This window comes from Amphibalanus amphitrite, unplaced genomic scaffold (assembly GCF_019059575.1).
Source record: "Amphibalanus amphitrite isolate SeventyFive unplaced genomic scaffold, NRLGWU_Aamphi_draft 000328F_arrow, whole genome shotgun sequence".
NCBI lineage: Eukaryota > Metazoa > Arthropoda > Thecostraca > Balanomorpha > Balanidae > Amphibalanus > Amphibalanus amphitrite.
Genome location: NW_024881823.1, coordinates 1 through 109186, shown reverse-complemented (window position 1 = coordinate 109186; position 109186 = coordinate 1). Strand labels below are relative to the sequence as shown.

Sequence of the window (109186 nt, the reverse complement as noted above, 5' to 3'; positions counted from 1 at the left end):
TTTTCGTATGTTTCATTTTCTTTCTTGCGCCATCAAAGGACGTAAATTTCACTCATGAGTGGGCTCAGTTTCGCATTCTGTCAATTTGGCGGTCAGCGTCTCTGGCACCGGTTCACGAGTATGGCCGGATCTTATATGAAATATCAGCGTGGGTTTACTTGAGGCTCTCGTAGGCCCAGCAATGGCTGGCATGAGACCCTCTTCAGCAGTGGTGGGTGGGCCCTGCTAAAGGAGATTGGCGTAAGACCTCATGGGTTGGTGCTGTGTATGTGTACCTCAGAAGCCCGGTGGTGACGCCGCATGCCGACTTGGTTTCTTAAGGATTAGCGTGGGAACTCCGGGGCCTGCATAGAGTTTGCATGAGCTAGTATGTAATCTCAGAGGCATATGTGTGTAATGTGTACACAGTGGCGGTCGCGGGGGGGGGGGGCATCAGGGCCATGCCCCCCCCCAAAGGTCAATAAAGGGGGCCATCATATCATTTGCCCCCCCCCCTCAAACAACCAATGGGCCCCCATACAGGTGTATGGGGCCCTGGCAATTATTCGATCGTCACGAGGCTAAAAAAAAAAACCACGGCCCAGCTATTAATATAGCTCCCACACCGGTCTTTGAGCGTCCTACACTGACCTCTGAGGGAACTTCAGTGGCGGTCAAGCGCCCACGTTTGCCGCTAAGAGCCTACATCAACCTCTGAGACCCCACATCTGGCCTATGAGGGCCCCTAACCGGCCTCAGGGGTCCCAACCGGCGTCTGAGGGTCTCACACCGGTCTCTGGTGGCCTTATTTCTGTCTGTGGTGTCCCAAGACGAACCTTTAGGTGCCAATGAGGGCCCCGCACTGGCTGCTGAAGACCCGACGCCGGCCTCTAAGGGCCTGCATTGGCCTCTGAGGAGGGCCCATCTTGGCCTTTGAGGGCCCTCTGCTGGCCTCTGGGGTCCAACGACGGCTCATGCCGGTCTTTTAGGGCCCCACGCTGACCTCTGAGGGCCCATGTTGGCCTGTAATGACCCACATTAGCCTCTGAGAGCCCAACTCGGTCACTGATTGTCTCAAACTACTTTTCTTTGTAGTTTGCAGGCCCTGTACTGGTCTCTGAGGGCCCTAAACTGGCCTCTACGTGAAAAGATACCTACATGGGTGGGTTTCTGAAGATCAGAGGGCTCACGCAGTCTCCGGCACAGCCTTACGTTGGTCCTGATCGAAATTACTTTACGTCCTGATGGTCCGGCTCAGATTCCCTCATATTTCGACGTCGGGACCCCATGAGCCGGTGTGGGTCCTGGGGCTGGCAGAGACTGATGAAGTCCTTAGGGCTCAGGGCCAGTCTTTTTAGCAGTAAGACTAGGCAGGTTGAGTGAGCCCCAATAGAGCCGTTGCGAAGCCCCGCAGGAGTCGCGCGCGGCCCTCAGATGCCAATTTTGAAAGCTCGGAACCTGTGGGGGGTCTCCAGAGGTCGGTGTACCTACTCTCTCCCGCCGCCACACAACTAGGTAGGTATGTTACCTATATGGGTAGGTAAATGTCATAGTCTGAAAATGCTCTCTGGGTTTCACATGCTTGTTCAAAGCAAGAGGTATCTGTACTTTTCCGAATTGTTTTATAGTGGTAAGGTCATGAATCCGCGTGCCTGACCTTCCAGTATACCTATGCTACACCGATCCGTCGTCATGGTGCAGTGGGCCGACCGGTGGAAACACCGTGGGACGGGAAATGGAACTGGTGATTTTGCCTTAAATTGAGCTTAAAGATTTCACGCAAGAATCAGATGGATGAAGCATAAGTAATGCCAACTGCGCGGCACCTCGTGGACGTAAAAAATTAGCCGATCGCCCCCCCCCTCCCGGTGACGGATAAATGTTATGTCACGCTAGTGTGACTTTGGCCCCCCCCCCCCTTTTGCTAGCGGCTGCGACCGCCAGTGCCAGAAATAGGGGTTCCACGACAAATCGACAAATAAAAAATTAAATTTGCACCCTCATATTTTATTCTTCGTTGAAAACTGGTGTAAGGGGTTGTGATGGGCGGGGAAGCCAGCTGTGGCAAGGATTTTTTTCTTCGAACAACGGTTTCCGAGATATAGCCTCGGGCAATTCCTGGAGTTCGCGCTGCAGCTCTATGTTTGGCGGCCTATAACTCAGAAGCTATTGTTTTTTTTACGATAAAAACTTTATATTGTTCAACACACAATCAACCAACAAACATTTTGGCTATCTCAGATTTTCAATTTTTGAAAATTTTGATCACGTGACCTTTTGTTCTATTTTTCGAAGAGTGACCTTGATATTTTCCCCACTGAAAGTTGCAATTTTGTCTGATGACGATTAAAGCCTTATCAATTGTCATTCATATGCGATAATAAAAAAAGTGGTTATCGCCCTGCGTTGACCTCAGGTCAGGTCATTTTTATGACCTGTCCATTATTACGAGCGGGAGCGACAGCGAGATCTCGAGAATAAAGCAAGATAGCGACAAGCGGTAAACGGTAAAGGGTACACACGGATAAGGTCTACAATTTTTACTGAGGTCATTTTCAGGTCAGGTCAAAGATGACGTCACAGGAGCTAGAAGGAATTCAAAATAGCGGCACTATACATATATATGAAGTTTCTCTCGAATAACTTTCAAGGTATCCCAGCTAGGAACAAACTAATAGCACCATCGTGATCCTCTCGTCGATCCGCATCGAAACGTATGTATTTTGACCTCGAAAGGTCGAAAGATCAAAAGTTGACCTTAACTGTGATCTAAGGCCAACTTTTGACCTTTCGACCTTTCGAGGTCAACATACATATGTTTCGATGCGGATCGACGAGAGGATCACGATGGTGCTATTAGTTTGTTCCTAGGTGGGATACCTTGAAAGTTATTCGAGAAAAAACTTCATATATATGTATAGTGCCGCTATTTTGACTTCCTTTTAGCTCCTGTGACGTCATCTTTGACCTGACCTGAAAATGACCTCAGTAAAAATTATAGACCTTATCCGTGTGTACCCTTTACCGTTTACCGCTTGTCGCTATCTTGCTTTATTTTCGAGATCTCGCTGTCGCTCCCGCTCGTAATAATGGACAGGTCATAAAAATGACCTGACCTGAGGTCAACGCAGGGCGATAACCACTTTTTTATTATCGCATATGAATGACAATTGATAAGGCTTTAATCGTCATCAGACAAAATTGCAACTTTCAGTGGGGAAAATATCAAGGTCACTCTTCGAAAAATAGGACAAAAGGTCACGTGACCAAAATTTTCAAAAATTGAAAATCCGAGATAGCCAAAATGTTTGTTGGTTGATTGTGAGTTGAACCATATAAAGTTTTTATCGTAAAAAACCAATAGTTTCTGAGTTATAGGCCGCCAAACATAGGGCTGTAGCGCGAACTCCAGGAATTGCCCGAGGCTATATCTCGGAAACCGTTGTTCGAAGAAAAAAATCCTTGCCACAGCTGGCTTCCCCGCCCATCACAACCCATTAGACCAATTTTAAGCAAAAAATAAAATATGAGGGTGCAGGGCACTTGTCGATTTGTCGTGGAACGCCCCAATAGTTCCTTCGTCTGCTGGCCGTTCCCTGATCATGTGCAATACGGGGAGCTGTAATAAGGGAAGCAACTTTCCATATGAAAGGGGTGTAGGTGCACCCCCATCCACTAGAAATGCACCCCCATCAAGTCAAAGTGCACCCCCCATAGGCTAAGCGGCGCCCACACGCCGCCCAACACCGATTAGCTCTAGGCAGATGGCGATGGTGATTTCCCGGCTCTGCCATCTCGCCTCGCCTGCCATCTCGCCTGCCATCTTCCATCTCGGTGTCGTGATGCTTGCGGGCTTTGGAAGCGTCCAGTCGTATGTAGGGTCGTGTAAGGGTACGGTTGAGTTCAATAAGGCCCTTACATTTGAAAGGTTTGAACAACCCGCAATCAGCACAACATACCACAAGTTAAATAAAAAACTACCAAACTCCGCCCAACTAATATTAATAAACATAGGTACAAGTTTTTAGAGCCAAACTTATCATGGCCTAAATAAAAATATATCTCAAATCATAACCGTTATCGCGGGTGATGGCGCCATGATTTGCTATTATCCAAAACGGATGCAAAATAAACATGTTTGTATGGTATATGTATGTATGTTTGTTTTAAAAACGTTGCAGCGGCGCTGGGGACTGCAGTCTTAGATCTGGGTATGTTTGGCATCTGCAACTCTTGATATACACATTAACCCTATTTCGGACGCGGGAGGCCTTTCAGAATTTTCTTGTGCAATTGTCAAACGCCGCGAGACATTCAGCTCATATTTGGTGATTTTTCCTAAATGCTCATTGCGCACATCTCAGAAAAAAAAATGACGGGTCAGGTCAGGTCAGGTAACCAGAACGGGTTTGTTGGCTACACCTAAGAAAAGTTTGCAATCACGTCAGAGCTTGAGCTTTTTTCACGGAGCTATTTACTCTCATCAGGTCTTCAAAACAGTACCTCCAGTATGTGTCGTTTGTACCTATATCTCAGAAATTTTATCTGTGACAGGTCAGGTCAGAGTCGTGACCTTTACATTACATGCCTATGAAAAAAAATATTGAAATGCGACCTGCCTCGAGTAAACGAGTCAAAACTACCCAATTCTTTAAGAATTATGACAAATTATCTTATCTGTAGGTAATGATCCAGGTGCCGTTTACTGACAGGGGCACCGGAGAGGGTTATCTTAGGGTGGGATCATGTGAGGTGATATCTACCATACATCAATGCTCACAATACTTAAATATAGACAATGCTTACAATACTGTTACAATACTTACGATGAGACAAGCAAGCACTCTGCCGTTACAGTTCTAACTTCTGTTTCGAAAACCAACGTTACACACATTCGCTGCCAGCATAACATGTATTGTTTGACAGTAACAAAATATAATTGACATCTGAACCCCAAACGGGCCGCCATCCACTCAAATTTTATAACCCTGACCGGTCAGGGGGCGAATGGAGGTCATCTCCTGGGCATTACACTCAGACCTTGCACAAAATATCTCACCTCACAGTGATCATCACAATACCGCCGACTAACTAGTAGATTTCCAGGTACATACTTGCATCAGCTCTTCTTGCTATTGCAGACGATCATCTCCTCAGGGTGATGTTGTTCGGGACATGAACGAAGATCTTTTTGGAGTTTCATGAGTGCTACTGCAACAGGCTGGCATTAAACAGGAGTTGTACGCTTTTCCCTGCACTTTGCCCTTCAGTAGGTATGTATATCACAAAAGAATTGTTTAGAATCCATCTTACGCTTCTTTCACAGTCTCCCTTGCCACCGTAGGGCGTAGATAGATTGCTGTTGCTGGTAAGTTAAGGCACGGTAGATAGAAATTACCTCGGTTCTCAACGCCTTCAGTTATTTTTATGAAAAAGAACAAAGAAATCATTAATAAGATTAGAGAAATGTTAAAATTTTAATTGTAAATTAGGCCAAATGCGTATTGGAAAGAGCTTTTGCTATTCAGCATCTTCCGATTCACCATGTTTTTCATTTGAAAATTCGAGGTACACAAAATGTTTACCACGCGCTCTATGTTAAATGGGAACAGTACACGGCAGAGCATCAATTTTCGACACTGAACCTACATCCGTGAATGATTTAGCATAATTTAAAGCTAAAAACAGCGCGAATGGCAGAGTGAAACAAACAACATCTTTCGCACATAGGAATAACATGTAATCGGTGGTGCGCCAGATGCGCCGTTATTTGTCAACCGCAGAAGGTGACATGTGACGTAACAGCATCAAGAGCGTCTTTTTCAAGAACTTTGAAAAACATGTTTTCTATCTGTCTTCTCCCATTTCTCTCAGCATATTGATTTTATGAGGAAATTGTATTCACCATAAATTCTGCGAAAACAGTTTGATCATTTTTATACATTCTTAAAAAATCGAGTTCCCAACCCCATTGAATCGTCTTGTTTGACTGGTGAAATAGCATAGACTCTCCTGAACCATTCCTGGAAAGGTATTTCATATGACTCAACTTCAACCGGATAGTCTGTCGTGTGAGCGGTGCGAGACATGCGGGTTGATCCTGGATCAATGGCGTTTCCAGAAACTGGGCTCCCAGCTTTGGAATTTGGCTTTTCTGTGTCCCCGAACTGCAGAAGCGACCTTGTGCCGACGGGATACGGAATCCGTCGCGGAGATCTCTTTGATAAAGATCGGCCGTCACAGCTGAAATCATCGGAAAAGGCGCAAACACAGCAATGTTATGTGGAGAAACGACACAAATTCATAGAAAATAGATTACCAAAAGGATACCGAAGTCTAAAATTCGTCGGCGACTTTTTGCTCAGCTTTGAGGACGTTTGAAGTCTGTTTTAATCTGCTGGGATGCATATTCTCTAAGTGAATCACAACACCATTCTACATTAGACTCGTGATCGCAGGTTTGCCCCCAGAATTTGCGTCAAGGATCTGTGGAGTTTCACACCTTGTTCCTCGAAATAAGACAGCCTGGTTTATCCATTGTCAAATGTGAATATACATAGATGATTCATGCTAACTTATATTTTTAAATCATTACGTCTGCCATTTCAATTTTAATTAAATTTTGTATCTAATCTGCATTTCAACAGATACTTTTGCGATTATATATTTACATTTGCATTTTTATGTGTTTTATGCGAACAATTGCTATGTAATGGGACACCCTGAGGCCCACCCTGAGGCTTCACACCGCACCGGATGACCCTACACCCTCACCCTGCGCACTTCTGCCCACGCTCCCGCACCCCGCACCCCGCACCCCTGCACTGGCACGAGCCCCATCGTCCCCTTCCCCCGCCCATGTCAGACTAAGCCACCTGCGCTGCCATCGCACCAGCGACTGCCACCGCCGATATACAGCGTTAGCCGTAGATAAAACAGCCACGAATGCGGTTAATCACTTCTCGGGAGACGCTACCCCAGCAGCACTGCACACTGCACAGTGCACACAGTGCACACTGCACTGTGAAGCATAATCCGCCCATGGTTCGGCCCTATCCCGGCAAAGATCAAACGAACCGCGCATGAGAGGTCATCTCAATTGCGGTGTGGGCCGGATCAGATGAACTTGAGGGTGGATCGGGACCGGTTACCGTCGTCGATCGCGGGGTCTAGTGGGAATCGATCCCACATCAGGTGGCGAGTGGGAAATACGGAGAACAATTCGCCGCCTGCTGTTTTCGGTACGCGGCCCCGGCGTCAGGTCTCGCTGGGAAGTGACGTTCCGTGACTGCTGGTCCTCAGCTGGCCGTGGAAAATGTTACACAGAAACGAGCCCGGTTGGTGAGGACGCTTCCAGTATCGCGAATCGCCCGAAATTGTTCCGTGATACGGCCGTATGTGAGGGAAGGGTGGGTTCATTGCCCAGCCGGCCGTGCAGTCTGTGAACTTCACGACTCGGTTGGGCTCACTGAGGCCGCGCCGCGGCGGCCAGCTCTCTGTGACGTCACTTACTACGAGCTGTCCGAGCCATGAGCTGCAGCTCGTCCTTTGCGAGGCTGCCGCCACGGCCAGCACGCCCGCCGCGCTGGCGTGCTGCCAGCGAGGCGTCATCGGCTGACGAAACGGCCGCCGCCCGGCCCGGCCTTGAGTGACGCGCCCTTGTGAAAGCCCGAGCTGGCGGCCACCCCGCCCACATGTGTTCGACGTAGCGGCGGTCCCAGAGAGCCAGACATGACCTGCATCACGACAGGCTGTCCGAGCAGAGAGCACGTGGTCCGCTCCGCCCGGCCAGCCGGCGCGGCCGGCGTGCCGTATTTGCACGACCAGAGAACCAAACAGACGCGTTCGCCGAAATCGATAACAGTTACCGGTGATTGATTCACGTGCCTGTTTATCGTGCGATGACATAAGTCCGGTTTCTCGAAACGCTGTCACTCAGTCACAAGCGTGCCTAGCGTGCCGAAATTCCCACGTGGATAAATCGGGAACGGCTGTCAGCAAAAACGCTGAGCTTTCAGAGTCGGTGACAGTCGAAGCTGAATCATAGTGGATTTTCACCGGATCGCGGTGGATTTCCGCGGTCGTTTGGCCGACCACAAGACGATCCGACACCGAGGACTATAGCCGCTATCGTATCGTTAAAGTCTCATCGGCGTGACCTGGAAAACCATCAACCTGCGCACTGCCGGTAATTTCATGCTAAGTGTAAGTGACTAAACCAGAAATAGCTGAACTGATTTAATATTCACTGCCCATGCGTCGGTTGTGGCGATCCCCCTGACGTTTTTACGTCTCGGAAGCCACAGACTTTGTCTAGTCTCTGTCCTGGCCTCTTGAAGAGTCGGTAATAGCTCATTGCGGTGTGGGAACGCGCAGAGTTAGAGCGGTTCTCACCACCGACCGGTTATGAACCCCTGCACCGGAACCTTGGCCCAGTCACCTAAGCCGTCTGTGCATACGTTTGTAAGTGGCTGTGTTTTCCAAATGTGACCGAGTGCTGGGTATTGTGCTGGGTGTCGTGACTGAGGCTCAGTTAGGAGGGAGGGGGGGGGGGGGGCTCGACCGCCGCACCCCCAAACCGGTGGTGCCGTTTCACGGCCGACGAATCACGCTGAGCCGGGCGCCAGCTCAGTGCCCTCCCCGCCCCTCCCCGCCCCCCGGCCGGCCGCCGCCGCCGTATGAATGGATGACGTCACGCCGCTGTACGCGCTTCCGAGAACGGGGCGGAAGTGAGCGGCGTGAGAGAGTACGCGGAGGGAGAGAGAGAGAGAGAGAGAGAGAGGGACGTGTGTGTGACGTGTGACACGTGTCGCGGTGAGTCACCAGCGACAGAAGGGGGGGGGGGGGTGACGCAGAGGAGTGGTGACCAACAGCCGAAAACCGGGCCGGTCGGGCCGGCTGGTTGGCCGCCGGCGGGTGGTTACACATGGTTACTCACTCCGACCCACGGGTCGCTGAGGCCCGCACCGTTTGGTGACTGGATCTACTGCAGATCACCGAGTCAGAGTACGATGACTGGAATGGATACGAGGCTCTTGGGTACAATAGGTGACTAACAGGTGGGGGAGGGGGGGGGGAGAAGGCTGAGACGACTCAGATTTTCGGGACGGTACGATTCATCAATTGGTGTGTCGCCCGGTCAGGTTCTTGGCAGGATCGGACGACTTTGCACTTCGTTGGGAAGACTAGAGCTAGAGCTCCGTGACAACAATGACTGACTTTCCCCACCAGATGGATATGCCTAAAAAATAGAAACTGAAACAGGAGCTTAGGAAAGTATGCTGCGGTCTGGACAATTTATTCCTAGTTCCCGTTCGCCTTTTTTCACGCTAGGCAGTAGACATTTTGTTTGTGAACAACATTGCAATGATCTCTAAAACAAAGCAGCCGTGCTACTGGGAGCATTCCTGAAGTCAGTGTAGTTGTCCCGTCACTAATCATTCGCTGCATCCATCTATGTAAACCCGCTTATCCACCGTAGCTTTGTGTGTCAGTTTGTATTCGTGTGTGGCTCGCGCCGGGCACTTATCTGGCCGCATGGCCGCTATTGTGTGTCTCTCGGCCCCGGCGGCGCGGCAGCCGGCCCGTGAGCGGACAAAAAGCCGTGCGTCTGGCGCCGGAAGCGTTAGGCCGGGATGAGTCACCGGCGCGCGGCTGGCGGTGGGTCACTTTCCCACGGACGGTGCGGCGGCGGCGGCGAGTACCGCAGCACTCTCTGATCGGTGCGGACTGCCAGCTCACACACCTCCGTAACGGGGACACTGCGCCCGCCGGGGTCACCTGAGTGACCTGCCGCCGGAACTCACCGCCCGGTCCGCCCTGGGAACGATCCATTGCGGGCGGAACGTGCACTGCAGTGGTTATAAGAGCGGGACGGGTCTCGTGTGATTTGGGCTCCGATGGGTGGTCAGACTCAGGTCACGTGAGATTAATTGTATGGGATGAAATTAGTAAAGTTATTACAGTTAAATTATCAGAAAAGAAAGGCATGGTTTAGAGTAGGGTATCGCCTAGAACTGTGTTGTTTGTAGTGAAGGTGGGCTGCTGTAAAAGTATAGGTACGAAAAGCAGTAAAAAAAAAAATCCTCCAAAAATCCTCCGGTGATCATTTCTGTCCTCATTTCTGTTTAACACAGTGATCAAGGTATTTTCATACCGAAAGCTTTGTGTGTCTAAATATACATTTGACTTGTTATTGTTATCATTTATCCTAAATCCTCCAAAAAAAAAAAAAATCTGCAGTTATATTTTCCAATTCTGCTCTTCAACCTCACAACATAATTGCTCCATGAACCCTGTACGTCTCTCACGCGCACGGTGTCCGGAGGTGTGACATTGAACCCACGGAACCCATCGGTGTCGTTTGCCGGCGGCCGTGCGGCGGGACTTACGGCGGCGGAAATCACGTGACCGGCTCAGTGGCACCCTGAGCCACTGCGCCCAGTGCCCACCCCTGCGGTTCGCTGTCGCGCCAACACGCTACCTGTTGAGCCCGTTGATTCAGGCTCAGGTGAAAACCAGCGGTGATGACACCCGATAAATGCGCGATTTCCCGCGGTGTAGCTGGTTCGTGCGTAACACGACTGGACGTATGTTCTGTTTCCGTTCGCACGTCAATGGGAGAAACCACTAAAATGCGCACGGCGTAAGGCTCTTAGCGGTTGTCTAACATCACAAGAAGTCTAGAACAATATGATGAACTTGGTTTTAAAGTATGTGAAATAGACACGGAGAAAAGCGATCAGAAGTGTGATAGGAAGTGACTCATGCTATTTTAGGTCCCCTATTTCCACACAAGGTTAGACTCTGTTGCTTCGACAGAAGTCAGAACCACCAGAACTGGTGCATTTTGCACCGGAGCCAGAGCAACAGCCGTGAAAAAAATATGCAATCCCCATATCCCCCCAATCCCCCAATCCCCATAAAAATCCCCATATCTGCATTTATAAATTGTCCGACATGACCCAAAGGAAAAAGAATCAAACAATGCTTGCCTGGGCTGTAATACAAAGTTATATATTTACTGAAGTATCCGTTGCCCCGGTCAATTGACGGACATAGTGCTGCAATACAACATTGCACTAAAAGATAGCGTAGAAAGCATCGCGGCTTTTCCTACTTCTAAACCTCAACAATTACGCTAAAAACCAAACAATGAATTTATTACTAGCATATTGCCAACCTCCAACATCTTGTCAAGACATTAAAGTGACGAAGCGGCAGTCGGGGTCGCATTGAGTCCGAATGTCCTAATGATGCACTTCGGGAACACCTCACCAGAGTCTTAGAGGTGTTTTGGGGTGTTCAATTATCTCGGTTACGTCACATCACGATAGCCTCGAATAGCCCACAATACCACCGCCCTGCAGCTTCCTGTATCGACTCCGCGAGGAATTCCAACCACCGTGCCGGAGCGGTGGCACACCTGGGAAAGATGCCATCTTTTCCGCGAGCTGCATTGACACACTGTTGCTGCCGACCGCGGAGCTTTTACCCAGAGCTTGGCCGACCGTGCATGCGGTTATGCAAATAGGTGACGGCGCTACATCAAACAGAATGTCCTGGGAACGAGTGAGACGAGTGTGTGGGCTCCTGCAACGGTAGATGGGAACGGCTGATCGGTCTTAAAAAAAGACAATTTATTTCCGAATTTGTGGTATAAATTTATGATAAAATTCAGTACTGAAACATAATCGTTAATTTTTTGCATATTTATGACTGCAGAATTTTCTCCTAAAATTGTGGAATTAGCTCGAAACATTCAACTAAAGCATAGGGTCCGTTCCCGTGTTTGCTCCAACCTGCTCTAAGCTCCTCTAACCTCCTCTCGTTAAAAAAAAATGATTCCCGTCGCTCCTCCAACCTCCTCTAAGCTCATCCCGATGCCTCATCTCATCACCACTATTCTCCTCCTCCATCATGACAAACGTAAGCTGGATTTCTGAATGAGGCTCTTGTAGACATATAATGGCGCACTTAATACAAACGTGAATTGTTTATAAATGAGATTTGATTGGCTGGAAATGATTGTGGGGGATTGAGGAGGATAAGGTATTTTTTAATAGTGATATCCGATATTTCTCCATCAGTTTCTTATTTGAAAACAATGCATATCTCAAAACCAATATTGGTGTGTCATAAATGGTTCACAGTTATAGCACGCATGGGTACAGCTGATATCCTCGCAGAAATGTGCCCGTGGCTGCCCTGAAATGGCTCTCCTCGAAGCTTGTCCGACTTGCTCCGAGATTTTTTAGATTATCCACGGGAACAGACCCATAAAGTACGAAGTTCAATCCAAATGTTTGAATAATTGTTATGTAATAATGCAAATATCACCTTGAAAGTCCCCAAATTGTTTGTTTCAACACACATGAAAAAAGGTCTTACTCAGCTTCACCCGCGCCAGGGTGAAGTTCTTAGCCAACTTCGCCAAGGGGGAGGCTTTTGGCCACACTGGGTTATATCGGAAAGTAAGAAAGCTAGAAAAACGAGAGAGAAAAAAAGTAGATAGCTCGCTTTTCAGAACCATAACAGGTCATTTCTTGATCACGTCATCGCTGAGGTCATTGGAGGTCACCAAAAGAAAAATTATCGCGCATTTTGTTTCCCGTTTTTGATATTCTTCTTTTCACAAATCGGCGCATAACTCGGGACACAAATAGAGCACCGTAGAAAAGTGCATTCGATAGCTCTATTTCTGGTTAGTGTTCTCAGATTTGACCTAGGGTCAACGGTTCAGCCTCCAAAGGGAAACAAGTATCAAAATTTGGCGTTTTTGCGGAGCACGTTTTTTGCAATATCTTTTTTACTGTGTGTGTTTTTTTACTGTACATAACTGGTGTTCTGCAATGAAACACCAATTTTACATTACGTTGATTTAACCGGCATCGCGTTTCTCTGGTCGAGACGCGATATGACAAGGTCAACTTCAAAATTTAATTTCAGATCAAAGTCACGGAAAAGGTCATGTTGCATATCATTCGATTCGTATCGTTGGCCTAAACGGCAACGCATCTATCGTGTTTTCATCGCTCTAGCATGTTTCTATCTAAACCAATTGTCGAAAAAACTGTTGAATACGTTTAATGACCTGAGATGACCTCAGGGGATGACAGCAGTGGTCACGGTTGCAATTATCCCATTCAGTGTGTCATGTTTACCGCTATACCGCTGTTTGAGAGTGTTTTCGCTCAAAAGAACAACAGCTCATTTAACCCTATTGACTTATAATGGAGAGGTCGCAAAATTGAGCTGACCTTAGGTCACCAGTATCAAAATTCCGAGATATGCAAATTGTTAGTGCTGATTCCCTCATGCAATAACCGTCCGAATTTCAAACTTCTAGAATATGATCTGTAGGAATGACAGAATCACAGTTCTAAAGGCATGATCACTTAACTTGATCTGGTGACCTGACCTTATGTGGCCTGGGGTCAAAAATTTTACACTCGATGCGAAATAGATGCATCATAAGCTATACTAAATTTCGCCGTGGTGCGCGCCGAGGATTTCTTTACACATGCAAAAAACTGGCAGGCGTGTGGCCAAACCCCTACCCCACCCCAATTATTTGAAGGCTTTGTCCCCTTGTGTAGGCTCTGTTTTCTGCCAAATGGACGTAATATTTCGCGTTCCTCATGATTACATTACAGGGGAAGTTCAATCAATGACAGAAACATCGATTAGCACTGGAATCCAGGATAAACAGTTCGTCTTAAGTCAGGGTGTGTCTTCCCACACTCGACAAAAGTACCATCAGCCTAACGACGGATTACCTTGGAATTGTTGTGGTATATTCAGACATTAATCGTTACGCCAGGAAACGACAATTTTCCACCAATGTCGTTCGTAATGGGCTGCGAATGCCGTAATGCCCCACCCCCTCCAGACATGTGCAAATGTGCATTATGCACCTTTAGACGCTGCTTCTCAATTTGGCTATGCACGAGGCGCTTCCTTAGAGACATGTTTGACACCATCCTGCTAGAAGCGTGCTGAAATATAAGCAAAAACAATTATTAACAACATTATCGGCTTTCTGCAGAAACACTTCATGTTCAGTTTGCTTCTTGGAATCCTACGAAATAGTTTGCATATCGAAATAAATGGTTCCGCTGTATCTAGAAGATTAAGTTAATCGTACGTTTGGCTTCGTTTCTTGAACTTCAGGTAGTGAAAGGTCAATGTAATTTTTTTATAAATGCCAAGGTTATGTAGAGAATAACATTAAGGTTATGTAGAAGCTATACTTAAATCATAAAAGCTTCTGCAAATCATTTGTTACATCATGAAGTCAAATCATGTATGAGATAACTTCTCTGCTTACCAAGCAAACATCTGCGAGTTATCATCATTAATTACCTCTACACAAATTGCACAAGCATTAATTTGCTACAACGAACTTCTTAATTTTCCTGATTATTTCCTACAGCACGTGCTCGCGCTCCCTCTCCCCTGAGGGCCTCATTTTGCGGCTGCGGTCTGACGTCACGCACGAGGGGCACAGGAAGCCGGCCACTCATCCGAGTGCTCCGTTCTTGGTGCCCGTCGCCCCAGGCGTGCCCACCACCTGCCCCATGAGTCTGAGGTCCATGGAAGAGGGTGGGGAGTGCAGCGCGGGTGCAGACAGACGGGGAAAGAGGCAGGCGCAGCAGCTACAGTGGCGTTCGCCAGCCAGCGCTGCACAGCCGTCTGGCGGCTTTCATGCGAGACGTGGCCACCCGAGCTGGAAGGGAGAACGAGACATGGACGGGGAATGAGCGGAACAAGGCACGGACAGGGAGAAGTGAGCGGGGAGCGAGGAGGCTATGTCTGGGGTCTGGGAAGGCGGACTGGGAATGTAACCACTGCTGCACTGTTGAGAGCGGTGTGCGACGAACCGGCGCGGACGTGGTGGTTAGCCGGTCGTGGTTAGCGAACACCGCAGAGAGGGGATGTGATACAGGCAGTCCGGAGAATGGCGGCATGACACGCACGGATTAACTGTCACGATATGTTGAATCAGCTAAATCAATTTAGCTATTAGTGCTTTCCGTTTCCGTTCAAAATCGTTTGTGTGCTGTTGGTCGGCGCTCGGCCGCGCGTCTCCCATCCGACGAGGACACTCCTTGCACGGCGGTCGTGGTGCAGCACGCGTGCACGCCGGAGCCGGGCCGCCTCCGGTGCGAGGGGGCCGGCCGGTGGCAGAGGCCCCTCCCCCGCGCCCGCCGCCGAAATGGCAGCCCGCCCCCCGATCGGCCACTCTCATATGGGCGCGCGGCCGGCCGGCCCGGCCAGTACGCGCCTAGAGTGCGGCCAGTGCGCGCCCGGTGAACGGAGCGCCGCGTCCGCCGTCCGCGCCGTCCGCCGCCGAGTGAGTCACCATGGAGTGCGGCTGGCGGCTGCCCGAGCCGGCGCCTGAATCACGCCGCTCGGGGGTCGCCCACTTCTGGGAAGCGTGCTGCCAGAAGCCCGGCCAGCCGGCGGTGGGCGCCCACAGTCCGCGCGCGACGCCGCCCGGCGCCTGGTGCTGCCGCGACGCGGCGCCCCACTGCACAGCCGCGCCTGCCGCCGACTGCACGGCCGCCACCGCCGCCGCGCTCTGGAGCGACGGCCTGTCGGCCATATCGGACGCTCTGTGCGGAGACCTGCCGCCGACCGCCCTCAGCGGCCACTGGGACTCGGGTGTGTGGAGAGACGATACCACCGGCGACGCGACCGCGTGGCGCGAGCCGCCGCGAGCCTCGAGTGCCTCCTGCGAGGCGACCGACGCCGTCTGGAGCGACAGCGGCGTCTGCTGTTCACCGGAGCCGCTGCGGGTGCCGGGGCCGAGTCCGCCGGCCGCGCTCGGCTGGCATGGCCGCTGTATGGCCGAGCAGGGCCCCCCGCGCGTGCTGACCGCCTGCCTGGACTCGGCGGCCGCCGGCTATGGCAGCCCGACGCTGGTGCGCTCGCAGAGCGCGCAGCCGGCAGAGCTGGGCTCGCCGCTGCCGGACCGGTCGCCGCGCTCTGTGCGCAGTCTGCCCAACCTGTGCGGCGGCCCGGCCGGCCTGGGAAGCCCCGGCTCCGAGTGGGGCAGCCCCGCCCCCGTCGCGACCGACGCGGACGCCGCCGACGACGGCGATGAGGACGGCGACTCGCCGCGCGTCATGGTACCGCCAGGTGGGTCCGTTGTGCGACACGCACGTCTGAGCTCGACACACACTGACGCAATGATGCCAGCTGACATTATGACACCTGCTGACACACGTCGACACTTGTTGACACTCTCTGACATGTCTTCGACATACGCCGACACGCTGCGACACACTCTGACACTTGCTGAGTGCTGATACGCATGCTGACACGCACTGACACTTTTCGACGCACACTGACACACACCGACGCACCCCGACACACGTTGGCTCGAAACGACTCACTTTGACACTTTGACATACGTTTACCGTACCGATGACACCGGCTGACCGTCCTCGGGACCGATGACGAATATACTGTTCCTCAACAACAACCGCTGATCGGGATGAATCGTGCGCGCCCACACAGGATGACGAACACATACCCGGAGTCGTGTGGGTACAATCCAGACTCCAGGCGTTTGTTGAGGCTCCGCACGGGGTCGAAGCGGAGTTGGTTTGGACTGACGCACCACCACACTGGATGGCTGATTCTATAGCCTTGGCTGATTCGTACTGTATGATGAGTCGACTGAACACCTCACAGTGTGGCGTACTTACCCGCGCTCAGTTTCTGGGAAAGAGAAAGGGCTGACGATAGAAGACGTCATACAGTCTTAGGGTGTGATCGGTGTCGGTTGCTGTGCTGCTAGTCATTTGTTGATTGGATTGGGTCATAAGTGTCGATGATTGGATATGAAATCAGCTACTGGTAGGCCTACTGTGCTGATATGGGCCCAAGCAAAACTACGAAATGGTGTTACCCTTACGCCAATATAACGGGTGTCTACTATTTTTTTTTTTTGCCCAAACTTCAACATAATGATACTCACATATGTTTCATTTTTCCTTCACCAAACTATCCATGGTACTACATTAATCATTTTTCTGTCAGGCTGACATCAGTGCACGGCCCTGTTCACGCCAAGCCAGGCAGCACGGCGCACGCGCGCTGGGAGTGTCTCCATCATATTGTGCAGCACTTCCTTGTCGAGTGATCAAATCACGCGATGAGTGCGAAACCTCAGCTGCTTTCAGACCGTGCTGTCCAGTCACCCATGTGGACCCCCTGCTTAACGATGCCCCACAGGTCTTCGATAGGACGTAGTTGCGGTACGCAGGGCGGGTTTTCCTCGCGGCCTACATAAGGCACGTCGGCTTCTTTCAGCAGAGCTGTCATTCGTCGTGCGTAATGGGCGGCAGCGAGGTCGGGCCAGAAGATGTGTCCACTTTGAGGGTAGTGCTGCTGGATAAATGGTAGAAGCCCTTTTTGTAGACACTCCCGACGGTAGAAGTCGCCACCAGCGTTAGCGCGACTAGGACGGATGATTGGCTTGAACACCCCTTTTGCGGAGATAGTCATCCACACCAGAAGCTTTCTTGTGACTTTTTCTCGCTGAAATCTTACACCTCGAGATTTCTCAAAATGTGATAAGAGGTTCTTTTGGCAATTACGGCTATCCTCAGCCGATGTACAAGCTGGCGCTTGCTTATGAGAGGCGTGGTTCTGGGCAAATTTTGCCACAAAACCGCGAACCAGTGTTTTCGTCAACGTCTCCGTGTTCAGCGGCGGATCCAGGGGGGGGGGGCTGCGGGGGCTGGCAGCCCCCACCCAAGGAAAACTGGCGCCACTGCGCCGAAGGCGCAGTGGCGCCAATTTTCAATTCGCAACTCATCGGAGTGCCGCATACTAGGACTAGGATGCAAAAATCAGTCGAATAACGTCGTTTCAGTACGCTCCGCACCGATATTTCCAATCGTGTGGTGTCACTGTACATACTGATCCTGGGCGCCTCTTGTCAGGGCCACTGGGCGCCAATATTTCAGCGCCAATACGATGCGACTATGGCGCCCATCCGGGGCGTGGCGCCCAATTATGACCTGCAGCCCCTCCCCAGTGAAAATCCTGGATCCGCCACTGTCCGTGTTGAATGAACATTGCAAGTAAGTGTAATATGTATGTAGTTTCGTGTACGTAATTGATGATACTTCATCTATGCCAAATTTCAGAGATGTGCGACACATAGAGCCTGATTGAGTAGCATCCAAACTTTGTGCAAAAAAAAAAAAAATAGTGGACACCCGTTAGTTTCGTAGAACGGCCGCTTAGGTTCTTTCACTATGTATTGTAAATGTCAGTTTTTATGTCAATTTTAAATTCCGTTTAGACTTCAATTAAATGAAGTCTAATTTTTTAATTCCGTTTTAATTTTTATTCCGTTTAGACTTCAATTAAATGAGTTCATGGGTAGCAGGCTTGACTTTCCGCCAGCATTAAACGCATTATATTTTAATTGTAATAAGAATGCATTTGAATGAGCTTTACAGACGCAAACGTTCTTCCAATTTTCCCTATGATTAGATCGAGTTATCGAAGTCTGGTAGACGCGAAAAAAATTGGTCTGTTATTGAAAAATAGTGTTTTCATTGAAAGGACGAGCATAAAATATAAAAAAGGTCATTAGAAGCTGAATATTTCTTCCATTATCGCTTTATAACATGGAGCAAAAGCTTATCTTTCAGCTGCGTCATCTTATCAGCCATTGTTTTCCATAAAACGTAATTGCAGTTCAGACATACCTAGCTTTAGATGACATAACTACCGATTATCGAAATTGTATGGTTAATTGGTTAATGTAATATGGGGCTTTTTACAAGCATTCTATTACACCACATGAGATGTAAAAATTTATGATGCAGATGTAATTATAATCTCGTAATACGTTGCTGTCGGAACAATGGTAACCTCCTATCCCGATTTAAGTGCGTTTAATTCTACCTTTTTTCGCTTATTACGCACGCATCCTTATGGGCATTTCACTTGTTGCAGAGTGGTGAGTGATATGATAATTTGACAGGCATGAACCAGTAAAGTCAATTGCAGATAATTTGGAAATCTATACCTACCTACCAAACCAAATACCTACACAAGTACCAAACAAAACCATGGGAAAAAGCAAAAACTGAACCAACCAACAAAATAGAAATAAATGCCAACTTTTTAATAAGTTCAGAGCGTCTTACGCATAAGTGAAGATTCATAATAGCCCTTTTCACGACGGGCTATCCGGCGAATGCACCTAATTTGACCAAATCTGCACCTAATCTCTTTTACAGCAAATATCTTCATTCTATGAATCTATTTCAGTGTTTTAATCGATGATGCTCTCTGATAATATGACAAAGTAGTCATATAAGCAATAAGTGCAACCCTAGCTGATAGCTATAACTAAGAGACACACTGGACCTAATTTGACCAAATCATCTGCACCTACAGATGTGCACCAAATGTGTGCCAGATGGCCGTCGTGAAAACGGTTAATATCAACAAACAAAATGCAAAAAAAGCATTTGGCTGAAATGCCTAATACCAATTTCGTATCAATTTGATATCAATACCAATTCAGTGTCGGTTTGATAATTGCATACCAAAAAGTTGGTATCCGATTGACATCTCTAGCATGAACATGCTTAAAATTTTGTAATGAACCGTTATAAATCAATGCGTAGTTTAACACGAAGCTTGTCAATAGATGGTTCATGGTCACTGGATGTGTGATTGTGTAGTTGTAAAGCAAATATTAATAACCATCGGACATTGATATTTGGAACTTTGGAACCATAAAATATGATTTTGGTAGCTTAATTCCTCTGGATAGTATAACTATGATGATCTTGAACTATGACGTGAATTATAACTATGACGTTCAGGTAATTTTGATTTGATCATTCATGTTTTATATTATTTGTTTTACCTCAATGTAATGTACTCTAACATTGTTTTTAAGTAACAACACTTAACTTATCGTCATATTCTGTCTATGACCACATTGCTCGAAGTATGATATTTAGGTACCTACTGATAACCAATAACTATTTTGATCTTATTTCTTGACTTTGCTCGTCCTTTCAATGAAAACACTATTTTTCGGTATCTCTGTTTGTGCCTCTTTTCCTCTTTTTTCTGATTGCTGTCCTTTTCGTTTTCTCCCCTCCCTGATTTTTCTTCATATCGCTGTTGTTCCTTATGTTATTTTTTTCTTTATCCTCTCGGCTCTCCTCTTTCTTCTCTGAGAAAGAGAGAAAGAGACAGCAGGACAGTCAGACAGATATCAGATAGACAGACGGATTTAGATAGACGGATAGACGGATATAGATAGACGGACGTGCAGACAAAGAAAAGACAGACAACGATCAAGAATCCGGATTTTTTTTTGTCATGCAAAACATTGCAATATGCCTTCTCTTCTCACTGTTTTTCTTCTTAAAATAAAAGAAAAGGGTGATTTAAATGCACTTGCATGATAAAAAGAGACAACTTATCAGTTATCACACAGTCTTGCACCATTCTTCCATTAATAGCACGATTCACTTATTGCTCACGCATTAAATGTAACAAAAGCTTTAATTCTCTGTGTGCAGCTTGTGGGCTATAAAACGATGCGTTTCGAAAGCAGCTTCAAGCGCGCCTCTGGTTATAACACGTTCGTCGTTTTCACAGAATGGACAGAATAGCATGGGAGTGAATACCACGAAAAGCGGATAGAGTCAGATTACACTTGATCATGAGTGCATCACTTATCCAGTATCTGAACAATCTCAGAGCGGAATGAAGCTTTACAAGCATGAAGGAATTCACAGGTGTTGAACCTTCTCGCTTTTCTGACGATTCATCTCTGCGTTCTGATGGTGTTAAAGCTCAGTTGCATAATTGTGAGTGATGTAACTTCAGTTATGTTTTATAAGGGCTCGCTTTAACACCATCAGTTCGTTTGATCTGTCAGTTCGTTTAACACCAAGTTTCAGTTCGTTAGATCTGCTATAGTATTTGAACCATAAATGCTTACATAGGTATTGTGCGCATGCGAACTTGGAATTGTCGAGCATGGGTGATAATTATTATGTCAAGTGATATCAGCATCTGATGCATCGTGCAACACATCATGATGTGTGTGATCTGATATCAGTACGTATATCAGTATGTACTGATATCAGTACATATGGTATGCTACATGTAGCAATGTTAAATGTTTCTCTTCATTTGGTCATGTTTTTCACTACAGTGAGCTTCACGTCATACAGATCCCAATGTATTGTTTGAATTGAATCTGCGCATTTGAGTTATAAACTTGCTACCCTCTGTCATTGTTAGTTAACTCCATAGAAATGACGTTTATTGTGGAGCACTGGAGCACATTACGTTCATTCAAAGAAAGGATTTGGACCACGTCGTAGTATGTGCTCCACAGTGCTTATTGCTCATGCAGTCTGCTTTACTGGTTTTCATATTTTACTGGCACTTTGCCTGCTTTGGAAAGAAAGAAACCTGAAGGTGTTGACTCTTATTTATATCAAGACATTTTTATCCGCCTGGAATCAGGGTCTCCTGGTGGATTATTTTTAAACACTTAAGAACCGATCACTAGTATGCTATTGTCTTGGTTAAAATATTTTATGAAGACCTGAACATTTTTTAAGTAGTTACGCACCACATGCCACCTCGCTGTCTGTACGGTTATGGCGCTTTCCCGACAACACGTCGATGGGTGCAGGAGACGGTTTGCCTGACTCCTTCCGGATTCATTGCAGCCGCTAAAGCTACAACTGTATGGAGCACTTGCTGCAGAGAGATAGGGCATATCTCCTGATATCGGATAGCGTTACGGACCAAATCAGTCGTCCAACAGGGACAGGGCAGCGCTGTAGCCGATCATAGCCAACCTGTCAACCACCCGCTGATGACCAGACTGCGGAACTTTTCCTTCGGCCAGGGCAACTATTGTGGCGATGTAAACGGTCCCACAATTATGCTGAAACCAAAGAGCTATACTATCTCTTGAACCTTTGTCCACATTTATTTGTGAAGAAGCTTCAGACAATCCTGCACGTCTACAGACAATCGCCGTGTGATTATGATCATGTGTATCGTTAGCACGCGGGAAGCTTAATTTACTTCAAGATCAACCATAGAAAATTGCGCTATCAACCACTGTGGCTACCGTTGGGTGCCGCGACTTGCGTGCATTCTCATCGCATCAGGCGCCGCGCGCGCGCGAGCTATTAGACGATTCCGGCAGCCACCAACCGTGGCGGCGTCCCGCCCCGCTGAATTTTCAGCACCGTAGGGGCGGTGGCGGTGCGGGACGCTCTCCGGGCCAGTGTCCGGTTGTCTGGCGGCCTGCGGCACTCGGCCGTGCCTCGGCACCTCACCTTTCCCACGCGCCCCGTCCGTCCGCGGTGCACGGCGGAGGCTGCAGGCCGCGTGCCGTGCCGTGCGCCCGCCGCCCGTGGCCCTCCGCCGTCCAGTCCGGCCCGGTCCGGCCCGGCCAGACGGCAGTTATGGTCGACATTCCGCCGGCAGGACCGGCCTCCCAACGGCCGTTTCTGCAGGAACGGTAGGATGGGCAGTGGTGAGGGTATAGTCAGTGTGGAGTGGACGCAGCTCGGTCACTCAGTGCTGGTCTGCATCTCGGACTGTGCACGGCGGCATGAAATCCAGTAGGTTAATCGGTGGCCGGCATGGGGGCAGGCTAGCGCGTGTGCGGTCAGTCAGTGTACTGTGAACCCACCCACTCGCCAATGCTGCGGTCTGTTTCGATGTCTCGGTCAGTCTGCCCGCCTGTATTGTATGAGTCCGGCGGACTGAGTCGACTCAGTCAAATCCAGCTCGTTCACGAAGTGCCGGCCTGTGTCTCGAAGGGTCGTCCATCTGCTGTTTAATTTCATGAGTAGCGGGCGGCAGGCCATCCCGGTGTAACCCCACCCACTCACCTGTTGAGTCTCTATCTCGGCAGAGTCTCGGTCCCTAGGAGTTCAGTCTCTCGGACGGTGCGCCGCCTCCCGCACCCCGCCGCGGTGTCGCGCTCGATAGTGTTCCGGGTAATGCTCCGCACCGCTCGGCCGGACCCCGAGGGTGCCCCAACGAGCTACGGTTCCAGTTACGGATGTGATCCGACCATCGGTTACCGTTCGAGGTAGCTGGGATCCGCGCCTGACCCTGAGGCTTGCCCCAAGGCTCAACCGAGCGCCATGAGGGCAGAGTGCCTTTGTTAGTGAAATTTAACGCGAGTAGAATGGAAAGACCGGCAGGATAGCACACAGTTTGCCTATTTCTCGGTTTTGTTTGTTCGGTACGGGTGGTGACCGCTCCCAATATAGCCCTGGGCACCCACCCAGTCCACCAACCGGAAAACAATGTGACGGCTGCCGGACGGGCAGTCAGGAAAACTCCGCACCCTCATTCAAACGGAGCCAGTCAAAACAGACACTGCATACTTTTACGTCAGCCCTCCATGTAGGACCCGGCCGGAAAACAGGTGTTTGTTTTTATGTCTCATCAACTGTTCTGACGAACACTTCCGATGTAAACAATGCTGATATGTTTGGCACATTTATTCCGTAGACCGCCACAAACATCAAAAAATGACTTCATGAATCATGACGCATTTAGGTAGCCAGGCCATCAAAAATAGTAACATCCTTGTAAATGTTTTTACTTGATGAGGTGTGACGTCTTCCTTGCCTGCTTACCTCTTAATGTAATATGCATGCTGTCCCGATATGTCCCAATGTTGGGTAACATTGCACAGCGAAGATCTGCATACGCTTCACATGGCTTGATCCAGTCATAAGTAACCTTGGGCTGAATCATCTGAAATGCCTTCAATACGGTGAGAAGTGACGATTGACGTTGGACAATGAACAGAAGACAGTGACAGCGTGCATGCATAGGCAGTGGAAGGTACTACACCTTGATAGTAGATGTTGGAAGGTAGACGACGGCCCGTGGATGGTGGACAATAGACTGCGGATGGGGCACGGTCGACGGTTAGTGGATGATAACTAAACGGTTAACTGTGAACGGTGAGCGTTGGACCGCAGACTGTTGAACGTTGAATTAGACGCAGTACGGTGGGCTGCGGCGGGTTAACTGAGGACAGGGTGGCAAGTGTCCAGTGAGCTGTGGCCGATGGACTGTGGCCGGCTGACTACGGCCAGTAGGGTGAGGCCGATGAACTGTGGCTGGCGAAATGGTGGACTGTGGTCGATTGACGGTGGCATGTGGACTGTGGCCGATGTGAGTGTGGACTGGTACTGGAGGACTGTGGTCGGCGTCCAGTGCACTGTGACTGGCGACTGGTGACCAGTGACTGGGACAGACGGGATTACTCCCGGTGGCCGGTGACGGGCCGATGAGTCAGGTCGGCCCGGCGCGCGGCAGCCGGCGGCGGGCCGGCGCGCTGCGAGCGTGCCTGACTCAGGGGCGTTTCCGGCGCACCAACCGACTCAGCGGGCACCACGGAGCGGCTCGGCGACCTCCGAGCGGCCACCGGCACTCACCCAAGGACGCCGGCTCACCTTGACTGAGCTGGGTCATCGGCGACTGGCCTCACTGACCAACGGACGGTGACCCCGCGACTGACACATCACCGACCGAGACTGCCTGAGAGTCGCTGTGAGTCAACGAGAGTCACTATTACTGGACACCGGATGGTCGGATATTACGAGTCACACATAAAAGCCGAGCATCCAGGTGCTTCCGGGTCACCTGTTGTGGTCAGTGGTCACTACTCACTGGTTAGTGGTTAGCCAGTACTTGCGCTAAGCCAGTACTTGCGCAGTACAGTGGTTAGCTAAATGCGCCACGCGACGCAAAACGGCTTCAGCGCAAGTTGAGCGAGGTGCAACATGGTCCGTCTGCAAACCGTATGAACAATGTTTTCGCAGGAGCTCAATTCCAGGCGCTGATGTCGGCAATAAGAGTTTTGCGACCGACTGGTTAAGTATTTAGTAATTATCCAGTGGTGGCTATTACATTTAGAGAGCATGACACGATCATTAGATGACTGAATTTAAAATGTTTCATATCACCTTGGATTTGCTGTTGAACCTATTTACCCCCAGTCGACCGTGCAATAGATTACGTTATCAGTTCAATTCGGAGAAATCGATTACGCGATTTATTATCGTGTATTCGTGTCATTCAGTAAATCGTTGCTGGAATGCATGGAATGCTATCTGACTGCTAGCTGCAATCTGACTCATGACTGCTTGCTTGGTGTTCACCAATGCGGTTGATTACTCCATTGTTGCCCTTGCATAGTTGCTAAAGGTTACACCTCATCGGGATGAGTGATGACTGAGCAGGGTGGTATTTGGTATTTGTAATGACGGACCAATACACTTTTTACACCAAATGATATCATTGATGTGGAAAATCTGAATACTCACAGACTGTTATGTCTCTTTACGAAATGCTACATCTTATCGGGCTTGAGTGAGCAATAAGCAGTCGTTAACCTGAGACCCACCGTTGTGATATAGCTCGGTCTCGGTGTGATCCTGTGATCAATACATAGCTGGTGACTGGTGTGAGCTCAGGTTCAAGTCGCCCCTGCGCCTGATACGACACTCTTGACGATTTGCCCTGCGTTTGGCATCTGGAAAATGATGGATAATTATCCGAGATCACCGGTAATTATTTGGTATTGCAGGAACCATCGATGCAATATGTCGCATTTTTTATTGATTTTGCTTCACTAATGGCTCGTTCACTCGTTGTCATGTCCGTTGTGCATGGTGTCAGCCTTAAACACCGAATGATCCCGGTGATCCCGAACAATTATCCCTGATTAGGTATCCGGATGCCGAATGCACGCATAGTCTGCGGTTGGTGGGGGGGAGCCGCCGCCAGTTGGATCAGTTCAGTGCGGACAGGCCGTGTCTGGCTTTGATCGGCATTGGGCATGCTAAACTTTGGCAGCTATAGATTCTCCCGTACCTAACCCGGGTCTGCTCGCTCGGGTTGTTTTTAATGTTGGGCTCCAACTCTGTCAATAGGACCATTAAAATAATATATAGTAGTTTTATTTGTATGTACCAATTCGGTTGCCCTTCTCTGCATTGGTGGTCCTAAAAGGCGGTCTTGGACGCCGCGGGATACATACCCCCAAAAAGTTTCTCCAAATTCCAAAAATAATTCATTTGATTTCGATTCCTTGCCCTCTGCTCTGCAGTTTAAAGCAACCTTTTCGCAATAAAAGTTGTTTAGAGTTTATTTTATTCTCGAAAAACTGCAAATTTTCTGGCGCTGTGAGGGGGGGAGAGATTTGCCCCAAATGCCCCCTCCTGGATCCTCCAATGCTCCTCTCTGGTGGCGTAAGAAGTTTGTGCACATTTGAGAATGACCAATGACCATCATCTTCGGAATCAACATACCTACCTACCCATGAGCTTTTTAATCTATATGATAAATTATAATTGAAATAATGTATGCATTGCAAAATGATTTGAATAGATGATTCCTGTTATATCTACTTTGGTGTCATAATATCTGGTCGCATGGACGTTTCCTTGGGGGAGGGGGCAGCAGTTGTTCAAGTTTTCCACTACTATTTAACGTTGATAAATTTAATTAAACAGCTTTGTACTTGATTCATTCTTCTGTAGACCGCACCTATTGTTGCCCTGATTCGGGTTGGACTAGGGCAAGAAGACATTCCCTGGGTCTCGTTCACCGTCTCGTTCGGGCGGCATCCCTCCCCCGCCCCCTAAAGTTTCGCCCGGTCGCCACCAGACGGCTCTGCCCGTCGGACGGCCGCGCCGAGCGTGCCGCCTGCGCCGCACTCGTCTCTAGCTGCCGTTTGAGCGTCCAACGGTCGCCGCGTCAGAGCACCACAAAATGGCGGCGCCGTTCGACGGGTGCCGCCGCTGCTGTCGTCAGATGCTATCAGTTCGGCGGGGCGGCGGCGGCGGCGACCGCTTCTGAGACCTCGCCCTGCAGCCGGCTCGACCGGCGACGGGCTGGTCTGTCCGAGTCCCCGACACCACGGCTCCACCTCCTCCCCTGCGAGAGAGGAGCCCTGAGCCGAGACTGACGTAATCCACCAACTGCAGCTGTCCCCTGTAAATATTTAATAAATGGTGTGCAAGAACATCTATTCAGCATTCACGGCTCACACTCTATGCATAAATACGTGGAAGAAGAGCGCGAAGCGGGTCACTTTTTAGATTTATGCTGTGGCTCTCGCCTCTCGTCCACGCCAGCACCGATTCTGTTCGTACCCCATCCCACTAATAAGTGGGTATTCTACATGCATTTCTAAGTTCCAGACCTAGTCATCTAGCTTCACTTTGTGGCTCTGCTCTACGGAGATTCCTGCGCAGCTATTTGAAGTCAGAGAGGAGAAAGGGACCGTGAACGGCTTGGATATAAACTTTGGTGTCCAAATTTTCCGGATTAGACGGAACTATTCTATTGCCCAAAAAGAAACTTTTAAGCACCTCAGCCTCTAGTCTCCTCAACTTGTTTTGAAAAGCCTGACATCCGTAGGTGTATCTATACGTAGGTACAGAGTAAAATTGAAGGCTGGATTAAAAATTTGAGGTATCGTACCGCAACTGATGATTGGTAAATTATGTTAATATGAAGCCAGTCACCACAATTTTATACCCATGCCCCAGTATAGTGTTGAGTGAATGTCGTTTTGTTCCTTGGGGAGCTGCAGTTTTTTAAATTCATTTTTAATACAATATGAATCAATAATTATTAAAGCCTGGTAGCGATTAAGGTATCTAAAAATAGCAGTTGACCGGCCATTCCGCGAACTATGACGGAGCTGCCATCAGATGTCGGCCAGACCCTGCAGCCAGACGCGGCGAGACGCCCGATGGAGCAGTGCCGCGGCCGTGTTCCCCGAACACGTCCGTCATCTGACGTGCCCGGCGCCGATTGGTATCGTCGTCTCGTCCCGAACGCATCCTGGTCTGTGCGGCGCCGTCTGGTCGCACTCAATGTCGTGACCGTGTACGAGAGAGGTCACAGAGGGGAACTGAGCTGTTCCAAAGTGTGTCTGTCGTGAGCCCCTCTGGCAGTTTGCACGTGTGGCCGACAGGTTGACAGGCTAGGCTCCTTATATGCCTATCCGTCAACCTGTCCACCGGACAGGCAGTTTGCCTGTCTCACTGTCTGTCTGTCTACCGTCCTGTTTCTCTGTCTGCCTGTCTGTCTGTCTGTCTTTCTGTCTGTCGTTCGTCTATCTGACGCCACTCTGTCACCCATCTGTCCAACCGCCCACCCGTCTGTCTACCCGTCCGTCCGTCTGTCTATTTGTCTGTTGTCTATCCGTCTGTCTGTCTGTCTACACGTCTGTCTGTTTGTCTGCCGTCCATTTGTTTGTCTGTCTGTCTGTCTGTCTGTCTGTCTGTCTGTCTGTCTGTCTGTTTTTCTGTTTGTCGTTCGTCTATCTGACACCACTCTGTCATCCATCTGTCCAACCGCCCACCCGTCTGTCTACCCGTCCGTCCGTCTGTCTGTTTGTCTGCCTGTCTGTCTGTCCGTCTGTCATCCCTCAGTCTCCCGTTTGTCCGTCCGTCTGCCGTCTGTCTGTCTGTCTGTCGTGTGGTTGCAATCCGGTTATTTATCCGTCCGACCGTCCGGTCCGTCTGTCTGCCCGACCGTTTCTTGGTCTCCTATCTATCTGTCTATCTGTCCCCATCTCATCAATACATATCCTCATCCATCTGCTGTTCTGCTGTCGATATAGGTACCCGTCCTATCTACCCGTACATGTGACTTAAGTCAGTATGCTTAGTGTTTTCAGATGTCTATCTCCCGTCTGCGTATATTGAAATCCAGTAGGTGGTCCTAAAAACGGCATAACCTAGCCCGACATAACCCAATCAAAACTACCTAACTAAAACCTGACCATTTTTGACCATTTTTCACTAGACCACGCTATTTTTGTGCTGGAGTTCAATGCCTTCCATTCGTCGTCTGATAAGCAGGTGCTGACTGCTGAGCTTCCTATGCAGTTGGTGGGGCAGCTGCCCCACCGCCATTTTGCCTCACCAATAAGCGTTTTTCCCCACCAACTTAGCTGATTTGCAGGACTTAATTGCTTTGCAAATCAATCATTGAGGGGCTTTGGAATGCCTGTGTAATGCAAAATTTTACATCTACAATGATAGGAATTGTTTCAGTGTTCCTTTTATTCAACTTTATGTATAATCGAACAGTGTAACTAGGTTTGATGTCTTTTTGCCTCACCAGCTTCCCCGAAAAAGCTCCACCCATGCTGATGAGCGTTCATCTGACTAACTCCACATGTTTACAGTAGGTATGTCCGTCTTTCTCCCATCTGTCCCCGTCTATCGGCCCGTGTCCGTCTGTCTGTTGTAGTTAGTTGTGCCAGCTTCGCGAATTGTCTAAAATTCCGCTCAGAACTATCACTTTGCAAATGCCTAGCAAATGCCTTTGCCCTTTGGTCAAGTACTTATAACGATTGTTTATTATCAACACTGACGGTCTGAAAATAGCAAGATACACTGTAAAAACCCATGTCAAAAACCAGCACCCTGTACCTGCTTATTTTAAGCAGGCTAAATGGGTGCTAAATTTTAGCACCCTTTCCGAAAAATAGCTCCCTGTGCCGGCTTATTTTAAGCACCCTAAATGGTTGCAGCCATTTAGGGTGCTTAAAATAAGCCGGCACAGGGAGCTATTTTTCGAAAAGGGTGCTAAAATTTAGTACCCATTTAGCCTGCTTAAAATAAGCAGGTATAGGGTGCTGGTTTTTGACATGGGTGCTAAACTTTTTTTACAGTGTAGTGTCACAGCCCAACAACTCTATCGGCTTTCGACAGCACCCTTTATTCTCTTCGGGAGTCTCCGTCGGGGCGTTATCATTCTGCAGCCGGTGTCACTGTGATCGTCCGCATACACTGATTCGCTGTCGGTGTCACAATCCTATAAGTCTGGAGTTTCGTGTGCACTGAGCAAACGGGACTGTCGAGCGCCACGCCCCTCGCTACATTTCGTCGTTGTTTGGTCGATGAGATGAGGGGTGATGACATCATAATGACATCATATGTGGGGTGAGCAGCGGCCTTTCAGCGCGTTATCGACCCGCCCTTTGTGGCCCGGAAACCGTATCCCGCGCCGGTCGTTTTATCTTTGTCACACAGGTCAAATTCGCTTGTTTGCGTGGCAAACTGTTCTCAAGGAACCACACACATGTAATGTTACATCACTCCATCCAATCTTCTATATGTATTCCAAGCCCTTGAGATCTCAATATCTCAAGAGCTTGCTAGTTTTGAGATAACTGCAATGAAAGGCGACATTGTGGGAACTTGGGTGGCAAATGATTTGTGCTTGGCTCGCTTGTACCTACCCCACCTCTTGAAGTAGTACGAATATGCTGTTTTATTTATGCATTAAGATATGACTAGGACTGTGACTTATGATGTATGACATACATTGGGTTAGTGACTACATACCTGTCATATCATAAAAATGTTAATGATCTCTTGTTAATGGGCTCTTCTCACTGCGTGGTGGCATTCTTTTTCTACAAAACCAATAACTCGATGGCTGTGCAGCCATTAAATTAACATAAAGCAATAATAATCACTGGCTCACTCAACGTGCACTATTTTTTCCATCGTCGATGATGAGCACGCTTGAAACCGGCGATAAAAATATACGTTACGATTACTGTCTATCTTAGCAGTTGTAAAATCACCGTTGGATGTTTCAATGTCCCATGTGACTTTGCTACATCTTACGGTCGACTCACAGTCTAACTTTGACAGTATGCTCGTTTTTAGCAAACATCAGACAGGCTGATTAAATGTTCACGATTTGATATGTTACGATTTGATACGAAGCGATACGATTTGATATAGGTTGTGACCGCCAAAACTGTCCTGTCGCCCGTCTCGCGAGCAGGGTGGCGGGCGGCCGGTGGGTCAGCCGAGCGGGCTGCCGCGCCGTCCCCCCCCCCCCGCCCCAGTGGGGGTGTTTTGCGCGCACCTGTGTGTGCCGGACCTGACCCCTCTCGCGGCGACGCCCGTCGATAGCTTTTTTCACGGGGAACGTGGTCAGCGCGGCGGGCCCGGTTACGTTTGTTTAGCGCGCTGCGTCCGTCCCGGCGGCCGCTGGCGCGCTGCGTCGCGCCCTATCTCTTTCTTTATCTCCGGTTCGTCGCGTCCAGTTAGTTTGCCTAATACCGTTTGCTTTGCTCCCTCGCTATCTCCCCTGTGTGTGACCCCATTGCCAGTCATATTTAAAGCTGCTGTAAACACCTCCCGCGCTCTGTTCTCTCCCAGTCTTCGCGCCGTGCGGTTGTTCGTTCCGCTCGGCTCAGCCTCCACGCAGTGTGGTGGTTTTCTGCCGGCTCTTTGCTCATCGCAATATAGACTGTGAATTAGTGCAGTGGTGTGTCCAAGGAAGTGGTCACCTGGAGCGATTGAGCAAAAGACTTCAAGTTAGCGGCACAGTATACTCAAGTTTCTCTCTGTTCTGCCTCAGTCGTCGAGCCGGGCGGTTGTTTCGTTCCGCTCGTCGCAGCCTTCAAGCAGTGTAATTGGTTTGCCGGATCTTGCTCTTTGCAATACAGACTGTGAAATCAGTGCAGTGGTGTGACAAAGGAAGTGATCACCGAGAGCGAGGAGTGAGAGAATCAAGATAGCGGCACAGTATACATTCCAGTTACACTTCACTTCACTTACACTTCAAACGCAGAATTACCCTCCTCCCTATACCTCGCCCGATCGTGCCATCACGGTCTCTATTCCTCACCTCTGTTCACGCCATCGTGGACTCTGTCCTTACTAGCCCCTGTTGCGCCAGCGCGACTCTTTAACCTTCCCTCGTGTCACGCCATCGTGGCCTCTATCCTTATCTCTTAAAGGTAGGTCGGCACAGCCCCAACCTCGCCCGATCGTGCCATCACGGTCTCTATTCCTCCCCTCTGTCCACGCCATCGTGGACTCTGTCCTTACTAGCCCCTGTTGCGCCAGCGCGACTCTTTAACCTTCCCCGTGTCACGCCATCGTGGCCTCTATCCTTATCTCTTTTAAAGGTAGGCCGGCACAGCCCCAACCTCGCCCGATCGTGCCATCACGATCTCTATTCCTCACCTCTGTTCACGCCATCGTGAACTCTGTCCTTACGAGCCCCTGTTGCGCCAGCGCGACTCTTTAACCTCCACTCGAGTCACGCCATCGTGGCCTCTATCCCTACTCATCCTTGTACCTGTTATGAGGGTCTGCGTTTCAGTCACCTAAATGCCATGGACCAGTAGCCACGCCCAGTCACACAGAAACAAGATACAGTCCACTATAGAGCGCTCGTGACGCACAGGCACACACGTCAACGAGTCGGCGCCGGCTGCTGCGTCTGCGACATAGGTTATGTTTGCATTTTAGAATTACCGGCGCCAGCAGTGCCATTAAAAATGTTGACCTACCGTGACACAATTTGAGAAGCAATATGATCAAACCAGCACTTTACTGGGTTTTAGCCGAACACCATTTGTAGAATTTTCACTGCGATTCACCTCATTTTAATTGCAGTAAATGATAATTTGCCTATTTTTGAACACCACTGCGCTGCTTGTCTGAACATCTGAGTGCCTGATTGCATGACGTGTGTCATGAGTTGAGTATGACACGCGCTGAGACGCTGCGCCGTGTTCCCCCTCACCTCTACTGACCCGCTCGTCTTATTAAGTGACCTATCCACTCGGACTCGACTGACCGCTGATCCCTGCCATGTCACGTTCCAGATCCGAGGACCTGGACGCGGGAGCACATCCACGGCTGGCTGCGCTGGGCCGAGCGCAAGTTCTGCCTGCCGCCGGTGGACGCAGCTGCGTTCCCCAGCTCGGGATCGGAGCTGTGTCAGATGGGCAGGGCGCAGCTGGGCGCGCTGGTCGGCCGGCAGACGGCGCGATGTCTCCGCTTCCATCTGCACTCGCTGAAGAAGAGGGTCGGTCTCGACTCTGCCAGTGAGGAAGAGGAGGAGGAGGAGCCGACCGGCAGCGAGCCGGGCTCTGCGCTCTCGGCAGAGGGTAGGTCACCGGGGAGGCTGGGTCACGGGGGCGATCAGCCAGAGGGTAGGTCACCGGGGAGGCTGGGTCATCGGGGCGGTCAGCGGGAGGCTGGGTCACCGGGGCGATCAGCGGGAGGCTGGGTCACCGGGGCGATCAGCGGGAGGCTGGGTCACCGGGGCGATCGGCCAAAGGGCAGGTTACGGGGTACTCTGGGCAGAGGGTAGGTCACAGGGGCGGTCAGCGGGAGGCTGGGTCACCGGGCGATCAGCCAAACGGTAGATGACATAACGGGGTACTCTGGGCAGAGGGTAGGTCACAGGGACGATTACTGGTAGATTCGGTCCAGGGGAGGTCAGGTCACAGGTCACAGTGTGGTCCTGGCCAGGGGAGGTCAGGTCACAGCATGGTCAGCGGGGATGGCTGGCATACTGGACGTTCAGCGGGATATAGGGTCACAAAATGGATGGCGAGGATGATGTGGTCACGGATGACTGGCGAAATGAATAGCCCATTGAGCTTGCCTAGCCCATAGCGAACACTTGGATATTGGATATTGCATTTGGACAACTTTCAGTGCTGCCAGTTGCCACCAAATCTTACGTAGCATCCCTAAACGATATCCGGCTCGAAAGTGTCCAGGATATGCTGGATATCGTAAAGGATATCTCGTAACGTGTATACGGCGAATGGTGGTGCACATGTTATGGTGAGGGATTCCACGAACAATGCCGCACTGGATCATGTGCATTTCGCGCAGGATATCATGAACCGCATCGTTCACTTAGTCGGCGAGGTATCTTGTGCCTGTCAGCTAGACCGTGGAATTATTGGCATGCTCTTGCACATTATTGGTTTTCGTTTTCATGAATTGCGTGTATTGCCCTCGCATTTCACTCGGTCTAGGTCTGCCTCCTCTCTCACGGTTGGAGCTGTTTTCTTCTCTCAGTCTGGGTCTATTTGCTGCCCTCTGGTCTGCCATCTCCGCTTCAGTTGGGTTCAACATCTCCATTCGGTCTGAGTCTGTTGGCTGTTTTTGGTGTGGTCTGGTCTGGTCTGGTCTGGACCCGCAGCCTGACGAGTCTCTGCTTTAAGTGGGAGATACGCTGCGGAGGGGGCGCGCGTGGGTGTCCCATTACGTGCTGCGGAAAGAGCCGCGAGCGCTGCGCTGGGATCGTCGTCATCCGCTTCACGATCGTCACCATCCGCGCCGAAATCGTCGCCTTCCGCGCCGGGATGGCCGCCCGATGATCCCGGCGATCAAATCTGACTTCAAAATCAGCGGCGGGCGCGGCGCCGTCGCTCGGTAATAGAGCGACCCGCTGCGCCGTAATCGGCGCCGAACGACGCGCCGCGCCGATATTGCCGACGAATGGGGACCAGAGGTGGACAGCTGACGGCGCGGCGACAGCCGATGGGGCTCGACTCCCGTTTGAAGCTTATTGTGCTGCAGTGGGATTTAAGAACAGTCCAATCATTTCCGCCGTTCACGGCTCAGATTTATTTTCCTCGTGAACAATTTATTTATACCTATCTAAATTCTAAGTGGCGTTTAGATGCGGCGATGTAAATAAATGTCGATAGAAGGAAGTAGGTATATTTGCGCCGATGCTGTAGAAATTTGGCTTACCGTTATTTGAAGTTATATGAAGCTAACGTTTCGGACTCATTCGACGTAATTTGCGTATGATTTCCTTGCTTAAAAGAAACACTGCTCCCGTCGCAATAACTATTGGACGTAGGGTGGATTAGGTCATAGGTGCTACAAAACAAATTAAATTAAGGTTGGTGAATTGCCTGCCTACCTTGCTTGTTATGTGAGACAAGATATCGGTGCATTGCTTATAACTTTTCTGATCCGAAAGCAACGTTTTTTTTATTATTATGTACGCTAGTGCACAGCAAACTGAAAAAAATTGTCGCGCGCTGCTGCTAGGTGCACATTGACGCTAGTGAAACCGTCTCTTGTCTTCCTATATCATAAGTCTCTTTCCCTATCGATGAACAAAAGTCGGTGGCACATACCATTTCTTTCTGAGCCGCTCCCTCTCGCAGAATAAAATTACCGACCGCCGTTCTGTTTACCCTTTGCGACTTCGATATGGCAATATCAATGAGCGAAGCTCTCGATATTGCGACGGCCACCGACGAAGCTCGGCCTCCATTGGCTGCAGCTAGCTGACGTCACTGCCAGAACGGCCGCCATTGGCGAATGGCCGGCTTTTGTTCGTTCATTACGGTGGCATTCAGATCCGGGTAAGCCGACGCTCATTCGAGGCTTATGGTCGCGGGGCGCTCGGAAGCGGCGAGATTGCGCCTCCGCCGCGGGAGACGGCAATTTATTGCATTTTTGGCTTCATTAGACTGTCGGCGACAGTGATTAGGAGGCTGGACATTGAGGCCGGGGATGCTGCCGCGACGGCCAGGGGATATGAGACCGTCTCCAGATATAAGGCGCAGGAAGCGGTCCGATCCTAGCACTCGAGCCGCCGCCGCCGGCGGATGTGAGCTGCTTCCTGAGACTGGGTCGTCTCCATCCGGACCACGCCGTCCGCCGGAGGTCACTCGGGTCACTCAGTGCTAACTAGGGTCACTCAGTGCTAACTAGGATCAGTCCGTGCTAACTCGAGCCGTAATGAGTCTGTGCTAACTCACTCCAGTTTTTACCAACTCAGGACTAAGACGGATCAGTCCGTGCCAACTCCAGGCTTGTCTGTGCTAACTCGGACAAGTTCGCTCTAACTCGGACTAAAACTCCTGCGCCGGCCGACATGTGGAGTTTCCCGAAGCCGGGATACGGGCGCTGTGAGATGACGGAGCTGCGCCACCGCCTGCATCACTCGGCAATGCTGTATAGTCGCGGTAAGCCCGGCACCCAACGACTCTGCTAACTGCATCACTCGGCAATGCTGTACAGTCGCGGTAAGCCCGGCCCCCGGTTCCATCTGCCGCATTACTCGGCCATGCTGCTCGGCCATTTGCAGTCGTGGTAAACTCGGCACACACTGCCCACCTGCAGCATCACTCCGGTATTTTCAATTATGTAGCGTCATGGTAGCCGCTGCCGTCCGCAGCCGTCATGCGCCCGTTTTCCTCACCCGCTGAGGCGTACCTACTTCTGATAATTGCGCGATTATTGCATGAACAGGTAAAGTGGCTGATACTCCACTCCAGCTCATCATACTCGTACGGTTTGACATGAGAACAAGTATCTAAACTACGTTTGAATTTAACAGTTACGCTAAAAAAATGTCATGAGATTTTTGCTGGTATAGATTATATCGTGTTTAGCTGCGCAAAGGTAGGTACCATTCATCGCATATAGCTGCGGAGAAACGGTCACGAACTTAAAAAAAAGGTTAACTTGAAATTTGTTATCCTCTCGAACTGTTTCTGTTTCGTTTTGGACGTAGGGCTCAATAAGTTTATTGGAAACTCGCAATTAATGTTCGGCTGCCATCCGTCTATTACCTAAGGTTCTCCGTTACCGCGTGTTCATAACGTCAATGCGCATATTTTCTGAATCATGTAAGGTAGAGCGAGGATAAACTTCACAAATGGGCCAAAAGGTAAAAGTCTGATCTCAGGCGAAAGCAGGGCGTCGCCTGAGTCACAAGGGCCTTCGGCCAGAGGGAAAACGGCATTGGATTGACAGCGGATAGGTACATTCAAGGTATACACCGAGCACCACGTCACCTTTCAGATGTCGCGCGAAGTAATGCCTCAAACATTATAGGAACTGAAACATTTGGGTACGGAGGTCGATGATTGTACTTTTTGGGATATGGTAATGCCTACATCCCTTTTATTCGATATGCATATATGATACAAGCCGCGTAGGATTTGAACACTGAGGAACCGGCGACTGCAACTTATCGTATAAGTTATTGCAATGCCAATGCCATTCGTTCGCGAACTGACAACACAAATATTATCATAGGAATGGTTCAAGGATGGCATATGCCTCATGCTGAAGGCAGCACTTTCTCAATTTTGTTTTCCCTTCTCCATGCTCAGGCAGCAAGACTGGTGTCTGGACTTCTGGAGCGATTGAGATTCTCTAGTCCCTTCTTGGTCTTGCTCCACAGTTCGCAGTGTCTGCAGTATCCAGTGTTGGTCCTCCCCTAACCTCACAACCGAGGTGATTCTCCAGTTGCCAGAGCGGGCTCCCCTTCACTAGCTCGCTGTCTGTGTGTAGTGACGTCAAGACGCGGCCGCAGCGGTGAGGTAATCCGCTGACTGAGGCAATAGAGCCGACTGAGGCAGTGAGGCAGTGAGACACTGAGGCAGCGGGCCGGCCTGTGCGTGGGCGGGGGCGGCGCCGGCTCTGCGGTAACCGCCGTCCCGTACCCGGGGCGGCGGCGGCGCCAGACAGACGGCCGTCAGCAGTCCGGCGCCAGCCCGGTTCGGTCCAGAGGCGCCCGGCGCCGGCGAGGGCGGCTTCAGACCGTGCGTTCTGAGTCACAATGAGTCGGTCCGTCCAACCACCTGCCTCTTGGCCGTCTCTAACGCCTGTCCCCAGGCCACGGGCTGACCTGTTTTTACCACCTGCCGCCTTCTGGACGGTGGAACGGACTTGTTCCATACACTGTAACACTCCGAGGTCGCCAACACCTGCCTTTGGATGACTATTTCTGAAGGCGTTGGTCCGATCTGAACGTTGGACTAGCATTACAGATGTGTCGGCCAAATAATCGCCAGTGTTTATTTGTTGCCCTTCGTGACGGATGTTCGTTGCATTTCTTATTATTCTTTTTCGCTGCTCTATATGAAATCAGGGTTTTATTTATCCCTCGAATTCTAAAAAAAGTTGCACAATAGGTACCTTCCTCAACTGCCACAATGCACATTTTGTTCTTATTTGCAAAGCATAGTCATGCAATACGATGATCTGCATTGTATGCCGTGGGGAGCTACAATTTGAATAACGACCGATGACTTCTCGTTGAATCATTTCATACCAAGCCAGTCCTAGGTTTTGCACCTGCCTGCCTGCTTCCGTCGCCAGAGACGTTTTTGTCCCTCTTGTACGGTTCTGAATAGCTCATAACTAACCAGCCGTGAACCGGGACCGGGACTTCCGGTGGCCGAAGGCACCCTCCTTTTCAAATCGCGGCCCGCTCATCGTTTCGGGGAATCGGCGCGGCCCTCCTCTCGGCGAGTTTCGGTGGCCCGGCTGGCCCGCACGGCATTGGTGTGCGGCGGCACAGTCTACCGCTCCAGGCGCTAGACATCTAGCGGCGCGAGCGGGAACTAATTTCGGCTGGCCCGCTCGGCCGTCGCCGGGCGGTCCATGGCCTGTTCCGTGTTTATGAGAGACTGGAGTTGTCTACGTTATATTCCATTTTCAGAGTCGTGGATCGTAATCGTGTGGTCATCTCAAACGTAGCGAGCTGTAAAACGTAACCGCTTACTGCTTACTGTTCAATGTGCTCAGCAGTAAGCCTAAGCGGTTGCCGGCTGCTTTCGCCTTTCTCCTACCGTTTCGGCTGCCGTTTAACAAGAGACTGTGTTGGGAGTTGGGATTTGGGACACTTGGATCTTAGAACTTGGATATTGCTGCTTAGATTCGTTTCGGCTGCACCTAGTCTGACTCAGAGGAAACGTCCTTGGCTGACTGGCGACTTCTCCCACAACTATGAACATCGAACAGAACTTTGTGTCGGCGTTGACGGTGTTCACAGTGTCGTCTGTTATGCACAAGTGTGTCTGTGTCTCTTTATATGTTATTGAGACGATTTCCGCCCGGCCTCTATTACAGATGTGGATACCCTGCGCCGCTCCGGGTGGGCGCGGCTACCGGACGGCGTCACCGCGGCCGCCTTCCCCGGCTCCAAGCCCAGCGACCACCGGACCGTCACCATGAGTAAGTGACCCGGCCGTGCCGAGACGTCGGCCGCCTGACCTGCACTAAGCGCGACTCTGACTTATTTGTGTAACCCGGCTTCAATGGCTCATCTGACCGACGCACAGTGGCCCTTTTTCAGAATTAGCACGCATTAATTCCCACATTACCTGCAAGTGGTGCAAGACATCACCACGTGATCAAGGACGTATTTCCTGCCAATGCAAAGAGAAGAAACGAAACGAACTGCCCAAGGAGATTCTGCCCAACAGCGACAGGCCGCTCGGCCCAAGATTTGGCGCACGTTCCCACGGCTCGCCCGCCGGCCTAGGCCGCTCCGAACGCAAGTGTGGCGAGCCCGCCAGCCGACCGCGCTGCACTGACCGCCAGGACGCCCCAGGGCGTCACGTGACCGCATCTACAGCTGTTGCCAGCCACCGTTAGTCGGCCCCGGCCGGGCAGCAACTAAGGTCAGCGCGACGCGAACAATACAAACACATAGGCGCTTTTGACGTTAGATCTTAAGCCGACCACGGGACTTGTGCGGCTTGGACATCAAACGCGACAAGAAATCTGACAGTTTTTCTTGAGCACAGCGTTATGCCTAAATGACATTTCAATATGCACATCTTAGGCAAAAGCCAAGCCACATTTAGGCGCACACCAGGTGACACCAGCTTCGTGCCAGGTCAATGAGCTTAGTCGTATCGAACAGGAGCCACAGCCGCTCGCGGACTGAACGGGCTCACGTTATCCACCGTAGAAGCAAAATGGCGCAAAATGGCGCGATGCCCTTTGGTGGACATGGTCAGAAGAGATCGGCGATTCGAACGATGCATAATACGATATGTCCCAGAGTGTGCTACTTAACATAAAGCTTCATATGTATGCCGCCATCTCCAGTTAATAATTGTCCTGTTATTGTGTTAACAATATTCGGCAAAAGTGGTCAATTTAAGTTTATACAATGGAAATTGTGGTTTCTAGGGCTTCTACGTAGACTCAGCTTCACAGCCATGCCACTAATTTTTAATATTTTCTCACCGAAAGCCTTACAAATTGATGTTCATCTCACCCTACTTTTTAGGGTCCGCCGGTGGTGTCCGCGCGCCTCTCGACAAACTTCGATTTTGCGGTCAGTTTTACCAAAGATAATTATTTTTTAGGAGGTAAAAATGGCACCATCGGATAGTTTGGAATGTTTTGCACACGATTAGACTGCTTTTTACTCAAAAGAAGAGAAAAAATATTTTGAATTTATGCGTGCTAATTCTGAAAAAGGGCCACTGTGCGACGGTCGAAGAGACGCTTTTAAAGCACTGCGTACACTTAGAATTAGTTCGGTACTGACTAGCACTGTAGCTTGTAGTCAGTAGTCACATTGCAATTATACGAAAATGATCAAAGTCAGGCGGAGACATGCCGTCAGGGGTGTGTATTGTGCAGTGTAACCCTCGACAGGTTAGCAGGAGTCCATTGTCTAACCCACTGGGTCCGTCCCCAGGTCAGCAGGAGGCGCGCGCCGAGTGTCTGACCCTCTGTATCCGTCCCCAGGTCAGCAGGAGGCGCGCCGAGTGTCTCACCCGCTGTATCCGTTCCCAGGTCAGCAGGAGGCGCGCGCCGAGTGTCTCACCCGCTGTATCCGTTCCCAGGTCAGCAGGAGGCGCGCGCCGAGTGTCTCACCCGCTGTATCCGTTCCCAGGTTAGCAGGAGGCGCGCGCCGAGTGTCTCACCCGCTGTACCTACTTGTAGTCCCCCCCCCCCCCCCCTGTCAGGAGCTGGGTGCCTGACTCGCTCTGTCCATCCCCAGGTCAGCAGGAGGCGCGCGCCGAGTGTCTGCGGCTGGCCGGCCAGACGTCCGGTCAGATCCAGCTGTGGCAGTTTCTGCTCGAGCTGCTGGCCGATCCCGCCCAGCACGCCACCTGTATCGTCTGGGAGGGCCGAGATGGCGAGTTCAAACTCACCAACCCAGACGAGGTGGCTAGGAAGTGGGGAGAGCGAAAGAGCAAGCCCAACATGAACTACGACAAACTCAGCCGAGCGCTTAGGTGAGACGAGATTGTTGGATTGAACCCGACACGTCGGGGAATGGTGACTCGCTCACGCTGTGCCTTGCTTTTCGTTCAGTTTTCTTTGATAATGTTAGTGTGATACGCCAATTTATATTTCTCAGTCTACGGGTAACTGTTTCACACTGTTGAATCGCCTAATGCTGAACAAACCGTTTTACTATTTGGTTACCCTCAAAGCTCAACAAGTATTCGGAAATGTGCTCACACTGCCCTCGGTTGTTTCGTTGTTATGGGAATTGAGCGTCAGTTTCTAACAAATTGTGTTTTCTCTCTCTCTTCCGCTGCAGATATTACTACGATAAGAACATGATGACCAAAGTCCACGGCAAGCGGTACGCCTACAAGTTCGACTTCGTCGCCCTCTACCAAGCCATTCAGACCCAGAGCAGCAGTGAGAGCTCGACCTACAAGTACCCGGGCGAGCTGACCTTTCTCTCGCCCCAGGTGACCCCGCTCATGTCGAGCCCTGCGGCACTGTCCGCTCCCGGCTACTGTCCGAGCCAGACGCCGCCGTCGACAGGCGCTCTGTACGGGCCGCTGTCGCCCCGACCTCCGTACACGTGAGCGTAGGGTAGGGAATAGAGACGGGAGGTGATCGGATCCCCTCCGGCGGCACAGCGAGCCGCGCCGTGGCTCGATACACACGATCTCCGAGGGACGAGTGAGACTGAGCTGGTGCCAGGCTGGCCTCTGCGGCAGTTAACAGGGTAGTTCGCCGGAACGGAACGCTGCTCGTGCGAGCCCAATGGCGTGATGGTGATTGAAGAGCGCGACTTTGCCATCGACCCGTGTGAGCAATTTGTCGATGATAGCTGTCGGTGATACCACACCGTGAAAGGTGGCTGATTGTTGTAGCTGGATTTGTAGGTTCCTTCGTGAAAGAATCCCTCCGAAATTCGGAGACGGCTGACTCGCTCGATAGATGTTCGCGTGCGGTGCTGAACTGGTTTTCCTAAGGCCCGATTCGACCAACAACCGGCTCGCACCGCGGCGAACTTCACTGTGAGCACTCAGCGAGTGATTCTTCCACTCAGGAGAGGGACGGGAGGCGGATAGGAGACGGAATAGGAGCGAGGATGGCAGTGGCGCAGCCAGGATTTGGTTTCGGGGGGGTCATCGCCTCCAAAGCGGGCCCCCTAGTGTGCGGGCCCCCACCCATTTTTCAGAATTTTTCCATATTTCATACGCATTCTGCTGAGCGGGCCCCCTTTACCTACACGATAACCCTAAGCGAGTTTGAATCGGAAAATTTTGATAGAGCAATAGCTCGGTAATCACCCGACCGGTGTTCAATTTCTACGCGAATTGACCATGACAGAAATATGTTACCATGAGATACGAATTCGTATCTTTCGAGGCCGAAATGTGCCCCTTCCGCAATATGCATAGCATATACGCTAACAGAGCTGTTGCCTGCTTCTATCGGACAATATTTAAGTAGTCCCATGTGCCTGTCCTAAGTCATCTATTGGCTGCTGTGGTAGATTGTTGTAAAAGGTAATCTTTGCCAGATTGCTTTGTATTGCTCGCTCACCCTCACACACCACCGTGCGGTCCCATGGCTCGGACACGACTCCCCCTCTGTCCTATACGACGCGCCGGCATGGCCCCGAAACTGGGACGAACGGCCGCCGGGACCGCTCCGACACCAGATGTGCCCTCCGTCCACACCGGAGGGGACGGGGCAGACGGCGGCCGGCCGACGCTCCCCGCGGCGCCGAGACGACAGCCTCCAAAACCCAACTCTCACACTACACCTTCCCCTGATTCTCAAGAATCAACCACTGAAATTTTAACACAAACACGCACACAACCAGGCAAGCAATCCTAAGCCATTCTCTTAAACGCTCCTAATCAGCACGCATAATGTCCACGTGCCTTCCCCAATCATTTAAGAATCTTTTTACGTGCAGCGCCCGGCATGAAGAAATGCGCTTGGCCAGGCTCACCAATTTTGTCACGGACCACAGATGCCACGAAACTACCAGCTCTCTCATTCAACCACTTGCCCTCTCCTGTCCATCAACGGCACACACAAAATCAATTGGTCACCTTAAATCAAATGCACACACGGACCACAGATGCCACGAAACTACCAGCTCTCTCATTCAACCACTTGCCCTCTCCTGTCCATCAAAGGCGCACACAAAATCAATTGGTCACCTTAAATCAAATGCACACAAAAACCACGAGCTCACAAACAATCAGACACTTATTCTAAAAAGTCCCGGTCACTGCCACCACACGGCCCTCCTGTGGAATTTCTAGTGTAGTGCCGGCGACTGCCACCACACGGCTCCTGTGGAATTTCCAGTGCAGTGCCGGCGACTGCCACCACACGGCCCTCCTGTGGAATTTCCATTGCAGTGCTGGCGACTGCCACCACACGGCCCTCCTGTGGAATTTCCAGTGCAGTGCCGGCAACTGCCACCACCTCCACAGCCCACCGGCTGCCACCACCTCCACAGCCCCACCGGCTGTCACCTTCACCGCTGCGAGCATCACTCGCCAGCGCACTAACTGCGAGCATCACTCGCCAACACGTTCACTGCGAGCACCACTCGCCACCACCCTCACTGCGAGCATCACTCGCCAGCGCACTCACTGCGAGCATCACTCGCCAGCACCCTCACTGCGAGCATCACTCGCCAGAGCATTGCACAGAGCGGCCCAGCCGCTCAGTGTCCAGTTAGTCCAGCGGCACTAGGTTCTTCTGCCGGTCGCAGTCCACCTCGCCGTATCTGCCGATCCTCTCGGCCGGCTGTGTATGGGCCGGTCCAGCAGCAGCCACCGGGACAGACGAGGTGACGGGCGGGGTCCACGGCAGACGCCACGGCTCCTGGGCGACCCCTGCTTCTCACTGCCTCGACAGCTCCGTTGCAAGTCGTTGCAAACGGTGCCGATCACTGCCGCGTCACTGCACCATCGCTCTCTTCAGGCATGTTGCCGAAATAGCTTGTAAAAGGTAATCTTTGCCAGATTGCTTTGTATTGCTCGCTCACCCTCACACACCACCGTGCGGTCCCATGGCTCGGACACGACTCCCCCTCTGTCCTATCCGACGCGCCGGCATGGCCCCGAAACTGGGACGAACGGCCGCCGGGACCGCTCCGACACCAGATGTGCCCTCCGTCCACACCGGAGGGGACGGGGCAGACGGCGGCCGGCCGACGCTCCCCGCGGCGCCGAGACGACAGCCTCCAAAACCCAACTCTCACACTACAATTGTATCGACAGAAATATGTTACTACCAGTAAAACACCTTTTGGGCGAAGAACGAGCGAGCGAGATAGTGAGCCCTGCACGTGCGGAAGGGCGAGAGGGTACTTCCAACAGGCTTGTGCATTTGCAAAGCACCCTTCTAACCGGTCGCTAGCGGTGCGCCAAATTTGAACGCGATCGGCCCAGCCGTTCCTGAGATCAGGAAGCGGCATTCTGCACGTGCGCACGTGCGAACGGGGTCCAAACTGACTTTTGCACGGCACCCTACTAACCGGTCCCCAACCGTGTACCAAATTTGAGCGCAATCGGCCCAGCCGTTCTCGAGATCTGGAAGCACCCCGCTGCACGTGCGCACGTGCAGTAGCACCCTAACCGCAACACATGGGATCGCATTGCCTGTTGGGTGCCTACCTGTATGCCAAGTTTCAGCGAAATCGCCCCAGTAATTACCGAGTTATTGAAATGGGAACAAATTTGGCACCTCTTCTTTTTGTATTTTGCACGTGCAGTGGGGGTCACTCACATAGATCAACAGTACCCGACCTTTGGTAGAAGGGATGCAGCTACCCTACAAAAATTACAGCGAAACAATCGCCCAAGCGGCCCAGTTCTCCCGCGGCCCCGGACCCATCCACGGGAAGCCCGGGCCCTATCTACAAAGGGGGGCCCGGCCCCGTTCTCCCAGGGGCCCGGGCCAGTTCTCCCGGGGGCCCGGGCCCGTTCTCCCGGGGGCCGGGGCCCCATCCAACCGGGGATCCGGGCCCCGTCCACCCGGGGCCCGGGGTCCGTTCTCCAGGGGCCCGGACCCATCCACCCAGGGGGTCCGGGCCCGTTCTCCCAGGGTCCCGAGCCAGTTCTCCCGGGGGCCCGGGCCCCATCCAACGGGGGGTCCGGGCCTCGTCCATCCGGGGCCCGTTCTCCCGGGGTTCCGGACCCATCCACGGGGGGCCCGGGCCCCATCCACACAGGGGCCCGGACCCGTTCTCCCAGGGGCCCGGGCCAGTTCTCCCGGGGGCCCGGGCCCGTTCTCCGGGAGGCCCGGGCCCGTTCTCCCGGGGGCCGGGGCCCCATCCAACCGGGGTCCGGGCCCCGTCCACCCGGGGCCCGGGGCCCGTTCGCCCGGGGGCCCGGACCCATCCACGGGGGCCCGGGCCCCATCCACCCAGGGGGTCCGGCTCGTTCTCCCAGGGGCCCGAGTCAGTTCTCCCGGGGGCCCGGGCGCCATCCAACCGGGAGTCCGGACCCCGTCCACCCGAGGCCCGGGGCCCGTTCTCCCGGGGGCCCGGACCCATCCACGGGGGGCCCGGGCCCCATCCACTCAGTGGGCCCGGGCCAGTTTTCTCGTCCGGTTAGATTAGGACCTCTCTCCTCCCTCCCTCCCTCCCTCTCTCTCTCTCTCTCTCTCTCTCTCTCTCTCTCTCTCTCTCTCTCTCTCTCTCTCTCTCTCTCTCTCTCTCTCTCTCTCTCTCTCTCTCTCTCTCTCTCTCTCTCTCTCTCTCTCTCTCTCTCTCTCTCTCTCTCTCTCTCTCTCTCTCTCTCTCTCTCTCTCTCTCTCTCGAGCGGGCCCCTGACAGAAATTTCGGGGGGGTCAGCTGACCCTCTGACCCCCCCCCCCTGGCTGCGCCACTGGAGGATGGATAGGAAGGGGGACGACTGTGATGTCCAGGTGCTCCTCCGAGAGGACACCGTTCGGCGGCACTCTGCCGTCAGTGTGACGTGACGTGAGTGCGGCGCGAGGAAACGTATTTATTGTGCTAGGTGTGAGGAGAGCCGGCGCAGTGTACACTGACTGGCTCTGGGTGAGTGATAGCGCCACCGCGGGTGATAGGTGTGTCTGTCGGCGTGCGAGGCCCCGCTCGACGGCGTCTGGTCGCCCGGGGCCCGGTCGTTAGTTTTCTACATGTTGTCAATGCTACAGTCATGGTGGTGTGTGCTGGACGTTGCAGATACTCATCATTACAGTATGTTCTCATGGCAATAATGGTACAATAATATCGACCAAATCCTCTTTGCCAAACAGTTGTTTTTGTGTGGTGGTGGAAGTGGTTCGTGCAGCTCAACAGTCAGCAATGGCGAGTGGAGAAGCTGAGACGGCAGAAAATTAGGACGAGCTAGCTAGCTGCTATTGCGTCGAAGGAAACGTTAAATAAGCTATTAGCTTGTCATGATAGACACCACTGAATGATAATTGAATCCAATGACCGACGCTCTAATTGGTTACAATGAATCCATCGATATCGAACGGAGGTATAGCGCATTATAGGCTGACTGACAGCGTAATACACAAAAGGAACAGCTACCTGTATACTTTATATGAAACTTTTCTTCTCTAGGTAGAAAATGCTGAGACACTTCTTGACCTTTTAATGTCATTATCCTATTCCGCACCTCTTTCCGACAGGCCAAGAACTCCATGCTTTTAGAAGAACGCAGCTAATCGCCTACTCAATCGAAACCTTCGCTCTGTTATCGACACTCGCGTGCATCGAGCCGCGAGCGGATCGCTCAGCCAACTCCTTATAAGGAGGCAGTCCAGGAGGGCCCCCGCACCAGTGTTTGGCTTACTCACATAGACACTGCCTCCGGGTCCAGTCGCGCCGTGGTGACGTCACGATGACGTCACTGGCGGCTCGTCATGGCCAACGGAAGGAGTCACCTCATCAGCTGTCCGCCAGGACGCCCACCACACGCCAGCTGTTGTGATTGTGACGCAAGGTCAGAACAGACGGACGCACGCAGGCCGTATAAACGAAGATCGCTTCGCTGATACCGATTGGCCTGGTGATGTATACCATCCCATCTGGCTTGGAGCATCACTCATCAGACAGTGCCGTATAAGGTCAAAAGGGATGCAATAACCGTGAGTAGGTATGTACTATTCTTTGTATTTTAGTGACGAACCTCACAAGAATGCAAAGGTTCCTGAGAAGGGGACAGAGTTATTTAGATACGCTATCCGAACTGCAAAGAAGCTAATATTCCAAGGTTTACATGTTACATTCCTGCTTACATACTTTCAAGCCTCTGTCTGTCTCAAATTCTACGTTGAGTTAGCAATTCGGACGAGATTGATGGTGAACATCAGTGCAAAAAGTACTCGGTACTCAGTACTCAATAGAAAGCCTGCAAAAAAGTGGAATATTTGAGCTGCGGTCAGTATTCAGTAAATACAAAATGTACAATCACACATAGCACGGACATCGAAAACTGCCTCTAAAATCACACATTATTTAGCTCATACTCTCGAACTGAGGCGACAACACACAAAACTCCCAGCAGTCCCTTGCATAACAATGTTAACAGTACGCACTCACTCATTTACCCACCAGACAATCCAGTACCCAGTCCGCTAGCCAACGCTAGCAGCTCGGATCGAACACTGTCTCAGGCCGCCGGTCAATGTAATAATACTTGCTGATTTTGCGCGCCTCTTTGCGCTGCTCGTTGATAACCCAGGTGGGCGGCCGCTGGCCCCGCTTCTTGGGCACTGCCAACGGGTACTTGGGGCCCTCCCGCACGCCCTCGAAGGGGTCCACCATGGCGAGTCTCTTGAGCAGCATCTGCTTCTGGAGGTCACGCGGGTCGGCGTACTTGTCGAAGTAATGGACCACGCTCTCGCCTTTGGGGAACCACCGCTGGCGTCGGATGTACGGCTGTGGAAAGTCGTACTCGAAGACGGGCTCGCGCCGCTCCAGCTGCCGGTGGAAGAACTCAGTGACTGAGCTGTCCCAGTCTGACTGGAAGAACGCCAGGCCGGCGGGCGTCAGACGCTCCTCGTGGCGCCGGTAGAACTCCTCGGTGCTGAACCCGCGGCTCTCCAGCACGTCCCCACTCTGCTGAGGTGCCTCCTCCGGCAGCGGGCCGTCCTGTTTGAACAGTACAAACGCCAGCCGGTGGTAACCGGTGCCGCGGAACGGCAGGGGCTGCAGGTAGGGCCGCAGCTGACGGCCGCGCAACACCGCACCGCCCGGGATGTCGGTCACCAGCCAGTGGAGCACCTCTGGCGCGTCGCCGCTCAGACTGCCCTCCAGGTTAGTACACAGCAGCGTCCACAAGGAGTCCTCCGGGGCGGCGTACGTCACCTCCGGCTCAGTGAGGGCCTCGGCAGGCTTGATGGCGTTACCGAGGTGCACCACCGCCTCCTCCTCGGCGGAGGTCGCGAACGCCACGCGCAGCGGCAGAACGGGTGTGAAGAAGGCGCCGGCGCCGAACAGTCCCTCCATGACGCTATAGTGCTCGGCCACATTGCGCGCGTGCTCGGGGCCCAGCGAGCTGGCGGCGAACTCAGCCTGTACGTCGGCCAGCGGCAGCCGCAGCTGGCGGTCGCGCGCGGCCCGCTCCAGCGCCGCGTCCGACCGGTTCCGGCGCACCACATCCGTGTACTCTATGCGGCTCGGCGCCGGACGCTGCTGGAAGCCGATGTTGACAGCCGGAGCGGCCGGCGGCGCCAAACGACGAAGCCGCTCCTCCAGTGAGAGAGCGTCGCCCGGCGGCCGGCCACGGAGCTTCAGCCGGCCCCGGACCTGCTGCTGCACGATCAGCCGCACTGGCTGGGGCAGCCGCCACAGGCAGTGTGACATGGTGCCACAGCCACAGCCTGCTTATTGATGCCTGCTGTCTACCTCTGCAAAGGAAACAGTCACTGGTTATTGTTAGAACAAACAGTATTCCAAACAAAAAATTCCTTCTTTCCCTTAGAAAAAACAGTATTCAGAGTAAACGAAATGAACAAGCTTGAAAAATGTGCACATAAGCGGTCAGGACTCAAGTGGAAACCATCATAAAGAAGCAAAATGAATGTCTTGAATTTAAAGATGTCTTTGCAGCCAAAAGTATTGGGCATCATCTGGTGATTAAGTAGCATGCAAACTTATCCCATGCCTTTCAACCTACCTATATGAAACATGTGTTCAAGTATGCATCCTCATCATAATCCCCATAGACTACAGACTGCACTCCTGACACCATAGTAAAGTGCATGCCATATTGTAGAGAAATAACCATATGCTCATTATCTTCAAGTCTTAACTGGGCCTAAAAGGTGTGAATATATTTAAAAGCATTCCTTATTCAGTTAAAAAAATCAAAGTTCATGCGAATTAAAAGATTACGTAAGGGGTTGTTGTGGTGGCCAATGTTCGATGCCATTGCCAAGAACCAGAACGTTAGAAAGTCATCTAAATATTTGCCCATTTTAGGTACTATTTAATTTGAGCAAGTAGGTAGGTAGCTTGGGTAGGTAGGTAGTAGGCATTTGACAAGGAGCACGGGGGACCATTGATTGCGAATTGCGGCCGATACATACCAGTAAGAAACTGGATGGTGTAGTCAACCTCCAGATAATATTGATGATAATTCAATGCGTCAAATCAATGTAACAAGCAGGGCACTAAAGAGTAAAGAGAGAGGTAACAAGCATGTAATTGGAAAGAACTCAGGGCCTTGGAAAGAACCTTCGCAAATGCAAAAATAATTCACCACGTCGCACGTAAAGCAATAAACGTCATTGGTGCGCCATTTATGAAGAAGTAGATTTTAACTTTCGTATATAATGACATATAGCAATACAAAAATAATGTTTGAGTGCCGATGAAATACTTTTTACATATATAAACAACTCTTATAAATTAATATATAATCTGTTTATTTTGTAATCTCAATCAACTGTTACAAAACACAAGTGTTTCTTAGAAATAACGGATTTGACGTCATGTTGAGCTAAAAATTTCCAAGAAATAATCCAAACCATTCAAATAACCTTGAATGCTTCAGCAAGCAGTTATACAGTTGAATGTCGTCTGAATTTTTTGCCGGCATTTGATTCTGCTATTGGTGTTGCCGCGGAAGTGTAGATTATTACGATTTCGTACTGTAGTTTATTGGAAACCAAACTGAAAACTGTCGGAAAAAATAAAAATGAGGGTTGCTGTAAGTGTGGTACAAGCTTTGCCCTTCACGATGATGCCTTGTGATCATCGTCACCATCGCCTATCCTATAAAACTTATAAATATTTCTCAGTGAAAATATCAAGGATTTTCCTGCTGTCGTGTCAATGAACTTCAAAGTAAATTTAAAACACTTCGCCTAAATCAGATGCATTGTTATAACATGCTAAGTCTCACTTTACCTAAAATAGTGGAAGTTGAAGCGTGCGCTGCATGAAAAGTGCATCCAGCCTTAGACTGAGTCATTGCTCAATCACCATGCTAGATATACCTAATAGGTGGTTATTCAGAAGTGGCCCTGAATGCATGAATAAAGTCATTTTCTCTGATTACAGCACTCGAGTGGCACACTGTTGCTTCTGCTGGCAACTCTCGTAAACGCAGAAGAGCCAAAGCGAGAACAGAAGAAATTGCAGATTGGCATAAAGAAGAGAATAGAAGACTGCTCCATCAAGTCTCGCAGAGGAGATCTTCTCCACATGCATTATACGGTATGTATATGCATTATGCATGCGGTAATAGTGTCATGCTTGGTCCTACAGGCTGCCCAATGGAGACTGTAAAAGTATGGTAGCAGTTGACTAGCTGTACCATTGAATCATTGACTCTGATTGCTGGGGTTTCCTTTGACTGTTAGACTCCATCTCTCTCCCTCGCAATTCCTCCCTCCCTCACCCATGCTATTGCCACATCACAGGAGCAATTCGTGGCTCTTCTGAATGCCCTTCCCCCCTGACCCTCTCTCTCTCTCTCTCTCTCTCTCTCTCTCTCTCTCTCTCTCTCTCTCTCTCTCTCTCTCTCTCTCTCTCTCTCTCTCTCTCTCTCTCTCTCTCTCTCTCTCTCTCTCTCTCTCTCTCTCTCTCTCTCTCTCTCTCTCTCTCTCTCTCTCTCTCTCTCTCTCTCTCTCTCTCTCTCTCTCTCTCTCTCTCTCTCTCTCTCTCTCTCTCTCTCTCTCTCTCTCTCTCTCTCTCTCTCTCTCTCTCTCTCTCTCTCTCTCTCTCTCTCTCTCTCTCTCTCTCTCTCTCTCTCTCTCTCTCTCTCTCTCTCTCTCTCTCTCTCTCTCTCTCTCTCTCTCTCTCTCTCTCTCTCTCTCTCTCTCTCTCTCTCTCTCTCTCTCTCTCTCTCTCTCTCTCTCTCTCTCTCTCTCTCTCTCTCTCTCTCTCTCTCTCTCTCTCTCTCTCTCTCTCTCTCTCTCTCTCTCTCTCTCTCTCTCTCTCTCTCTCTCTCTCTCTCTCTCTCTCTCTCTCTCTCTCTCCCCCTATCCCTCTCTCCCCCTATCCCTCTCTCCCTCCCTCCCTCCCTGACTGACTGATTGACTCTAACTCTAACTCTAACTCACTCTCTCTGATATGATCGCCTCTGTCTGCACAGGGCACGCTGGAAGACGGTACAGAATTTGACAGCAGCATTCCCCGCGGCCAGCCGCTCACATTTACCCTCGGATCTGGCCAGGTCATCAAGGGCTGGGACCAGGGACTCATTGGGTGAGTACGGTGCCATGGGCCTTGAGTTTTCCGGGTCTGTTATAGTCTTGCAGCGTAGACCGCCAAATTCAGATGTGCCTAGACCTCTATAGATAGATACACACTACGGATTTGTGATTAAACCTATCCCTAATTACAATCCGGAGCTGGTACGTACGTTCTTGAGGCGAGATAGACAGTATCCAACACACGCCTCTGACGTGCTGCAGGATGTGTGAGGGCGAGAAGCGTAAGCTGGTGATCCCGCCCGATCTCGGCTACGGCAGCAGCGGCGCGCCGCCCAAGATCCCCGGCGGAGCCACGCTCGTCTTCGAGGTGGACCTGGTGAAAATCGAACGGAAGGAGGAGCTCTAGGGAGCGGCGATCGGCGGGCAGGCGAGAGTGACCCGCTCGGTGGCAGAGAGAGGTAAAAAGCGGAGCTTGAGCTTGCGGGCTCAACAGTCAACACACAGTCGGCATTATTTCTAACGAAACAGGGGGCTGGCGTGCGTCTTTGCCTTACAGGGCAGGCGGTATTGGGCTGGGGATGTGAAGGGAAAGATCTTCTAGGGTTATGGTGGGGGAGAACTGGGCGGTGGGGTCAGTTCCAAAGTCGGCTGGGTGGGTTATTCACTCCACTTGTCTGTGACCGTTTTGTTTTCTGAAGGGTGTGATCGTGTGGGGGTTTATTTCCGATTTGTGAGGGTGAATATTCGTGATACCTTTATGCATCATGCATTTACATGCTTGCTTTCCGTTATACCGGCATCATGTTTATTTGACCATCTGATGATCGTTTTTGTTGCCCGCAAGATAACTATATTAAACTTGCACATTCAGAGCAATAAACACCATGTGTTCTGGTACATTCCTCGCCTTTTATTATAAATTAAACAGTCGGCCTTAACAGCTAAATGCTAGCAACTACGATTTAATCTGATCCGTATAAATAACCGCTCATCAATTGATTTAAGTTGCTGATAAAAATCTGAGAATAGTAGCGATACGGATAATAATCATTCTACAAACACAGCCATTTCCATCATCCAACGCAAGCGCCTCCTCTTTAAAACATCACAAAACACGCACATGCACGCACACCCACGCATACATACGTCACGGAAGTCCAGACGGTCATGAAAGCCCGGCCCCGCCCCCTCGAGCCTTTGAAGCCCTACTGTGGACCTCCGGCAGTTGGCAGTCTACGGCCGTTTCGGTCGGACAATGCAGTGTCGCTGCTGCTTCTTTGGCATTATATCTCGACGGCTGGCTCACGGCGAATATAACCGCAGTGAGGCTGTGTCCGCATTCTGAACCTGCTGGAGGGCACATTTCAGTCAGCATCGGTCTATACATGGGGAAAAACATGTTTTTGTGCTGTTGTCAGAAGTTCGGCTACGTTTTGGCATTTATATCAGTCCAAGAAATACGGTGTAGACCGAATGAAGGCCTTTGCCTTTAACTGTATTTTTAGCGTGTAGTCCTGTCTGTCCTTGTGACTTGTGGCTTTCTGATTGTTGGTGTTTTACACTTCGATGGACTCTGGACATTCGTGATTTTATCTCAGTGATAACTGATAGCCGGTCGGCCAGTGGGAGTGTTAACTGACCTCTGTTAGCCGGTAGGGGCACTCTAACATGCATTAACCTCAGCCGGTAGTCCGGTGGGGACAGTATGACGTCACGTACTGACCTCAACGTGATAGCCGGCCGGTCGGTAGTACCACTGATATTACGTACTGACCTCAGTGATAGCCAGTCGGCCGGTAGGGGCACTGTGGGCTGTGACATCCCGCACTGACCTCAGTGATAGCCGGTCGGCCGGTAGGGGCACTACTGACCTCAGTGATAGCCGGTCGGCCGGTAGGGACACTGTGGGCTGTGACATCCCGTACTGACCTCAGTGATAGCCGGCCGGTCGGTAGTGCCACTGATATGACGTACTGACCTCAGTGGTAGCCGGTCGGCCGGTAGGGGCACCGGGTGACGGTGTGGTACACCTCCTTGTTGTGTGTCCGGTACACGGTGTGGTACTGCTGCTTGGTCTTGTAGTCGGTCACGTATATCGGCTCCGGTTTCTTCACCGTTTTCTGTCGAGGAAGAAAACAGAAGGGTAAAGGGGACGAATGGGACAGATTGGGACAGATTGGAGTCTATTAGCGTGCCGCCCTTCTCAAATATTCCACACCTCAACAGTCAATACTTTTCTATTAGCAAGAATGGCAGATAGTAATGTCTGCTGTGCAATATCTAGTTATGCTAAACTTTCGGTCGAGTTTTCATCGTACATTTTCAGTATTTTCGTGTAGCAATTGTGACACAGAAAGCGCCCACTGTATTTGGGTACCAACTGAGACCAGACATAGAATATGCTCATTCGGCCATTCTCAAAGCTCAGCTTCATTGACGATTAGTATTTAGTAGTACCTATTTCTTCAATATGAATTGTCTGACACGTCGATTTGGTTTGTACTCACGTATACCGTCTCGTAGTAGGGCTCTGTGACCTTGCGCGTCTGGTACTTGGCCTCGTACACAGTGGCCGTCTCCGTGTAGTACACCGGCTTCTGCACGTACTCCGTCACCGTATCCGTGTAGTAGTTGGTCTTGGTGACGTACTTGGTGATGTGCTTGGTGACCGTGTGGTGATCCATGTAGTTCTGCGTGTGCCACACATACTCAGTGTTGGTGTAGTCCTGGTGCTTCTCCAGCAGTGTCTTGGTGCGGTAGACCACCTGCGTTTTGGCCACGTAGCGGTACGGCAGCGTCTTCACCACCTCCTTCCATTCGGTGTGCGTGGTCGGCCAGTAGCTGGTGGCTGTGACGTACTTGTACATTGTGAACGGCACCACTATCTGCTTTGTCGCCCAGTGTGTCTTGTACTGCGTCATGGGCAGCCAGGTGGTCTTGAAGTGTGTCTTAGCGTAGCAGTAGTTCTCGACGGGTGGTGCACCGTAGCCGTGTGCCGGGGCGCCGTAGCCGTGCGCCGGTGCGCCATAACTCCTCTCAGTCTCTCCGTAGTCTGCCGCCGAGCCGTGCGCCGGGGTCCTCGGGTCGTAGTCGCGTCGCGCGCCGTGCGTCGCGCTCGGCTCGCCGTAGCTGGGAGCCAGAGGCAGCAGCTGGTAGGGTGCAGCGCGGTGGGCGGCGGCCAGCGCCGCCGCTGTGGGCGCCGGCTCGGCCGCTGCGGGCGCCGACGGCTTGGTGGGCGCCGGGGCACTGAGCTTGGGCGTCGGCAGGGCCTCCGGGGAGGGTGCGGGCGTCGGCTCCGGGTCGGCCAGCGGAAGCCAGAAGGCCAGAGTGGCCACCAGAAAAGCGTGACGAACCATCCTGGCGTGGGAATAAGCAGAGGTCAATATCGGGCGGTTGTCAGGGGGGGGGTCATGAGGGTTAATTTGGAGTCATCCTGTATTTCGGCAATACGATTCAATGTCTTCTACATTCCAGCTTTCGTCGTCTCGTGTAGGAACCAAAACCCCAGATGCAGGCAAACGATATTTATGCCAGTGGAGGGTGTCGTGTCCGGTGGGCTAATGTCCGGGAAGACTTCACCAAGTTACTGTTAGCAGAGATCTATGAAAAAGTCAGGCCAGCGTTGCTGAATCAAGGCAGTAAGTTGAAGAATGCAATTAAATGTTCGAGTTAGGGTAAGAATTAATCGTCATGCCGGCCTAGGGTTTTATGATGAAGATAACGTCACCACAGGGCACACCATTAGCTCATCATGACTGGACCATATCGAAGCAATTATGCAATGAACATTTGGCGAAGACCAAGGAGGAAAAGTGAGAGGATGTGCACGTAACCGTTATATGACGTCTCACATGCGCGCCTCCTTCTCCAAGACTCAATGAGAGCTGGGGTTGGCGGGGCGCCGCTCCGCTCGGGTGCGTGCCGTTTCACAGCCGGTGCGCTGCTCAGGGGCGCGTCACAAACTCAGCGGGCACCCTGCGGGAGAAACTGACGTGGGCACACCGTGACCGTCCGTCACCACCGCGTGGGTGTTTATGTTTTATGTAATGTTGAGGCGACATTAGCTGACGCGGTCCCGGGACGCGAACCATGGGCCTCAGGGAGTTGAGAGTTGCACGGTAAACACGGCAGTAGGTAATAGGCAGTGTTCGCACCGTCACACCCCACCGCGTCGGTACACACATTCTTACATTGTCACTTCATCAGCATTCAGTCCGTCACCCAGCATCCGTTCCCTGAATCCAGAAGCTCCCGTCTTCTAAAGGCAAGGCACCCACTCTTTGAGACTACGGTGGCACACTGCACGTCTTTTGAAGCTTAGTCTTCCTACTTCCCATACCCTACAAACTTCCACAGCGGCTGCGATCTTTTCACTCTCATCGCCCGTCATGTCACAGTCTCCCCGCTAACACAAATTCGCCTCACATTTACCGATTGGATCCGTCGCCTTGACTGACTTTATTTCCGGAACTATGAGCTATTCACACCACTGCACGCCTGTGTTCCACTGAACGGAACGCTCGTGGCCCCAAGCACCCATTACTGGCCACGCCCGATTACTGCGTATCTGCGTTAACTGCGCGCGTCACGTCAGCCGTGACTGGTTGCCTGGTGAAGGAGTGTGCGGCGGTGACGCTGTCGGGAAAGTCGCCTGGTTGAGGGAACCGAGCGTCACTCGCATCGCCACGGTTGGAGGGTCACGGCAGCGCGGTGTTACGGGCTGTGGGTGGCTGGGGGAGCTGTGGGACGCGGCTGCTGCGAAGGCTCCTGGCACAGAGACGTACTGAACGAGGGATGACCCGATATGCAGTGGTTGTCAACGAGCTATACAACGCAACCCATCTTATCCCACGAGCGTCATCCCTAGTAACGGTTTTAATCCTTATATTTCAGAGATGTGGAGGATGTAATTTCCAGTGCATGATTCAATTTAAAAGCTTGATTCATAACAAATCGCTGACTCCTGGGCCACTTTGAGACAAAGAGACGACCTCCCGACCGTCCAACGTCATTTTAGGGACACTGGTATTTGGTAACACCATTTTGCTTTAGGTCAGACTTTAAAAACGTGCGGAACACAAATCAGAATCAGCTTCCGGAAGAGCCTGAACGCAACAACAAGCCGAAAGCCTTTTAGACACGGTACTTAGTACTTACCCAGTGGCGGTGAATGCAGTAATGGTGCTACCCGTTGACCAGCCGGCTACCTCCGGCGACTATGTCGTCTCGCTGCGAACAGGGACGGTGGCAGCCACTGGTCGGGACTCCTCCGGGACCCGAGAGGCGAGCACTCAGTGATGTAGGTGCTCCTGAAGCTTCCACGGTGTCAGATGATGTGATGTGTACGCAGGTAGTCCCAATCTCCCCTCGGAGCTACCGACCGGCCGGTGGCCCGAGCAGCACTGACGATTGGAGCGGCGGCCGTCCCAAGTGTCATCGGGTGACGATCCGCCGACACGCCCGGCGACCCGCCGCGACTTTCATTTTAGCACAGCGTGCAGACGGCACCCATGACACGGCCAATGGGCGCACTCTCAGTTTCGACGCACGAGCCACTGCAGTTACGGTCCAGTTGGTTATGACTGGTGCTCACAGGAGTGATTGTCAGCATATGTTGTAAACAGTGGCAAACGTGCAACACTATTGTTGCTCGTTATGCTACGGGCGGAATGAGGCTTGCTTTGCCTAATTGCACTAGTCGTGGCATTGTTTTATGTGCAGTCAATGCGTAACTATTGAGTAGATGTACTTGAAAATAACTATTTGCGGTCTATCTCAACCGCTAATAAGCTCGTTTCTTCAGTCACAAGCTATTGCTACAATTCACTCTTCCCCGTAAGTGCACGCAAACACATGGTAGAATAAAGATGTTGTACTTTATTTGGTGACATTCTTGATTTACAAACACCAGAATAGTGCAAAAATAACTCTTCAGACAATGACTAGAATGCTCAATGACTAGCTTTGATATGAGCACATTGCATCGTTTAGTGGCGTAAAATAAGTAACGCAAACATTCCTTCTTCGACTTTCACAACTCGTCAAATGTTGATTGGTAAATAAATTGCGCACAAAAGTGTGCCTGGTTCAATGGTGGAGCAATTCATTGACTATTTCATCGTACAACGATAACTAACTTGATGATTAAGGTTACATCAACACGCAGTGACACGCAGTTTTATGAACACACAAGGTGACAATTTATGAAAAAAAAATTATGAGATCGCTGATCGCTATTACCAGTTGCTTCTAGATACCTATGTATCGAAGGAACATTTCGCGACATTGACTATCCCCAGTCATGAAATTGTACACGTAAAATGAATCCAGAGCACAATGCATCGATGAATGGACGGAAAATAGTCAATGATCTAATTGGACCACAATATGTATGCGATATGTATCGTATCACAGATCCCATGGACTCATATCGACAATTTGAGAAAAAAAAGCAAGTACCAATAAACGGAAATTCGAACCCCACGCTTATCCTGTTTTCGGAATAATTCCGAAATCATTCACACCTAGTCTCGCCCCTTGTTTTATCCTCAGTCAAAAGACATTGTTCCCACTCGTGGAGACGAATGTCAAATCCCAGAGAGGATACTGACCGACTCCATTCCAGAATATTCGTTCATTGGCATTGAAACCTCTGCTCGCCATGTCAGCGATTTCGGCCCTTTACCACTGACATCGCCGTCTAATGAGTGTCACTGCCCCGTGTGGCCGTACCATTCCTAAGGAGGGGTCAGGTCGCTCAATGTTCCACCCCCCAGATCCGACGGAGCGTACGAACTCACCGAGTCTGTGTTCAGGCCGGCCGCCGGCTGAGGTAGCGTGTGACGACCGCGGCTGGGACGCCGGCCCACCGCAGGGGTGGTGATGTCTTCGTCCACACGCCAGGCCTTCAGCCAGGAGGTGCCACCGCCGCTGCCGGCACCAAGAGCACTGCTGCCGGCACCGAGCCCGCCGCTGCCGGCACCAGCCCCTACGCCACCCAGCGAAGGGGACGATCCTTTCAGCCAGCCTGCGCCGGGCGGCGCAGCAGCGACGGTCTTCTGTTCCTGCTCCTTACGACGCTCCTGCTCCTCTTTCTCCTTTTTGTCGCCACTCTGCTTCAGGAACATGGCAATACGAGCGTCGATCTCTGCTGAGTCACAACTGGAGGAGCAACGCGAACGACTGGCCGCCCCTGGCTTTGAGCTTCCCGCTGCCGCCTTCCCGGCCTGTTCAGAGCTCGCCACTGCTGCTTTCCCGGTCGGCCCGAAACTTCCCGTCGAGACCGCAGGGGAATCCTCAACACGCTGCCAGGTGGGCGGCCCCCGGGGTGCCGGCTTCGGTCTGGCGCCGGCTGCAGGTTTCGCTGGTGACCTGGCGCCGGCTGTGGGTTTGGTGGGTGATTTGGCACCAGCTGTGGGTTTGGCCGGTGACCTGCCGCCACGTCGGGCCGGTGTCGGCGCCCGTCCCACACTAGAACCGGTCTGAGTAGCCGAAGTTTGGGTCCGAGTCTGGCTCTGACTCGTCTCCGTTTCCGAACTGGAGCTCTCTGACGAGTCAGACGAATCCTCGCTGCTCTCACTGCTACTCGTTGAGCTCGTCCGTGTTGCAGAGGTGCCCTCCGCGCCCACCTGTGATGCCGAGTCAGACCGAGTCGGCGCGACTGAGCCGGTGGCCGTCGTGGTCGAGGAGCTGGTCCGCCGGCTGGCGGTGACCGGAGCGCTCTCAGTTTTCACCGAGGCGGCAGCGCTGGGCGGTGAGCGATGCGGGACGCTCACCATCTCTTCAGAGACGTGCCGCTCCGTCCGCAGTGTAGAGGAGGAGAGTGATTCTCCGCCGCTGCTCCCGCCTGCCGGACCCTGAGGCGCTGCTCCACTATCAGCGATGACAGATGGTGACTTCTTTCGCCCATGACTACCGCTGCCTCGGGAGCTGCTGCTACTGCTGCGGCTGCTGTTGCCACTCTTAGTAGCACTAGCACCTGTCTTCCCTCCCTCTGAAGCCTGACGTTCTTTCGAACTCGCCGAGTGCAGCCGCCGCTGCCCACTCTCAGAATCTATGAGAGTCGGAGACGGTTTGCTTCTCTCAGCCGAGCGGGGCGGCGTCACAACAGGGGATTCTGAGAGGCCGGCGACCGTCTCAGAGCGAGACCTCACCGCTGATCCTGACTGGGAGCCGGGGTCACCCTGTGACCGAGACGCAGTGGCAGACTGAGACCGGCGTGCGCCGCGGGGACCAGCGTCGGCTCGACTCAGACCGAGCAGCTCGGCAGCCTCATCATGGTTGGACATTGCTCCAGTAGAGTAGCGGCCTTCAGATGGCGTCTTCACTGTACTTTGATCGGGTGGAGATTTAAAGTCGATCACGACGGGGCGTGATTCCGTCGATCGCGACGGCTGAGACGACCGGGGTTCTACGAACGGAGTGGGTGAAGGAGCACGTCCCTTCTTGGCCGTCACAGCCGTCTTGGTCGATTTACTACGACCTTCAGCCGGCGGAGGGCTGCCTTCCGACTCAAACTGCACACCGATGCTCTTCATAGCGGTGATAACTCGCGGGTGTGGCACTCCCGGTCGCGCCCGCCGCTTTCTCGCCGGGCCGGAGCGAGCAGAGTGAGGCGACATCTCTCGCGGCGGAGAGAGCGCCTCTGGGGGCGGCGGCGGCGGCCGGGTCCTGCCCATCTTTCTGCGCTGCTCGGCCAGCCACCGATCGCGCCGCCGGCCGTACTCCTGAGCGTGAAGGTCGTGTCGCACATCCGCCATGTGTTTCGCCAGCCGGAGCTGGGCGGTCCGAGTCAGTGTCACCGGCCTCAGCCGGGGCGGCGGCGCGCGCAGACGGCCCCCCACGGCGCGTCGCTCGGTCACTGGCTGACCGCGGCTCAGCCGATCCACCACTGTGGTATCGGGCGGCGGCGGACGGTGCACCAGACCCGCCGCGGCCGGCCGCCGGCGAGCGAACCCCTCCGTGACCGGCTCTTCGGAGATCAGCGGCAGACGACGGATCCGCGGCGGCCGCGGCCGGCGCCGCCCCCTCAGCCGGATCGGCGCGGGCGGCGGCGGGCCTCTCATCTCCAGCAGCTCCCTGAGCCTGCAAAATACCAGATGCGGTTAAAAGCCGAGCTCTAGTCCTGACGTAAATGCCTAAATGCGTTAATTTTCTACATACTAGTCTGATATGTGGCAAACAGCACGTAAGAACAAACACAATTACTGTCTTCTGACATTTGTATTTGTAGAAATGAGATAAATTCATTTCTGTACCGAACATCCATGATCATAGCAGAAGCACACGACACATTCATAGCCATAGTAACTCATCTCAGCTTAGTTGACCATCTAGCCGCGGATACTCACGGTCTGGTTTGCACGGCCACGTGCTTGCTCTCAGCGCCAGTGCGCTGCATGGCGGCCAGCTCCTGGATAAGGCGCGTCACAATCGGCCCGCTGGACGCGTCAGACGCCAGCGAACCCTCGTCGGTCTCCAGCGGCGCCCGCCAGCAGCTGCCGCCGGTAGGGTCTGGGCCCCGCTCGGCACTGGAGGAGCGGGAGCGAGCAGCGGCTGGGACAGTGCCCTGCCGACCACCCCACGGTCGACCCACGGGGGGCGGAGGAGGAGGGGCAGCCGGAGCGCACTCGTCAACATCCTCCAAGCGGGTGTGTTCGAACAGCGCCGGTCGGCCCTGTCGACTGGCGTCGGGGCGGCTAGCCCAGCTTTGCTGCTGCTGCTGCTGGTGCTGTTGGTAAAGCTGCTGTTGCTGGTGCGGTTGCGGTTGCTGGTGGTGCTGCTGCAGGTGATTATGTTCCTGCTGCGGCTGCTGTGATTGTAGTCCCCAGGCGACGTGCCGGTTTCCAGGGAGACCAGTCCTCGGCGGCGGCCGGTCTAAACGCACCGCTCGCACCTCCTGCGCAGCCTCCGACAGCGCGTCGCGCTCCGGCCGCCGAGAAACGCGCACCTCCCGCGTCGATTCGAGCGACTCCCGCGACTCGACGGCCGCCGCCTTCCCACCGACGGTAGTCGCGTCATCGGCTAGAGGATGGTTCCACTGGGGCCAGGGAGCAGCCGCTGCGGCCGGCTCGCCCGTGGCGCCGGGCGCAGCGCCGCCACCACCGCAGTCCGACAGGCAGCTGAGACGCAGCGCGAAGTTGACGAGCGCCACCCTCTTGCCGCGCGTGTTGCGAAGGTAAGCCTGCCCACGCTGAGCACTGACAGTGGGCCAGTCAGTGCAGCCAGCCTTGGTGAAATTGCTGATGTCCTCTATGACTGTCTGCAGAGGGAATGAACCAAATGCAATCATAGGAGCAGGCTGACATCCTGTATCCATTAAGAAGGAATATATGGGGTAGGTGGCTAACTGTTGACTAAGCAACTGCAGGCTAGTGCGGAAAATACACGACTTGCCCTGGTTGTAGATGACAACACCATCCTTGCTGCTTTCAGACTCATACTGAGGTGAGAATGTCACTAAAGGGAAGTCTAGCATCTTGAAACATAGAGCCGGGATGATGAGTTGACCCTCATCCACCTTTGGTAGTCTGATCCATGTCAGGTCCAGCAGAACAAGCTCCAAAGTTAGGAGGACAGGCTCATCCTCAGATGTAGATTTCTCATCCATACTAGAGGAGGAAGGGGCATCTGAAACAGGAAAAAACATCTTATCAACATCAGAGTAGAAGATATCACCAGCAGTTAAGGTTTTAGGGTCCTGGGTACATGTAAGTACTGGTTGATATCTGATGTTCAGTTGAAATGAGTGTAGAGTTGTACTTCTTAAACTAAAGGGGATGGGCAGCACAAGTAAAGCAAGAGTATTAGTTCACAAAAACAGCAATGTATTAAGCCTCAGTCTCTGAAGCACAAAAATGAGTAGCCTGAAAATATGAGGTGTTCAAACTTCAAGTTTGTTTTAATTCAAGCACTTTCAGAATACCTACATCTCCACACCACACAGTCTCCACTGCATTTTATTTCTGGATCTGCCAGTGTGTCTACCAGCATGAAGCAAGAAGTTAGCTGGGCCCTGTTTTATGGCTCAGTCATGATCATTGCTTATGCTAGTTGTTCATTGTTGCCAACACTGATTAGTGATTACACATTTCACTGTCTTAGTGATAAGCAGTGGTCAAACGACTTGGTCAGTGGGCCCAACCACTGCTTTTCATTAGCTCTCCAATAGCATGAACTTTGACTTTAAAAGTTGTATTATCCATTGCTATCATTATTGTTCAATGATCGTCACTCAATAGTCAAATACTGTATAAAATCATCGAGTCTGTTGATTTCTACATGGAAACCAATGTGGTAAAGTGCACCAATGGCACTAGTAGCCACTGATGATGATATTTATTGAACAGAAAGTACTGAAACAAAAGAATAAAATGGAGATTGGTGCAAAAGCTCAAGGCTCAACTCGGGCCACCAGCACCTCTCTCCTTGCACACTCGTTCACAACCCTAGCAATATACCATACCAGTAGCCACTGCCCGCTAGAGCAGTATACCATGAAATAGGTTCCAAGTGATGAAAGTTGATATATTTAGCCATCTAGACTTGCTTTTATCGCTTTTAGCCTTGTCAGGACAGCATATGACGCAGCCGTGACATATTCGGCACAGAGCTACCGGTGCTTTAGTCATAGATTTGACACACAAAACATGGTACGTACAATAAACACTTGCTTACCAGTGCTTGAAACTCGTCAGAATATTCATTTCTGGTGTTTTTCTGGGCCTTTTAATCATCCACTATGACACATTTTGCATTGTGATTGCGCCGCCCCCTGAATCAAGGCCATGTATATAAGTTGTCGTAAGCATAATATCCAATGAGTAAATAATCATTACGTCATGAAAATTACAATTTGGACATTTTCTCCAATATGCATTTAAAGAAATATCATTTGGTTAAATTATTTGAATGATAGCACTGCAGTATGAATGCAGTAATAGCCTTCAATATTTATGAGGAACTGGATGGAAATTGAAAACGTCGGAAGCCGGAACTCGGAAACGTCTATCCACGTCTATCATTTGGGATTGTGACGTCATTTTGCATGGTAATTGACTGTAAATTCTTTCTGTAACCGCGCGTTCGATGTCTCTCGGACGGCGAAGATTCTACGCCGTCCGGCCAATCACGTTTCATAACCGCAGCTGAGCCCCCGCTGACCTTAGACGTTATTGGCCGGACGGCAATCTTTGCCGTCCGGGAGACATCGAACGCGGGGTAAATTCTTTAGTGTAAGTGTAAATAAACACGGCACATCGAGAGACAAATTATAGTCCACAGCAGACAGCTACAGAAAATATATAAGGGCATTGTACAGAAACGACGAAGATATTTGGATCTCATAAGCAGTAGCAGGTCAAGTCAATTCAAGTATATTTAAGTATATAACTATATAACAGTCATTTTTATCATTGACATGCCGTCTTGAATCTTGATGTGTTGAAAAAAAGTTGTTGCACTAGTATCAAGTATGAACTCGAACCCCAAATGCATGAAGAAATCATCTGTGATAAAAACTAACATGATATTCGTGATCAGCAACCCGAACAACCCTACAGCAGCCACACTTAATGACGTTCTAACTGGTCCCAATTTTCCCGACTTTTAGGTCAGTGACCTGACCTGGAAGGTCAACCGATGACCTAGAACCTTAAAATTGGGTATCACCAGCTTCCTCTCGTCACGGGCAACACGCTCGTTTTTTCGAAGCTCTAGCTGGATCAGGATGACGGTGAAAACAGGGTGCCTGGGGCGATTTGATCAAGGTTCGTGAAATTCACACGTGACGTTTAGCATGTAGAAGGCCCATGGAGGGGGAGAAGCTCCAAATGTCACGTGACTTATATGCCCTCTGGCGCCCTGTTTTCACCGGCGTCCCTGAATCAGGGGCGAAATGGCAAGCCCCCCTTTATGTTCAAGGCTGGCAAAACACCAGCACGGGCTAGGGTTAAGCTGCTAGTCTAAGAGTGAAGAGAATCTACTAACAGCTCTCAATTTTTGTCAGCCTGATTCTTAAACCAAAGGGTTCTGTTAGGTATATTTGTTATTTGATGACCATGTAACTGGACATTGATATAGGGCTTTTTAGGGCTGTCGATAACTGGTGTGTGAAGTGCTTTTTTACTTATTTTTTTCAATTATTAAACCATATTCCTTTCTCATTTCAGGTACATTGCTGGCACCTACAAGCTCCAGCAGCCATTCCATGGCACTAACAAGTTTTGTATAATGCTCTGAATAGCTGCTTATTTACAGTATAACATGACATTTTTAAATCACTAAACACTTACATGGGATGAGTTCTAGAGCATCAGTTGGACAAAAATCATCCCAAGTAATATGTGAGGAGATCTTTGATGAAGACTCCATTGCCACCCACGATGGTAAGTGAACAAATATGCTGGCTTATGCTTGCATGCTAAAATGTATGATATTTTTAAGTGATGACTCAAATAAGCAGTGTCCTGGAGTTACATCTGTTTGGGCTGTGAGCCAATCTCTCAAAGAAATGCTCAGTTACACCTGTCAGTTACACCACTGGTAGACTGCAGGTAACTTTGAGTGAACTTACGAATTTCCTCGCTGCGAGGTCTGCGCTGCGAGGTTTGCGGGTTTTTCGTTAGAGTCGAATTTCGGTTCGTTGCGCTGGTATTGCGACTATATGTAAGTTTCTGAAGGTGCACCGGCTTCACTGCATTCATGAAGTTACCATAATGGAGCGATCTACTCACTCTATGAATAAGTATTATGCCCGCAAACTCAAAACCCGCAAACTCGCAACCCGCATGCGAGTTCCAGTTTGGAGCGGCCTTTACTGTGAAGTGTACCTTCGGCAGAGGTGCTGGAGTACGCCCGCCGAATCGGCATCGATCCGGAGCGGGAGCCGCATCTGCTGCATATCGCTGACGAGGGGGTCAACCAGTCCCTGCCTCCCGGCTGGAAACCATGGTTAGTCGGCCGGCGCCGGCAGCAGCAGCTGGTTTGCAGCTCAGTGTGGATACATTGCGGGAACAGCTCGATCTAACGCACCCTATTGGGCCCACTATACGATCCCTGTTTGTGCTATATGAAAGGTTATGCTAAATGTTGAAGGTAACAAAAATCAACGGCTCTAATTTATGTTTTAATTTCGTTGCTTTGTTTTCTTTAGCTGGTTCCGTGTAAATTATCCTATATTCATATCGCGTTGTTTTCCTATCCGCCCTTTGCCACAGTTTCGAGGAGGAGAAGGGTCTGCTGTACTACTTCAACTTCCGCTCGGGCGAGACGCGCTGGGAACACCCTCTGGACGCCGTCTACCGCCAGAAAGTGATTGTGGCGCGGAAACAGGCGGCCTCGGCTGAAGGTAGGTCGGCTTTAAAAGAGCGTGTAGGGAAGATGAGGTAGCTACGGCTTACACGGCGGAAAATTAGAATATACTCATCTTCACAACATAACTATATGCTATAATTTAGCGACCTGCTTGCTATATCTTAGTCTTATATGGAATACAGGCAGCTTTAATGTCGAATGATCACGGGACAAGCCTTCTCACTTGTTCCATTCGTTGATACCAATTACACTGTATGATAGCCGATCGCCCTCAAGTTTCTGTGTGTCGGTCCTCCAGAGCTGTTGTTGACGATAGCGTCTGTGTGTCGGATCTAGCCTCGCCAATGAGTTCCGTGTGTACCGACAGGTGGCGTCCCTACCGGAGCCGGCGCAGAGTTCGGGCGCTCCCGACGGCTCTGCGCAGAGGAGGAGCGTGAAAAGAAGAACGTCTCGTTCGCGCCCAGCGTTCACCAGATCGAGTTTGACCTGGACGAAGAGGAAGAGGACGAGGACTGTGAGGATGTCCATGACGATCGCCTTCGACAGCTGCAGACTCCGCAGCCGCCGCCACTGCACGGCGCCTCCTGGCTTCGGGAAAAGTTGGTGAGTGCGAAACTCAGACAGAACTGTTTCAGATGTTTCACGTACTGTTTCACTCCATACTGAGAGAACTCTGCGATCAACAAGTCGAGTCTCATATACCCAATCTTGCTTCTTGGGTCAGCTCTCAATCCTCCCAGATATGGCTCATATACAGCGCTACAGGACCGCTCTGTTGACCCTCACTGGTGTGCCCCTCAGGAGGACAGTGGCCGGCCGGGCGGTGACCGTCTGAGCCTTCTGCGGGCCCCGCCGGATCGAGACGACTCACTGGAGATGGCGCAGGATATCACCGAGGACTCGCAGGTCAGTCAGGGCGATAGCAGGGATTGATAGCTAAGCTAAAGAACCTCGGCCTTGGACGGCGGGTGTTGTTTTGTTTCAAATGTGATGTTTTTCCGCTTGTTCTCGAAAATAGTTGTGCCGTGCTACATTTGTGCTGTTTCACAGGCCCGTATCGGTTCGGTGACTGAACTGTCAAAAATGTGAAATATGTTTTGTTTTGTCGTAATTGTTCACGGCATCGTTATGACGCTGTGCTCTCCACCATCGGCAGCTGTCCCTGCACGCCAGCGAGGGCTCCGACTCGCCGCGCCGTCAGCTCGAGCGGCGCAAAGAGGAGGAGGTGCGCGCCGCACTGCGCGAGCGGCGTCTGGCGGAGCAGCGCCGGCGCGAGCCGAGCCCGCCTCCGGCCCCGGCCCCGCAGCCGGCGGCGGTCGGCCCGGCGCCGCTGACACCCGCCCGGCTGCGGCCGCTGGCCCCGGTGGCTGCTCCCGTCCGCGGTCCTCTGGCGCCGCTGCCTTCTATCGGGGCTCCTCGCCCGCCGCCCGGGGGACTAGCGCCGCTGGCCCCGCTCAGGCCGGTCGGCAAAGGAGGCGCCACTGCGGGGGTAAAGCAGGGCACACCAGCGGCCAGTCAACCGGCTCCGGCCGCCGCGAAGAGGGCAGCTAAGCCCACACCCGCCGTCAAACAGCAAACACGGAAACCACCTCCAGCAGTGACTAGAGCAGCGGAGAAACCAACTCCGGTGGCTGCGACGCGATCAGAAAAACCTGTACCAGCAACTGCCTCCGCTACACGATCTTCCAACCAGACTGAGCGACCGATGCCGGCGGCCCGTGCCTCTAGCCCCGCCCCGTCAGACCAAAAGTCTGCCTCAGGTCCCATTCCCAGCTCTTCTGACTCTAAACCCGTCCGTGACCCCACTTCCGGCTCTGCTGCTAATCCTAGTCCCGCCCCTGTCTCCGTCAGTGGTGCTAGCCCAGACCAGGGTCCGGGCGAGACTGGGACGCGTCCAGTCACATATCAGGGAGGTCGAGGTCGCCCAGCCACGTTTACGGAGAGACTGCTGGCCAGGAAGGTAGCAGCCCGACCATCAGAGGCCGGTGATTCTCCTGCGGCGAACACGAGAAGTGGAGCTAACGAATCTCCGCGAACGACAAACGCTGGTGCCACAGCTACAGCTACAGCGAGCACCGCTTCTTCAGCTCAGACTGTGCCCACCATAACCCATACCACTACACCACCTGCCTCCGTCACCGCAACCGCTGTCACTTCCACCAAGCCTTCTACCACTACCCTGGGTGTGTCTTTGACGGCCGACTCGATCCCGTTTATCGACGAGGCATCTGAGGGTTCTGTCGGGGAGTCGGGCCGGTCGGCGTCGGGCCGTGGTCCTCCCGGTCCGGCTGCTCGGGAGTCGGACGGTGTCGGTCGTCCTGGGGTCTCTCCTGGAAGACAGGAGGTCAGTGGAAGTGGTACTGAGGGCGGCAGTACGGCTGGTGAGGAGTCACCCAGGCCGGCGGAGACTGAGACAGAGAGACCGGAAGAGGCAAAGCATGGCCGTTTGAATATGAAAGCCAGTCAGGAATCCAGTAGGTCTCGTGATGGAGAAGTGCAGGATGAAGTGCAGGCAGGCGGGAAGGGTGCCTCAGTGAAAGAAAGCGTCGATGAGGGTGTGGTGAACGTTGATTCCTCAGTGAAGCTATTGAGCGAAGCTGAACACCATCCAGCAGACAAGCCGAACGATGGCCGTTATTCTGTTTCGGTGCCATCTAAAGGCGATGGCCTCTGTGGCGGGAAAGGCACTCCACCTCAAACACCAACCACCGTCAACGCCCAGCAGTCAAACGTCTCACCAGTCTCACTCCTGAACAGCGGCGGGTTGTCCCGTCAGCAGGCTACCACCACAGAGCCTTCTGTCGGCGGCAATCCGGACCACCCGGCGCCCTCCGGCTCCGTTCTTTCTTTCTCTCTGTGCGCACAGAACACCCCTGATGAGAAGGATCGGGAGAGACGACTGCGCCTGGCCGCCGGTCACTCTAGTTCTGAGTCGGAACAGGATGAGAACGAGCTGCGTGTCGCCGAGGGTGGAGCCCTAACGGTGGACCGACCGGGCCGTGTTCGCTCTCTGTACCCCGAGGAGTCTGACTCAGGTTCTGAGTCAGAGTCGGAGTCTGCTGACTCGGAGTCCACCCCGGCGGGTGACCGAGCCGGGGAGAGAGGGAACATCAAGAAAACAGCGTCGTCTCCACGTGACCAACAGCCACAGCCGAGTAAGAAGGCAGAGCACGATCCCGTGATTGATGCCGATAGTCGTAAAAGTCCTACATGCACTCCCCAGATCCTATCGTCTGAGGACACCAAGGTACGAGGGAGTCAAATCTCGCGACAGCCATCCGTGGGCGAAGAATCTGCCGCGTCCATTGAGATACCAACGAGAGACCCAGTGCCGCGAGCGGTAGATAATGCCTGGGTGCGAAACACCTCAGAGGAAAAACAGACGCGAACTGGATATGAGGTGGCGAAAAGCGAGGGTGAGCCATTCGGGTCTGGCCACGGGATGAGAGCGACGCCCGAATTCGCACAAAATACTCAGCCAGAGGAGATCGCTGCTTCCCGCTCTCAGTTGGCCTTCGCGGCTCCAGAAAGTGATCAGTCTCATTACACGGATTCTCGTACTGGAGAGGATATTCAGCAGCCGGTCAGACGAGCAGCTATGTCAGAAGATCGACCTAGGGCAGTGCAGAACCAAACTGCCATCAGTAGTCCTAAAACCCCAGCCGAGAGCTCAGGTCTTGAGGAGGCTGACCGGCCAGTCAAGTACGGTTGGATATCAGGCGGTGGTCACGCGCCACCCGTTGAACACAGTCATGTCGAACAAAGGCTTGTGGCTGGTTCCGTCGCTGGTGAGGCCTCTTCGCTGGTGGCTGACCGTGCTGAAAGAAGCCAGCACCGCGGGCTGACTGAGACGGTTGCTGCCGATCGGGATAGCGCCCGACCGCCGGTTCACAGCAGAACGCGATTCCCACCGGAGGTGTGTGAGCCTCGGGCGGACGCGTGCTCGCAGTGCGATGAACCCGACAGGGAGAGTTCCGGATTCGCCGGGCGCTATCAGAGGAGCGGCGCCGAGCGACCGGCGGCGGGTAGAATTGATCGCTCAGTCGGGCCCTGTGAGGGACTCTGCCGGCGTTTGTCCGAGTCAGCGGGACTAGAACCGACCACAGAGGACGCGGCTGTGCAGACTCCTTTATCCGCCCGGCGTGACCCGCCCAGTCGCACTGGTCGCCACTCCTGCCACCGCGATACTCACGGCCGGCGGCGTCACTCTGCGCTGTGCAACACCTCTGACGCGGAGAGTTCCGATACGAGCCACCAATGGTCTCCGCCGCTGCCTCACCGGCCCCGACCATCGACCGCTGAGGGTCTCAGACGTCCCCGAGCAGCACAATCCACCGCCAGACCTCGTCCACCTGTGGCAGCCACTCGCTCCTGTCCTCAGTGTGGTCTGGGCGGTGGGGGTTCGGGCGTCCGGCCGACGGTCACCGTGTCTGCCCCGGTCCTGGGTGGAGACGGTCAGCAGCCTACCAGCCCGGCGCGGCTGGCTGTGCGACAGATGCGACATCGTATCAGGGCGCTGGGCATGTGGAGCGATGGAGACGGAGGTGAGAGCCGCGCGAGCGCCGCTGAGTTGTGTGGGGGAGATGGCGAAAGTATTTTGGCGGACAGCATAATGTAATTCGTAACATTTAAATTGGTCGAGTAAAATGACTTCTTTTCTATGGGGATGGCTTTTAGTCCGACATACAAGGCTAAGTTTAGATACGCTGTTCCTTACTTTCATCGTTCTATAAATTGTTGCTTTGATTGCGATAATTTATAGTGTGTCTCCATCGTTATTCCAATAATGGTCTTCACTGAGCATCAAATGCGTCGTTGTTTGTCAGATACGTCGTCTTTGTCTGTCAAGTGAGCCCCCAAACGCTGGATATGTTTCCATCCCTCATCTGTCGGACAGCCTTTATTATTCCACATCACAATGTCCGGTTTACCGAAACTCCTGCTCTCCCGGTGACGTTTTCCACCCCTTGCATCGCTCTCGACAGCCTCCTCAGACGGGGACCGGGCGCCGCCGGAGTCGGGAGGACCGGCCGACGTGCGCCGGATACTGGACCGTGCCAAACACTTCCTTCACGGCCAGACGGCGGCCGCCTCACGCTACCGGCGAGCCTCGGTGAGCGCACGTCTCTGACGGCTGGCTGGGCGCCATGTCAAACACATAGAGCGTGATGTGGGTGGGCTGTGAATAGGACGCGCCCAACGGTTGACATTAAAGCGGCTATTACAGTGGCTATCCGCAGTGTGACCGCGTGAGGAAATGATACACGTCACAGGATATAGGCTCGCTGTCGACCCCCACCGACTACTCTTGATCAGGGCTACCGGCGGATATTTGTTCCCGGCCACTGGCAATATCCGCTCCCCGAACATGCCTTGAATAGCAGATGCGGGGCAGTGGTCGACTGTTTCCCGCAGTCGCCGCGTGTCTGTATTGTCTTCCAATTGCATCACCAATCAATCGAGGCCATGTGTGTAGTGTAATGCGCGTCCAGCAATGCGAATACTTTTATATGGTGGCATCTAGGTTATGTTTGTTTTACCGGTCAGCTGATATAGTGGATGTGAGTAGGTGTGTCACCAAGAAGCTGATGGGGGATGTGGGTAGATATGTGTCGCCAAGTATGATTTTATCTGCGTGTGTCGCCAAAGATATCGCTAGTGATGCGTGTGTAGATGTGTGTCGTTAAGTGGGCTGCTGTCAGAACCAGACTTGTGATCAGCTCAGTTGAGCCGGCTCAAAAATCAGCTCAGCTCATGAGCCGGCTCAACATTTTGCCAAATTGTTGAGCTGTGAGCTGAGCCGGCTCAGTAATGCATTGAGCTGAGCTGCTGTCTGAGCTGAGCTGAATGAGCTTGAGCTGAGCTGAGCTGAATGAGCTTGAGCTGAGCTGAGCTGAGCTGAGCTGAGCGAGCTGAGCTGAGCTGATTGAGCTGAGCGAGCTGAGCTGAGCTGAGCTGAGCTGAGCTGAGCTGATTGAGCTGAGCTGAGCTGATTGAGCTGAGCTGAGCTGATTGAGCTGAGCTGAGCTGAGCTGATTGAGCTGAGCTGAGCTGAGCTGATTGAGCTGAGCTGATTTAGCTGAGCTGAGCTGATCCAGTTCTAATTCTTTTCAGTTCATGCTTGGAAATTAACTCAGGATCTGATGCTTCAGCTATGAGCTAGCTATGGAGTGAGCAATTACACTGCCTTCGTGATCGCACTTAAAAATATCAAAACTCTAAAGAAATCAATATTAATCACTAATCAAGCTTAATTTATTTCATCCATGTTGCATGGAAATTGGAAGACCAGGGTCTTGGCCAATTTACAGGCTAATACAGCCAGTCTCAAGTTTCAAGTCTGACTGCAAGATGAATACCTACTGTCAGGCTTTGATGCTTCGCCTTGACACTCTGCTCCGCAATGTACAATTCAGCATTCTTCACTTTGTTATTTAAGCAGTTATTTAAATTAATTTTATCGATAAGGGTTCTTACCTCTGCATAAAATATTTACAATTAGGAATTAGCAAATGTTCCTCTTCGTTGGTTGAATGTGGGCTAAGCAACCATATCCTATTGAAAGTGGGGTGGGGCAGAGGCGCTAACTGGAACTCTCACCTTCTGATGTCCATAATATGGGAAAAGCTCCCTTATTCACACGCCGACTATGAATTCTAATTGTGTTGACATTGCCTTGGTTGAGATCAGGGTGGTGTTTGGTTTCACTCAAGGTTTCACTGATAACAGCACGCTGCTATCACACGTGTCAAATGGGGTTTCCATGGAGATATAAACAAACTCTTATCTCCAAGTTCCAACACTACCCCAAAATGTAACGTCAGCTCCTGGCAGGGTGCCAAGAGCGGATGGCGGCGTGGGCGTGCTGCTCTCGGCCGTGAAACACTGCCTAGTTGAGATGATTCCATGGCGTTTTTTTCGTCTAGCAGATTTTCGTCCGACTTTTCTTCGTCTGGCATTTTTTCGTCTGTACATTTTTTTCGTCTGTAAACTTTTTCGTCCAGACTTTTTTCGTTCGTATATTTTGAACTTATATGTTATGTTAACATCGCGGGTGCACACTCTGATAACATGTGATAACACTGCCAAGAACAGTCCATTTCATGTAACTATAGTCTGAGTCCAAGTAGACGCACGACTCGCAAAGTCTCAAGGTCTTAATGAGCTTATCTCTTTTGCCCATTGTGTAAGTTGCCTCGCTCCTTGTTAGAGGAGACTTACTTATGCGCCAAGAGTTGGTCTGTTTTTTAACCCTCGCCCGTATTGGTGTTTTTCCAGCCGCGAACGTATAAGGGGGCGGGGGTCCGTTGGACCCCCCCTTGCCGTTTCGTCCCTGATCGAGCTAGAGCTTCGCGGAAAAAACGAGCGTGCTGCCCGCGACGAGAGGAAGCCGATGATACCCAATTTTAAGGTCCTAGGTTATCGGTTGACCTTCCAGGTCAGGTCAATGACCCAAAAGTCGGGAAAATCGGGACCTGTTAGAACGTCGTAAAACGTGGCTGCTATGGGGTTTTTCGGGGTGCTGATCACGAATATCATGTTAGTTATGATCACTGATGATGTCTTTATGCATTGAGGCCAGGTCGGGTCAGGTCAGGTCAACCAGTAAGGATTTTGCCGGGTATTCGTAGTAGCCTCTGACAGCTTCGTAACATGTTACGAAGGCACCAAAACTGCTTCGTAAATGTTCAAATGGTTGCTAAATTCGAATTCAGCTCCAAAAACTAGCCTAGAAACATGTAAAACTCGAAAAAGTGAACCGAGGTCATCAAAGGTCAATGACCTGACCTGACCTTCCGGTGACCTTGACACCCACCCTAATGCATGGGAGCAACATCATATGCCATGTTTGAACACTTGAAACCACAAAAAGACTGCTAACGCGCGGCTAATGCGAGCCGACATACGCCGAATCGCGATTCCGGCCAAACATGGTCTCGAAAAGTAGGTCACAGGTCAAAGGTCATTAGGGTCAGGGTCATGAAATTTTCAGGATAGGTGTAAAATTGATTATCGCGAGGGTACTGAAAGTTTCGTCGCGATCGGCCGCTTTTTACGCGAGTTATTCGCGAAAAACAGGGGGGTCCGTTCGACCCCCCCCCCTATACGGGCGAGGGTTAAGCATGTCCGATTTAAAAAGAACGACTGAGCGATCTAAGCGTGAATTTAACTGAGCGGAAACTGAGCTAAGCTGAATTGAGCGGAAACTGAGCTGAGCTGAACGGGAACTGAGCTGAGCTGAGCTGAGCGGAAACTGAGCTGAGCTGAGCGGAAACTGAGCTGAGCTGAGCGGAAACTGAGCTGAGCGGAAACTGAGCTGAGCTGAGCTGAGCGGAAACTGAGCTGAGCTGAGCTGAGCGGAAGCTGAGCTGAGCTGAGCTGAGCGGAAACTGAGCTGAGCTGAGCTGAGCTGAGCGGAAACTGAGCTGAGCTGAGCTGAGCGGAAACTGAGCTGAGCTGAGCTGAGCTGAGCGTGAGCGGAGCACAGCCGGTTTGAGCGGAGCGTGAGCTGAGCTGAGCCGTGTTAAACTGAGCGGGAGCTGAGCGGGAGCGGATAAAACGGAGTTGAGCTGAGCGAGCTCACTTTTTTCTTGAGCTGTCACAAGTCTGGTCAGAACAAAGTGTGTCCTTAGCGATGTGTGTAGATTTGTGTCGCTAACTGTCCCTCCTGCCTGTCCACAGGAGCTGCAGTCTGACTCTGAAGACGTCTCCACGGACGACGAGGAGCGATCGGCCACGGAAAGAGACGTGCAGCTACGGGCCGTTACGCGGCACTATGGCAGGCTCAAACAGGGTGAGGATGTCGACTGGGGTCGCTGTCATAGATAATCAATCTCTGGTGGTGACCAATTAGCATGCAATGTGCCGATCATTGATGAAGGCACGACTGTGATCTTGAGGCTCAGGGGGTGTGATTAGGAGTGCTGTGATTTTGGGGCAACGCACCTCGACTTTGGTTGCATAACTTGATTTGACTTGACGAATTTGCTTATAGTCATCATCATTCGTCGCAGATGCAGTTTCCATAATGCTATTTGTACGCCGACTGACCGCCCGTCCGGGTGTTGATCTGTCTCCAGAGCGAAGTCACGCGTCCGACTCCCAGCTGAACGTGCGCCCCTCGTCGGCGTACCAGCCGAGCCGGGGTGAGCAGCTGCACTCCTCTCTGGCCGCCATCCACACGTACCGTCCCCCGCCGCCGGTTCGTCGCCGGCCGCCGCCCCAGTCTCCCCCCGCCCCTCCGCCGCGGCAGCGGTCACCGCCGGCCCCGCCGCCGCGTCCCAAACCGCGCCCGGAGCGCAGCGTTCTGGAGCGAACGCAGGAGCTCAAGGCCTGGCTGCGTAAGGCTACAGTTGCGTGGAAGCTGGGCTCACTGGACGTGTAAGGTAGGACTGGGAGCCGCAGTGCTCGGCAAATGTTGGTCTAGCCTTGCCGCCGCCTGCAAGCTGTGGTATCCGAGGCATCAGTGGTACGAGCGGCTCGTGTGTCGCGGCTTGTAGCTCTGACGTTCGCTCGGCGGTGTAACTTGCTGTTTGAAACCGAGGCCTGTTCTGTCGGCCTTTGGTGGGCTCTCCAAATCAGTACGTAGCTCTGCGTAGCGCTCGAGGGTATTCTCCCAGAAATGGGAACTCGCATGCTTATTGAATGAGACTCGCATGCTTTCAGGCTTTCACCATAGCATTCCATCAACATATCGTTCACGGCAGTGGGCACATGTGCACTTTGTCGTGTTTGCGGGTCTGGTAGCCTAGTTAGTTCGCTGTGTGTGAGCCTGGTAGGTAGGTAGGCACTGCGTAATCAACGATTCTAGTCATCGCTGATCGTTTACCGGTCTCAGAAAAGATAAGCCTTAGTGAAATAGTGGTATATCTATTTTAGGAACTAATCTAGTCATGAAATAGGACTCCACCTGTTGAAACTATTCTAGTCGTATTGGATCAATTGACAGGTTCATTTAGAACACAGTGGGTGATAGATATTGGCTTGCCTTGCGGAATCATGGGCTGTAAATACAGACGACGCGCGCGTGTCGCTGCTCAGATTTAAGAAACTGAACCGCATCGCGGCTTAGTTTCATGCCATTCTTCGCCAGCATTGCGTCTGTCATATCTCCTACATTTCTCGAGCTTTCTCTGCTCATTCGAACTATACAAATCGCTCACACCTTATTGACCCACGATGTGGTTTAGATCACAAGAAAGCATGTTTTCGGCGTACTTGTGCGCAGGTCGGATAGTGTGTGCGGACCCGAGAGCTGCCCTATTCTCACGTTGACTAGCCGCACACGGTGTAATTTGAACGCTCCGGCATATTGGGTGTGTCAATGTGATGTGGATATGCTGATCTGTCCAGGCGAAACTATTTATTGATGGAGCGTGGCTTGATGTCGCCGTTTGTCGAGTGTCATGAACGCCGTTATGTCGCATTGAACCGCGACGGATCTCTGTCGCTGGTCTCTGTCAAAGTGCGAGTGGTGTCCGAGGATCGATTATCTCAGATTAGGGACTGATGATCAAAGTTCTGGGGTTAATGATCTCAGTCCAGTTGCTGGTCTCAGTCAGGGTGCCGCTGCTTACAGTCCAGGTGCCGCTGGTCGCAGTCCATGGATCGCTGTTCGCTTTTCAAGGGTCATTGGACTCAGTTGAAGGCCGAGATCCTCCGATCTCCATGAGTATTTGAAGGGGGCAGCTGGTGTTCTCTGTCCAAGATGGTAAACGTGAGCCGAATATCATGCGCCGAGCCATTTGATGTGTGTGCCTCCTCGATCCATGTGTGATTTGATGTGATCACGTGACATGACCTGTGACGTCATCTGGTGTGACTCGAGTGTATTGCCATTGAGGTAAAAACTGCTGTTCGGTGTCAGCGAAAATGGGAGGAACAGGATTATTACATTCCTGTCGTAATATGATTTCAACATCAGAGATGTGATGTTCCTGGCATGATAGTCGAAATATTGACGTGGCATGATTGTGACATCATGTATCGATGATTCTGACCTGATTATGACATCGCTGCCGTGATGTGATTGTGGCGTTACTGACGTGACAGGACTGAGCCGTGTCCTGTATGGCCGGCGGTGCCGAGGGTGGACCTCCGCCGCTGTCTCGCTGTGCGCGGCGCGTCTGTGTCCGGCGGACCGCCCGCTCAGCGCCGGCCGGCAGCTCAGGTGCCTTGGTGTGCTGTGTGTGCGACTGTGACGGCGCCCTCCGTGCTCTGTCTCGATCTCCGCTCTCCCCGGACCGGGCCAGCCCGGTGGCCGGTGGAACCCTCCAGTGCTCAATACAGGTCCTCCCGTCCTTCATACAGGCTTTTCTAGGGCTTGGTGATGGTGATTCGTGTGGGTGCAACCGCGACGATTTTATATCCCGATGCTAATGAAATGCCCGCTTAGACGGATCGGTGTTATTAACCCGTGCGGCACCCCGAGGCGAGGGGTGGGTGGGACACCGCGAATTTTTTGCGAATCTCATGGCGTCGAAGTTGTTGGTATGTACGCTCTTTCTGCATAGTGAAAATTTCAGATCCAGAAGGCTAAACATAATTTTAGCAATTCTGACTTGCCGTGACCGAAAAGCCAGAAGACACTTCTTCAAAATAGCTATCAAAACTTCGACGCAATGAGCTTGAATTTGTTTTACCTACACATCCCACTATTTCGACTCTGCTTACCACGGCATCTTTCACGACTGTCATAACCCGCTGAATAATAAACGCCAGACCGATAACGACTCACGCCTCAAGTTCACTCGGCCGTCCTACAGAGCAGACCATTATCGCCTTCCCCTCGCCACCAGCACGGCACCGCAGAGTATCCGGCCCATATCACCGGAACTGGTTCAGGCGCGCCGACAGAGCGCCCGCATCCGTATATGGCCGCGGCTGGGCCGGTCGTATCCGGCACAATTCTGGCCGGACGGGCGGCCGGCCCGCGGGGAAATCGCTCCCGGCGGCGCACAATGCCAGAAAGGCCGCCACATGACGACCGGCCGCATAATGAGGCCGTGATTAGATACAGCGCGGGGCAACGCCCCAGCAGCCAGCAGGCTCGATGGTCAGCCTATATTATATTGGAGTTTTTGTATTGCCAGCATTATACCAAGCTAGAAACGTTAACGACTCTCGATATAGGTAGACATAGGCGTAGACGTACGTGCAGTCGTAGTTTGGTCAAAAAGTGATCGATATCATGTCTTATCCCATCGATTTGAAATAATCACACACAAATGGTTGGTGGTAGCTTGAGCGTTTGATGCACAGTGCCCTCAATGACAGGACCTTCGTGCAACTTTTGTGCAAGTTCTTAGTCGTGAGGTTTATGTTATGCTTGCCTTTTACTGCTTGTGCGTGGGGCACAATATTTTCTGTGAACCATTTTTTCGACTATCAACTTGCAAAAATTCCCGTAACCACTGCAACTACACTTTGAAATTTACTCCGTAAAGCTGATTTGAGTACAAGGGCTCCGCCACAGGGGGGTACGCGGGGGTCCGGACCCCCTCAATAATTTACCTGGGGGGTACAGTACCCCCCAATATTTCGAATAACTATAAGCTTGTTTTCGCATAAGAATGACCAAATCATTCACAGAATGTGTTGAATAATTTAGAATAGGTACGTTGACAGTCGCAAAGCTAAGGAATTTAAGATCTAGAAATGTAGGGATCCCTTAAAATGTTGTGACACACGAAGTGCTCAACTCTCGCCGACCTATACTCGTATGTACCGGAGTGCCATTATTCTACCATTTTGTTATTAAAATGAATGCGTTTAACCCTCGCACGACCAGGCCATTTCTCATAACACGAACGACCAGGGGGGGGGGGGTTGTTACGACCCCCCTGGCGTTTCGAAACGGAAGGTCGTAGAGCTTAGCGGAAAAAAACAACGGATTGCTCTCAACGAGATCTCGCGATTGGTGGTATATTTTTTGGTCCTAGGTCAACATTTGACCTACTTATGACCGGTCAAAGGTCAAATTTTCCGAAAAAATAAAACTTTTCAACTTTCCGCGGCGATTGCGGCAAAACGGTGGAAGATATCGACTTGAAACCTTCAGTATCGTGTTCCTTGGTCAATTCTCTATCGTTTGGTATGTATTTCGTTTCCCTAGCTCTAAAAATGGCGCGTTGGGAGCGCCGGAAGTCGGCAAGGTCACAGTCGGCGGCAGAAATTCGAAAAATCAAAATTTAAATTTTTGAAATCTGATTGTATTTTTGGATTTGGGAGGTCCATTTGCTCCCTATAGAAGCTAATATTGCTGCATATTCCCATTGAGGTGACAAGAATTAGCAAAATAGTGGTTCGGGCGCTTTTCAAAAATAGTACCGGACGCTGTTCCTCTTGTGACGTCATAGCTCCGTGACCTGACCTGACCCGGTCAATTTTCTTGCACCACACGATAGCCAATGCTTGCCCCAACATGCATGGGAAGTTTCATCATGATCCATCAAACAATGTGGGTATCACCGGCAGAAAACCTAGGGATTCGGCGCACACGTTTGGTAACTGTCGGCCGGAGGCTGTACCTCTTATGACGTCATAACTCCGTGACCTGACATGACCCGATCAATTTTTTTCGGCAAAAGATGCGCAAAGGTTGCCCCAGAGGGTATTGAAAATTTCAGCCCGCTACGACAAGCCGTTTAGCGTGCACTTCGAAAAAACCTCAGGGGGGGGGGGGTTGATACAACCCCCCCCCCCCTAGGCGTTCTAGGGTTAAGATTGCTATAGGATTAGCTAAGCATGCCAGGATTCGGCTATAATTTCGTGAGAGAGGTCCAGCTTGCAGGACACCTCTTAGACACAATACCCGCCCTAAATGAGCTTCGAATCGACCTGAGAATCCTTTTTCCATGTGAGGTCAACCGATAGTGTTGGGGGAAGGGGATTAAGCCGGTCTTTCGAGCACCGTACTAGTCTAAGCAGCCTCACACCGTTCTGAGGTAATCTGCAATAATCTGCACAGGACTCTGAATGCATGTCGGTAGGGATAGGTACGTCTACAAGTCACAACTCTTACAGAATCCCCTGCATAACCTGACCTTTGATTCAATTGCAGCATTTTGATATCCATTTTCAAGTCAAGATAGGTCACTCTCTGATCACAGAGACTGAATGTCAGTATCTAAGGAGTCCATACTGCTATATGTATGAGGGCAGGGCTTTCAAATCCCTTCAACGACTCCTAAAGCCCTGCGCTTTCCTTTAACTACGGCCTTGGAGGACCCGGCACTGGCCTAAAAGCCTACATAGATAGATATCTGAGCGCCTATGAAGGTCCCTGAATTCCCAAGCCCATGCCAGTCACTGAGAGCCTAATGCACTGTCTGATGGCTAACACCGCCCTTGGAGCGCGCAACAGCGGCCTTCACTCCTCAAGAACGTTGATTTGAGAGGCCGCAATGTCGGTGTCAATGGGCTCCGCTTCTCGGTTTTCGATTCCTTGTGCAAATTGAACCTTGGTTTTTCGGTTTAAAGCAGAATTCTCCCGATGAAATTATTAAGCTTTCTTGGAGCTCTAGAAAAAGCGGCGATTTTTCATCATCTTCGGGAGCTGCAGGGGGGAGGGGAGGGTGAATTCGCCCAAAATACCTACCCACCCTGGATTCGCCAGCGAGGTTTTGTGTTTTGGGTCGGACCCCCCCAATCCCAAAACCGTGGCGGAGCCCCTGTTTGAGTACCGAGCTCTATCAATTTTAGAGCTGCCCACGGTCCAAGATCCGGCCGTCGGGCTTGTCGCCTACGGGAGTAGGTAGGCTGTGCCGCAACACACTGGCGTACTCCGGCGCAGCCTGCTGAACGAAAGCAGGCACGGCCGGCCATACGGAACGAGAACGGGCAATCTTACTGGGATTCCACTGGCGGATCCAGAAAGGCGGTCTTGGACGCTGCGGGGGTAGGGGGCATGCCCCCTAATATAGTTTTCCAATTTTCAAACTCCTCGGATTTCGATTCCTTATGCACTGCTGACTGCTGTGCAGTTTAAAACAAGTTCTTCCTAATAAAAATCGTTTTCTTTTGTTTTTTCTCGAATAACCGTAAATTTTCGTCGACTTCGGGAATCGGGGAGGGGAATTGCCTCAAGCGACCCTGGATCCGCCAGTGTGAGTGTGACTGTGTGGGAATCGGAGAACAAAACTAGCAACAGTCACCCTTTCAAACATTCAACATATTCAAAAACAGATATGACCGTCATATGACATTGAGAAGAGGCAGTATCCTATGAGCATCCGCTCCCTATGCCTCTTTCCTATCTGGCTGTGTACTATGGTGAGCACCCTGAGCTGACCTAACCTTCAGTCACGTCTTTGTGCACTTAAGTTTTTTCTCTTGAAAATGTTTTTTATGCGAGACTATAGAAATTTTGCTATCGATTTGAACATTGCGGGATATAAGCCCCGGATTATCTATTAGAACCACACCACCGAGCACCCAGCTCGACTTGGCCTCCCGGGTCCACACACGGTCGGATGGACGCCAGTGGCGTATCCAGGGGGGAGGCCAAGAGGCCATGGCCTCCCCCTTTGGGATCAGACATGCAAGTGGGCCCTTTGGGTCACTTGAGTGCAGTGACGTACCCAAGGAGGCCTCGGGGGCCCCTGAGGTCCAAGGATAACTCAGGGGGACCTGCGTGACGAAGGCGTTTTGGGTCTCCCTGTCTTAATTCCAGTACCAGACAGAACGTCTTTTACTCGGAAGAAAAACTAATATCAAAGAGCGATATTTATCACAGTGACGAACACAGAGGGCCCCTAACTACCTGAGAGCCCCTGGCTATCTGAGGGGCCCCTGGTGACCTGAGGGTCCCCTTGGTCACCTGAGGAGCCCCTAGTTATTTGACGAGCTCCTACTGAGGGGCCCCTGGTTATCTGAGGGGCCCCTGGTTGTCTGAGGTTCCTGTTGTCTAAGGGACCCCTGGCTATCCGAGGGGCCCCTGGTCACCTAAGGGGCCCCTGTTTATCTTAGGGGCCCTGGTTACCTGAGGGCCCGTGGTCACGGGACCCCTGTTTACCTGAGAGGCCCCTGGTTACCTGAGGAGCCCCTGGTTATCTGAAGGACTCCTGGTAAGGGACCCCTGGTTACGAGAGCCCCTGGTTACCTGAGGGGCCTCTGGTTACCTGAGGGGCCCCTGGTTATCTGAGGGGCCCCTAGTTACTCATGGGCCCCTGACCCCTGGATGGCCCCTGGCCAGTCATCTGAAGAAGCCCTGGTCACCTGAGGGGCCATGTTTACCCGGGGAGTACCTCCTGCAGTCACATGAAGGCCCTTAGTTGCCCGAGGAGCCCCTGGTATAACCGGCCCCTGATTATCAGAGGGTCCCCTGGTCACGGTAGCCTGGTGGGCCCCTGGTCAATTGAAAAGCCCCTGCAGTCACCTGAGAGGCCCCTGATTACCTAAAGGGCCCCTGATCACTTGATTTCAATGGCAATTCCAGGGGCGAGGGGACACGTGTCAGTTATATGGTTTAGGGTCCCCTCGGGCCCGAGGGGCCCTACGGTGCCAATTGACATCAGAGGGTCCGCGCTGGCCAAGCTTCAACTGGAAAGGAGTGAAAGGACACCACGGGGCTTTTGAGGACACGTCATGGGCTCTTATGTAGCCACACGTATCTCCAGTAGTGATGTCAATTTCAGAAAACATGTGTCCAATGTCCGTCCAATGTCCAATGCTGGCGTCGACTGTCCGTCCAAAAATGTCCAAGCCAGCCATTTGTCCAAAGATGTCCGACATCTACGCAATAGTTTACACTCAACACCGTTATTTAATTTGCTGTTAATGTATCGTTACCAGCTCAAAAGTGTTAATCATATCGAAAGCTTGGCTTTTTAATAGCCAATCAATGTTAAACACGATTACTTTATAAAAATGTTGAGGTGTAGCAAGCGATTGTCCAAAGTTGTCCAAAGCCTGCTGTCATTGTCCAACCGAATTCCGAATTGGACATTGGACAAAATCGGAATTCCGAAGATTCAAGTTCCGATTGACACCACTAATCTCCAGAAGGGCCCCACCCCAGGTTGTGAAGGACCTTGCCGGTCTCTGAGGGTCCTTGAAGGCTAATGAGAGATCAGCTGTAAGGGCCCCACACCTGTTTGTTATGCCCCCACGGCCCACACCAGTGTTTCTGAGAGCCCTCAGAATGGCGCCTGGGAGGGCCCTCACCGCCACCTCTAAGGGACCCACACCAGCGCCTCTTGGCTCTGAAGGCCCGCTCACCGGCGCCTCCGAGGGCGCTATACCAGCGCATCTAACGGTCACTTACCAGCGACTCTGAGGGCCTCTTACCGGCATCTGAGGTTCCCTTGCCGCCCTATGAAAGGCCACTAGTAACTTTCAGGGCCCCATACATGCCTATGACGGCCCCTATACCAGCGTCTCTAAGCCCTAAGGCCCCACAACGGCGCCTGTGTGGACCCCACACCAGCACATCTGACTGCCTTTCACAGACACATCTGAGGGACCAACACCGGCGACTCTGAGGGGCTCGCTCGCTTCGCTTCTTCATAAAAGACCGTGCATTTTATGCACATTGCTCAGGCAAAATGATACTTTATCTGCCAATTTTCCACATTTTCTCAGGGCTTAGACAGACAGACAGACAGACAGACAGACAGACAGACAGACAGACAGACAGACAGACAGACAGACAGACAGACAGACAGAGGGGCCCGTCCGCAAGGGGGACCGGACCCACTGTGCCCAATCCCCCCCCCCCCCATCGAAATGTTCTGGATACGTTCCTGCCTGGGTTGTCAGTGGCCCCCAGGTAACCCGGGGCCCCTTCGAGAGCAGGTTGACCCCTCCTGGGCGAAATCCTGGGTACGTGCATGCTTGGGTGTCCCAAGAGAAACGACCTTCAGGGCCTTATCCGAAGTACTGGCCCAAACTTAAATAAAGTCATTACATCATTAAGTCATTAAATAAAGTCAACTACGTCAAACTATCTTAATTTTGCCATTTGATGGCCCTCAGAGGCAGGCGTAGGGCCCTCATAGGCCGCCTCAGGTCCCTCAGAGGCTGAGGCCGAGCCCCAGAGGCTAGCGTGGGGGCCCTCAGAGGCCGCTTCGGCGGTCCTCGAGAAGCTTAGACTTGGGCGTGGGTGGGACCCTTTGACGCTGGCGTGGAACCCTAAGGAGCCAGCGCGCAGCCCTCTAAGGCCAGCCGTGGAGCCCTCTAAGGTCAGCGTGGGGCTCTCTAAGTCCATTGTGGGGCTTTCTAAGGACAGTGTGGGGCCTTCTAAGGCCAGTGTGGGACCCTCATGTTCAGTGTAGGGCTGTCTATGTCCAGCTTGGGGTCTTCTAAGCCCAGCGGCGTGGGGCCTTCTGAAGTCAGTTTGAGGCCCACTGGCCACTGAGACCAGCTTGGGGCCCTCTGAAGACAATGTGGAGCCCTCTGAGGCCAGTGTGAGGCCCTCTGTGACCAGTGTGAACCCTCTTAGGCCAGCGTGGGGCCAGCTGTCATCTGACTTCAGACGCTGGTGCTGGGCCCTCAGAAGCCAGCACGGGGCCTTCATAGGCTGGCGTCGGGCCATTAGAGCCACTTCGAGGGCCTCAGCGGCCATAGTTACTTCAGATCTTATGCATGTTTGAATTCCCTGAGGTAGGAGCTTGGCCCTTAGAAGCCGGCGCGGAACCCTCAGAGGGCAGCATGGGCTTCTAGCGACCGGCCTGGGTTCGAGAGCGGCATAGGGCCATCAGACTGACTCAAAGGCTCCCATGAGAGCCAGCGTGGGGCCCTGGGAGGTCAGCAATAGTATGGGTCTCCTGAGGCCATTATGGGGCCGGCTGAGGCCAGTCGTTCACTCTGTTGCCGAAGAGAGGCTTTCAGAGGCCAGAATGAGCCTTCAGAGTTTTTAGATTGCCAAGTGTGCCTAAAAAGGCTCCCTCACATGGCGGAAGTGGCAAAGAACCGCACCTGTGCGTGGGTTAAGTATTCTACCACTGGGGCCCCTCAGGTAAGGGTGGGGCCCCTTGAGCAGGTTTGGCCTCCCCCTTTTCAAGATCCTGGATACGCCACTGGATGGACCCCCCCCCCTGGTTTTTCGCGAATAACTCGCGCAAAAAGCGGCCGAATACAACGAAACTTTCAGTACCCTCGCATTGATCAATTTTACACCTACCCTGAAAATGTCATGACCCTGACCCAAATGACCTTTGACCCGTGATCTCTTTTCCGAAACCATGTTTGGCCGGAATCGCTATTCCGCGTATGTCGGTTCGCATTAGCCGCGCGTTTGCAAGCTTTTCGCGATTTCAAACGTTCAAACATGTGATTTGATGTTACTCCCATGCATTAGGGTGGGTGTCAAGGTCACCTGAAGGTCAGGTCAGGTCATTGACCTTTGGTAACCTCGGCTCACTTTTTCGATTTTTACATGTTTCTAGGCTAGTTTTTGGAGCTGAATTCGAATGAAGCAACCATTTGAACATTTACGAAGTAGTTTTGATGACTCCATAACATGTTACGAAGCTGTCAGAGGCGGTTGACACCGTGACACGTACTACGAATACCCGTCAAGACGCCTACTGGTTGACCTGACCTGACCTGACCCAACCTGGTCTAAATGCCTAAAGACATCATCTGTGATCAAAACTAACACGATATTCGTGATCAGCACCCCGAAAAACCCCATAGCAGCCACACTTACGACGTTCTAACAGGTCCCGATTTTCCCGACTTCAGGTCATTGACCTGACCTGGAAGGTCAACCAATGAACTAGGACCTTAAAATTGGCTATCATCGGCTTACTCTCGTCACGGGCAACACGCTCGTTTTTTTTCCGCGAAGCTCTAGCTCGATCAGGGGCCAACGGCCAAACGGCAAGGGGGGTCCAACCGACCCCCCCCCCCTCTACACATTAGAAGCTGGCAAACGCCGCACACATGCGAGGGTTAATTTGTTCGTTAATTGCTTACCACATCTACCTAATTTCTTAATTGAGATAAAGATGTTTTTAAGGATATATATTTTTTGCTGGACTGCCGTTTACTTGCATTGGCCGAAACTTGTCGGTACGCGCGACCGTCTAGCGTCTGTCGTGCTCCTAAGATTCTTACAGATAACCGCGCTTGCCAGTACTGCGGAGTCTGAGTCGGAGTCGGAGTCGTCCGGAGTCCACAGCTCAGAACGGAGTCTGAGTGGGAGTTGGATTGGAGTCGATTTTAGAAGCTGGAGCCGGAGTCGGAATCGAACTCGGAGTCACCGAAAATCCAGACTCCGCACACCTGCCAGGACTGCGGAGTCGGGGACGGAGTCTGTCGACTCGAAGTCACCTAAAATCCAGACTCCGCACTCCGCAGCCCTGGCGCTTGCCATTTATGTGTGAGTGGGTAGGCTGTGCCGCATTACACTGGTGTTCTACGGCGCAGTCTGCTGAACGAACGCAGGCGCGGCCGGTTACGAGACCGGAGTCGGACAATCCTACCTGACAAATGACAATGAAGATTAGAACTGATACGACAGTCAATAAGCAGGTTCAGAAAGGTTAATCTGGACAATGCGGGACGTGTTCTTTAAAACATTTATATCCAATTATAAAAACTGCTCGGATTTCACTTGCTTATGGACCCTTGCACATTTTAAACCAAACTTGTCTTTTTTAGGTTTCTTTTTAATGGAAAACCCATCAAAAGCGAAACCAAGAGTGAGCCAGGTACATTTGTTGATTGATCGCAATTTGTCTTCGTAAGCTTCTGATTTCCATAAATGTTGTTGACGGCTTTCGCCTTCGCTTATTAGTTATTACGGCTTATCACAGCTGTCGGCTAAAAGTCGGCGCCGCAGTCGGACTGCGCGGACCCAATGCCGATCTGTCACCGAGGACACCCCCGGTCGCGGGAAGTTCGGGCCCCGCTGCCGGCCCACTGATCAGCTGGCAGGCCGGCCGTGCGGGGCGGCGCCGCCACTCCGGGACAGTTGCCATGGCAACGGCCGGCCGGCCGACGGTGCGGATCGATCGTTGGCCGACTCGGCTCGTCTCGACCGGCGGCGCCGTCAACACGCCTTGAGACGCGCTGTGGCCACCGCGGCCCGCCGTTGGACCCAGTCGCCGCGAGCGCGGGCCCCCGACCCGGCCAGGGCACTGTGTGAGTGCAGCGTGACGCAGCGACCGCCAGTCGCCGCCGGCCGGTCACGGAGTTGTGGTGTCGAGCGGCACGCACGGCGGGGTTCGAGTGACCGTTCCAGTCGCCACCGCGGCCAGCCCGGCCAGGTGAGGGTGAACGCGGACCGTCGCTGACCGGCAGAAGACACCGGGCTCGCTCTGATGGGGGTCGGAGCCGAGGGCGCCGGCCGGCCACGGCCCAGATGACCCGTATCATCGATTGACCGCGCCGCCTACCAGCGACCGCGGCCGGGCCGCCGCCGGCGCCGACGCCGCTGCCGCGCGCACCGCGTCCCGGCGGGTCGCAGGGGCCACAGCGCCTCATCGCCACCGGGCCACCACGACAGCAAGGCACGAGGCACCCGGGTACGCCCGTGTTGGACAGTGATCGGTGTGCTGTGCTCACGACAAGGTCGCCGTCGCTTCGGATTCCCCGGTTGCCGACAACAAGTGAGTAGCTGTGGGGGTGCGGGACGGGGACTCGGCTGTCGTGACACAGCACAATGTCGGATCCAGAGGTCGTTTCGAGAGGCCAGAACCGTCAACTTATACGCTTGTGGAAGGGCATCTTGTTGTTAATCACTCGATTGCATGAGCCACATTTTGCTCTCAATTCAAATGCGTGAACGAATCATATTGATGCATCACCTACCGGGTGGCCCAGAAAAAACGTTCCCAACTTTAAATCAATATTTCTCAGAAAGTGATAAAGATACAACATTGAAACTTCGCATAATCAATGCGGCACATATTTTCAGTAAATGGTGTGATTTTCATGGTGTTCGGTAAATTACTTTTTAAACGGTTTGTGTTTCAAGCATGCCATGTAAAAATTACTTTTTTGCTCCGATGTTTACTAAAAAAATGTGAGTGAACGGGTCACTTCCATCTCGGCACCACGGCCTGCAGCCATGACTGCTACTGGCAACTAGTCTCATTGATGGTTCAGGCCTCAGGGTGACACATTCCCTCTAGCTTTTTTCCTTATTCGGTCGATTTACTGTTTGATCTTCTTGAAGGGAGGGCGATCAGCAGTAACCCATCCCATGCACCGTGCCACTCCTGCGCGAAACAGGACTTGTCAACACAAATGGCATCTATCAACACTATTTTGGCTCAGTATTTGAATATTTGGCACATAAGTGGAACAAAAATACTTTAAATTAACACACGTGCTGGTTTCATTCACGTGTTCTATTTTTCCATTCTTTTTTTTCTAACATGGTACCAAGCATGGTACGTCTAAGCCAATCATTACTGCCGTTCAACATCGGCAAAAAAAAGCAAAAACGTCTTACTTAATTCAACATAAGATTGCTGGCTTGAAAATGATGTTACAGTGTTATAATTTGGCATACCAATGCGCAAAGAAGTGACGCAACCTTGATGAAAATTTTGGCTCGTTATTTGCACTCGAATTTGAGATATAGGCCTCCAAATTTCGGAACGTTTTTTTTGGGGGCCACCCGGTATATGCATTTTAACCAAATATCAAATTTCACAATTGATTCATTTCAATATGTCAATATTCCCGGCTCTTTCATGTGATTTTACATTTACAAGGATTCGCATCATGGACAAAGGCTTTTATACCGACGTCACGAACTCCAAACCCCTTCACCCACTACTCCGGCCTTGACTGTGACCTTCAATTGCCAACGACATTGCCGACATGCCTGATTTCAGCGACAACCTTGATGTCTCAATGAGAGGCGTGCAATGTGCACTGTGCACTCATGTGCAGTGTGCTTTTACTGAATAGCCTAGTACGTACATAATTATGTCACGTGGTCCTGACTCCTGGCCATGTATTAGGGCGATAAACGTGTTACCCATTCGTTTGAATACTGCATTATTGGTGCCAGTTCTTTCCAACATTGTTACGAGGGTGAAAGAGGGAAATTTCTAAAAAGTCTTGAAATAAACCTATTTATAGGCTAGGGCAATATGAAGCCAAAATAACCTGAATACTGCCAATGCTTGACGAAACATATACAAACTATTGACGCGGGCTAAATATGCATCAGCAACGCTCATTTGCTCATTGTCTCACGCTCATTGAGCTAACATGCTTTCCGCCACCGATCAAGTTATTTGTTAAACTTGTTTTAATTGTTATTCCCAGTACGTTCAGTGACCGTCATGAGCTATTCCCGGGAGCTATATAGACTAAGTGCAGGCATTGTGCAAGCATGCATATATGAATATGGAATGTGTGCTAACAAACGTCTTTTTAGTGGACGGTTATGCGGTACGATTGAGCTTTCTGTCCTTATACCTACGAATAAATACTAAGCGAATAACATGCAGCAAAAATGTCCAGTCGTCAACTAACGTTACAGAAAGGATGGGTTATATGCATGGAGTGAGGCTCTATGTGAGGCATCGTTTTGTCAATACCTAAATAGAAAAAAAGACCATAGGGGGCGGGCCCATCCATTCCCATAGGTGGGAATGGATAAATAATTGTAACAGTAAATGATAAATATTGGGATCCCGGATCATGAAATAGGTTTATTTCCTGATCCCAATTATTCATTATTTACTGTTACCTATATTTGGACCTACATTTGGAAATGCAGCATTCTGCTTCTTCGGCGGCTCTTTTCGTATCCGCACTTTATGGTTTGACTCACACTGCAAAATGGAGAATACAACTGTCACCCGCAGTCAGCACCGTACTGCGAGGAGGTTCTACAATTCTACAGCTGGCCCGCCTCCTATGCGGAGGTCGAGCCGTCCAAAGAGATCAACTTCCGGCCCATCCTTCAACTAAAACGCTGCCTTCAAATTGGCTATATCATCTACATGTCAAATTACACCTCTGAGGTCGCATCGATTCAGTCCCTCAACGATCATCACGTTGTGCTGCGCCAACAATGGAAGTGGCCCGTGCTCGAGTGCCAGGAACGTGCTCAAACGGAATGACGTGGCTCGTCGGGTTCACGGTCGAGAAGCTGTTTCAGAGGGCGGCTCGCTGTTGCGCCGCCTGTTGAATGCTTGACTGCGGCGGCGCTCCCCCCGAAATGGCTTGCTGCTCAACTGGTTATATTACCCTGTAGCCAACTGTGACGTTATAATGACGACCCCTATGAGCCAGGGGAGCGCTATGTTATTCATGCGCGGCAACGGTGTAGGTGTTACATGTAATGAGCTGGCATATGGGTCACCACTCGTGGGAAAACGGTTACAGTCGCGCAAATTAGGTATGTACCTAAGTACTTCAGGCACGCCTTAGCAACAATTTTAGGATTTAAAAGTTGGTTTATTTGTTTTCCAAATGCGACGCTTTGTACTCAGGCCTCGGAATTTGATATGTTGGCGATAACGCTTCATCTACAGGATTACTATTTACCATAGTCCTAATCCTATTCCTCACCGTCTGACTGCCAGCCGGTGCCGTTTGGAAACTTGGATACCTATTGAATCTGCGTTTTTTCGGGGGGGGGGGGGGGGCGGCACCAGGAGAGAGTGACCCGAGCGGCGAGCATGACCTTTGCAAACGGCCGCCACTGGTTAATTAGTGGTCACATGGACACTGGACAGCTGTCGGAGCGACGGTGAATAGTTGACAGTTCCCCAGACCAGACTGAGTCTATTCCGGAGTCCGAAACATGCTGAGGCTACTCTAGACCAGAATGTGGCGAACGACTCCAGATCAAACTTAGACGGCTGCGGATTGAAGGGAATCTAAAGCAGAGTTAGCAACTCTAAGCGCCTAAGGCGACTCAAGACCAGACTGAGGCGATTCTAGATCAAACTCAGGCGACTCCAGCCCAGACTGAGGTGACTCCATGGACCAGCCTGGGACGACTCCATGGACCAGCCTGGGACGACTCTGCAGACGAGCCCCCGGTTAGCGAGCCGTGAGCGCTATTTGTTTTCGGCATCGCCCACTGCCGCCACCAATCGCTCACGTTAACTTTCGGGAAACAAACACGGGTCGGCCGCTGTTTAAACACGGCCATTAGCACGGAGAGGTGACAGAGCGCCGCGACGGTAAACGGATCCTGCCGCTGGAGCTACCGCGTCGTTAAGGGAGAGCTACCGTCGTTAACGGGGTGAGCTGCCGTCCTTAACGGGCTGCACTATACTGTTGCTAAAGGGGAGAGCTACCGTCGGTAACGGGAGGAGCTTCTGCCGTTAACAGCCGTCACTGTCTAACAGGGTGAGCTACTATCGCTAACGGGCTGTGTTACCGTTGGTAACGGGCTGAGCTCCCGTCGGTAGTGGGCTGAGCTACTATCTTATATGTTGTTACCGTTAGGGCTCAGCTACTGCAGTTAACAGGCTGTGCTACTGCAGTTAATGAGATGAGATACTGCCGCTGAGGAGCTGCGCCGTTAACGGACTGCGCCGTTAACGGGCTACGCTACCGTCGGTAACGGGCTGGGCTTCTGCCGTTAATGGGCTGAGCTACTGCCGTTAACTGGGCTGAGCTATCGTCGTTAATAACGGGAAAGCTTCTGCCGTTCGTGGACTGAATTAATGTCTTTAAATGTTGGTACCGTTAGGGCTGTGCTTGTACAGTTAACGGGCTGCGCTACTAGTTAACGGGCTGGGCTTCTGCTGTTAATGGGCTGAGTTACTGCCGTTAACAGGTAAGCTACTGTGGTTAACGGGCTGAGTTACTGTTGTTCATGGGCAGAGCTAACGCTGTAATGGGCTGTAGGTACTACTAGTTACTACCGTTAATGGGCTGTGCTTTCAGCGTTAGTGGGCTAAGCCACTACGGCCGTTACTCGTTAACGGGCTGCGCCATGAACGGGTGAGACTCTGTCGGTAACGGGCTGCGGTATTGCGTTAATGGATGATGCTATTGTCATTAACGTGCTGAGGTTTCTGCTGTTAACGGGATGAGCTACTGCCCTCAGCAAGCTGCGCCACGCCTTTGCTATTAATTCAAGGATTGTATCACTGCCGTTAACGAATTGTAAGTTCATTTAAATTACTCAAGTAAAATTACAAATCTAAGTTAATGGCTTCCAGCCTCCAGGCTTCAGCGCTGTCATGAGTCAAACACTGCCGCCAAAGCACCGGCACCGCAGTAACTCCATGCGCTTGACCATGGACCAGTCACTTCTGCCCCGTTAATATCTTGTTCCGCATGCGTTGGTGCAAAAGGAAGGCGCAAAGTAGCCATTTTCACGACGGCCATCTGGTACACATTTGGTGTAGATTAGATGCACATTTGGTAAGGATTTGGTTCAAAATAGGTTCAGTGTATTTCTTAGTAGCTGTTAGCTAGGGTTGCACTAATTGCTTATATACTTGCCTTGTCATATCATCAGACATTGTCATCGGTTAAAACCGTGAAACAACTTCATTATACGAAGATATTTGTTATAAAAGAGATTAGGTGCAGATTTGGTGAGAATTATGTGCATTCGCCAGATAGCCCGTCGTGAAAACGGCTAGCATCAGCCGAGTGGGCAGTGGCAGTAACATCCCTCATACGCCTGCTTGTTCGGCCGCGCGGCAGAAACCCACAGTATTTGGAGCCATTGGCCTGCATTCTCTGCAATGCCATCGGGCTGTGTCAGCGCAGCGGCGACCACCGGGCTCTTTATCTGCCGACGCAGCTCTGTGCGGTCACTCTCCTTCCGTCCCAGATGGGCGCGAGGCCCGCGGGGCGGCCGGACCACATCCTGCGCGGCCCGTGCGACACGGCCCGTGTCCCGTGTTCCCCGTCGTCGCCACCGGATCTACGACATCGGCAATAGTGGGCCTGGGGGCTTACTGCGGCTAATTGGGGTTCAAATTAGGGGCCGGCCACGGGCGTCACATACACACGCCACCCTCACCCACAGACACACCTACAAACACACCCAGAGCCACACAGACATACAGACAGACCGACATACAGGCTCACACAGACACGCACACAGACACCCGATTCCGGGTCGATAGGTGGTCGCCGGCCGCCGCCGGACAGTCCAGAAGAACTGGGTGCCGATTAGTCACGGCCCGACGACGGCTACTGGGACACTGGAGCTGGTGTGTCCCCCGGATACAGGGCGCTTCTAGCCGTTTTCACGACGGTCTATCCGGCGAGTGCACCTAATTTGACCAAATCTGCACCTAATCTCTTTTATGGCAAATATCTTCATTTTATGAATTTATTTCAATCGATGATGCTCTCTGATAATACGACAAAGCAGGCATATAAGCAATTAGCATAACCCTAGCTGATAGCTACTAAGAGACACACTGAGCCTGATTTGACCAAATCTGCACCTGATCTGCACCAGTTGTGCACCAAATGTGTACCAGATGGCCGTCGTGAAAACGGCTACTGTGTCTGGTGTCCTATTGGACACTGGCGCTGGTGTCTTGGTACCCCTTAGGCATAACACACTCCGACGGTGTATCCCGCGGATACTGGCACTGGTGTGCCCCGTATACTGCAGGTCTCATTTCATAAAGCGAGTCCGTAACTTACGGCGGTTTTCGTCTTGTATTGCAAGCGCATGTGAAGCGATGACGATAGTTTGAATCGTTGAATTTATTTATTTTGCAAGCAAGAACAGAAGGGAGAAGGGAAAATAAATTTATCGCTTCACATGCGCTCGCAATACAAGTGCAAAAAACGGCGCAAAGTTACGGACTCGCTTTATGAAACGAGGCCCTGGTGACATTGTGTCCCCTGGATACTGGCGTTGGTACATATGTTACAGTGTGTCCGCGAAATCCGTGAGTTCGCAAATTCACTATGGTTGATCCTAGGGACTCCGCGGAGTCACGTAAACTCTCGTGAATCCGCGGAATCACTGCCGTGGCTTCGCGGATTTACTAGAGTTTTTAGTGCATCCGTGAAGTCACTGAAGAGTCGCGGGGATCTGCGAACTTCCTAGTTAGTCCGCGGACTAGCGATTCTTTTTCAGTGAATCCGCGAAATACCAATTCTTTTCAGTCATATACGAGTTAACATGATTGGAGCGGACTTCAGCCGTATATAGTACTAATTCAAGAAGGCTGCGTCTGTCCGTTACAGAGGTCCCGATGCGGTGAATATACAGTATACACACGGCACATTCCTCATGTCGGATGGACCCCCATGGTTTTTCGCCAATTTCTGGCGAAGAACGCAGCTGATCACGACGAAACTTTCGGTACCCTCGAGTTCATCAATTTTACACCTATAGCCTAAAATTTTCATGACCCTGACCCAACTGACCTTTTGTCCTGTGACCTATTTCTTGAGATAATGTTTGGGCAGAATCGCGAATCGGCGTACGTCAGCTTACATTATCCGCACGTTTTTAGTCTTTTTGTGGCTTTAAACGTTCAAACATGTGTAATGATGTTGATGCAATGCATAATGGTGGACGACAAGGTCACGTTGAGGTCAGTTCAAGGTAACTGACCATTGATGACCTTGGTTCACTTTTTGAGTTTTATTTGTTTCTAGAGTGGTTTTTGGAGCTGATTTCGAAATTAACAGCTATTTGAAAATTTACGAAGTAGTTTTGACGCCTTCGTTACATTCTTCAAAGCTGTCAATGGTAGTCGACACCTACTATGAATAGCAAGCAGGACGCCTATTGGTTGACATGACCTAACCTAACCCGACCTGGCATATCTGCATGAAGCGATCGTCTGTGATAAAAACTAACATGAAATTCGTGATCAGCACCCCGAAATACCCTGTTACATCCTCACTTTACGGAGTTCTAAGAGGGCCCGATTTTCCCAACTTTTTAACCTGACTTGGAAAGTCAAATGATGACCTTAGACTTTTGCGAAATTGCGAAATTGGCGCAATTGCGAGGTCGAGGTCCACTCGGAGTTACATAACTATTTACAGCAAATACCCACGTTTGAAGTGGAATAGTGCTGCGCGCAAGTTTTTTTTCTATAATCTAAGAAAATAGTACCTACTAGGGTGACCCGCGTGCTCCGCAACGCGAAAATGGGGTATTTACGATCGGCGGGTGTTCGGTTGTTCTTGTGTCGGTTGGGTTATCTATCCATTTCGGTCGATTGCTTTTTGACGGCTAAACGTTTTGGTTTGTGGAAAAAATATCCACCGCATCGAGGTGCCCGTGTCTGATAAGCATGCTTTCCACTTCAGAATCTGTCAAATAAGCTTTATAATTTAGGCGCGTAGTTTTATGACAAATTAAAGGCGTAGATAATTTTCACTACAAATCGTTTTGCAGAGGTTTGAAACATTTATATTTTTAAGAATATTGTTGCTTGTCATGCAAACGTGATGATTGGATCTTGGAGAGAATTGAATGCTCTTTCCAATGATAGCATTTTCAATTGTCAAACGTATCAGGTTAAGCAGCAAAATCCGTGTAATTATTTAGTGGCACATTTTGGACAAATACCATTTAATTCAGCGATTTTTTCCACATTGTTTTTGATCAATTAGCTTTTCAAAAATTTTCCATGTGAGACGGTACATTTTTATTGCTAAAAGGCGCTGTTTCAACTCATTCCGTCTGACGATCACCTGAAATTAAAATAAATTCCAAAATCCGTCCAAAACGTCCATTTTTCAAAAGAAAGTGTCCTCCCCGGTGCACGTGGCGCGTGCCAACTCCTGCACCGCACACCATTCGATAGCCCGTTCGATTCTCTACACGATGCTGTTTTCCCCGTACCGGTCGGGCCCACGGTTACCGAGATATTGCACCGGGACCGGACCCGTGTCGGGCAAATTTGGCTGTTTTCGCCCGTTTTTGCCAGCCGATTAATACATGTAAAGTCTATGACGCGAATTTGCACTTTTTGGGCACGCGCCACGCGCTCGCTATCGATCCGATCGAGCTGAGACCCATCAAAGGCACGTTGTCCATCCTTGTTCTATGAGTTGCGCAAACTTCAGCGCGGTAGGTGCAACGGTGTGACCTGTAACCCGCGCTACGTAGCACCATGTCGCGACCTTCGTAATAGACAGAAACTACGCCCTCCTCAAATAGTAATATAGACAAGCGGCTGCGCCACTTGCTTCGCGGCGTAGCCAGAAAATGCCGCACCAGCCAATTTGCTTTCGAATGGTGTTTGATTTAAATCGGTCTGTCGTCTGGAAGCAGAGATATGGACGGAAACGTACAGAGGAAAATTTTGAACATAATAACTATTCTGAGGGCTTACTTGGATGAAATTTGGGTCATACGGGGTCAAGTCAGGTCAAGATGGTCATCCCTGGTCACACTGGGTCAGGCCAGGTCACCTTCGGTGAGGCCAGGTCGTATAGGTCACCACATTACATTGGATCGGCCTGTACCACACTTCTACTACTTCTACCCATACCACTACTCCTACCACTATCCCTACCACTACCCCTACCACTACCCCTACCCCTACCACTACTCCTACCACTACCCCTACCACTACCTCTACCACTACTCCTACCACTACCTCTACCACTACTCCTACCACTACCCTACCACTACCCCTACCACTACCCTACTTCTACCCCTACCACTACTACTACCCCTACCACTATCACACTACCCCTACCACTACCCTACTACTACCCCTACCACTACCCTACTTCTACCCCTACCACTACCCCTACCACTACCCTACTACTACCCCTACTACTACCCCTACAACTACCCCTACCACTACCCCTACCACTACCCTTACCCCTAATACTACCACTACCCCTAACCGCAGGTTGTTTGAAAAGACAAACACTATTCGTTAGAATTGTGTTTTTCTATTGAAAAACAACCGGAGCGGTCCGTCTCCGGGCTATGTTTTGCAAGTCTGGCCGCGAATCGAGACATCTTGACCGGGGCCTAGACGAATCGGTCAATCTTCGTAAAAATTTCAGGGTATGGGCTCCCGCAGGCGATCTACCTGATGGCACCGGTCGCTACTCGCTTAAAACCTCGTGGCACGTGGCACGTGCCATTCCATTTTCCCCATGTTAAGTCAACGGGGTTTTGGACACTTTTTGCGCGATCGCCAATGGCGGGAAAACGAGCCAAGGAAGAGGTGGTTTTCTTCCCAGCATTTTATGGCAAACACGTTTGGGTACACGCTAGTGTGCGCCGTATACCCCTCAGAACTTCGTAACGTGTCTTTGCACGAGGTCAAAGTTGAACTTTTTTCGCTCCCCATGTTAAGTCAATGGGCGTTTTTGCAGAGACATTTTCATTCGCTCATTGTACAAAATTATATGATACGATTTTGCTTTAACTTTCAGGACTTGTTGAGAAAAGACCATAGAACATGTTGTTATGCTTCTTTAAGCTGTGCAAATTCGTTTGTTCTTTTTAGGCTCGTTTAAATATGAAAAATTTTAACATGGAAAGTCAATGGGAGCGTCTTTGCTGCTTAATAACTTTTTACGTTTAAGATATGTTTAAGTCAAAAGTTGATATTTATTACAACTTTTGATGCTCTTTCCAATGATATATACAACGTTATTGCACGTGCTGCCGTTTTTGAGAAATATAGTAAAAAAGCACGACATTACCGAGATTTGAGCTCAGACCTATATCGTTACGGTGTCAGGCGGACACGAGGACAGGTGGCGCCGCCGCCGCCCGCATAGCGGCGGGAATGTGAACTAACCTGTTTACCATCTATGGTATGGTACCATCGGGGGACCGGCCGCCGTCGGCACCATTTCGGGATTTTGCATCGCAATGAAAGGCTTATTTACAATTGAAAATGGACTAGCGAGAGTCGTTATGGAATCAGAATTTGATGCTCTACAAAACTAGGCTATTTTCATTGTGATGGCATCACAGACTACACCGCTAACCCCAATAAAGCAGATTTATGTCGCGTCATCGATGATTACATATAATGTTTCTTTGGTATATATGTAGTCGGGTCTTTCAGCTGCGTCCCTCCCCTCCCTCGCCGCGCCGGCGGGTCGGCCATCCGCGGCTTGCCGCCCGCCGGCTGCTGGCCGGTCACCTGGCCGGTCAGCTGGTCGCCCGCGGCTGTCGGTGCAGTGCGGGATGCCTACTTGCGGGGGGCCGTCGTGGCGGCGGCCCGGGTGGACTGGGCGAGCAGTGAGTTGGGGAGCGCTGCGCTGTCTGGTGCTCTAGTTTGTATTGCGCTCGCATGATACGGCTTGAGCCAATACAGAGTGATCTGATTGAGCTGAGCAAGTCTTTATATACATTGAAAAGTAAAGCACTTTTTACTGCATCTACGGTGAGATGCTGAGAAAATTTATGGCGTACCTAATGGTACCGATTACTTAACAATTAAGTGAATCATTTCGTCGCTAAACTCTCGTAAATTCGTATGTCCGCCTCACTATGGAGTTTGGACCGTAACGTATGGCCTTTGCTCAGACAGTATACGAACAGGTGACGGGGATACGGGGGATACCTCCCATAGAAGGATGCGACACGATTTTACTGCTAAATAGCGGCCGGCCGCCGTGGGGAGTCTGGGGACGTTTTTGTACGACTTATATCTCGGCAACCACTGGGCTGATACACTTACGGTTTTTTGTGTGGGGTAGCTTTTTCCCTTCTTTCATATAGTGTGCTACTCTCGATGCATATGGGTGACCCCTAACGCACGTTCCACGTGCAAAGCCAAGAGGTGCCTGTTTTGTAATAAGCGCAATAGCTCGGTAATTACTGGGCCGATTGCGCTAAAACTTGGCATGGAGATAGACACTTTCCAGGCGATGCATTTCCATGTGTCACGGTTGGGGTGCCGCTGCACGTGCGCACGGGCAGGGTGACGATTCCAGATCTCGAGAACGGCTGGGCCGATTGTGATCAAAGTTGGCACACCGTTAGGGCTCGGCGAGTAGGGTGCCGTGCACAAGTCAGATGGGACCCAGTTTGCACGTGCGCACGTGCAGGCTGACGCTTCCATATCTCAAGAACGGCTGGACCGACTGTGCTCAAATTTGGCATACCACTAGAGACTGGTTAGTAGGGTGCCGTGCACAAGTCAGTAAGTATGTATTTTCATGTGCCGCGGTTGGGGTGCAGCTGCACGTGCGCACCTGTAGGGGTCGCTTCCAGATCTTGGAAACGGCTGGGCCGATTCAGATTAAATTTGGTACATCGCTAGAAACCGGCGAATAGAGTGCCGTGCACAAGTCAATTGGGGCCCAGGCTGCACGTGCGCACGTGCAGGGTGTCGCTTCCAGATCTCGAAAACGGCCGGGTCGATTGCACTCAAATTTGGCACATAACCGCAGGTTGTTTGAAAAGACAAACACTATTCGTTAGAATTGTGTTTTTCTATTGAAAAACAACCGGAGCGGTCCGTCTCCGGGCTATGTTTTGCAAGTCTGGCCGCGAATCGAGACATCTTGATTGGGGCCTAGAGTTTTGCGTTTAGGATCGTAAAAATTTCAGGGTATAGACTTTTGCAGGTGATCTACCTGATGGTACCGGTCGCTACTCGCAACAAAAATCATTGCGCGTGCCACGTGCAATTGCATTTCCCCATGTTAAGTCAACGGGGTTTTGGACACTTTTTGCGCGATCGCCAATGGCGGGAAAACGAGCCAAGAAGGAGGTGGTTTTCTTCCCAGCATTTTATGGCAAACACGTTCTGGTACACGCCAGTGTGCGCCGTATACCCGTCAGAATTCGTTAACAATGAGTTGCACGAGTTTGAAGTTGAACTTTTTTCGCTCCCCATGTTAAGTCAATGGGCGTTTTTGCAGAGGCATTTTCATTCGCTCATTGTACAAAATTATATGATACGATTTTGTTTAAACGTTCAGGACTTGTTGAGAAAAGACCATAGAATATGTTGTTATGCTTCGTTAAGCTGTCAGAATTCGTTTGTTCTTTTTGAGCTCGTTTAAAGAAGAATTTTTTTTAACATGCAAAGTCAATGGGAGCGTCTTTGCTGCTTTATAACTTTTTACGTTATAGATATATTTAAGTGAAAAGTTGATAGGTTATACAACTTTTGATGTTCTTTCCAATGATATATAGAACGTTATTGCACGTTGTGCCGTTTTTGAGAAATTTAGTGAAAAATCACGACATTACCGAGATTTGAGCTCAGACCTATATCGTTACGGTGTCAGGCGGACACGAGGACAGGTGGCGCCGCCGCCGCCCGCATAGCGGCGGGAATGTGAACTAACCTGTTTACCATAGATATGGTATGGTACCATCGGGGGACCGGCCGCCGTCGGCACCATTTCGGGACTTTGCATCGCAATAAAAGGCTTATTTACAATTGAAAATGGACTAGCGAGATTCATTATGGAATCAGAACTTGATGCTCTACAAAACTAGGCTATTTTCATTGTGATGGCATCACAGACTACACCGCTAACCCCAATAAAGCAGATTTATGTCGCGTCATCGATGATTACATATAATGTTTCTTTGATATATATGTAGTCGGGTCTTTCAGCTGCGTTCCTCCCCTCCCTCGCCGCGCCGGTGGGTCGGCCATCCGCGCCTTGCCGCCCGCCGGCTGCTGGCCGGTCAGCTGGCCGGTCATCTGGTCGCCCGCGGCTGTCGGTGCAGTGCGGGATGCCTACTTGCGGGGGGGCCGTCGTGGCGGCGGCCCGGGTGGACTGGGCGAGCAGTGAGTTGGGGAGCGCTGCGCTGTCGGTGCTCTAGTTTGTATTGCGTTCGCATGATACGGCTTGAGCCAATTCAGAGTGAACTGATTGAGCTGAGCAAGTCTTTATATACATTGAAAAGTAAAGCACTTTTTACTGCATCTACGGTGAGATGCTAGATAAAATTTATGGTCTACCTAATGGTACCCATTACTTAACAATTAAGTGAATCATTTCGTCGCTAAACTCTCGTAAATTCGTATGTCCGCCTCACTATGGAGTTTGGACCGTAACGTATGGCCTTTGCTCAGACAGTATACGAACAGGTGACGGGGATACCTCCCATAGAAGGATGCGACACGATTTTACTGCTAAATAGCGGCCGGCCGCCGCGCCGTGGGGAGTCTGGGGACGTTTTTGTACGACTTCTATCTCGGCAACCACTGGGCTGATACACTTACGGTTTTTTGTGTGGGGTAGCTTTTTCCCTTCTTTCATATAGTGTGCTACTCTCGATGCATGTGGGTGACCCCTAACCCACGTTCCACGTGCAAAGCCAAGAGGTGCCTGTTTTGTAATAAGCGCAATAGCTCGGTAATTACTGGGCCGATTGCGCTAAAACTTGGCATGGAGATAGACACTTTCCAGGCGATGCATTTCCATGTGTCACGGTTGGGGTGCCGCTGCACGTGCGCACGGGCAGGGTGACGATTCCAGATCTCGAGAACGGCTGGGCCGATTGTGATCAAAGTTGGCACACCGTTAGGGCTCGGCGAGTAGGGTGCCGTGCACAAGTCAGATGGGACCCAGTTTGCACGTGCGCACGTGCAGGCTGACGCTTCCATATCTCAAGAACGGCTGGACCGACTGTGCTCAAATTTGGCATACCACTAGAGACTGGTTAGTAGGGTGCCGTGCACAAGTCAGTAAGTATGTATTTTCATGTGCCGCGGTTGGGGTGCAGCTGCACGTGCGCACCTGTAGGGGTCGCTTCCAGATCTTGGAAACGGCTGGGCCGATTCAGATTAAATTTGGTACATCGCTAGAAACCGCCGAATAGAGTGCCGTGCACAAGTCAATTGGGGCCCAGGCTGCACGTGCGCACGTGCAGAGTGTCGCTTCCAGATCTCGAAAACGGCCGGGTCGATTGCACTCAAATTTGGCACACCGCTATAGACCGGCGAATAGGGTGCCGTGCACGTCAGTCCGTAGCACACCGACTCCGGTCTGCACGTGCAAGGCTCATCCTCTCGTTTGGCGGCGGGCGTTTTTGCTGCGTTTACAAAGGTGCTTGCTCAAACAACCTGCGGTCCCGCGATGCGGAGCCCAGCATCGCAGATGCTGGTACCGCTACTCCAAAAATGCGACAAAAATGGCGACAAAAATGGACAAAAATGGCAAAAATGGCACATCGACAAAAATTTGCGACAAAAATGGCACATCGTGACAAATGTGGCGCATTGCGTCAAACGCGGTGCATTTGTGTAAGCGCATTGAAAACTGTCTTTATTTACCGAAAATCAACACCTTCATTCGCCTCTGTTTATCAAAATAAATAAGCTGCCAATCCGCAAATGAGAGGCACCCGCCGCCGATCGTCATGCATTTTACTGTCAAAGGCGATTGAACCCGGCTGCCGATGCCTTGAAGCAAGCTTGAGATCCGAGCAAAATTTGGAGAAAATGCACCTTTTTCCAGGGCGTGCCACGTGCAAACCATCCACCCCCCGAGACCCGAAACACGCCACTGCACGTGCCCGTGACGTCATCAACACGCTGTGAAAATTTCAGCCCCATCGACCGCACCGTTTGACCTGTGCACGGCGTCAAAGCACCCCTCTGCACGGTGCAAACAGACAGACAGAGTTTCATTTCACAAATAGTATAGTAGACAAGCGGCTGCGCCACTTGCTTCGCGGCGTAGCCATAAAATACGCAGCAGCCCGTTTGCTTTCGAATGGTGTTTGATTCATACCGATGAGCCATCTGGAAGCAGATATATAAAGGAATATTCTGATGGCTTAGTTTGATAAAATTTGGGTCATACGGGGTCAAGTCAGGTCAAGTCGGTCATCCCTGGTCACACTGGGTCAGGCCAGGTCACCTTCGGTCAGGTCAGGTCGTATAGGTCACCACGTCACATTGTATCGGCCTGTGCCACACTTCTACTAATTCTACCCATACCACTACTCCTACCACTACCCCTACCACTACCCCTACCACTACCACTACCCCTACCACTACTCCTATCACTACCCCTACCCCTACTACTACCACTACCCCTACCACTACGCCTACCCCTACCACTACCACTACCCCTACCCCTACCCCTACTACTACAACTACCCCTACCACTACCCCTACTACTACCCCTACCGCTACCCCTACCATTACTACTACCACTACCCCTAACACTACCCCTACCCCTATCCCTACCACTACCACTACCCCTACTACTACCCCTATCACTACTACTACCCCTACTACTACCCCTACCACTACTAATACCCCTACCACTACCCCTGCCACTACCCCTACCACTACCCCTACCAATACTACTACCCCTACTACTACCCCTACCCCTATTACTACCCCTACCACTACCCCCTACCACTAACCCTACCACTACCCCTACCACTACCCCTACTACTACCTCTAACACTACCCCTAACACTACCCCTACCCCTAATACTACCACTACCCCTACCGCTACTCCTACCAATACTACTACTACTACACTACTGCCACTACCACTGGGTCATGTGAGGTCACAGACCATCAGATAAACTGATAAACTAAAAAAGAGTTCCTAACCGTGCTCCTACTCGTGTAATTCCATTATTCTTAATCGTATTTGGTTGAAATGGCGCCTAGTGACAAATGTGGCGCATTGCGACAAAAGTGGTGCATTTGTAATTGTCGTTTTGCCATGCATCCTTCCACCGAATTGCACCTTTATCGGACCATATTTGACAAAGCTGTGGAATTTGCGGCAAAAATGGAGCCTTTTGACAAATGTGGCGCATTACGGCAAACGCGGCGCATTTGTGTTAGTGCAGTGAAAACTGTCTTTATTTACCGAAAATCAACACCTTCATTCGCCTTTGTTTATCAAAATAAATAAGCTGTCAATCTGCAAATGAGAGGCACCCGCCGCCGATCGTCATGCATTTTATTATCAAAGGCGATTGAACCCGGCTGCTGATGCCTTGAAGCAGGCTTGAGAGCCGAGCAAAATTTGGAGAAAATGCACCTTTTTCCAGCGCGTGCCACGTGCGAACCATCCACCCCCCGGGACTCGAACCTCGACACTGCACGTGCCCGTGACGTCATCAACACCCTGCGAAAATTTCAGCCCCATCGACCGCACCGTTTGACTTGCGCACAGCGTCAAAGCACCCCTCTGCACGGTGCAAACAGACAGAGTTTCATTTCACAAATAGTATAGTAGATTTACAAAAAGTTAGGGTACCTACGTAACAATGTAACATGAAACTTCCCAAACGTCCCGACATTTTTATTCTGATAGACTGATTGTACCTAATGGACATGCCGGCCAAAGCACAACACGACCACCATATCGGCAACATGATTCGGTTCCAAATTCCAATTGTCTTTGAGCCTCTACGAATCAAGGCCGTATATTAGGAGGTAAACTCGTCAGGCGGTTTGTTTACATTTGCTCAGCTGACGAAATGACGTCAAAGGTCGTCCACCCTCACGGATCAGGCAGCCGCATGCAGTACAATATGCGGACGTTTTTGGGAATTGAGACGACTTTAGCGATATTGAACGATTAAATTACGTTATACCAGCTTCTACAAACCTGCAAACCGGTTTATGCTAATGTGGTGCCACAAAAACCAGTGTGGAAGGAGTTTATATTGATGCATTATCGGCTGGAAAAACACCATAACTTCGACCGTAGCCGACTGACCCAACATTGACCTATGCTTGGTTATGGGTCAGCATAGTTGCCAGAATGTCATAATTTACGCGGATTTGAACAACAACTATAGCATTAGACGTACGATTACGAGGTTTTGCTCACAACAGTCAGGTATACCGAGCAGAGCATATACCCGGCCGGGGCACCAGCGCCGAAACTGAAGCGTGAACGGTGGCCTGCGACAGGAACGCATATGGCTGCCAGTGATACGGTATGTGGTGGCGCATCGGATGCAGCCCTGCTTCTTTCGGTCCAGAACTGGCTGCCATTCGTTGGTCCCAGTCCACCTGCCTCAATCGGTCCCGGCTTAGACGCCTTTGCCGGCCCCGGTTCAGACGTCTCAGTCTTTCCCGGTCCGGAAGTCTCAACTCAAACTTTATTGAACAATCTTATCGACATTATCTTGGTAGAAAACACAAAACAGTAAGACAGAACAAACGAGCAAACTCAAGCAGCACTTCAAAATGACGATAGGTACACACAAACATCAGCGTGTTTCAGCAGCATCCACGCGTCGCTCCGCGCTGTCTCACAGCACCCCACGGGGTCAAACCACTACGTGGGTTCGTAACACGCTGGCCACAAAACATGGGTTACCAGCGACCAACACAAAACTCTGAGAGCAGGGGTCCATCCAACCTAATTTACAAACACAGCAGCCCCGTCAATGGCCATTGGCGCCAACCCCGCCGGCGGCAGCAGGAGCGACAGGCGGGGACAGCGCATGCAACTCGATCGCAAAACCATTCTTCTGGCATTGCTCTGCGTCTATAAAGGAGAATATCCCGCCCTCATCTACCCTTCAGGACCTGGCCGGGGACACTAACGAGACGCGGACATTACCCACTCAGCTGAGCAGTCAGCAGTGAGCACCCTTTCGACCGGTCCGGGGCCCAGCTCTCGCCACATGACCGAAGGCTACTGTTAGGGTGCTGTCCTGTCCTGCTGTTCTTTTGCTGTCCTCCATCAGTCGGCTCCGAACCACCAGCCTCGCTGCCGCGCCGGGGTCCGGAGAAGAAGCTGCGCTGAGACGATCTGGAACCATCAGCCGGGCTGTGAGTCCCCACCGCCATGCGGTTGCTGGGACCGGGGCGGTGCAAACACACTCGCGTCCTGACTGCGCTTATGTGCTTCTCTCCTCGGAGCAGAGTCCGGCAGCGCAACCTGACTGACCTGAGCACGCCCCGCGCGAGAAGGCGTCTGGCGTGGCGCGCCGACCTCGACCATCTGTCACACCGCCTCGGGATTCATGATCCAGATCCGATCGAATCGTCAGATTAAAATGTCTCTTGTATGGTAAACACAGATAAAAATCCCTCCTTCTTGAGTCGCAGAAGGCCAGGGAGGCTTGACAGTCTACGGAGGTCGACGACTGAGAAACGCTCCAGCAGCCGCAGTTGGTCAGCTGCTCAGCAACACTCTCCGCCAGCGAGACTGAAAACAAAAACCTTCCATGAAATGCAAATTAAGGATGGCTGAAGGATGCATAATACCCAGTAAAACGAATAACTATTCAGTAAACAAAAAATGTCACTTCCTTGCTTGGAAAATTGTATTTTAGTCACTAAATGCCATGGCAAAGGAGCTGCCTAAATCGATGAATGTCAGCAACTCGCCAAACAACCTGTGTAAAACAGTTTGTTATTGTATGTGACTCGGTAGACACAACCTTTTGACCTTAGCCTGCACTAAATATGATAGCAAATTAGCCATGCTCCATTGTCATTTTCCCCTTTGAATTAGGTAATTGTTTTTGGGAGCTGCCACAACTGCACAGATAGGCACATTAACATTGCTCACACACACAGATTCACTTACTTGTGAGTTGCTGGGTGATGTGTCGTGCCTTGGTCACCAGTCACAGAATAACTGAAGCCTCCTGGAAAAGCGCTGTAGCTGTTGGCGACTGGCGTCACCACAGCTGGTCGGTGGGACACTGTAAACAAGATGTGACTTTAAACGCTGCTTCAGGTACTTTGGTCATGATCTGTCATAACATAGTTAACATTTCTTCTAATCAAACTAGGGCCTAGGGGAGTTAGAGTGATACTCCTCCATCATACCTATGCGCTAACAAGGATTGAAGAAAAGACATGAGCCCTAAAACCAATAAAAAAAACGAACACAAAACATACCTACTCATTCATAATTATTATTTTTTAATTTGACAGGAATCCTGTTCACCTAAAAATATTCAGCAAACCACTCGCCAATTTCCTGACACCATAGTGCACACAGAAGTTTGAGCCTTGAGGCCTGTGTAGGCTGTGCAATGTGTAGATCAAGATGAAGTACAGTGAGACGTGAGTCAGTATAGGTTTTAAGTTGTAGGTTGGTAGATTGTAGGCTTTAAATTGTAGGTTTTCGGTTAGTAGGTTGTAAGTTTGTAGATTGTAGGTTGGCAGGTTGAAAGTTTTTGGTTAGTAGGTAAGGTTAGGTCAGGTTAGAATTTTTACCTTCACTGTACTTCATCTTTACATTTACCGGCTGTGCGGACTGCAGGCCTGTTGGACCGGATCTTTGTAACAAGGCCGTATAAGTTCTTTGTAATGCAAAGCACTCGGCATTCGCTCATTCTAAAAGTACTGGTTGTCAAAGACAGAAGAGAAGCGGATGGCTCCCCCGTGGATGTCCAGATACTTATCAATTATGGCAGCTTACATGAGTTACAGAAGCAACTGCAGCTTCCTTTGTCCATCTAGGCTTTAGACAATTGACCACACTTAAAACAAACAAACATGCAATTTTGTTTGGTATTGGAATACATACCAATATTTCTACATTTACAAAAGTATATGATAATTCTTATTAACTACTTGCTGGTAATAATCACAAAAAAAACTCAGAAATGCCAGACAGAAAAGTATCAAATAACAACTAACAATTGATACCTATCAATTGAAATACACAAATTTGCAAGCAGAAGATTGTGACACGCGCGCAATAAATGTAAAAAATAGCTAAATTTCTGCTTCAATTCCTTAAACCACTGTCATAAATCGTAATTCCCACCTAATTCACTGCTACGCTAGAACTCTAAGACTACAAGTTTTTAGGTATTATAACCTTTACAACATGTAGAAAATGTCTTATTAAACTATTTGAGACCAAAAACGTTCCACTTCATCCCGTTTTAGTTGAGAAAACAGCAAAGAAAGTGGACGACCTTTGACGTCATTTACCTTCTGATTGGCCCAAAAAGCCTTCCCTATGGCGCAACATAGAAACGATGACCCCCTGCTACGAATAATCGGCATTAGCTCTAAATAACGTTTTTTGGACATTCTCTGAAAAAAGAATCGGTATTCCGCGGGTTCACTGAAAAAGAATCGCTATTCCGCGGATTACCTAGGAATTTCGCAGATCCCCGCGACTCTTCAGTGACTTCACGAACGCACTGGAAACTCTAGTAAATCCGCGGAGCCACGGCAGTGGTTCCACGGATTCACGAGAGTTTATGTGAGTTCGCGGAGTCCCTAGGGATTTCGCGGATTAACTAGTTACTTCGCAAACTCACGAATTTCGCGGACGCACTGTAACACATACATTCCCCGGATACCGACACTGGTCTGTCCCCCCGGATACTGACGCTGATGTGTCCCCCGGATACAGGCGCTGGTGTGTCCTCCGGATACTGATGCAGGCGTATCCCCTGATTCTGCAGCTGCGATGTTTTCCCTTCGATAGTGACACTGATGTAACCCCTCTTCCCTTCGATACTTGCGCTGGTGTGTCACCGTTTGGTGGTAGCCATGGACCTACGAGTACATCTGCAATGAATCATCAAATTGATATTCGAATAACCAGACATACTTTTACTTAGTTATCCTTCCCTGGTGACTAATGTGGGAATCGGACATATATGGGCGATGCTAGGACGTCATCCAAAATGCAGCATACCTACCGTTTCCGGTTTTCTCGTTTTCCGGCTAACGTTTCCGGAGTTCTCAGTGCCGCTGGTGCCTAATAGTCAAACAAAGTGAGCCTGTGTAGTGGGTCGTGGGTCATTATTTAGGAGTGAGCCGTCCCATGTGGGGTTATGAGTCAGTGCACCTTACCTGTAGCCTAATTGGATATGTTTCTCTTTTCGCCGCCGTATTGCTGAGACAGCGTCTGGCTTTAGGAAGAGTTCCCTCTCATGTCCTTCTACATAAACTATTCTGGCTCTATTGCTGGGCAAGCCCGCCGCTACCTGGTCGCCCTGAACAGCGCGGAGTTCCGCTCAGCACCTGGTCCACTCCGCAGAGTAAATAATCCATCTTCAACCACAGCCCTGTCCCACCGGGCCGACCACGGCTGACCAACCGGTCTTCTCATTGAGTGACCGTTGCTTCGGGCCGGCGGGATCAACCGACTTGTTCAGACTCCAAATGGGACGGACTCGGGAGCTTGAAGACGCCTCTGAAATGGCCTGGCAGCTGACTTGGCGTGCGATGCGGAAGTCAGACGAGAGTGGCAAAGCGAGGGAAAATGTCATATTGCGGATGCTATGCATAACTTGTGTATAGCCAGCTATGACTTTTGCTGTCTTATCATGGAAGCGTATGATCAACTTTTCTTCGCGGTCACTGTTGGGCGTTGGCTGCACTCATTCTTTCATACTCTGTTGCTACATTATGTATTTGTTTCCACATATATGTAGTGAAAGGAAACTGTCGCTGGACGTGGTGAATACGGAACGCGGAAGACAAAGCTGTAATGACCTTCTCAAAGCGAAGCACACAGCTCTAATGACCCTCTCCCACTTCAGTGTTTGTTATTTACTGCTCCTTTTGGATGATATGTGTGAGTGTTGTGACATTCATTTCACACAAGTGTGTACCGACGATAAATCACGGCTCTATAAATCCATC

The 109186-nt window shown here is 51.3% G+C and overlaps 6 protein-coding genes and 2 long non-coding RNA genes across 10 annotated transcripts; 3 read left to right on the top strand and 5 right to left on the bottom strand.

Moving 5' to 3' along the window:
- Nucleotides 1-15221: 15221 nt before the first annotated feature.
- LOC122388600 (Friend leukemia integration 1 transcription factor-like) lies at nucleotides 15222-41966 on the top strand. Its single transcript, XM_043379790.1, has 5 exons — nucleotides 15222-16122; nucleotides 32705-32989; nucleotides 38730-38834; nucleotides 40624-40861; nucleotides 41173-41966. The coding sequence occupies exons 1-5, from the start codon at nucleotides 15345-15347 to the stop codon at nucleotides 41447-41449; spliced, it is 1683 nt and encodes a 560-aa protein (XP_043235725.1). The 5' UTR covers nucleotides 15222-15344; the 3' UTR covers nucleotides 41450-41966.
- Nucleotides 41967-42785: 819 nt separating this feature from the next.
- LOC122388599 lies at nucleotides 42786-43239 on the bottom strand. Its single transcript, XR_006257838.1, has 2 exons — nucleotides 43049-43239; nucleotides 42786-42937 (listed from the first exon to the last, which is right to left on the bottom strand). It is a non-coding gene; the product is annotated as an uncharacterized LOC122388599 (long non-coding RNA).
- A 4007-nt stretch (nucleotides 43240-47246) lies between these two features.
- LOC122388626 (39S ribosomal protein L38, mitochondrial-like) lies at nucleotides 47247-49579 on the bottom strand. Its single transcript, XM_043379838.1, has 3 exons — nucleotides 49526-49579; nucleotides 49413-49491; nucleotides 47247-48731 (listed from the first exon to the last, which is right to left on the bottom strand). The coding sequence occupies exon 3, from the start codon at nucleotides 48685-48687 to the stop codon at nucleotides 47467-47469; it is 1221 nt and encodes a 406-aa protein (XP_043235773.1). The 5' UTR covers nucleotides 48688-48731; nucleotides 49413-49491; nucleotides 49526-49579; the 3' UTR covers nucleotides 47247-47466.
- A 56-nt stretch (nucleotides 49580-49635) lies between these two features.
- Nucleotides 49636-52384, top strand: LOC122388604 (peptidyl-prolyl cis-trans isomerase FKBP2-like). The gene is made up of 4 exons (XM_043379806.1): nucleotides 49636-50035; nucleotides 50389-50544; nucleotides 51425-51537; nucleotides 51747-52384. The coding sequence occupies exons 1-4, from the start codon at nucleotides 50024-50026 to the stop codon at nucleotides 51889-51891; spliced, it is 426 nt and encodes a 141-aa protein (XP_043235741.1). The 5' UTR covers nucleotides 49636-50023; the 3' UTR covers nucleotides 51892-52384.
- A 1080-nt stretch (nucleotides 52385-53464) lies between these two features.
- LOC122388625 lies at nucleotides 53465-56889 on the bottom strand. Its single transcript, XM_043379837.1, has 3 exons — nucleotides 56643-56889; nucleotides 53993-54842; nucleotides 53465-53605 (listed from the first exon to the last, which is right to left on the bottom strand). The coding sequence occupies exons 2-3, from the start codon at nucleotides 54839-54841 to the stop codon at nucleotides 53465-53467; spliced, it is 990 nt and encodes a 329-aa protein (XP_043235772.1). The 5' UTR covers nucleotide 54842; nucleotides 56643-56889.
- A 455-nt stretch (nucleotides 56890-57344) lies between these two features.
- LOC122388624 (serine/arginine repetitive matrix protein 2-like) lies at nucleotides 57345-63280 on the bottom strand. 2 transcript variants are annotated; one of them, XM_043379834.1, is made up of 4 exons: nucleotides 63162-63279; nucleotides 62005-62114; nucleotides 60836-61746; nucleotides 57345-60569 (listed from the first exon to the last, which is right to left on the bottom strand). In XM_043379834.1, exons 2-4 carry the CDS (start codon nucleotides 62092-62094, stop codon nucleotides 58223-58225), a joined length of 3348 nt encoding a protein of 1115 aa, XP_043235769.1. In that variant the 5' UTR covers nucleotides 62095-62114; nucleotides 63162-63279; the 3' UTR covers nucleotides 57345-58222. The 2 variants fall into 2 exon arrangements, with proteins under 2 accessions (XP_043235769.1, XP_043235770.1); XM_043379835.1 differs by having other exon boundaries at nucleotides 60836-62114; nucleotides 63162-63280.
- A 1374-nt stretch (nucleotides 63281-64654) lies between these two features.
- On the top strand, nucleotides 64655-77103 carry LOC122388623 (pneumococcal serine-rich repeat protein-like). The gene is made up of 9 exons (XM_043379833.1): nucleotides 64655-64870; nucleotides 65324-65435; nucleotides 65702-65832; nucleotides 66166-66401; nucleotides 66600-66704; nucleotides 66955-70342; nucleotides 70784-70911; nucleotides 74481-74592; nucleotides 74879-77103. Exons 1-9 carry the CDS (start codon nucleotides 64783-64785, stop codon nucleotides 75181-75183), a joined length of 4605 nt encoding a protein of 1534 aa, XP_043235768.1. The 5' UTR covers nucleotides 64655-64782; the 3' UTR covers nucleotides 75184-77103.
- A 27594-nt stretch (nucleotides 77104-104697) lies between these two features.
- On the bottom strand, nucleotides 104698-107233 carry LOC122388595. Of its 2 annotated transcripts, none has more exons than XR_006257836.1 (3): nucleotides 106995-107233; nucleotides 106152-106269; nucleotides 104698-105767 (listed from the first exon to the last, which is right to left on the bottom strand). It is a non-coding gene; the product is annotated as an uncharacterized LOC122388595 (long non-coding RNA). The 2 variants fall into 2 exon arrangements; XR_006257837.1 differs by having other exon boundaries at nucleotides 107103-107202.
- Between the last annotated feature and the right edge of the window lie 1953 nt (nucleotides 107234-109186).

Excerpts from the sequence above, each read along its gene's own strand:
- LOC122388626 (XM_043379838.1), bottom strand. The coding sequence starts at position 48,687 with ATGTCACACTGCCTGTGGCGGCTGCCCCAGCCAGTGCGGCTGATCGTG.
- LOC122388600 (XM_043379790.1), top strand. The coding sequence starts at position 15,345 with ATGGAGTGCGGCTGGCGGCTGCCCGAGCCGGCGCCTGAATCACGCCGC. Across the intron at positions 16,123-32,704 it reads GCGCGTCATGGTACCGCCAG|ATCCGAGGACCTGGACGCGG; the intron begins GTGGGTCCGTTG and ends GTCACGTTCCAG. Across the intron at positions 40,862-41,172 it reads AAACTCAGCCGAGCGCTTAG|ATATTACTACGATAAGAACA; the intron begins GTGAGACGAGAT and ends CTTCCGCTGCAG.
- LOC122388604 (XM_043379806.1), top strand. Across the intron at positions 50,545-51,424 it reads TTCTCCACATGCATTATACG|GGCACGCTGGAAGACGGTAC; the intron begins GTATGTATATGC and ends CTGTCTGCACAG. Across the intron at positions 51,538-51,746 it reads TGGGACCAGGGACTCATTGG|GATGTGTGAGGGCGAGAAGC; the intron begins GTGAGTACGGTG and ends GACGTGCTGCAG.
- LOC122388625 (XM_043379837.1), bottom strand. The coding sequence starts at position 54,841 with ATGGTTCGTCACGCTTTTCTGGTGGCCACTCTGGCCTTCTGGCTTCCG. Across the intron at positions 53,606-53,992 it reads CCTACTACGAGACGGTATAC|AAAACGGTGAAGAAACCGGA; the intron begins GTGAGTACAAAC and ends CTTCCTCGACAG.
- LOC122388623 (XM_043379833.1), top strand. The coding sequence starts at position 64,783 with ATGAGTTCTAGAGCATCAGTTGGACAAAAATCATCCCAAGTAATATGT. Across the intron at positions 65,436-65,701 it reads CCTCCCGGCTGGAAACCATG|TTTCGAGGAGGAGAAGGGTC; the intron begins GTTAGTCGGCCG and ends CCTTTGCCACAG. Across the intron at positions 66,705-66,954 it reads ATATCACCGAGGACTCGCAG|CTGTCCCTGCACGCCAGCGA; the intron begins GTCAGTCAGGGC and ends CACCATCGGCAG.
- LOC122388624 (XM_043379835.1), bottom strand. The coding sequence starts at position 62,094 with ATGGATGAGAAATCTACATCTGAGGATGAGCCTGTCCTCCTAACTTTG. Across the intron at positions 60,570-60,835 it reads GTGGCCGTGCAAACCAGACC|GCTCAGGGAGCTGCTGGAGA; the intron begins GTGAGTATCCGC and ends GGTATTTTGCAG.